We start from the raw sequence: 142,364 nt of genomic DNA on the forward strand, positions 1-142,364 counted from the left end.
AAAAAAAGAACAAGAATTCCAACACATACTGTGACATTCTGAAGAGCTGTTCCATCAGTGGTGGTTGTCTGGGGCTGCACGAGTGCTGCCGGAATTGTGGAGCAGCGGTTCATAAAAAAAAATCCTACACGTACTGTGACATTCTGAAGAGCTGTTCATCAGCGGTGGTGGTCTGGGGCTGCACGAGTGCTGACAGAATTGTGGAGCAGCGGTTCATAAACCAAAAAAAAAAAGAATTCCTACACGTACTGTGACATTCTGAAAAGATTTCCTTTACTGGTGGTAGTGATATCATGAGTCTGGGGCTCCATGAGTGCTGCCAACACTGAGGAGCTGCGGCTCATTTTGAAAAAAATGAGTTCTAACACGTAATGAGACACTTAAAGTGTCTTGCTGAGAAAGATGAAGGTGACAGAGTGGACAAGTCAGTCAGTTTGTAGTAAGATGTAGTAAGATGTAGTAAGATTTAGAATCCACTACATCCTCTACAGCGTGTGAAGAAAATGTTAGTGAAAGAAAGAAAACATGGCCGTGCAGGAGGTAAACAGCGCGTACAGTACGCAGTAGGCAGGGACTGGTGTTGGGGGGCTCCAGCCGCTTTATAGTACGGTACTATTAATACATGGGCTGCCTGTCAGATATTAATAGTTTACAAGCACATCCTGTTGCTCCCTCTGCATGCCACTTGCTCCTCTTGTGGAAATACTAAATCAATCAATACAAATAAACATTGATTAGTTGGGAGAGGAGCTTTTATTTCTTTTCAAAGTGTCATCCTGAGCAACATTTTAGCTGTTGTCTTAGTAACAGAAAGACAAGCTTTTAATATGACACCCGTTATGCTAGGAAGATATTCACACCATTTTTTTTTTTAATCTCTCTGGAGAGCGTGGCGTGCAAAGACGGCATTGGAAGTCGACTTTTAAAGGCTTCATATAAATAATCTGCATGGGTGGTTTGGTCTCGGTTGTGATTGGATCCACTTCAACAGCAGAGGTAGCCGGAATAGTTCTGGCCATCCAATCCGAAGGCACGAGAGGACCGCGACATGAATGCACCGACACCTCTTTATCATGCGTGGAGGCGTGGACGTGCTGTCCAAGTAAACGGAAAGATAAAACACCGCCTACATTGCAAACATGTCAATTCAACTAAAGTTACGTGATGTCTTTGAACGCAACCCTTCATGGCCCATAAAGTGTGATTCTGCTACTATTAGACTAGCGTTAGGCAAATGTTTTGAGTTTCAGTCTTTTAGCTCAATTTTCTTTTCATTTGACAGTCCTAATTTTTACTTTTAGGGCTGTCATGATTAAAAATGTATTAGTCATGATTAATTTGTTTGAAAACTGTGATTAATCTGAACTATCAAACCATATGACAGCCTTGATAAAATATCAACATGTCTGAAACTGATATTGTTATTGTATTTTGTCATTCATTTTATTTAAATAAATATACATTTATATAAATACATTTTATATAAATAATTATTTATATAAAATTATTTTTAAATATTTATATAAATAAATATAATTTTTTTAAATCATTCGACAGCTGATTTTATTAGGGATGTCATATGATTAAATATGTGTCATCACATTTTTGTGCAATCACATAGTAAAGAGGCTGTTGTGATGTTCGGATTGTCCCTGAATGCATCTTGCGGTAGCGACGATGAGGAAGTCCCACCCTGAGGCTGAACGGACTGGAGATGGGTTTGGGAGTTGGAGATACGCACAGTAGACGGTGCTGGTCTTGTGTCCCAGTCGGGATAAATTACTAACGAGCGTGAGACTTAACGGAGAGGCGTGGCTTGCCATGATGCGTTAAAGATGTTAAAAAATGTAGTTATTGCCAATAACGCTCTATTTTTGACAGCCCTATATTTGATACGTTTGATCAGGCTGATGACGGCTTCCGGTAGTGTCGGAATGCTACGTCCCCTCTAGGGGTCCCCCCAGGTAAGCCGAGTTTGGGGTCCAGCAGTAACGGAAGGAACAGTGAATGAGGTGGACTTGAGGCGGTACCTGAGGACCTGAGGGACAGAAAAGGACCCGGTGTTTGGTCTGTCTGGTGTCAATCAAGGATGACAGGAATGAATGGCGTGTGTAGCTCAAAAGGTGGATTTGACTCCTGGAAGACCCACGTTAGGACCACCAAAGTACACATGCCATACTTGCTAGAATACAACAGTACGGTCCTGTGTATGAACCCCTCCCATTTTGGGTGTGACCGTTCCCAATTCTCGGTTCGGATAAATAACGGAGATGTTCAGCTGGTGTCCATCTCCACCTCCATGGACCGTCTCATTTGGGCCGGGCATGGGCTAAGTAAACCCTGAACTCGGTGTGGGTGTGGTGGGTGTGGAGGCCTCACAGGCTGGGCTGAGGACTGGCGCAGGCGCTGCTGCCGACACTGGACCCGGGGCTGGACTGCGAGGTGGGCGGGTTGGGGACAAAGGAGTCCGTGTCGGCAGGATCCGTCTGGTGCTGATGGATGACCACCACCCTGGAAGAACAGCAGCGGGGTCAGGAAGTGGTCACATTTCCAGCTCCGAAGCACCCGTGTGCACACCTGGGTCTGGGCGGATTGACGGGTTCTTCTCTGTGCTGCTCCAGCTTGGAGATGTAGCTACACTTGGACCACTGCTTGGACGCAGACGCTGTCAGGTTGAGGTTCTGACTCGAGGATGCTAGTGTTTTTATTTACCGTATGAGCAGGATCGCTGGTACCCAAATGAACTCCTTTCTGACACCAAGTCCTGAGCAGATTGACACCTGCACAAAAACACAACGCCTGTAGCTAGCTGCCACTCGGGCGGCCTCATCTTGAAACATGATCCCTCCGCATCAAATAGTCTTTATCGATATGAACTATATGCTTGTTTTTCATATCGTGCTTAAAAGAAATATCGATATATCACCCAGCCCTACCATAGGGGTGCTATATCACGTCCAGAGGGCTCTAATAATGTTAAGTGTATTTTGAAGGTGGTAAACAGGTTTTCAATGTCTTGATGTCTCTTATTATGTCTACTATATTGGCTAATAGCAGTGTAAAGGTGACTATAGGGGTGTTATATCACGTCTAGAGGGCTCTAATAATGTCAAAAAGTGTATTTTGAAGGTGGTAAACAGGTTTTCTATGTCTTGATGTCTCTTATTATGTCTACAATATTGGCTAATAGCAGTGTAAATATGACTATAGGGGTGTTATGTCATGTCTAGAGGTCTCTAATGTTTAAAAGGTGGGTTTAGGTGGTAGTAAACAGGTTTTCAATGTCTTGATGTCCCTTATTATGTCTACTATATTGGCTAATAGCAGTGTAAAGGTGACTATAGGGGTGTTATATCATGTATAAAGGGCTCTAATAATGTTAAGTGTATTTAGAAGGTGGTAAACAGGTTTTCTATGCTCCAAGTAGGGAAATATTCCATTTAGAAATAAGACATCCTGCTTTTACCCCCCTTAAACCAGGATTACTGTACATTCAGTGATAGATAACGTTCATTTAGTATCGCTTATTGATGTCGGAGCCAGCATATAAACCACATGGGATCAAACCTTTACTCCTGTTCTTCCAGTACTTCCGTTCCCACTGGTCCAGCACCATGTTGAGGTAGCGCGGACACTCGAAGAAGCGCAGGTAGCGAGATGTCGACGGCGAGGGGAAAATGCGTTCAAACTCCCCGCGGCGGTTGAACTCGTCCTCCGTCTCGGCGAGTACGCGGACGTCGCTGGGGGTCACGACGTCCAACACTGTCGCCAGGAAGTCCTGAAAGATTGTGAGCATGAGGTACCGGCATAAGACAAATTTGATTAGATTCACTTAGGAGTTTGCGTACCTGGTCAGCAAAGTGCTGTTTGAGGTAAAAAGCCCGTTTGACCTTCTCGTCAACAGAGACCTCCAGGTGGGTGGTCTCCCTGCTCCCGCCACACAGACTGCAGGGACAATAATGGTAACACAATCAGCAACATATTCACTGAGGCAGGTCACAACCCCCTCCCCTACCTGCTGCTGGAGCTGGACGTGCTGCCGCTGGGAACGTCCTCTCGTTGAGGAATACGGAAACCCGCCAAGTTCAGCAGGTCTCGGACCATCTGGCCCTTCACGGCGACATCCAGCGCCGTGTTGGAATGGAGGCTAACACATAAAAAACATTCCCCAACAATGGGCCATGCTAAATGATTGGACACCATGCGCCACAGTAGCAACCCCCCCGCGGACCTTGGATGTTACCTGGGTGAGATGTTGACCTCCAGGATCCAGGGTTTGAGGTTCTCGTCCAGCATGATATCAAAGCCGAACAGCTCATGACAGCTGTACGGCGTCCGCACGTGCATCTTGAGCAGGGAGTTGACGTACGGTTCTGACCTGACGACACACACGAGACGCTGAGTCCTGTCATGTCAACCATCTTGCAGCTGCGGTTGACTCTCTTACGCGATGATGGTTTTGATGACGATGTCTTTGATCTTCTCCCAAATCACCGTGGTGTCCACTCCTCTGGAGCCCAGATACTGCCACAAGGCCTTCAGAGCCCTAAAGCATGCAGATACACGACTTAAGACTATTGGGCATATCTGAATATGGATATCCACCATCTCCGTTTGCCGATATTCTTTTGGCAACCTTTGTTGATGTTCTTTTGGAGACATTTGTTGATGTTCTTTTGGCTACTTTTGCTGTTATTCCTTTTGCTACGTTTGCCGATATTCTTTTGGCTACATTTGTTGATGTTCTTTTGGCTACTTTTGCTGATATTCTTTTGGAAGCATTTGCTGTTATTCCTTTTGCTCAGTTTGCTGATACTATTTTGGTTACTTTTGCAGATGTTATTTTGGCTACATTTGCAGATATTCTTTTGGCTACATTCATTGATGTTCTTTTGGCTACTTTCGCTGATATTATTTTGGCTATGTTTGCTGATATTATTTTGGCTACGTTTGCTGATATTACTTTGGCTATGTTTGCTGATATTCCTTTTGCTAAGTTTGCTGATATTCTTTTGGCTACATTTGTTGATGTTTTTTGGCTACTTTTGCTGATATTATTTTGGCTACGTTTGCTGATATTATTTTGGCTACATTTGCTGATATTCCTTTTGCTAAGTTTGCCAATATTCTTTTGGCTACATTCGTTGATGTTTTTTGGCTACTTTCGCTGATATTATTTTGGCTATGTTTACAGATATTCCTTTAGGCTACGTTTGCTGATATTCCTTTGGCTACATTTGCTGATATTCTTTTGGCTACATTTGCTGTTATTCCTTTGGCTACATTTGCTGTTATTCCTTTGGCTACGCAGCCATTTCCGTAACGAACGGCCATACAGCACGTGTTTATGCCGCATTACCATTTGTGTCCCTGGCAGGCCTTGTCGTTGCTGTTGGCCTGATACTCCGAGTTCTTCTTGTTCACGCTGTAGTTGGTCAGGTGCATGAACTTGTTACTCAGCGTCTTCATGGAGGACGAATACCTGCAGACACAAGAAGTGGGCTCCATAAAACCGCAGCAGCTTTTTGGTAAAACGTCAACTATGGAACGTTGGTTTGTGTGAGCGCTGACTTGCAGCTGGCGAATCGAACCAGTCCGTCTGAGAAGATGTAGATTCTGAGCGGGTCGTAGCAGGTCACGTAGACGTAGATGCGCAGGTCGAACTTGTTGCCGCTGATGAGGTAGGGCTTGTGCAGATACCTGAAACGTAGTAGTACCACCAGGCAGATGATGAACACAGTATCACTTCTTAAAGGCAACCTATTCAGATCATCTTTCGGCCCTTTGTGTCGAGTTGTGGGCACGGAGAGTGCACAGAGAGAGGCCGATCACGTGTGTGATGAAGGAATTCTGACACGTATGATAAAGACTTTCATGGTTTTAGTTCCCTGAGTGACGGCAATGAATGACTTGTAGTAGGCTGCTCTTATCAACGTTCCCTACACGGCATTGACAATGGAATTTATGGTATCGTCCAGCAAAATTTGTTATGATGGCAGTCCCGGTTGGAAGCATAGAACTCCATGTCTGGGTAAAATGGGTCACTTGGAAGTGAGGGATCAAAGAACATACAGTGAGAACTTCCGTCCGTATTGTTGACTTACTTCTGGACCAGAAGGGACTTCTTGCGGGGCATCTGGCTCCATTTGTGAATGACCTGGATTCCGATTCCTCTTGCCGAGGCAGGCTGTTGGGACATAAATGATAAACACGGCTGGTGAGTGAAATTGACTCTGGAGTTGCTTATCCATTAATTATGGCTTGAAATCAGCTTCTTAATGAGTGTAAGGCGTCTTTGATATTTTGTTGTTCTTTCTGTTAATGGGCTTTTTAAGGAAGTCAATTTTCTTCCACTTCCTGTCATTCCAATTCCATCCTGTGGGCAGCAGCCAATGAATTCCAAAGTCGGAATGTTGCACAAAGGCTGCTGCAAGTGTGGGTGCAGAACTCTGTACGCGTGGTGTGAAGTTACAGGTTTGATGATCCATTTCTGCCTGGAGCCGTCCTTCCAGGCCTTGCGTAGCAGCAGGATGTCCTGAGGGAGGACGAAAGTGCGAGGGAAGAAGTTGAAGTCCTGTTTCCCAAAGCGGACCTGCATCTTGGACAGGTTCTTCCACAGCCGGTCCTTCCTGCCGATCTGGAATGTTCCGGGGAAGTGGTTCAACTGGGGAGAAATGGAGGTGTCAAGTAAATGCAAGCCAAATTCCGGGGAGCGTGAGGTGCTCACCTTCTGGTGCTCTTGGAGAGTCTTGAAGCAGGGAGACTTCATGTGGTGGCCCCAGGAGCCCAACCAGTCGTGGCTTTCTAGACGACGGAGCGGAATCCATCCATCATTTCTTTATGTCATTTGATACCAACACTTACAAAAAAAACTGCTTTTTTAAACTTAAAGTGAAAAATGACCTCACAGCGAGGAGACCAAAGTTCAATTCCACCCTCGGGCATCTCTGTGTGGAGTTTGCATGTTCTCCCAGTGCGTGCGTGAGTTTTCTCCGGGTACTCCGGTTTTCTCCCACATTCCAAAAACATGCTAGGTTAATTAGCCACTCCAAATTGTCCATAGGTATGAATGTGAGTGTGAATGGTTGTTTGTCTATATGTGCCCTGTGATTGGCTGGCCACCAGTCCAGAGTGGACCCCGCCTCGCGCCCAAAGACAGCTGGGATAGGCTCCAGCACCCCCGCAACCCTCGTTTCTTGTTTTGACATCCGTCCATCCGTGCATCTTTTCCGCTTAAAGGGGACCTATGACGCTTTTTCCACCTGGACTTCCATATATGGGCGTGGCTGTAAGCCAGTTAAGCTCTCTCCCCTCTCTGCATTTGTTTTTTCCGATTTACTCGCAAACTCCAAACTCCTTACTCTTGGTGATCTTGAAGTGCGACCTCCCGATGGTGTTCTTCACAACATTGGGCGTGACGGTGCTTAGTTTCCACTTCAACAGTTGTCTTTGCTCCTCGGGCAGCATTTCCACTGGAGGTCAGAAAACACAAAGCTGAACCCGGCAGGCTCCCGCTACGCAACAGTGGTGTGGGGACACGCCTACCTTGCTCGTCGGCCGTGCTGAAGTAGAGCGTGGGAGCCATGTGCGGGAACAGGCTGGGAACCAGGGCCGGCTTCCTCTCCCGCTGGTCCTCCACCTCCAACGACATGGGCTCTTCAACACTGGAGGGACCATGGAGAAACGGAGAAGCAACGGTGAAATGGATGCACCGGTACAACGTGTGATGCATTCAAGTGTTTCCCGCAGGACTCCAATCTATTTGTGGCACTTGTGGATACGCGGCACAGAAGATGAATGGATGGAGATTGACAAAAAAAAATTGCAAGTTAACAAGAAAAAGGTGTAATTTTACGAGAATAATGTCATATTATGAGACGTAACATAATTTTAAAATAAGTCAAAATATTAACGGGAAAAAAACAAGAATAAAAACAATAATAATAAAATAATAAATATAAATACAATAATAGAATAAACTTGGATTATTAAGAGAACATTTTAGTAGCATAACCAAACAAATAAAGTTGTCATTTTTAGGAGATGCAAAATCAAACAATTATGAGAATAAAGTCAGAATATTATGAGACATAACATTTAAACATCGTAATATTATTTAAAAATGCTCCTGAAAAAAATTACGTCAAAATATTAATGAAAAAAAAAAAGAAAAAAGTTGCAATTTTATAAAATATAATAAATATAAATACAATAATCTTGGATTATTAAGAGAAAATTTTAGTAGCATAACCAAACAAATAAAGTTGTCATTTTTAGGAGATCCAAAATCAAACAATTATGAGAATAAAGTCGCAATATTATGAGACATAACATTTAAAAGTCGTAATATTATTTTAAAATGCTGCTGAAAAAAATTAAGTCAAAATATGAATGAGAAAAAAACAAGAAAAAAGTTGCAATTTTATAAAAATAAATATAATAAATATAAATATAATAATCTTGGATTATTAAGAGAAAATTTTAGTAGCATAACCAAACAAATAAAGTTGTCATTTTTAGGAGATCCAATATTATATTATATTATTATATATAATTCATAATATTAAGAGGACAAAGATGATTTCAGTTAGGTGTTTGAATTATTGGACAACCAAAAATTGGGGAAAAACAGCGGAATTGATCCTTTTTCATCAATTTCACAAAGCTGACATCCTTTCATATTTCCGTACGAGACCCTCGCTGGGAGACGTAGAATGATCGTTTTGATATCGCTGACCAAAGTCAGACTACGTTTGTTTTTTCCGGTGATATCGTGACGACGCATTCTCACGAGCTACGCTGATGCGTCCAACGGAATGTAAAAGCAAATGCACTCACATGACGGTCATATCGGAGGAGAAAAAGAATAGAGAGATGAAGGATGAGTGGATGATATTCTCTCCCTGCTCGCAAGTCAGCTTCCTTAACCTTTCCTCCATCAGCTACATCTGGCAGGCCGGAGCGCTGTGTGTCTACGTGTGAGTAACCTTGGTGACCCCTCAACAATCGAGATGGGGGCCACAATAGCCGTGGATCCGTCTGGCTTGAAGGGAGGAGCGCCCACGAGTGTTTGGTGGGCACGCGGCGCCAACAACAAGGTGGTCCACAATGCTGCAGAGCTTTCCACCACGCTCTGCTGCCTTTCAGACCGCCTCGCACAACAATGCCCCGGCAGAGAATGGACACACACACCCGACCCGTGGACGCCTGCTTTATGCCATCCGGGTGGGCGGGGACCCGCCAATTAGACACCACCAGCAGGTACCGATTCATACGGGACCGTTTTTTTTTGCCTTTTTTTTGGTCAAGTAGTTCAAATAAATTATCTGCAAAAAATGCGAATTATACTCCAGTGCGACTTATCGTCCAGAAAATACGGTACTAACATTGTTACGCCCAAGAGCTACGTTACTGCCGTCGTGAAACCTCGCCACAGCGGCTAGCCTGCTAGCGACTAGATTCACCACACGCTCACTCACAATGCCTCAGGCTACTAGCCAAAGGTAATGCTACATCGTTTTGAAGCTAGGTGTAGCGTTCCGTTCTATGTTGCGATGTGAAATCGGTGCACCCAGGAAGAAGTATGACATGTTACCATGAATGTACCCGGTACTACATTAAACATGCCTTTCCACATAAAATGGGTGTGTCCCATTATGTGCATTCATTAGCTGCCTCTTTTTAGCTCTTGCATCTATTTTGAACGTTATTTGTTATTTTTGTGTGCGTGCTTATCAGGAGGCTGTCCTCACCCAGCGACGGGCACGGTGGAGGAGGTACCGTTGACGAAGGACGACTCGGAGCAATCTGAAAAGGCGAATACAAAATGAGTCAGCAGCCCGCCGTCACGACGCCGCCGCATTTTGAAGTCTTTACCGTCATCGCTGCAGACGTTCTCCTGCTCGTCGGGCAGCAGCTCTTCCTCACCTCCGTCCACCTGCATGACACACTCGGGGCTGGAAGCAGACGCGCCAGTAAGGAGAAGACTCCCACCACGACAACAACGAGAACATCAAATCTTACCCCGTATCTTCAGACCGTCTCAGCGGTGGGCTGGAGGACGTCCGCGGAGACACGGTGGTTCGTACGTGTCGCTGCTTGGTGAGGCGGATGGCGGAGATCTTGGTGGTGACAGAGCCCATCAAGGAGCCTGTGGGACGGGTAGATTGTTAAAATCGTGTCTCCACCTGCCAGGTAGGTGTGGGTGTGATTACCTGGCGGTCCCGTCTGCTCCTCGCCCGGTGCGGCATCGACACTGTGGACGTTTGGCACATGACTGCTGTGGGATGTGGCGCCGGGAGAACCGAGTCCCCCACCTACATTTCCTGGTCTGTCTGGTGTACTTTGCGGGTGTTTGTGGCTGCCATCCGGAGGCGGAGAAACGGCGACCACTTGCACCGGATTGTCTGCGGCGGCTGATTTCAAGTGGCAGTTTAGTGCTGGGATGGCGTTGGTCGCAGCTTTTGCCACCTTATGGCTTTTGCTTGCATTTGTTAGCGCTCTCGCGCCCACTTTAGCGCCATCGAGGCCGGGTGGTTCCTTTCTCGTCGCTGCCCCCTGCTGTTGGGAAGGAGTAAGGCGTACAGGAGGCACTGAAGGTGTGGTAGGACTTTCAACGGCTTCAAGCTGGGGAGACAACAAAATGGAACACTCTAGAACAACAGAGAAGGGAGAACAACATTTTGGACTATTTGTACTATGTTCTGGAGGGAGTACAGACCAAATCATTGGGAAGGTCAGAGAAGAAATTGTCACACTAAAAAGATGCTTTGATAATAGATTGTCCTTGAACTTAAATAAAACTAAAATCATGCTGTTTATCATGAAAATAGAAATAGACGGTGTAGACATTGAAAGGGTGAAGGAAAATCCATTTCTGGGGATCACAACAGATGAAAATATGAGCTGGAAACCTCATATTACAAATATACAACATAAGGTGGCCAGAAATATTTATATACACTCTTTATTGCTCTCTGGTTCTACCATATCTTACTTATTGTGTGGAAATATGGGCTAATAACTATAAAAGCAATCTTCACTCATTCGCTAAATGTACTGCAAAAAAGGCCAGTAAGGATAATTCATAATGCCACCTACACAACTCCTTATTTCTAAAATCACAAATACTTCAACTTGCTGATATAGTTCATCTTCAAACAGCTAAAATAATGCATAAGGCTAAAAATAACCAATTAGCTAAAAATGTCATCCAATACTTCTCTACAAGAGAGGAGAAATATGATCTCAGGGAAGAAGTACATTTGAAACACTTAATTTAAAAACTTAAACTATATTAGGAAAGCAGGAAGTGAACAAATGTAACAGTTAGTGATTGGAAAAGTACCAGATGGAGGGGTAGGATTTATTAAGCATTGTTCATTAATGCATTTATTAATGCATGTTCAAATGAAATTAAACCATTACCATTACCATTACCATTACCATTACCATTACCATTACCATGAGACACAAACCTAATCTTGAGTGGAAGCAAAGAGACTCACCTGTAACTTGGTCAACTGCACTGTGGGACCTCCTTGAGGGACGTCCTTATGATAAACACCAATCACGGTGTCCCCGCTGGGGCCGACCCGGGCGGCGTCACTACTGGCTATCGACCCGTTTGAATTCAGAAGGCTGTTCGTCTTTGGCGGCGGGGTTGCGGTCCTACTTGGCACGGCTGTGGACTGGCTCTGGGTCCTGGTGTTGTGACCCTGGGCCGGCGAGGCAACAGCGGAGGAACGAGAGGGCGGCGCTTTGGCGTTCTCTCGACAAGCATCAGGCACTCGAGCGGTTCTAACAGTCTTAAGGTTGACAGACGTGGTGGGGGGCGGGGCTGCGTCACAGCAAGGCCGGGGCTCCCCGCCTCCCCAGGGGGTGGACTTGTTGGTGGGCATGGCACTCCCAAGAGGAGATGATGAAAGCGCTTCTCCGCTTTGACGGACACTTGCCTTCGCAGTCGTCAGCTCCGACTCGATGAGAAGTTCCTGGCAGTCTTTGCGGATGGGCTTTGATAAGTACCGACAGCCACCATCACTGCTGAGCCGCTTCAGGTGTCCACAAGGAGGACCAAGCCATAGACTCCTGGTAGGCCTCAACTTTTTGGAGCGGTTGGAAAGCAGATGGCGGGTCCTGTTAGCTTGATGATGTTTCTGCTAACGCTCCTAAAAGGGAAAACATCAGCTTCAGATTGCATCAAAGTGAAAAGCGGGGAGGCCTCCCTTCCTTGGCCACTCCAGCCTTGGACGCTGTGGAACAAAACACACTTTAGGCTGGTTGCTAGCCCACCTTAGTCGCATGAAATGTTCTACAAAATGGCAAAAAAGGCATAAAAAACACATTGATTCTAGTATGGGTCATTTTTGACCCACTTATGGAAGGTTGGGGCAGTAATACAAAAACACAAATTTCTTAAAATGTATAAAAGGTAAGTTAAAAATGTGAATGGCATGATATCAAAAACATGTTTTTTGAGGAATACCTGGAATATGAAATGATGAAAAATTTTCATTACAAAGATATTTCAAGAAAACAACCTGACCGGGTCATTTTTGATCCACTTATGCATCTAAGGCAGGGGTGGGCAAACTACGGCCCGGGGGCCACATCCGGCCCGCCAAGTGTTTGAATACGGCCCACCCAATCTTTCCAAAGTATTTCATTTAAACTCAACATACAACCTGGCATCATGGCCTGAGCCAACCTTTTGATGGTTTTATCAATTTCGTTTTTTGACATGGTCTGTTGTTTACAAAGTGCTCCTGAAAAAAAGGGACACAAGCACATAATAATAATAATAATTATTATTATTATTAGATTATTAGATTATTATAATTATTATTAGAACTATAATGATTGTTATAATTATATTAATGCTAATTATATTAATTATATATAATATTATTGTTATATTTGCATATTTTACATAATAATATAATTATTATTTTAATTTTATTGTAATTATTATAATATTTTATTATTTTTAAAATATTTAAATATAAATATAAAATAATAAATAATAATAGCAGATTGCATGACAATTTTACAGATACAATAATACCAGGTGGACTGTTACGTGTAAAATATATAGTCTCCCCCCCCCCGTAAAGGGGAAGTGCACTTTTTGGGAATTTTTCCCATCATTCACAAATCCGTATGTGAAACATGAAGACATATTTCTTTTCCTTTTGCATTCTAACGTGAGAAAACGAGTTAATACGAGCTACTGTCGGCGACACAGCATGATGGACCCACCACCAAATGCTACTGTGGGTAGCAAGTGTTGTCTTGGAATGCCGTGTTCTTCATCCGCCATGCATACCGCCACCTTGGCATGTCCAAATAACTCCATTTGACTTTTAAATGTGATTTAGCATACTTCAAGCGACATTACTAACACCCAGTATAGTATCGCAGAATACTACATATCATCACAATGCCTGACTGTGTCTTCTGAATGCCTCAGATTTGTATTTTATTTTCATTTTGCCATTTTTATGCATGAAAATGGCCAAAAAGTGTATATTAATAACAATAGGGCATATACGTATGCTACTAAGAACAGAGCTAAGCAACAAAAGTATGAATGCGATGTGGTTATCAAATCCAGCCTGTCAGGGATTAGGTCACGTGCACAAGAGTTCCCATTCAATGGAACTAAAACCCGGACAATCGAATCACCAACATGGCAGGAGAGGACCCGGGGGAAGCAGGACGTTTGGTCACTGTGGTTTTAATATGATAAATAAAATATACATGACCATATTGAAGCTGGCATTGATGTCCCAAAAGTTGCTCACGACGACAAAGTTCCAGTGGCATGTTAACGTGTGGCTGACGTCATGTCAGATTCAAGACGGTTACTTTACACAAAACTATACTTTAAAAGGCGTTGTCCATGTTTAGGTTTTGAGTTTTAAGGTGTTATTTGTGTCTCGGAGAGCGGACTCTATCAGCAAGCAAGCTAGCTGCCTGGCAAGCTACTTTCCACTAGCTTCCTTTGGTCTGTCGGGGCACCCCACGCCATAGCAACCACGAACACGGCTGCTTCATCAAAGGCATTTGTACAACATGCTGCTAAAATGTCTACAACTTACCTCCTTGGTCCTCCTTAAGGAGCCGGATGTTGTTTCCTACTTTCACTTTTGTTTGTTTTCCAGGAGCGACTCGCTCACATGGTGGCAGGATACGGCCGTACGTACCCACGTACACGTACTACCGGAGTGACGCATCACGGCAAGCAAAAGATCGTCTATTTTCGGTTATGATTTTGCTCACGTTTCGGCTAGAGCGCCCCCCAACGGCTTCTGGAGTCACGGCAAGCACAGCAACCTCATCTGTTTTTATATATTACAGTATTTTATTTTCAGGGTTGCGTTAAAAAGTAAAATTCACACCTAGAAGTAGATTGGATGATTCCCCCCACTTAAATCTGTGTACTAATTTATTTTATGTTTTGATCGAATCTATTCAATGACTGAATGAATGAATGTAATGACAACAATAAAGTCATTACTTGTAGTGCTAAGGTTTCGTCGCTAGAGGGCGGCAAAGAGGCAGGTACAGTCCCTCCATCGTTGTCACTTTAACTCTTCATGACTTGACTCGGACATTAAAATAGTGCAATAGGGAGCTTATATTTTATTTATATTTTTTAATGTTGTATTAAGAAATTGACGTGTTTTTGAAAACAATTAACACATCTCCAGTGCAGAATGACTCAAAATTATTCAAATTTTTATATATTTTGTGATTTAATTTACAAATTGGCTGCACGGCGGTTGAGTGGTTAGCACGCAGGCCTCACAATTAAAAGACCGGAGTTTAATTCCACCCTCAGCCATCTCTGTGGTGAGATGGTGAGATGTTCTCCCTGCGCCAATCTAAATTGTCCATAGGTATGAATGTGAGTGTGAATGGTTGTTTGTCTATATGTGCCCTGTGATTGGCTGGCCACCAGTCAGCCGAAGATAGATGGGATATGGGATAGGCTCCAGCTGGGGTAGACTCCCGCGACCCTTGTGAGGATGAATGAATGAATTTACAATTTTGAAAAAGTCAACCCCCCCCTATTTTGCCCATTTTGTCCCTTCCATCCTCCATTTTCTAATCAGAATCTAATTGGAAAAAAATCATAAAGTAGAGAATAAAGACATACATTTATGAAAGAAAAAAAGTGGGCAAAGTGAACGACTTATTTTCTCCTAAATTTCTCCATCCTTCCTCCTCGTCCTCTTATCTCCTCCCCTCTTTCTCGCCAGCAAGCCTGGGCTTGCAAGGAAGAGAGAGAGAGAGAGAGAGAGAGAGAGAGAGAGAAAGAAAAAGATAAAGAGACGCTTTGAAGAACCGCTACAGTCTCCAGGAGTTGAGAGTCAGCAGGACAACACTCGTCCTGCTGTTGGATGATCTTCTCCGTGGAATATTTCTCCAGCAGGTACATAACCAGAGGAGGACGTTTAGGAATTCCAGCCCGGCTGGGAGGACTATGGAGGAGCATTTTGTCCTCAGCATCCAGAGGAAAGGAGGAATAAAGACAAAAAGGTGCCGGCTAACTCTTTAGAAACTTTCCAAATATCCGACAGAGGACCACAGAAGAAAAAAGACGGACATTTCAGGAGTGAAAAGGACGGAGGAACGCCACTCTGGGAAAGGACAAAGTTTGAATGAAAGCCGGAAAAGCTCACATGTGACCGTAGAAGAAGAAAATCAACAAGCTCAACGTCAAAAATCAACCTGACCCTCCAACATGGAGCATCCCCTGGCCATCCTCCTCCTCCTCTTCCTCCTCCACTTGGCGGCGGCGCCGGCGGGCGGCGTGACCCGGGTCCAGCTGGAGCGCTGGGTCCGCTCGGGCCTCCAGTCCCTGCAGTGGGACCAGATGGACCACTGCCTGCGTGCGTCCCTACGCTCCGAGGCCGAGTGCAGGCGCCTCGCCAACCTGCCGCCCTCGGCCGTGGCCGTGTACGCCTCGGAGCCACGCCGCGCTGCAGGTGAGAGGTCGTGAGAGGTCAAAGGTTGGAGGTTGGAGGGGTCAGCTTCTCATATTTATCATGCAGGCACAAAAGGACTGGATTTGTTGTTGTTTACAATAAAAACATGACATCTTTTTAGTTATACTTTTCATATTTCAATATTTGAAAAATATACTTCTCTATCTAGATAGGTCTAGGATTAGGGTAGACTAGGGCTGACTAAGTAGGCATACACTAGACTAGAGCTGTCCTATCTAGTCTGACTAGGTAGGCATAGAACTAAAGCTGTCCTATCTAGTCTGACAGGGTAGGCATAGAACTAGACTAGAGCTGTCCTATCTAGTCTGACTAGGTAGTCATAGACCCAAAACTAGAGCTGTCCTATCTAGTCTCACGAGGTAGGCATAGACTAGAGCTGTCCTATCTAGTCTGACTAGGTAGGCATAGACTAGAGCTGTCCTATCTAGTCTGACTAGGTAGGCATAGACTAGACTAGAGCTGTCCTATCTAGTCTGACTAGGTAGGCATAGACTAGAGCTGTCCTATCTAGTCTGACTAGGTAGGCATAGTTCTAGACTAGAGCTGTCCTATCTAGTCTGACTAGGTAGGCATAGACCTAGTCTAGAGCTGTCCTATCTAGTCTGACAAGGTAGGCATAGACCTAGACTAGAGCTGTCCTATCTAGTCTGACTAGGTAGACATAGACCTAGTCTAGAGCTGTCCTATCTAGTCTAACTAGGTAGACATAGACCTAGACTAAAGATGTCCTATCTAGTCTGACTAGGTAGGCATAGAACTAGACTACAGCTGTCCTATCTAGTCTGACTAGGTAGGCATAGTTCTAGACTAGAGCTGTCCTATCTAGTCTGACTAGGTAGGCATAGACCTAGTCTAGAGCTATCCTATCTAGTCTGACAAGGTAGGCATAGACCTAGACTAGAGCTGTCCTATCTAGTCTGACTAGGTAGACATAGACCTAGTCTAGAGCTGTCCTATCTAGTCTAACTAGGTAGACATAGACCTAGACTAGGGCTGTCCGATTCAACTAGGTAGAACAGCTGTCCTAGTTCAGCCAAACCAAATATAACAGCTCTAATCTCACTAGCTAGGCCTGGAGCTGCCTAGTCCTACATAGGCAGACTAGCTGCCCTACCTAGTCAAATCCTGCTCGAGTTGGATGGTCTAGTGTGACGAGATAGGCTTAGTACTAGACTAGAGCAATCTACCTTGTGACAGCTCGAGTCTGACTAGACCGTATAGGACGAGAACTAGACTAGACTACGGCTGTCCTACCTGTCCGGGGTAAAAGGGAGGGTGGACAAGTGTGACCGATTGGCACCTTGGAACTCCAACTGAGCAGACGTGTTCTTGTCCTTGACATCATCTCCCAGGCGCCTCGGACAAAGTCCTGGCCATCCTACCGGACTCCACCTCTTCCAGCGTCCTGACAGGCTCCAAATTCCGGGCTGCCTTCAGCGTGGGTCCAGTGGTACAAGGCAGGGAGAGCCGCCACAGGTACCCCCCGCCTTACCCGGCCTCCGTGGCCCACGATGCGGTGCTGGTGCTGGACCCCAGCCCCGGGGAGAACTTTGGACACCCGGTGGTCCTCTTCTATGTGGACCTGAACGTGACGAAGAGGAGATGCTCCCATCTGGATGGGATCTATTTGGGTGAGTCCATCTACAGAAGTCCGCTACAGATACTGTTACTGATAACAAAAGTCAAAGTAGACCACAAGAAAACCACAAAGGGGCTTCAGGGCTTCAGGATGGAACGTTTGGAACGTTTGGACATCTCCTCTTTGAAGGATTAGTTCAATTCCTAAACACATAGAACAGTATGACGTCATAATACAGACCCCGACGTTTAAATGGGGGGGGGGCATATACTGTACCATATACTCTACCATATACTCTACCATATAATGTAACATACCATATACTGTACTATATACTCTACCATATACTCTACCATATACTCTACCATATAATGTAACATACCATATACTGTACCATATACTCTACCATATACTCTACCATATATTCTACCATATACTCTACCATATACTCTACCATATAATGTAACATACCATATACTGTACTATATACTCTACCATATACTCTACCATATATTCTACCATATACTCTACCATATACTCTACCATATAATGTAACATACCATATACTGTACTATATACTCTACCATATACTGTACCATATACTCTACCATATACTGTACTATATACTCTACCATATACTCTACCATATAATGTAACATACCATATACTGTACTATATACTCTACCATATACTGTACCATATACTCTACCATATACTGTACTATATACTCTACCATATACTCTACCATATAATGTAACATACCATATACTGTACTATATACTCTACCATATACTGTACCATATACTCTACCATATACTGTACTATATACTCTACCATATACTCTACCATATATTCTACCATATACTCTACCATATACTCTACCATATACTCTACCATATAATGTACCATACACTCGACCATATACTGTACTATATACTCTATGATATACTCAACCATATACTCTACCATATACTTTACCATATACTCTACCATATAATGTAACATACCATATACTGTACTATATACTCTACCATATAATGTAACATACCATATACTGTACTATATACTCTACCATATACTCTACCATACGTATATTGTACCATATACTATACCATATACTGTACCATATACTATACCATATACTGTACTATCTACTCTACCATATATTGTACCATATACTCGACCATATACGCTACCATATAATGTACCATATAATGTACCATATAATGTACCTTATACTCTACCATATACTCTAGCATATACTCTAGCATATATTGTACTATATACTGTACCATATGGTTAGAGAAACCCAGAGAAAAGGGAAAGACGTGTGTGTTAGTTTATCACATAAAGATGGAGGATGATGGCCAGAATCCCCCAAAAGTGTACTTTTCCTTGAAGTCATAGCATGACTAAATATGAACGTGGCCCTTTCATCCTTCCATCTTTCAGTATGTGGTCCTGGCTGGAAAAGGTTTGGTCACCTCGGCTTTAAGTGGAGCAACATGAAGAAGTACTTCATGAGTATCCGGTCCTGGCATGCCAACATTTCAATACTTCAGATAGTAGTGCTGGTTTCTCCCGAAAGGTCGGCGAGCCTGCGAGTGTGTTTTATTTAGTGTGTGCGAGTAAAAAGTTGTGTCCTTAACTGAAGCAGAAGAGACAGTGGAGGTTGGCTGGTTTTGAAAGCCCCCCCCCCCCCCCCCCCCACACACACACACACCCCCCATCCCTTTTTTATAGCTCATTGCTTCATGCAAGACAGAGTCCTCGCCGGGTAGGAAGTGCTACTACCTTAGGTACACCCGCCTCCGATGACATCCGATACAAGAGTTGTCTTTGTAAAAAAAGGAACAATGACTTTTCCAAGAGAAATTCACAGAGTTTTCCACAGTTCTGCATTATTCCCATTGAAAATGACTGTGGAATTTTTCAAAATTCCAAATTTCTCACATTTCATGAAACCCATTTGGACTATTTTGCTTTGTAAACAGTTTTGGTCTACGGCAAAACCTTTCTTAGAACCACCCCTCAGGCAAGACTCGGCATAGTGGATGGATGGATGGAAGGAAGGAAGGAAGGAAGGGAGGAGGGAGGGAGGGAGGAAGGAAAATACCCCAGTGAGGATAAGCGGCATAGTGGATGGATGGATGGATGGATGATGGATGGACTACAACTGTCCATGGACTAAGTCAGAATGGTGTTTCCCAGTCCGTACAGATTCCCATCAGCATCCCTTCACATCGTTTTGTTTGGAGTGGCCCCGTTACCTTCGCTGTGTCACTACGCCAGAAAAGTAGTTCTTCGTTGTTAGCCCCTACTAACTGTAGTTGGGAGTTTTTGGGAGAGAGGGACATGTGTGTGCATGTTTCACACAAGGATTGAGGATGACGGACAAAATTCCAAGCCGGAAAAGGCCCCCAGGCTGCACTTTGGACACCAACCTGGGTTAAAACATCGGGTATGACCTTGACCAGAGACACAACAGATACATGGGATGGATGGATCCATATCTGACCCAAGTTAGAGGGATCCCCAAAGGTTTTTTCCAGTTTCAGTTGTGTGTTGAGTCCTGACTCCCCAAATTAGTCCTCGTCAGTAGGCAGGTTTGTTGGGTATAATGGTCCTAGTCCTCAGACACTTAACAGTTCCAGTTGCTTCCAAGGGAATGTTGAGTGACATGTTCATGAAACGTGTCACAACCATTCTCCGACGACTCAGATCACATCCTTCCAGGGTGGAGATGGATCCATGTAGGATAACTGATAACCACAGGACCGATCCCACATGATCCTGACTGGCCAAAAACTCTTTCTTCGTCTTCAGGAGAGGAGTGCTTGACGCACGCCTTAAAAGGTCGCTGCCAGAACCAGCTGAAGCGCAGACAAACCGGACCCGAGAGGCTCATCGGCCACCACGGGAACGCTTGGAGATTGGGCGGAAATCCACGCGGCGGTATCTTTAGCAGCTCAGTCAGCGGAAGGCTCTGTGAGGTCCACTTCCTCCCGCTGGTGGTCGCAGTTGGAGACAGCAACCAGACCCAGAGACTCCGATGTATCGGTACGTTTTACACGGCTGGACGTGACGTCGTGTGGCTTGTAGTAAACAAAAGGTGTTTTGTACCGTTTTTTCCAATAGATCACGCAGAATTTGCGAGGTGCCCTCAGCCGGCGCCCATGGGTTCCCCAAGTCTTCCCATCTCCAGCTGTGAGTTGAACAAAAACACCAGACGTTGTCACCAGCAGCCGCTCGCCACTCACCTCTCCTGCCGCCTGTACCAGACCTGCGACCATGCTGTGCTCATCTCAGGTAAGACGGTTCTCGCTGACGATGGAAGTTGGAAGCACAGTACTTGTTGACGTTTTGTTGGTATGCTTCAGGCGGGTGGCGGCAACACATGACATTCCAGCGTCATGTCCAGAATCTTCTACGGTTCTACAGAATGCTCCGAATCAATGGTTTCCACAAAGACCACATCAAGACCTTCTTTGCCAGTAGTGGACACATTCCAGGTGAGACTCCCATTCAGGGCTTCCATTTGCGATCACGTAAGTAACTTCATCCACGTTCTGCCACTGCAGATGAGCTGGAGGGCGCCTACTCGGCCACGGAGAAAGCAGTGATCCGTAACCACGTGTCGTACGTCTGCAGGAAACAACACTGTGCCGACTCCTTGGTGCTCTACCTGAACTCGCCCACGCGTAGTGATGGCACCATGCTGCTGTGGGACAGCAACCTCAACGGCATTGTAAGAGCGTCACGGTCCATGATCAGGTTGAGGTCGAGCGCTGGACGTTTGATGGCTTTGTCCTTCCAGGCTGATTTAAAGGAACGCTACTCGGTCAACGAGCTGTTGAGCGATCTGGCCGGCTGCCGGGCGGCCCGTGTTTTGATGTTTGTGGATCAGAGCAACAGCGCCGTTCTTTTCAAAAGGCTGCGAGGATCTCAGAAACATCTCAACGTAGTTGTGATCCAGAGCCAGAAACGGCCGAATCGGAGCCCAGGCTGGGAGGACAGCAGCTGGGCTCATATCGGTCCAGGAACCTGCCTGCTCGACCACCTGGAGAAGGTATTTTATTGTCGAGTGTTGATGGCTCCTATCGAGTTCAAGGAATAAACGGTTTGAAGACCACATCTCCATTTGCAGAGCGCTGGTGCATCCCAAGCGTTAGACAAGTGGGCCGGCCTTCTCAACATCACCCTGGCTGGAGCCCCCTGCAACGCCACGCCACCGCTAACGGACAGCGAGATGCGGCGGGAGTACATGGGATGCCAGAACCTGCCGACTGCACTGTGGCACAGGAAGTACCGGAGGATCAACTAAAAAAAAAAAACTACACAACCCCCCCCCCCCCCCCCCCCCAGAAACCCTCAAAGACGGACCAGAGAGCTAAAATACATGAAATACATGTTAGTGCGGTACAGGGGTGTCCAAAGCCTGGTACAGTTGAAGAAGAAAACGCAACAAAACTATAAAAAATTCAGTCATTTCATGAGAATAAAGTCAAAATATCAGGAGATTAACGCAATAATATGAGGAAAATATTGTCACTTTACCAGAATAAAAATCACAATATTATTAGGAAAAATATGTTTTTTAGAGGCGTAATGTTGAAATATTTTTTTTTGTAATATTGAGAAAAAGAAAAATAGTTGAAAATTCTGGAAAATTTGGCTGCAGAAAAGTTCTGATAATACTACAATAAAGTCAGAAAATTATTTAAAGACGTTGTCATTTTACATGAAAAAAAACTTTTTTTAGGATAATAAAGTCATAATATTTTAAGGAAAAAAATGACATTCTTAGAAGTATAAAGACCAATGTTAAAGATAAAACGGGCCATTTTTTTAAAGTTGTAATGTTTTGGGCAACACAGCAAAACAAGTTGCACATGCTAACATTAGCATGCTAACACCAAGCATGATAGTGTTCAGTGTTATATATGTTTCTATATATATATATACATAAACAGCTAGAAATGCTGCTATGCTGATGTTAGCATGCTGGCAATAAAAACATGCTAACACTTAGCATAATAGTGGTAAGTGTTCATACAAATGTCTAGCTATGAAAATGTCTAAAAATGCTATTATTCTAATATTAGCATGCTAACATGCTACTGTTAGCATGGTAACACATACGTAGCATAACAGTGGTAAGTGTTTAGACAGTATATGTGCCTACCTATGAAAACAGTATGCATAAACACTAACGTCTTAGCATGCTAACGTTAGCCAATTGATACCATTTTTAGTAGCATTTGTAGCCATTTCATAGGTCGATACTTAGTATATAAAGACTTAGGACTATTATGCTAGGTGTTAGCATGCTAACATTAGCAGCGTATCTACAGCACACAGGTTGCTTTGCCAAATGTGAAATATCAAAGTCTCCATCAAGTCCATCCTCTGGTTTTTCAGGATGCAGCCCTCGCTGGAAAAAGTTTGGACACCCCTGTGTTGGCGTTTGTCACATGCACGTGTAGACGGACAGTAGATGCCACGTGTGTGTGTGTGTGTGTGTGTGTGTGTGTGTGTACATGTGCGCTTTCTGCCCCAATGCTGAACTTGGACTGTAAGCATGGTGATGACAGCTCATCCCAAGGGGGGGGGGGGTGTCCTGAGCCTGAACACCATTTGTGTAGACATGTGTGTGTGGAGGTTCAGCAAGAGGACAGCCACCGTGGTAAGTCTTCAGCATTTCCACAACCCATCCTGTATTTGTCCATAGGCTCATTCTCTTGGTCGTACGTCGGTTCTGTTCTTGACTTGTGCAAAGTGGACGACCGGGATGTTTGAACACTGAAACCTACAACAATCCACTATTAAATGTATCCTAAATGTCCACCGCTGGGCTTGGTTCTATCTATCCTATCTCAAAGAATCACAGAACCAAAGCACTGAGGTGTATGGAAGTGGCTGGACTGCAGGAAGCAAGGCACGCCAAGGACACGCAAGAGGAAGAAGCAGATTGGTGTGCCATGATCATGATTAAGATATGAAGCACTGAGACTGCCCTCACCGCTACACCGGCTGGCCATGGCTTTTTAATAACTTCCACTTCTCCCGAGTGAGTGAGAGTGTGCTGAATCACTTGAAACATCCTCACGTACACACTTGCAGTCTTTGCTTTCGTTGCCGTGGACTCGTACCCGCGCTACGGTACAGAAACACTAACCCAGCACCTCTTCTGGGAAGACCTCCGAGTACATGAGACTGGAGTCTAAGGGAAAACCCAACTGTTCAGATTGTTCAGACTTGGTAGGACAGCCATAGCGACTAGGTAGGACAGCTAGTAGGTGTCTCAACATGCCTGCGCTTTTAAACTATTTCATTATATTTCCCAAATATTTCAAGTTTCTTCTTTAGTAGTCTTTTTCAATCAATTTTCTGCCGTTTGTACGCACAAACGATAGTCAGGACCCGGTCCCCAACCCGAAAGTGGAGGGGAAGTGACCCTCCCGTTCACCGTGGATGGGTCCCAACAAAAAGGTACCAAGCCGGGGGGACATTAATAAGCCCCCACCTGTAGCAACTCCAGAGTGGAACAAGGTCCAGCCCCTCTCAAGGGGTTTGGCCCCAGAACCCAAACTGTGGATCAACTGTGAGTCTGACTATATCTATTGGGAATGTCTCAACCTCTGTCCCAAGAACCAGATTTGGGCGCCCAAGACCGGGTCTGCTCATGTCATACCCAGTGCATCTCTAAGGAGATCCGTTCATCTAAGGATTCATGGCTGGTTCTGACCCATCCAGGAGGCTGATACAAATGCAGCAGCATCTCCACATATCAGGTGGCATGGGTTTATCCTTCACAACCGCAGTTGCTTTACAACGTAAAACCCGCCATCCCGTCTTTGGTTATTTGCTGGGCTTTCATCCCTCACATGACACCTTCTCATAGGAACGCCCCATCTGTCTCCGTCAAAGTCGCCCTCAGGGGGCTCATATCGAAGTTTGACTCCAAACGCTAACATTTGACACCAGCACTCACGGCCCATTCAGGATGTTTTTACCAAAACAAGGCCGGTGACGCAACCAGTTCAGCCAATAAGGTGGGGCTAGACTCTTTCAGACAAAGGTACCCAAAGGGTCCAATTCAGGCAGAAGCAGGTTGGATGATTTTTGGTAGCAAACCTGACTTTAGACTTTGACTTTGTTTTCTTTTCCAGAAGACGAAGGTTTAAGACTAAAATGTTGAGACAAACGCCCACCTGGAGTTGTGTTCTTTGCAGTGATCATTGCACTGATGACTGCTATGAAGGAACACCCTCGCAAGAAGCCTTTGGCTTAAAAGTACGCTATAAACGCATTTTGGAATAGCCGGTGTAGTGGTTAGCGTTCTGGAATTTGGAGCGGATGCCTCGGGTTCGAATCTCCACTAGTAAGAATCTTCGGTGTTCGTCAGGAAGGGCAACCTTGAGTAAATGTTTGCCTTGACTTTCTGTTTCCTTGTAAAGCTTCCGTCCCTTTAATTGAATTTCCCACAGAGTCAATAAATTAGCGCTGATGAATGCATGAATGTGTGCTTTGACAGTGATCTTCAGATTAGCCGGATTAGGGTGGGCGGTCCTCAGGGAGGATGCTAAGCTCTGCTTGGGGATGGGATGAACTCTTACTTCCTATGTTTGTGTGAGATGAGATGATACACCCCCCCACAACCAGAAGGTGTCTTTTTGGCTTTGGACGCCCCCAAGCACTCATGTAGTGCGACGTGTGCCTCGGCGTATTTGAGGCTATGTTTTGCAACGATATTCAAGAGTCGCTCACAACAATAAATTCATCTGCAGGTTTATGATTTTGGAACATAATGGTCCAACACTGAATTATATCCAGGTCATGGAATCCGTGCTACGTCCAACACAGCGACAGTAGATCCAAATAACTTTGGTCTTGCTACTAGAGCCATCCCCCAGGGCTTTGAAGCTAACTTTACCAATATCAATACTCTTTTCTTTCTCCATTTCACATCAATATTTGTTCCAGTTTATGGCTACAGCAGGGGTGGGCAAACTACGGCCCGGGGGCCACATCCGGCCCGCCAAGTGTTTGAATACGGCCCGCCCAATCTTTCCAAAGTATTTCATTTAAACTCAACATACAACCTGGCATCATGGCCTGAGCCAACCTTTTGATGGTTTTATCAATTTCCTTTTTTGACATGGTCTGTTGTTTACAAAGTGCTCCTGAAAAAAGGGACACAAGCACATAATAATAATAATAATAATTATTATTATTATTAGATTATTATAATTATTATTAGAACTATTATGATTATTAGAATTATTATATTAATGCTAATTATTATATTAATTATATATAATATTATTGTTATATTTGCATATTTTACATAATAATAATATAATAATAATTATTTTAATTTTATTGTAATTATTATAATATTTTATTATTTTTTAAATATTTAAATATAAATATAAAATAATAAATAATAATAGCAGATTGCATGACAATTTTACAGATACAATAATACCAGATGGACTGTTACGTGTAAAATATATAGTCTGCCCCCCCCCCCGTAAATTTTGTCATATCAAGTCAAAAAGTTTGCCCACCCCTGGGCTACAGTGTTACCGTGCTTCAACCAAACTAATATTTTTATATAAATATATATTATATTCAAGTGCATTTTAAGGGTAAAACTTAAACCGTTAGCCTGAATGAGTTTTTTTTAATTAAAAAGGTATTTTCTTGAACGTTTATTCTCCTAATATTGCAAGTTTTCTATTGTTAATGTACGACTTTATCGTTTGATTATGGCAAGTTTGTTTTTTCTCTTAAATACACAACTTTACTCTTGTGATATTACAGGTTTTTTTTCCTCATAAATGTTCGACTTTATTCTCGTCATATTACAAGTTTTTTTTTCTTTAATTCATGACGTTACCCTTTGTAATATTACACATTTTTTCTGGTAAATTTATGACTTTATTTTTGTAATATCACAAATATTACTCAACGTGTAAAAGTACAACGTTGATTCAAGATTCAAAAGAGCAGTTTGCGGTATTTGACATTTCACGTTTGTTATGGAAAATGATGGAATCACTCAGCATTACTGTAAAGCTAACGACTTAGCATATGTTATTCGTGCTATGGATTGTTTTTACTGCATTTCTGTGAAAAATATCAAAGTGGCTCAGAAATCCTCCGATGTTCTGGTTGTTGAACTCGCTGGAAAACGTTAAGTTTGTTGTCAGGGGCGTGTCTAAAGACCAAAGACCACTTCCAAGGTCACACCCTCTTCTTCGGTCGGAATCTTTGATCTTTTTACGAGCTTTCGGCCTGAATACATGCATGCAGGCTGAATTCTATCGTCTATAACAGACATCTGGCAAACAAAACGTTCCCTCCAATCCAATATCGGAGATGGATGCAGCCCTGATCCAAAGACAAGACGGGTCCATCTGGTGCTGCCATTAGAAGGATTAACGAGTGAATAGTCAACCGTGTTTTCCAAAGGCTGTTGGGTCCATGTGACCATTACATCTCCAAAGTGGAGTCCACTGGACAAAGCATCCAATTAGCAAGATATCAGCTAGAATCAGGTGTCAGGTTTATGCCTGTCAAAGCCAGATATGGATGGGTTCTAAGGTCTAATAAGGTCTAAGGTCTACCCGTAATCCTGCTGTTTCTGTTTTGTCAAGCTGTCACTGAAGCTTGAATCTCACGGCTGCGTACATCTCTTTTAGTCTCGAATCCACTCTGGTGTCCACTTTTATAGACTCGACTACCATCCTGTCCAACCTAACATTATGTAGACCAGGGCTCGCCAACATTTTGGAGGCCGAGATCCCCAGTTATGTCCCCCCCAAAGCTAATAAGTGCTTGGGCCACCCTTAGCAGCAACAACTGCAATCAAGAGTTTGTGATAACTTGTTGTCATTCAGCCACATTGGAGGCTTTTCCAGCATGAAGCCTGCATGAAGGTCATGCCACAGCATCTCAATAGGATTCGGCTCAGGACTTGGACTAGGCCGCTCCAAGGTCTTCATGTGCTTTGGTGGACTTGCTGCTGTCTTTTACGTCGTTGTTGTTTTCAGTTTGAGGTCCACCAACGTTCTCTTTCAGCACAATTCATGCTTCCATGCATCACAGCCAAACAGCCCCAGACCGTCACACTACCACCACCATGTTTGACTATTATTTTTCTGAAAAAAAATAAGTACAAAAGACAATTTTGCATATGAAAATGGGTTGGTTTAAGAAAAAGTTTGTCAGCTCCGGAACGGAGCATGCGGCAGACGTACCTAATGGTGTGGCCACATTGCTTTGACATACAGTATGTACAGTATATACGCATCAAGGTAAATAATGCATGGCTCGGTCCGTGCCGTACTGTATAATGCATGCTGCCCGGGTCACAGACACAGATTCTCCACGTCTTTGCATGCTGCACACACACACACACACACACACACACACGTGTTGCATAAGTGCAACATAAGTGCATAATTTCCTGGTATTAAATATATGCTCCTAAAATGACATTATTGTTCCTCATAATATTATGACTTTCAAAAAATGTTCCAACCGCTTCAGCTTTCTTCTTGTACATTTCCTTTTTGTAATATTATAACATTATTCCCATAACATTATACCTTTTTCCTCAACCTGATTTTCCAATAATCACTACTTTATATTATTTTGTGTATCTTAATATCATGACTTCAAAAAAGAAATATACTTATCTTTAAAGAGGACCTATTGTGCTCAATTTTCCACCCTTTGTATTGACTTGTGGTCTCCTATAGAGGAGCTGCACACAATAACCAATGTCAATGTAAACCAAAGTCAATGTAAATCAAAGTCAATGTAAACCAAAGTCAATGTAAACCAATGTCAATGTAAACCAAAGTCAATGTAAACCAAAGTCAATGTAAACCAAAGTCAATGTAAACCAAAGTCAATGTAAACCAAAGTCAATGTAAACCAAAGTCAATGTAAACCAATGTCAATGTAAACCAAAGTCAATGTAAACCAAAGTCAATGTAAATCAAAGTCAATGTAAACCAAAGTCAATGTAAATCAAAGTCAATGTAAACCAAAGTCAATGTAAACCAATGTCAATGTACACCAAAGTCAATGTAAACCAATGTCAATGTAAACCAAAGTCAATGTAAAACAGTCTCATTTGTGTTGTTTACGTGGTAAAGGTATTTTATTGTTATCAAGTTTTTTTTATAGTTAGATATTTGAGCTGTCACAAAAGCTTAAAAAATGTGTCGAAGTGAAAGTTATGCTTGAAATGTATCGTTTTACAAAAAGCTGCTTTTCTCCCTTATTTAGTTGGGAACTGATATTTTCCTGTTCTTCTGCTGGTCACTAAAGAACCAAAAAGGTAGAAACTAACTTTTTTTCTTGATGAAAGACTGGAGTCTAACTTTGGTAGGTTCCATCTTTATACCAAAGATCTTCTCATCCTTCCCAGATGTTCCCGTCTTGTTGGTCATCCAGAACTCCAGAACAGGCGTGTGTGTGTGTGTGTGTGTGTGTGTGTGTTGCTATGAATGTTGTTTTTTATTGAGACCTTACATCTAAAAGTGACTTCCTGGCAACACATCTGGCGTCTGGACTCTTTGCATTATTTAGGAACCTTTTACTATGATTTATTCACACGGGGACCAGATTGCGTGCGTGCGTGTGTGCGTGCGTGTGTGTGTGCGTGTGCATGCCGCAAAAGCAGGAAACAGCAGACTGCAACCAAGGTGTGGGAATCACAGAGGTCAAAGTTTATGCAGACATCTTGTGGCGAATCCCAGCGGTAGGCGGGGTCCACCCTGGACTGGTGGCCAGCCAATCACAGGGCACATATATGTAGACAAACAACCATTCACACTCACATACCTAGCTGTGTGGCCTGCGCTCTAACCACTTGTTCACCATGCAGCCACACATTAATTAAGCAACTAAAATAAGTTAATTAAAAGATTAATTTAAATACATAAAAATAAATAATACAGTAAAAATAACAAAACGACAAACAGCTTTGTCCAAATACGCAGACCCAAATGGCCGCCTATCTGTTAGGGAAGATGGCTTCTTGAGGCTTTTTTGTGCGTCCTGTCATCATTGACGTCTCCACCGAATTTCACAACGATCCGTCAAACTGGTGGTGGGGGCTAATTTTTGAGGAGGGCGCTACGGAGAGAATTGGGGCCCCTGAAGGGCCTTCACACCCTGGCACTGGTGCTGGTAATGGACCAGCGCCATACTGTCACCTAGTGGTGTTCTATAGGTAATGCTGGTAGTTCAAGTAAGTTCCCGCTTCACACTCTATGGTTGTCATCACACTTTCCCACAGATTTTCTTAACATTGACTTATGACTGGCCAAAGTCGAACTTGAACCCCCTTTTTGGGGACTTTGTCACATTGAATGTGGTTGTCAGTGCTACACACACACACACACACACACACACACACACACACACACTGACCTGACATGCTGCCATTTCCCAAGCCCGCTGCGTCTTTACGGTGCTGCCATGTCTTTTGTCGACATTCATCACGGCTCTTTAGCATATCAAGAGCAGTCATGGCAGCTTGTGGTGGGAGGCAGTCAGTGTGGGGGGGCACGGGGGTGTTTTTTCCCATCCACACACACAAATATACACTGTTTGTTTGCTGGAGCCTATCCCGGCTGACTTTGGGGGAGAGGCGGGGCACACCCGGTATTATGACTTTTTAAAAAAATTACATTTTTTCTCATTTATCTGTGTAAAATTATGTATTATTACATTATATAATATATTCTCTTCATATTTCGACTTAATTCTCGCTTTTTAAAAACTTTTTCCAACTATGCCACCTTTGTTGTTGTACAATTTATTCTCACAATATTTACATTTGATTCCCATAACCTGATATAAATAAATGTCCCTTTCCCCAAACTCATTTACTATTTTATTGGGTTTAAAAATGAAATTTGTCCTCATTATATTGCAAGATTACGCTCATGAAATTGTATTTTGTCATTAGAATACAACTTTTTTTCACTAGCATTAGCAGCGTTAGCAAGACAAAAGAGATGACCAACTATTATTATTGTTATTATTATTATTATTATTATTCATTTGTCGAAGTCCAAGGAGGGCCAAGGTACAGAACGTCCGTTGTCTGAGAAAGGCCACTAATGCCTCCTAAGCGTGAGTGGCAGCAAGGGACTCGCACAGAAAAGAAGCTTTGGTGACTTGACCCCCCCGACCCCCCCATCCCCGCTCGGGTCCTCATCACACAAAAAGCCTCTTCTTTGCCGCCTTGCTTCCATCCTCCACCACTAAAATAAAATTTATTTTTTACCATTTCATATATTACACTTTTAATCTTGAATAAAAAATAAAATTAAAATATTCTTTTAAAACATACATTTTATTCTCATTTTAAAATGAAAACATTTTCTTTAAAATATTTTTTAAATATTCTATTTTATTCTCTTCAGATTACTGCCTTATAATTAAACAAAAAACACGTAATTGATGTAAAGTTTTATTCACATAAAGTGATAACCTCACAATAAAAAACAATCACATCGTCTCCCAGGTTTATAGTTACGTGTGTGAATATATAAACGAGACCCGTTAACTCTAACTGTCCTGTTGAAAGGTGTTTTATAAAAGCAAATACATTTACTTCCATTCATTTACAGCGCAGCCATGACCCATCCAATATGGCGGCGACGTTGACGTATAGTCGCAGTGGACAAAGCCACTCGATGCGGTGATTTCCGGCTGTGGTTCTCCCGAGTCGTGCCCAGTGTCTCGGGTGTTATCGCGGTGACTATTGAACTAGGCATCGTATTATGCTTTTGGCGGGTTTGGCCGCCATGATGGAGGGCAGAATCCACAACAAAGGCATTGAAACCATTCGACGGCACACAGCTCGGCCATTTGTTGCTCAGACAGACTCAAGCTCCCCATGAACAAATACAGGTATGTGGGATTTATAACTTATAATTTATCATTTCTAACAGCGGTTGTTGTGAACAAGACTCACATTCGGTGACAGCATGTCGTCTATCTTTGATGTGCTGTCGTTGATTTCCTGGAGGAAGCCAGCGGGTCCATTCGATGTGTGTGTGCTGCCACCTAGAGGCCAGCCAGTCAAATGGAAAGTAGTCTTATTCTTGTGGCTGTAGTTCACAGCGAGAGCCAAGTAAAGTAAAAGCAGACAGATGTCAATGTAAATAAGCAAGGTTTTTATTAGTAAAAACAAGATGGCGGCGGGATGCAGAGACACTAATTTGAACGCTCACAGCACAAAGCCATCATCGCTTTAGCGTCAACATAAAATCATCGAGTAAATGCCCGAGTACAAAATACGGTAAACATCCTTCCTGTGCGGACCTGGACGTCTCAGCACCCGTCGCCTTCTACGTGAAGCACTACACACTTCATTCCGTGAAAGACACATTCTTACAAGCAAGTACATTCAATGATCGCAAACGCAGACCAACGATGGGACACGTTGACGTGGTCCTGGGAAGAGATTTACATGCACGGCGTCCCTGATTCTACTGGAAAGTTCTAGCTAAGACACCACAGCTTTTGGTGGAAGTGTAAACATGATACAAGCTAGGCTAAGTCTCCTTGGCGGCCTTCCAGTCTTCACTAAAGTCTGGGAATGTGTGTCAATTAGTCCAGTTCATCCTGTAGAGCGGAATGGACCAGTCCGTGCTCCCTTTGGGAACTGAAAGATCGCTTCATGTCCTTGGATATTGGGTAAAGGGTTCTGCGCATTTGAGCGGAGTCCAGTCAGCATTCAGCGTTCGTATTGAGGATCCAGTCCTTCATGACGTTTGTTATGATGTTCTCCGTTGTTCCATTTCCCAAAGCCATTTTTGAACACCACCAATCTTCATCTCTTAAGTCCACGTTCTGAAAGTTCTCAGTTTCATCTCCAAAACGGACCTGAGTAAGAGTACTCCGATGGTGTCACTTCTGGAAATGAGGCTGACCACGTCATGGCTGCCGCCATCGACTACAAACATCCTACTAGTGAATTTACCCGTCACTTTCTTAAAGGGAACAACGTAGAACATAATTACAAACGATAGATAACATATTCAAACAAAGTTATTGAATCACGTCAGGGACCCTTTAATAGCGAAGGTGGACCGTGCCCACAAGAGCTAGCACCTCCTCAAATCCCGTCAGTGTCAAAGTCGTAATAGCCAACGTAGACCACCAAGTAGCTGGCCCTAGCCGCCTTGGTCTGTGACCGATCGTTAGAACATTTAACCACTTTTTTTGGCCCATTTTGAGATGACAATCACGTTACAAACACAAAATTAGAACAGGTTCTTAATAAAACTGAAAAAAAGTCGGATGATTTCCAAACAAAAGCTCCTGGTTAGCAGCCAAAGCTAATGTTAGCACCGCTAAAGCTAGTAAGAAGATGACTGGGATTCACTGCTTAGCTAAGCCTTTCTTGCTATCTTTTAGCGCTGTTTGTACTAGGAGTGTGTTCTGTGTTCCCGGACTGTCTGAAGATTGTTGGGCGGCTTTTGTTGGGCCTGGTTGGACCCCCTAAAACAAGACGGATGAGGACATCTACCAATTCCAAGGTGACCAATACTCTTTACGTATGTCATGTAAACAAGGGTTTTACCAAACTATACAGACTATTTTCAAGAATGTTTTCGTTTTGATTGGGAAATTGTCCTCAGATGGGTCTGGGTCCGATGGACCGTTCACTACTGAGGCCTCATCAGTATGGGTCCAATACCTGAGCAGGTTCTTAGATGGTCAGTGTTAAGGACCAGAGACGGCGATCATCGATCTAATCAAGATCTAAGCAAGTGTATAGAAGCAAATTGCTCAGCAGATCCAAGGACAAGAAACGACCACAATGCACTTGGTCCTTTCGTCCTAGGAACCTTCTCCTCAGATGGGCATCATTCCGTATGACAGAAGACCACCAAAGCTCCATCAGTGCCATAACCTCGTCCCACATGTTGCCCCCAGTAGTCCTTTGGTAAAACAGCTGTTCAGACTTAAGGACCAGAGACATCACCCCTTTCCCTTAGTTCCGGCCACCCGAGGTGCCTTGGGGAAGACCCAAGTGCTGCCCAAGTTGTCCTTCGATGCAATAAACCAGCAGTTTCCAGGACAGGAGACAAAGCTCTTGTCCTTCCTTTTACTCCTTGAGTACCTACATTCCCAGATGGGGTAGATGCCACAGGAATCAGTTCTACCAAAGCCTGGTCCCTGGGCAACAGTACCGTCGTCTTTAGGCAAAGCAGTTCTGTTTGCCAGCGACAAGGATCACTCCGTTTCTTTTGAATGGCGTCCTCAGACTGGGACAGAGGATTCATTGGGTCTGATCCAAGTGTGGCCAAGAGACAGTTTGTTCAGTCCTTGAAATAACTGGCTGAGCTGAAGGACCTGAGGATGAAGATCCCCTGATCCATTGGCAGCAAACCACCCAGGTACTGCCGAGCTGAAAGTAATTTCATCTCCAAGGGGGCGCTGCAAAAAAAAAGTCTGGGAACCAAGGACCAGAGACCAAAGTCAAGCCACTTCTTTGGTCCATGATCCCTCACAGTGTCTTTGAAACTAAAGGCTAATATCTTTGGACTGCAGGCAGCTCTTGGGACCTCAGTTACAGGATCAGAGGTATCGGGGAAGGCTGGGCACAGGGGCCAGATCCAGGATCTCACCACCTCCAAAATCTGGTGGGCTTCCATTGAGAGCTTGTCACAGTGAGTTCCCCATACTGATGCTCACCAGTCCCTTGATGTTGGTTATGGGTCGAATGTCATGCAGCTGTCTCCTTCGGTCGATAAACATCGCCAAACGCGTCGTGTCCAGAGGCGTCTTGGAGTACTCTCCGCCGTGCGCGCCCCCACGACCCACCCACGGGTGCTGCAGGCAGGAAGTGGCGCTCGGCCTCTTCCTTGGATCCTGCTGGAGCGCCGCCGTCACGAAATCCCTCGCCGCCTGGCTCACACCCTGGAAGTAGTCATCCGGGAAGCAGAAGTCCAGGCGGCAAATGTTGACGCAGGTTTCCTCGGGCGACTCGTCCAGAAACGGCGACACTCCGCTGAGCATGACGTACGCCAAGACGCCCACGCTCCACACGTCGGTGGCGACGGACACCGGGGTGCCGCAGATGAGCTCGGGCGCCGCAAACTCCGGATTTCCGAGGAGCAGGTGGATGTAGCGGCGGTGGGCCGACAGCTGGACAGCGTCTCCCAAGTCAATGAGCTTTATGCAGGGGGTGGGAGAGTGGAGGTCCACCATGATGTTCTCAGGCTGGAGAAAAGGAGTCAGATGTCCCATCAAACCAGAAGATATCACCTGTAAAAAAAACAAAACCGTATTCTCACCTTCAGGTCCAAGTGTGCAACTCTGCAGGTGTGAAGGTGCTGCAGGGCTTCTAATATGTCGCTCATGAAGAAGGCCACCTTCTCTTCCATCAGCTCATCGTGGGCCACCAGGTAATCCAGAAGACGACCGTCCTCAAGCCTGGAACGTCCAACAAGATCCAAATATTGACATGAGATCGTCATTGACGTCATCCTTTCCGTATTCCGTATGGGCATCATCTTACAGTTCCAGGACCAGCATCAGCGACGTGGGTGACTCGTAGGTATCCAACAGCGCCACCAGCTGGTGATTGTGGACATGCTGGAGGATGTCGGCCTCGTGCGCCGCCTGCTCCTTCTTCTGCATCTTCTTGCTCACAAACTTCACAGCAACCTGACAACAGATGCGGGCAGCGCAAACAACTTAAGAGAAATAAATACACAAATAATAATAATAATAATAATAATAATGCTGATGCAGGTAACTATTACTAATTGATCACGGTAATCCATAAATTGATTAAGCCAAAGCTTAAAAGGTTGATATTTATGACGCCACAGACGGTGCAAAAGAAATGGCATCCATTTTAAACAACATACTATACATTCAAGCTAACGTGGCTCACACGACACTTGACTACCATCTAGTGGCTGAAATGACAATTACACCTCTCATGACAATAATTCATGAAAAAATTGTGTCAAAAAATTTTGATAACATCAATTATCGATGATAATTTGCAGCACAATTATTCACCAGGAAAATGTGTCTTAATGACAGCACTAATAATAATTAATTTTGCACCAAAATATACAAAAAATGCATCATAAAAATTTGTCTTTTTTTATACTTGCATGAAAAAATGACAATTTCCATTTTTCAGTAAAAAATAGAATAGTTAAATAATAAAAATTAATAATATTTTACACCAAAACATACACCATAAGACAGTAATGACTTTGCTTCCACCATCTTGAAAGGCATAATAATAACTTATAATACATTATTATTATTATTATTTATTATTAACCAATAATATTTTTTTTAATGCGGTAAAAGTGTGTCGATGCCTCACCTCCTTCTTGGTTGATTTGTTAAGACATTTTTTCACCACCGAGAAACGTCCTCTGGAGAAAGAGCACAAAGACGTCAGCCCTTTTCGCCCCCCCTGCCCCTCATCGGCGTATGGGCTTCATTTGTTTACGCCCCCTTTGAATGTTTTTACCTTCCGATCTCAGCCATCTCCGAGAAAGTGGACTGAAAGTTTTCCTTCCATTCGATTCCCGCTCCGTCATGAGCCGTGTCTACACAGGAAAGTTCAGAAAGGTTAGCGTATTAGCAAGATGATGTTTGGTATCCGTGTTTCCCATACATGCCCGCCACCGTTACATTTGGACCGCCACAGAATAGATTTGGAGACACCCCACACCACAACAGGATAATAGTCTCTAATCGTTTGACCTTGAAGGCCAGAATTCCGTGAATGTCGTGTGCATGCGTGCGGACATACTGCAGCTGGACAGAGAAACCATATTGGAGGGTTCCGACGGCGGGCCCACGCCCCAGCGGTTGGAAGCCCGCACTCTGAACTGGTAGTGCCCGCCGGGGATGAGGGTATCGATCTGAAGACACTCCTCCCGGCAGCTGGCCATCTGTTGCCATAACAACGAGTCTGGACAGGAGAAGCGGTCTCAGCGTGGGACAGCGGGGAAAGGAAGCAAACAGGAAGTACTCACCTTCTTGTCGGTACTCCACGGCGTAGCTGCTGACCGCACAGTGGGCGGAGGAAGCCGGCGCCGGCCAGCGGAGCATCACGGCCGTGCTGCTGGCCTCCTGGGCCACCGGCCTCCCGGGGGCTGCTGGGATACCTGGAAGACTCGCCGTGTCACCACGTCATCAAGCGGGGTGTCCGGCTAACGTGTGTTACCTTGCACTTTGATGGAGGCGGAGGAGGAGGCGGAGCCATGCTCGTTCACGGCCACGCAGGTGTAGATGCCCGTGTCCTGCGGCATCAGGTTGCAGATCTTCAACAAGATGTCCCCCGTGTCCCTGAAGACGAGGAGGTTGCGAACGTGATGTTGCACGAGGAGAAGCCACCTTAGCGTCTTCGCTACCTGATGTCGATGGCGAAGCGGCTGTTGCTGGTCACCGGGTTCTGGTCGGGTCCTTTCAGGGTGACGGAGGGTTTGGGTCGCCCGCACACTTTGCAGCAGAGGACCACCGTCTCCCCGAAGGCACACGCCACGTCCGAGAGCGGGACCAGGAACTCAGGAGCCACTGCGACGGCGGACACAATGTCAACGTGGAATAAATACATTCCAAGAAAAATTAGGGATGCTCCGATCTGGCGGGGGTCAGCACGTTAAAAGCTTTCATTTAATACGGAATTTAAACCACAAACTCGTATGTATGGCGAGTATTGGAGGCTCACGGTGGGATCATCAGTCCAACGCCAGCTATCACTCGCCATATGTGCGTCAGTCCAAACGCTAAGCTAATAACCTCCAACAGGAAGTCCACCTCTGTGCTAACTGGAAGTCCTGCTGGAGGTCCACCAGTGTCCCCTCACATCCGAAGTCTTCTAAAAGAAGCCCTAAAATGGCTCTGAAGTGAAATGCATTTGTGGAGAGTTGCATCATCACATCTTTTTCGACGCTAAGCGAAGTTCTAGAAGCAGTAAATACGTTCATTCATATTGAAAATGAGAGATTTTGTCAATGGCAACATAAACAAACCACTTGGTTTTTGGACGCTAAACAAGCAAATGCAAGCCAAGACCAAATTTTGGATGTTAACCAAAAAAGGTGCTAACCAGGGCGGACGTAAACCGAGGTAATCCAAGTAATCGATATCGGCCAATTTCACTCATGGATAATCGGCATTGGAATTGGTGGAAGCAAACCCTGATGGAAGCATCCCTAAGAAAAATAAATCGGACCCAGACAAACATAAGATGGCGGTAAATGTTTATTTCAATGAACATTTTGTCCTACCTTCTTGGATGAAGTTTGGGTTGAGAAGCTGGAAAGCAGAAACTAGTATCAGGACGCCATTTTATAACACACACTTCAACCCAAAACCTTGACCGCAATAAAGTCTTTCATATCATAACACAGTCATCGTATGAAAAACAAAACAACAAATAAAGTTATTTAGAAAAAAAGTTACCATGTTACGGGAATTAAGTTGGGGAGAAACAACAGAAATGGGAAAAAGAGGAGGAAATAATATTTATATGATATTATTTTATTATATATTATAATAATATATATTAATAACATAATAATCAATATTATTTATTACAATCATATTCATTAAATATTATTAAATAGTAATATGTGAAAATATTATGGCAATAAAGTCATACCAGGAAAAATTGAAATATTTATTAATATTAAATATATTTATTTACAAAAAAACATGTGACATTTCACAATAAACCCGTAATATTATGAAGAAAATGTTTCAAGTTTCAATATTATGGGAATAAAATCACAACACCATAAAAAACCAGGAAGATGATTGAAGAAGGAAGCTGAAATATTTGGAACATAAAACAACGATCATAATGTACTCCATAATGGAACAGGATCTATATTTTCATACCTCCATTCCTGTCTTTGGGTCCAGTTCATCGTCACAATCCGATTCATCGGAAGTGTGAACTTCCTGCTGGGAAAAATATGACCGGAAACGACGAAGAAGAAGAAAAAAGTGGAAGAAAGAGAATTATGGAATAGTGGGAATGATGGGTGGACGTATGGAAATATATATCTATATATATATATATATAATATATACAGTGGTGTGAAAAAGGGATGAATTTAAACCTATCAGCGTGGAAGAGGATATGAAGCCATTTTTAAAGCTTTGGGACTCCAGCCAACCACGGTGAGAGCCATTACCCACAAATGGCCAAAACATAGAACCGTGGTGAACCTTCCCAGTAACTAAAGTTACCCCAAGAGCATCCAAGAGGTCACAAAAGGCCCCACAAACCATCACTTTTTCACACCAGCGTCTGTATGAAGCGTATAAAGAGTCAGGATGAAATGAAAAAGTGCGGTGAGGTAAATGCATGTTAAGTAGTACTGCAATAAGATGGTACTTTTAGCCTCGGCTTCCTTCAAAACTCACCTTTTTACCTGCAAGATTTATTCTTAAAGGGACAGTGACATCACAGCATGTTAGGCTTCACACCTATACAAAATACTACTTTGGTGTTAGTATTATTAACAAAAAAAAACACAAGTCACCAAAGTCTACCTCTACTAGCCGTGCAGTGTGACAAACTACATATATTTCAAAACAAAAGTATTTTTCAAAAATCAGCGCATTCAAAATGTAGAAAATATTAACAAATAAATTGAAATGAAAACTGGGATTTTTCAGTGGTTCTCAACTGTCGGCCATCTTTGTAGTTTTGATCATATCCACAGTGTATGGTAATGCTACATGTGTAGTCGTACTGTAAATCCTGTGTAATGTGTAGCCAGCTAGCTTGAACTATTAATGCAGCTCAGCTACTTCCTGATTAGATACGCGAGACAGGAACGCCGGCTTGCGTCACCTCGCTAGCTTGCTAGCTAAACAAGCAACATATCTTCCCTGGCTCGTCCAAACGGGCGTCAACACCACAAAGGGAAGAAAAGGCAACGAGCCACGCTCGTAATTTTCATCCCTGATGGCTAAGTTGTCCTCATGCTAATGCTAACTTCCTGATGGTTGAGAACCACAGAAGCTAAGCCGTGTAGTCGTGGGTGCACACACACGCACACACATAAGAAAAACACACGCGTGCACATGTGGTGAGCTAAAGTGCTGGGCGACAGGCACGCACGGGCCCCCGGCGGGCGGCGCCGTTACTCACTTTGCCCTTCGCCCTGGCGACAGGGGGCACGTTTTCTTTTGCCTTACGCAGCAGGAGGCCGTTCTCCTGACCTCTGACACCCAAAGTCGACGCCTCCTTGGCTTCGGCGCGCTTCCTGGCACGCAGCGTGTTCCACGACAGGGACTTCCTGTGCGGTACACCAACAACAGACATCAACGGGGAAGCGGAAAACGCCACGAGCGCTTGTTTGCGGCTGCAGAAAAAACATTCACGTCGTAAGTCAGCCCAAGTGGGGTACATGCCACCCATGAACTAGCATAGCATAGCATAGCATAGCATAATTTGTTTAAATAGCAGCTAAGGCGTTGATGAAACGCGTGGAGGTCCAAACCGTTCATGTTAGTACAACTCATGACCACAACAGCTGAAAAGAAATCACAACAGCAACTAAAGAGAAAACCAGATTGTGTCTTTTTATCAAATGTTTTGGGGTGAAATCAACAAAATGGAACACACAACACATTTGGAACATTTTTTTTTTAAATAAAAATGGGTCAAAAACTGGAAAAAGTTGACATTTTATGACAGTAAACTTCATTATCTTATGATAAAATTGAATCTTATGAGAAAAATATCAACAAAAATGTTTTTAAAATTCATAATCTGAATTGTGAAGAAGCAGCAACACAAAATAAAGTTGGAATTTGTCGGAAAGTTTTAATATTATGGGACTAAAGAGAAAATATTATGGGAATAATTTGGTCATATGAGGGGAAAACGTTATATTAATTTATTACTTTTATTTTTTTTATTTTTTACTCTTTAGTTTATTACTTTTTAATATTTTAAAAAGTCAGAATAGTAAGAGGATTTTAAAATAAGAAAAATAATGACACATTTCGGTAGCAGAATTGAAATATTCAAATGAAAATATATTATATATTAAAAATAGAAACAAAGAAGAAACAGATTTAGAACATTAAAAAATACTAAAAAAAAAAATAACAGAAATTTTAGGACAATAAACTTATTTTGAAAAACTCAATATGAGAAATAAATTTGGAACATTTAAAAAAACAGTAAAATGGAAGTTGAGAAAATGAGAAAAAATGAGAAAAAATTGTTGAAATATTATATTCAATAAATATTTTAATTTTAGAAATCATATGAGAAACACATGTGGAACATAAAAAAATGAAAAAAAATACAAAGAAAGTTGACATTCTAGGAGAATAAACCCATAAAATTATGAGTAAAAATATATCAAATATATCATTTTAGCTGCAAAGAAATATGAAATATTGCAACAAATATTATGAGAAAGTCAATAAAGCAAATGATGGGAATAAAGTCCTACTATGATGCCAATAAAGTGACATTATTATCAGAAGAAAATGTAGCCCGATTATTGGAGGTGAAATATTTGTCTAAAAATGTGAAAAAGAACCCAGATGGAAATTGTTTGCTGTGGTAGTTTATTTACAAATTGTTAAAAACTACAAAGTGTCGCGGAAATAAAGAACAAACTCTGCCAGTCACGTCGCGTCACGTCGCTACCACATGCTGCACCCCCCCCCCCCCAACAAAAAAAGGCATTATCATTTCCATATTTAAAATCCATGTGAAACGAGGCTCTACCAAAGATAATATTGCACAGCTTGACTTTGTCTTTAAATAGTGCAAAAGGAGCTCCTTTCCTCCCCTGGAGAAGACGTGTGGAAGGTGTACAGTGAACCGCCAACATAAACAAGACCAGTCAACATCGTCCAATCAAAGGAATCCAGAAGACGACGAGAGGACGAAAAGAACGAAGATTGCCACAGACAACAACAAAAATCTCCACAGCGGAGAAGCGGCTCTGCTTTTTCTTTCCAACAGGAACAGAAAAAAAAGCACAAAAACAAAACAAAACAAAAAAAAAAAGAAAAAGTGTTAGAACTGAAATAAGTCCGGTTTAGCTCCACATTGGAGAAGATTCTACTTCCGCACACCTCAAGGCTCAGAAAACAACATGGCCGACGCCCCCCGAGACACCCGAGCTCCGCCCCGTACCGGACCTCGCAGGAGCCGCCGGGTCCGAGTACCGTGACGGGCGGGGACTTACTTGATGTTGTCGGCGTCGGCAACCGCCGCCGGGAAGGACGTGGCGGAGGAGGAGTCCTTTAAAGGCTTGGGGGGCGGGCCCAGGACGTGACCCGGCACCCAGCCCTCGGCGGCGGGCGAGCGGCTGTCGGCGGGCCGGTAGACCAGGTACATGTTCTGCTGGTTGGCGGCCAGGACCTGCACCGTCTCGCCCTGGCTCACGCAGATCTCGTTCTCCTTCAGCGCCGAGTAGTCCTGAGTGACGCGCATGCTGGACGAGACGCCGTTGCAGCCGCCGTCGCCCTCCTGGGGAGGGGGCAGGGACGGGAGGGGGACAATGAAGGACAAGGTTAGGGTGCGACTACCAGGGCCGTGATGCCGTTACAGACTCCGTCCTGAAGGGGGGGCCGGGAGGCAAGGGCGGAGGTCAGGACGAAGGAAGAGGAGGAGGAAGAACAGCAAGGAAGTCAGTCATGGTTTTCCTCATCAACACAAAAGCTCCAATTAACGAGTCTCTTTAACAGCATCGTGGCAGGGGGGGCATTCCCCAAGGGGGCGGTCCCCAGGAGCAAACCACCTCCATTGCAAATTTCCCCACTGAAGTACGAATAAAGGCAACAAATTGTATTACAACACATTTCGCAGCTGTGGCTGTAGGCGACCTCCACAAGATGGCAGCAGCACTCGGCAGCTTTAACTAGCTCTGCATGCGCCTTCGAATGTTGGCTGTGGATGTGAAAGTCGTACCCTTGTTAACTGTTATCACATGACATTTAACAGCTGCGGCTGTAGGCGACCTCCTGATGTAGCTTATATGAACTCCACAAGATGGCAGCAGCACTCAGAAGCTTTAACGAGCTCTGCATGCGCTTTCAAACGTTGGCTGTGGAAGTCGTAACCTTGTTTACTGTCATCACATGACATTTAACAGCTGTGGCAGTAGGCGACCTCCTGATGTAGCTTATATGAACTCCACAAGATGGCAGCAGCACCCGGCAGCTTTAACAAGCTCTGGATGCGCTTTTAAACATCGGCTGTGGAAGTCGTACCCTTGTTTACTGTCATCACATTTAACAGCTGCGGCTGTAGGCGACCTCCTGATGCTTTCAGTGAAATAGGATGAGCGGCTCTCGGGTGTGGAGCGTGTTAGATGTGCGGTAGAGTTTCTGGTTGCAACTCACCCACGACGTTCCGCCATTGGAGGTGGATGCGGTCATCTGGCCCCGCCCCCTCTCGCCCTCCTTCTCGCCCGGCCCGACCGCCGACGAAGGCCGGCTGTGGGAGGACGCGGCCGAGCGGTTGCTGGCGGTGGAGCGCTTTCTGGTCAGCGAGGCGCTGGCCCCGCCCCGCTCCCGCTGGTACTCGATGGGGGACTGCAGCGCTGCGTTCAAGGACGCATCAAGGCGATGAAGCGACGGCAGACAACGGCGACTTCAAGGTCAAAGGACGGTCGCTCACCCGACAGGAAGTTGCTTTGGGCATCCAGCAGGTCCTGGATGTGCCCGATCCAGACCTGCTTGATGTCCACGTTGGCGGCCTGCAGCGTGAAACGCTCCGACGAGCCGCGAGACGACAAGATGAACTTACACGGGTCGTTGTCCGCGCTCTCCTCCAGGCCCAGGTAGGACACCTGCACACCACCTCAGGAGTTAGGAATCCAGGAAGTAGACACATCCTCTCACTTGTCCTAGATCCTCTCCTGCTCCGGTACCTTGATGCTCTTCTTGAACTGGTATCCGGGCGTGGACGAGCCTTTCCGGAGAAGCTCGCTGAAGATGACGATCTGCTCGAACAGGAAAACCCTGCGTTCTTTCGAGCGCGACAGGACGCCGGCGTCCTGCTCGGTCACGAAGAACGTCTCCTGCTGCAGCAGCTTGCCCTGACTGGTCAGCTTACCCTGCGGAGGAACCGGCCAGATCCTTTTAGGAGGTCCTGGATGTGTCAATCAAGTACAATGCTCTCCAAGAGGAGACCTCTCAGGGAAAAATGGCGACCTACAACAAACTAAAGTAAACATGCAAAGTCTCCACGGAGGAAGACCTTTGCTCCCAGGATGGGCGTGGCTATCGTTGCCACGCCCACAAACGTACCTCGTAGCCTTGCAGTCGGCCTAAATTCATCATGTCGTTGCACAGTTTGGGAACCTGAGACATCAAATCCACGGCTTTCTGTTCGGAGACACGCCACATTTTAGCACGAGACATTTAGGTCCCATGGGAAACACGGACGCTCCTTTTTTTTTTACCTCAATTTGTTCACAGTCCATTCCGGCTTTGGAGCTGTACTTGAGGAAATCCTGGAGCACAAGCAGGACATTAGACTAGGACGCCTTGTGGTGTCAGCACAAAGTCCATCACGCACCTTCAGTAGTAGCTGGTATTTGGTGATTCTTTGGATTGGCTTGATCAGGAAGTCGCTGATGGTCAGCCGGGACTGGATGTCCTGCTGGACGCCCTGCAGGGATCAAACACGTGGCATCGCAAGCATGGACAGCCCATGAGTATGTGGGAGTCTCTCAGGTGTCTTACTTTCTCTTATCATGTCTACTATATTGGGTAATATGAGTGTAAAGGTGACTATAGGGGTGCTATTTCATGTCTAGAGGGCTCTAATAATGCTAAAAATCATTTAGAAGTTCATAAACAAGTGTAATATGTGTTAGAGTATGTCTTATTCTCTGTTACCATGTTCACTATATTGGGTAATAGGAGTGTAAAGGTGACTATAGGGGTGTTATTTCATGTCTACAGGGCTCTAATAATGTTAAAATGTGTATTTAGAAGGTGGTAAACTGTTTTTTTAATGTACTATATGTCATATTTTCTCTTATTATATCTACTATATTGGGTAATAGAAGTGTAAAGGTGACTATAGGGGTGTTATTTCATGTCTAGAGGGCTCTAATAATGCTAAAAATCATTTAGAAGTTCATAAACATGGTGGTAAACAGGTGTTCTATGTACTATATGTCATATTTCTCTTATTATATCTACTATATTGCGTAAGGAGCGGCGCCACAGGAAGTGCTAAAGGTCAGTGATGTCTGCTTTTTCTTCTTTATGATGCATTTGTACGACTTATACTCCCTAGACACTTGGAGTGGGATATGTAGGAACGCCACTCCTCACGATGGGGTCTAAAGAGTAAGAAGGGTAAAAGGCGAAGACTTACGTCAAAATATGTATCATATTCGGCGACAATGAACTCAGACTTGGGTTTATTCTGGCAGTAGATGACATACATGTGCAGTCGTCTCTCCTGGCAAAGCAACACAAAGCAAAAGGTCAGGAGGCGGACCCTCACACCAGACACCAGACGCCCGACTCGCCTTCCCCCCTCACATGTTTGATGAAGAGCTCGGGGAGATGCTCGTGGTCGTCCAGACATTTCTCCAGCTCGCCCACGAAGAAGCTGCCGAAGAAGAGCGCCGCTGTTATTTGCTAAGCGGACGAAGGCGAACCGCCACGCTGCGGATAACCTGGACACTTACTCTCGGTGCCAGTCGGAGATCTGGTGGATGTTCCCAAACACAATCTTCTCCTTTCCTTTCATGTCCTCGGGGACGCCCTTCTCCTCGATCCTCTTCATGAAACCCTACGAGGAGGTGGAAGAGTCCATGTGTCAGCCGGTCAGCACCGAGAACGTTCCAGCCATGATAAGCCCAGAATTACCTCAACCACGATGCCCAAGTCTTTCACGTAGTCCTTCTCTGTCTGGATCAGCTCGTTGAGAACAAACCTAAGCACAAACAGGAAGACGAATCATCATGTCCATCCGTTTATTATTACATATGCTTTGTGGAAGGGATACGGCGTGGACTCACATGCGCCCCCTCATGGCTTTGGCTCTCTGCTCCAGCTCAGGGTTCCGGGGCTGCACGGGAGTGCTTTGTTCTGGGGGCGACAGCGGGGTGAATCCTGGGTAGGCTCCAGGTTCTAAGGTCTGTCGGAGAAAAAAGACGCACCTTGAAGACCTTCGTGTTACATATTATTACAACGGCAAAAAGATCGCCGATGCCAACTGCTCTTTCACAATATTCAGATTTTAGCATTGACCCCCAGTGGCAAAATGTGCAACTTCATTCTCTCCGCTTCATTCTCTCCATATTTTCTTCAATATTTCAACTTCATAATTCTTATTAAAATGTAAAAATTAAAAATATATAAATATAATATATAAAATATATCAAATTAATTTTTCCTCAGAATATTATGACTCCTAAAATTTATGAATTGACATGTTTTCCTTTCGTGAATATTATGACTTTATTCTACTTTTTTATTCTAGTTTTATTTTTTTTGCTGTTGATTTCTTGTATAAAGGAATCGTTTACCACAAAGAGATTTCCTCTACTTATTATACATAAAAACGTATTTCTATCTGCGATTAAATCAGAGTTAATTATGGACAAAATGTGATTAATCACGATCAAATATTGTAATGGATTGACATCCCTAATTAATTAGCGTCCATGGTTCTGCAGCCTTTAGTTTGGAGTCCTCACCCAGCTGGAGAAGGTGGAGCATTCAGCCAGCAGAGGGCGTCATTGCATCATTGCATCACTGCATCATTGCATCATTGCATCACTGCATCATTGCATCACGCGCACACAGACGGCAGCATCATCACATCCGGGTCAGACTCACCATCTTGGTTTTAACCAGCTTTTCTATGGCGCTAACCAGCTCGGCGGCACACGGCACCTCAGAGGACGACTGCAGAGACGTTAGCAAGGACGAGGACTGAGAGGAGGAAGACCAGAAGAAGAAGAAGGAGAAGAAGAAGCCATCAGCAACATCATCAGCGTGTTAGGAAGGTTGGCGGGAAGGACAGGGAGGAAGGAGGAAGGGAGGAAGGAATGTGGAGGGAAACTGACGTCTGCGGCGGAGCGGAGGGGAGCGTGAGTGGCGTTTACACCAATTCATCCCAATTCATCCCAATTTCACTCCGCATTTGCAAATGAGGATATTTTTCCTCATAATATTCCAACGTTATTCTCAAACTATGACTTCTTGTCGTTGGATCATATTTTGACTTGTTCTTGTTAAAAGATTGCCGATATTTACATTTTGTTCACTTCTAATTTGAGAATGTGCTGCTTTTGGGACGCCCCCCGTCTATTGGTCACCTTGTCGTCCTGGGCCGAGGGGTCCTTGATGATCTCCATGGGGGGAGGCAGGGGGGTGTGGGCCTCCTCGTCCTGCTCCTCCTCGCCGCCGCTCTGCATGCCAGACGGCGTCTTGGAGAGGAGGTTGGCGTCCTTGCGCTGAGGAAGAGGAAGAGGAGGAAGATGTGACGCCATGCTTGATAGAGTAAAAGACGCCATGATCGGCTACCTCGTCAATGACGTCATCCTGCAGGCCGGGGTCGGCTTGTCCCTTCCTGCTCTCCTCTCGTCCCGACCCGGGACCTGTCAATCAGTTGATCAGTCAGCATTTATGGAGGAGAAAAGGCGGGACCTACGGTATACCGCCGGCCAATGACAATCCTGCTAAGGTCTTCCTTTGGGGAAAAATAATCGATACATTTCAAAAGCTAATGAGCGTCAGAGTCATCTGAGCTGCACGGCTAATGCTAACGTGATCGTCAGCTGACATGAATGGACTCAACATGTGACGCCGCACAAAAGTACTTTGCTGTCCCGACTTCTCCTGGAAACCATGTGTACTTTTTACGTCACATTTTACCCCATAGGCTTTTTATGTACCTTCTTATGTACTATTTCACCCCATACGCTTTTCATGTACCTTTTACATCCTATTTCCTATACTATATATAGGCTATTCATGTACCTTTTACATCCTATTTCACATATATATAGGCTATTCATGTACCTTTTACATCCTATTTCACATATATATAGGCTATTCATGTACCTTTTTATATCCTATTTGACATATATATAGGCTATTCATGTACCTTTTACATCCTATTTCACATATATATAGGCTATTCATGTACCTTTTTATATCCTATTTCATATATATATAGGCTATTCATGTACCTTTTACATCCTATTTCACATATATATAGGCTATTCATGTACCTTTTACATCCTATTTCATATACTATATATAGGCTATTCATGTACCTTTTTATATCCTATTTGACATATATATAGGCTATTCATGTACCTTTTACATCCTATTTCACATATATATAGGCTATTCATGTACCTTTTTATGTCCTATTTGACATATATATAGGCTATTCATGTACCTTTTACATCCTCTTCCATGTCTATGTGTTTGCGTATGTTTGAAAGTGTCGTGTCGCCATGGTGAGCGTGGGATGGGCTGACCTGTCTTCTTGTGTTTGTTGTTGGGGAGCTTCTTCACCGAGCTGCCGTGACTGAGGCGGCGGACGGGACTGGTCAGCCATTTCCTCAGCGTGTTTCCAGAGCGTTTGGGTCCGGGCGAGTTGGACCGTAGAGAGCCGAGGGACGGCTGCGGCTGGAGGTTGGCCACCGACTCGCTCCTTCCGTCCGTGCCGCTGACGGGGTAGTTCTCTAACGGGACAGACGCAGAGGACATGACAAATATAGGTCGCTAGGTAGGTAGGTGGGTAAGTCACATGTTCCAGTATTTCCAATATTTCCCCCCCCAAAAAAAGCACAACAGGGTTAAAAAACACAGTAAACAGACTTTAAGGTACTTTAAGTGCTTAAATACTTCCTGTCTGCGGAATTGCTCAACGTGTGCGATCAATGAACAGCAGGCGTTGCGTCATCTTTGCGGCATCTTCTTTGATGCATGTCGCTCATCCGAGGGACAGGAAGGAGCATTTAACACACGCACACAAACACACACACACACACACACACACACGCACACCTGGCTTCCCTGAAGTGTTGTTGAAGAAAGGCGTCATGTGACTCTTAGCGTATTCAGCAGAACTTGAGTGAGTGTCCTTGACAGCTGCTTGACAACACTCACACCCACACACACACACACACACACACACACACAGCTGATAACACAACATTGTGCAAGAATGACACTCATCATGTCAGCACAGCGCTAACCCCTCCCACCAGACCGGGAAACAAACGTATGCTATTCATGATTGATTCATGGTTATGGTTAGAATATCCAAAAATGGCATCACTCCAACGATAAAGCATAATTCCTACTAAGACAGCCACTTAGCATCACTACGGCTAAAATAATAACAGTGGGTGGAGTGGCGTTGTTGGGTGGACTTCCTGAAATGAAAGCATGACACTTTCATATTTCTAACGCTAAGACGTTCCACACTAATTCCTCTTTGATGATAGCGCTTCCAGACTCCACTGTGGCATAGAAAACCCATTTACCACCTTCGAGATACACTTTAACATGATTAGAGCTCCCCAGACATGAAATAGCAGCCCTATAGTCACATTTACACTATTACCCAAGGTAGTAGACATGAGAAAATAAGACATAGAAAACCTGTTTGCCACCTTCTAAATACACTTTAACAAGATTAGAGCTCCCCATGTGTGAAATAGCACCCCTATAGTCACTTTTACACTATTACCCAAGGTAGTAGACATGAGAAAATAAGACATAGAAAACCTGTTTGCCACCTTCTAAATACACTTTAACAAGATTAGAGCTCCCCAGACGTGAAATAGCACCCCTACAGTCACATTTACACCATTACCCAAGGTAGTAGACATGAGAAAATAAGACATAGAAAACCTGTTTGCCACCTTCTAGATACACTTTAACATGATTAGAGCTCCCCATGTGTGAAATAGCACCCCTATAGTCACTTTTACACTATTACCCAAGGTAGTAGACATGAGAAAATAAGACATAGAAAACCTGTTTGCCACCTTCTAAATACACTTTAACAAGATTAGAGCTCCCCAGACGTGAAATAGCACCCCTACAGTCACATTTACACCATTACCCAAGGTAGTAGACATGAGAAAATAAGACATAGAAAACCTGTTTGCCACCTTCTAGATACACTTTAACATGATTAGAGCTCCCCATACGTGAAATAGCACCCCTACAGTCACATTTACACCATTACCCAAGGTAGTAGACATGAGAAAATAAGACATAGAAAACCTGTTTGCCACCTTCTAAATACACTTTAACAAGATTAGAGCTCCCCAGACATGAAATAGCACCCCTATAGTCACATTTACACCATTACCCAAGATAGTAGACATGAGAAAATAAGACATAGAAAACCTGTTTGCCACCTTCTAAATACACTTTAACAAGATTAGAGCTCCCCATGTGTGAAATAGCACCCCTATAGTCACTTTTACACTATTACCCAAGGTAGTAGACATGAGAAAATAAGACATAGAAAACCTGTTTGCCACCGTCTAGATACACTTTAACAAGATTAGAGCTCCCCATACGTGAAATAGCACCCCTACAGTCACATTTACACCATTACCCAAGATAGTAGACATGAGAAAATAAGACATAGAAAACCTGTTTGCCACCTTCTAAATACACTTTAACAAGATTAGAGCTCCCCATGTGTGAAATAGCACCCCTATAGTCACTTTTACACTATTACCCAAGGTAGTAGACATGAGAAAATAAGACATAGAAAACCTGTTTGCCACCGTCTTAGAGCTCCCCAGACATGAAATAGCACCCCTATAGTCACATTTACACTATTACCCAAGGTAGTAGACATGAAAAAATAAGACATAGAAATGACATGATTAGAGCTCCCCAGACATGAAATAGCACCCCTATAGTCACATTTACACTATTACCCAAGATAGTAGATATGAGAAATAAGGCATAGAAAACCCGTTTGCCACCTTCTTGATACACTTTGACATTGCTAGAGCCCTGTAGACATGGAATAGCACCCCTATAGTCACATTGAACCTCTTATTATTACCCATGATAGTATATATCATAAGAGAAAAGCTTTTCTCATTAGAGTATGACTTTTTTCCTCCCTAATTTTTGGACTTTAATGTGAAAAGCCGGGGTTTTGACGCCCGGTTTGCCTGTCACCACGTCCCGCCTGCTAAGGCGGAGTCCCCGGCAAGAGCGAGGGTACTGGGAAAAAGGCGGGGGCCAGAAAGACGACACACAACCACGCTTTTGTGTGGGTGGCAGCCCACACGTAAAAAGACAGACTGTGTGGAGCGTCGTCACTCCTATCTTTGAACTGAAGAGGCTTCTTGTCTTGGCAGCAGCCGCTTCCTATCACTCACCATCAACACACGCACACGCACGCACACACGCACGCACACACATACACACACACACGCACGCACACACACACACACACACACACACACGCACACACACACACAGTGGAGGCCCATTCCTCCACTTGGACTAATATGCTGTGTATGAAAGGACCGACTCATCCTTGACTTTACCCTCATTGGCCTGATTGCTCAACTACTAAATAATACAATTATTCATGGCAATGATGACTTTTTCACGACTAAATATTACCATCATCGATAATTGCCGTTTTATGGACTCATATTGCACTTTATTGGCAATATTTCACATCCCGATGTGGTCAAATGGGCCATTTATGATGCAAAATATATCAATATATTGATCAAAAGGAGTATTGTGTTATGTAATTGTTATTTGTATGGACAAATATGACTCATATGTGGGAAAATATGCTACTTGTGGTAAACAAATATCAGCTAAGTGATAAAATAGAACATTTTCTTATCAACTATTGAATTTTTATGGGTGCATATTGCCATTTTATGGGTAAATATGCCATTCATATGGCATATTGTTATCAATTCTTGCATTTTTATGGATGCATATTGCCAGTTTGTGGAATAATATGCCATTTATATGACATATTGTTATCAATTATTGCATTTTTATGGATGCATATTGCCAGTTTGTGGAATAATATGCCATTTATATAACATGGTGTTATCAATTATTGCATTTCTATAGACAAATATTACATATTTGTGGTGAAATGCGCCATTATTGATGCACAAATATGACTCATATGTGGGCAAATATGCTACCTCTAGTAAACAAATATGACATTTTGTTATTAACTATTGCATTTTTATGGATGCATATGCCATTTATATGACATATAGTTATCAATTATTGCATTTCTACAGACAAATATTACATATTTGTGGTGAAATGTGCTATTATCGATGCACCATGTATTAGTTTATTGACAAAATGTAACATTTAGTTATGAATGATTGTATTTTTATGGAGACATATTGCATCATTTTTCACATCCCAAATAAAAATTTAGAGACCAAAGTTGGAATTTTATTGGCAAATAAATAATAATATTATATATAAATAATAATAATAATATTTTCCCGGACAAAGTACTACTTTATTTCATAAATATGTCACCTTTTTGTTGCTTTTTATGGACAAATATTGAAATATTGTGGGCAGTGTGGCCATTTTTATTGAATTTTTTAATATGCATTTTTTGGGATGAATATGAAAATGTCCATTGAGGTTTTGCATCAGCGTGTACGCTTGGTTTTTGCGTCTTGCCAAAGTGGAATCCGCTTGGGCGACAAGTCCGACAGTCAAGCGGCCAAACCGGTTTGACTCCATTTCAATCCTGCCCCGTAAGCTCCACTCAACGCCGAGCAGACATGACCAAAGTCCAACCCCCGGCCCCGCCGAGGACGCCATCAGTGCCGAACTCAACTTGACTAGCGCCTCACCTTCGCTTGGCCCCGTGGCGCCTTATTTAGCACTGAGCCTCCATTCAGAAGGCACGAATCGTACAAAAACACCACCATGTTATCTTTTATTATTACTCTATAGTAACTTTCTTCTTTGGAATATTTGATTTTATTTTCAGAACTTCAATCTCACTTTTTGTTTCTCAAAATGATACAACTTTTATCTTTAATATTTCAACTTTATGCTCCAAAAATTATGTTATTTTTCTTCATAACATTAGGACATTATTCTTGGAAAATTAGTCCTAATTTTACAATGTTTGCTTTTGTTTGTAGGTTTTCTTGTTAAATTATGTTCATAGATTATTTTTAGTTGTTTTTAAATTTTATTCATATATTTTTTAGAATTTTTTTTCAAAATGTACTCATAAAAATACCTTTTAAAATACTTTTACTATGATGATGTTTTCTTGGCCCAATAAAAAACCCTACAAATGGCCGCCGGACGCACTTTGGCCAGCCGGTGCTGTGGACTAAAGACTAAGGACTAAGGACTAAGGACTTTTCCTGAAACATCCCCACAAGCCCCCCCCCCCCCAATCCAAGCTGGGATGTCCTCACTAAGGAAGAGAAACCTACACTCTCTCACACACACACACACACACACACACACACACACACACACGCCTCTCCTGTCTTGCATTCCACGGCGTTGTTTCGACGACGTCACCCACGACTATAGTTTCTGTTTCTTGTGCTGTTGCGCGCACGCACACGCACGCACACACACGCACCCCCCCCCCCCCCCAAGTAATTTTAAGCCCACCTGTGCAAACGCAGCAGCGGCAGCAGCGGTCAAGGATCCATGAACAGCAACTCCAGCCTTGCTTCATCCTCGCGCGCGCGCGCACACACACGCACAGACATGTGCGTGCACACACACTCACGCGCACACACACCGTGACAAGCAGAGGTCGGGTCCAAGTCGCGTGTGCGAGTGTAAAGAACACCAGTGGGAACTTCGGTAAAAAATGGGAGCAGAAGGGGGAGGAGCCAGTAGGAGGGTGGGGGCGGGGAATAATGATTGACTTTAGTGCTAAAAAAATAAATAAATATATATATATATATATATATATAAAAATAAAAAAATGAAGAAAATATATATATATATATATAAATAAAAAAATGAAGAAAATAAATAATATCTATATATATATAATTGCTTATTTTTATACGCCAGTTTTAAATAACTAAAAATGATCATAAAATGATAAAAATGATTTTATTTCTCAGTTTCAGTTATTTCAATATTTCATTGGATATTATAATATTCATTTAAAATATCGTCAAACAACAATAAACCCCCAAAATAAACATCATCAAGTCTGGTGTTTATATTCACTTGTTACATTAAAGCTATATTCAAGAAAAAGATCATTTTAGTACTCGCAATTTTATTTGTATAAAATTAAAAAACTGCATGATATATATATATATATATAGATATAGATATAAATAAAACTTCTTACAACAACGACACCATTTTGTGTTTCTGACTGTTACTTGCATGTTTCATTTTTACATGGAAAACTTGCAATCAATAAAATGATGAAACAATAAACATTTTTTTAAATGTACAAACTAAAAACTTAAATTTTTATTTTGAATAAATACATAATAATGATTACAATGTAATAATAATAAGTAATAATTATAATAATTATATATATAATAAAATAAAATTATTAGCAAGGTCTGATTTTATTTATTTATTTTATTTATACTTTTTGGGGGGGTATTCTATTTTAAATAATAATAATTACCAACAAGCAGAACAGTATTTAAGGTGTTAACCACAACAAATGTGCTAAAAGTGCTAAAAACTTTCTGCTACGGCGCACCCGCACGCTAATAAAGCGTCGCGAAGGACCCAAGTTTCTGCAAAGCTCAGACAACAAAGTACTACCTTAGTACTTCCGTCATCCAAAAAAGCTGAACGTCGCTTAAAAAAAAAAAAAACGACCTTCAAGCACGCACACAGTCATGGGACACACACGCGCACACGCACACATTCATTCATGGCAGCCTCCTCAGGCTTCATGCAGACAGGAAGTGGTTGATTGAAAGACATCAGCTGTATGCCCTGATTGCGGGCTGTCAGGCACACCGCATTACAAAGCAAATAATGCAACGCGTCGTTTTGAAGACGAGTTACCGCATTCCTAACAAGCTTGAGCCGCGTTGTAGTGCCCACTAGCCAACAGCAGGGGTCACTGTAGCACATGTACGGTAGCTTAGCATAAGCAGGCACCGCAGTCCACCTCGGCCATGTTGGACCGGTTTGATGTGGAACAATCAAATATCTCGGGGATGAATTGGCACTGAGCACTCAAATCTGAATTTTTGGGAACGAGTCTTCGACGCTAAGAAATCAACCCCGACGCTCAAGAGCATTTTTGTCCAAGACGGGAATGACCCGAGGCGGGACGCGGCGTTGCTAAGTCATGCTAATATGGGCTGTTGACTCAGCGACCGGATGAGCGAGCGTCACGGCAAACACCGTCCTTCCTACCTTTCCCCGAGCCGAAGAAGCAGTCCATCTCCACGCTGGAGCGCGAGTGCGACACGCACAGCGCCGAGCTCGGCACCAGACCCTCCTGAGGCGGGCTGCGCTCCGTGGTCCGCACCAGGCACCAGCCGGGACGCTCGCTGGGCCGCTCCAGCAGCTCCACCGTCTGGCCTGCACAGCGTCAAGGGCATATTCCATATGGTTGCTATGGTTTCGACCATAAATACCATATATGTGATACTTTTGGAACATGGCTGACAGTATTATAACGTATAATATCTGAGAACTAAATATCATATCTGATATCATATAAATGCCATGGTTGGAAATCAAGTAAATGGAAGAGGAAGATGGCGTCTTACCGGTGCTGACTGAAATCTCGCTGCTGCATCCCGCCGTGAAGTCCTGCAGCACCACGGTCAGCTCACAACCACCAGAGAGCTACCGACACACAAAAATGGGGGGGTTAGCTTCTCCGTTGTTTGGGGTCAAAGGTTGCAGCAGGAGCAGGCACCCAACACATCCAGAAGATGGCGCCGCGGTGGAAAAACAGCCATTTTGAATTGTTGGGCCTCAGCGGAGGTCTGCTTCCGATGTCTCGGCGAGTCATGTGACGCCGCTAACAAGACGTGATCCGACTTCCTGTTCCCGACCAAAACACCTGGTCTGTCTTTCCAAAAGGGTCACATTGAGACAAGCGTGTGTGCAAGTCCGGCTTAAGGTCGCCCCGGCAACAGCGGCCATCACGCAGGTGTTTCCGAGCCCCCCCCCCCTCCAGAGCAATAAAAAATCTTGTGTCAAAAAATTAAAAAAAAAAACTATTTATGCACCACAAATTATCTATTTTGGCAAGCAAAAAAAATGATGTTATGATTTTAGTGGTGTATAATTATTATGACATTTTTACATGAAATAATTACATTTAAAAAAATATTTCTTACAATAAAAATACAGATCATGATTTCACTAATCCACATTTACAATTATTACATTAAAAATAATGCAAATAATTCATTAAAACTAAGAATGTCAGGATTTTAAATAAATATTTCTAAAAATAAAAAATATATATTATTTATTAATAATATTTCTAATAATAATATTTCTTCAAATAAAACCAAAACTACAGGTCATGAATCACCAAGTGACGTTTCTGCTTTTCAAATAAAACACTTCCATATTACGAGGGACGCCATATTGTGCAACACAACCGATGTTGTAACAGCGACTAGGAACAAACTGCCGAGTCAGCGTTCGTATCGCCGATGCCCCAACAAACACTGCGCTCGCTGTGGTTGGTCGCCATTCGTCGTCACGCCTCACATGGCGGTCAGGAAGCAGGAAGTGCACGCTTGTGAGGGTCATGTGCTCGGCAGCGCCCTCCGACAGTGAACAATGACGCGGCTGACGCGGCTGCAGGCGACCCCACTGCAGCACAGCTGTGTTGTGAAAGAACGGGTCTGCAGGTCAAAGGTCGTATTCAGGTTCCCTTTCTTTAACGCTTGCGTCCTCAGCGAGCTCCTCACGACGCCCGGGAGGGGGGTTTCCCAAATGCGGGCGTCAGCGGCGCCAATGGTGACATCTTTTTCCACTCCTCCCAGCGGGCGGGGATAGCCCCCGCCGTCACCACGGCAACGCCAACGCCTGGGCTGTCAGCAGGCCATGTGACCAGATGTGCTCCACATGTCCGCGCCCCGCCTGGATCGGCTTACTGCTGACACAGCAGGTCCTTCACGGCTCCAGGAAGAAAACGTGTTTGTGGCTAAGCTAGCGTAGCGACCGCAGCCAATCACGTTGAAGCATGTGATCCACAGGCCTCAATGGCCACACAAGCAGAAGACTTCATACTACTACAGACTACTTCATTTAGCTCACTTCTATACACAGTACACACACACACACACACACTGTAGTGTATATACTCTACTAGTGGGTATACACACACACTGTACTAGTAGGTATAGTACATACACTGGACTGCATATACTGTACCAGTGGGTATACACGCACACACACACTGCACTGTATATATTGTAATAGTGGGTATACACACACAAACTGTAGTGTATAAACTGTACTAGTGGGTATACACACACACTATACTGTATACATTGTACTAGTGGGTATACACACACTAGTGTATATACTGTACTAGTGGGTATATATACACACACACACACACCAGTGTATATACTGCACTAGTGGGTATACACACACACTAGTGTAATTATTGTACTAGTGAGTATACACACACACACACACACACACAGTAGTGTATATACTGTACTAGTGGGTATACACACCCACTGTGGTGTATATACTGTACAAGTGGATATACACACCCACTAGTGTATATACTGTACTAGTGAGTATACACACACTCACTAGTGTATATACTGTACTAATGAAGTGGGTATACACACACTGTTGTATATACTGTACAAGTGGGTATACACACACACTCTAGTGTATATACTGTACTAATGGTATACACACACACTAGTGTATATACTGTACTAATGGGTATACACACTGCAGTGTATATACTGTACTAGTGGGTATACAGACACTGCAGTATATGCTGTACTAGTGGGTATACACACACTCACTAGTGTATATACTGTACTAGTGGGTATACACACACTCACTAGTGTATATACTGTACTAGTGGGTATACACACCCACTGCGGTGTATATACTGTACAAGTGGATATACACACCCACTAGTGTATATACTGTACTAGTGGGTATACACACACTCACTAGTGTATATACTGTACTAATGGAGTGGGTATACACACACTGTTGTATATACTGTACAAGTGGGTATACACACACACTAGTGTATATACTATACTAATGGGTATACACACACTGCAGTGTATATACTGTACTAGTGGGTATACACACACTAGTGTATATACTGTACAAGTGGGTATACACACACACACTAGTGTATATGCTGTCCTAGTGGGTATACACACACACTAGTGTATATACTGTCCTAGTGGGTATACACACACACTAGTGTATATACTGTCCTAGTGGGTATACACACACACTAGTGTATATACTGTCCTAGTGGGTATACACACACACACTAGTGTATATACTGTCCTAGTGGGTATACACACACACACTAGTGTATATACTGCACTAGTGGGTATACACACACACTAGTGTATATACTGTACTAATGGATATACACACCCACTAGTGTATATACTGCACTAGTGGGTATACACACACACTAGTGTATATACCGTACTAGTGGCCCGTTTGCTCCTTGACGTGATTTATTTCGTATAAAAAAGCCATGAAAAGTCAACGAGGCGTTTATGTCAGAACTGGACGTGTTTTTGTGTACGTTAGAAATCAAATAACAATGAAAATGCTGGTTGCCGTGGTGATGCCAGCTTGTAACGTGTCCTGACGACAGGAATCAAACCCCGATGTAAAAAAACTAAACCAAACTGTGGATGCTCGGGTTTCATCGTCTGGCCGTGGCGGCTAATGGCTTGTTTCCTGTCTCTCCGCCTGTCCTGCCAGGCGCACACACACACACACACACACACACACACAAACACACACACCCTGTTTAACCATTAATACCCCCCCCCCCACACACACACAGTTTTACAACACGCTAAGTGAATGTCAACACGCTAGGCGACACAATCAATGATTAAACTTGATTTGACGTAGAAAAGCCGCCCAGAGACGCCAAGGACGCCACAACGCAGCATTTTACTCCATCTTTTGGAAAAGGGGCGGCCATGCAAATGTGGAGAAAGCAGCCATTTAACGTCTGCAGACAACAAATGAGCCGACAAGGTGCCACGCCACGCCACGCCACGCCACGCCACGCCGCTCCATCGTGCTAAAAGGCTCCAAGAAGTCGGCCACGACTCGGACGAGACTAAAAGACTAAAAGTGCTCTACTCACTCGGCTGCTCCCCTTGAACAGTTTAAATCGCATCCACTTTGGCATGGCCGCCGCTCCTCGTCGTGTCTCGCTCTCTGACACTTTAGCCAGCAGACTTTTTTTTTTTTGTTGGGACGCACTCATACACACGCCCTCCTCACACACACACACACACACACACACACGAGCTAGCTTGCTGGATGAACAAACAGCTGGAGTGTTTGACGGGAGCGGCACTGCTGTGTGTGTGTGTGTGTGCGCGTGCACGTGGAGTCATACGTCCAACAGATGGTTGCATCTGATTCACGAGAACACGTGCAGAGCGTTTCAAGGCATTTAAAAGCTCACGCATGACTTTCACATGGTCACACTTGGACTTCCTGTTGCGAGTGATGACACTTTCTAAAAATAGAATTTAACAAGAAATCTAGGAAAAACGACAAATGGAGAGAAATTTTAGTAAATAAATATCGCCAATAAATATCATGTTGTAATATTAGAAGGAAAAAAATCTAATTTTTGTAGCAGAAAGTTGAAAAAATACTTTTTGTTGGATAAAGATAATAATAATACAAGAAGAAAACTAAAGAAAATAAACTTCTAATATTTGGAATAATATTATTATTTATTATATATTATTTAAATAACATTATAATATTATTAATAAAGTCTTTTTATTTTTATTAATTAAGTCTTATTATTACAAGAAAAAATGTACCATAAAAAATGTAAATGTTGAAAAAAAACAAGTTCAATTATATTATAATATAATATATACTTTTAAAAAATCTATCTAAAAGTCTTAATTTTATGAGAATAATTTCATAATTTTAGTGACATTAATTTTAATTTAAAAAAGAAAAAATATTTGGAATATTATGGCTATTATTATTATAAGAACATAAGAACCATAACAACATTTAAAATGTTGGAAAATTTAAAAAAAGGAAAAAAACAAGTGCAATTTTATGATAATAAAGCCAATATATACTTTTAAAAATCTATCTAAAAGTCTTAATTTTATGAGAATAATTTCATTTTTTTTAGTGACATTAATTTTAATACAGTAGACATAAGAGAAAACAAGACCTCCAAGACATATGAATCTTGTTTACAACCCTTTAAAGACACTTTGAAATAATTAGAGCCCTCTAGACATGAAATAACACCCCTATAGTAAATGTCTGGATTGTGTGACTTAAGACATTTTTTTTAGATCAAATAAAAATGGTCATCGATGAGTAAAAACATGCATAATAATTTTGTGACATTTCTCTTTTAATTGACTATTAACTATACATTTTTTTGTCTTTAAAATTAAAAATAGAGAGAAAATATGTGGGGGTAAAACGCAAAAAGTTGTATTAATGTATGTCATTATATTTAAAAAAAACATTTTTTAATTCAATCATGAAAGTGCTAAAGTGCTAAACACCACATCGTCAAAACAAGGGCAGTCCCGTCTGGGTTTTCCGATTCGTGGTCCCGGGTCACATGGTCATTTTGTTGATCTTTCTTGTCCGAGCATCAAAAAGGCCGACAGCTTCACATTTTCCAAGAAAGACTCGGCCTTTGCCAGAAGGAAGACAAACACGGCGAACAAGGAACGCACGCCATGTGCATGCAAAACACAGCAAACACACGCTTCCGTGTAAACAAAGACTTCATCGCCAGCCGAGACGAGATGCACGTCACAAAACGTGTGTGCGCTTCCATGTTGTGTACCACACTGACATTTAAGGGTCGGGCAGCGAGTGGGCGGGAGGTTGCTCAGTGAAAAGGCCACACTGTGTAATACTACTGTAGGAGGCCATGGTTGACACCAGTGTGTGTGTGTGTGTGTGTGTGTGTGTGTGTGTGTGTGTGTCATGGAGCCAGTCCTGTCTCATGCTGCATGGACCCAAGTCAGTACAAAAACACACAAGTACATAAAAAGCCAAAGCAGTGCAATCAAAGCTACTAAAACTTTGCCATACCAAACTCCATTGAAAAAATGGCCATTTTAAGACTTTTCTGCATGTTTACAATTCAAGTTGCTTTACAGAAGACTCCATATAGTCAACTGAATCCTTCTAAGTTACTCTATACTTCCACTTGCATAATAACCAAAGTCCACTTATACACAAAGTCACACACACAAAGTCCACCTTTGCATGTACAACAATGTATGCAAGCGTGCAAACTTGACGACTCTGAATTGGATTGCGAATTTTAAATGTAAAATTTCAACACTTGTGCAACATATCATAGTTCAGTAATGATGACTCTATCATTATGCATGGTTCTAATCCAAAGTGGAAGCAATTACGGTACAGAAAACCATGCTAAAACAGTGCAATCAAAGCTAATGAACGCAGACACACCAAACTCCATTGAAAAAGTCACCTTTTTAAGCTTCGCTGCACGTTTGCAATTCCAGCTGACTTACAGAACAAATGTGTTCACTGTGAAAAGCATGGCTGTGACCTGCTTTCTTGTTCTGCATGCACCCGAGCCCACTTTTCACCTGCTGTGACCCTCAAACACATTCGGAACGCTGAAGGAAGATCTTACTTGGAGGTGAGAGGCCGCTTGATAAGCCTTATCATGACACGTGCCCGCACACAACCCCAGCAGGTTTTTCATGGCCGACGGCATCTTGGAATTGGGCGACATGGCGGCAGACTTTTCACACACGCGCACGCGCACACGCACAGCCAACCCAGCCCCTGCCGCTACTCTTTGTAGCCGCGTGGGAGACCCTGTAGCAACCTGGCAGCTGGTCTCAGCAGCTCGTTAGAACTTCCCATCCTACCTTGTCGCTGTCCACCGTGTTCTGCGAGGTTCTGGAGGCGATGGAGATGGTGTCCGGCTGGCTGGTGCCGTCTCCTTGGCTGTCTCCGTCTTCACCTCCATCCCTGAACAGGTGTTAGCACGCCAACATTAGCATTGTTATCATGCTAACGCTGGCCTACTAGCATTTGAGCCCTTAGCACATGAAAATGAACTTAAGCAGTCACTTACCATTGTCATGCCAGGTGTTAGCATGCTAATGTTAGCATGTTAGCATGCTAACATAATCATACTGACGTTTTTAGTATTTCCTGATTTCAACATTTATACACATTTATGCAAACGTCCCACTATCATGCCAGGTGTTAGCACGCTAACATTAGCATTACTAGCACGCTAACGCTGGCCTACTAGCATTCTTTGCCATTTTCATGAAAATGAACTTAAGCAGTCACTTAACACTGTCGTACCAGGTATTAGCATGCTAATGTTAGCATGGTAGCATGCTAACACAAAACTGACATTTTTAGTATTTTCTGATTTCAACATTTATACAAAGACCAATGCAAACTTTCTACTATCATGCTAAGTGTTAGCACGCTAACATTAGCATTATTGCATTATATCATGCTAATGCTGGCAAATAGCATTCTTTGCCATTTTCATGAAAATGAACTTAAGCAGTCACTTAACACTGTCATGCCAGGTGTTAGCATGCTAATGTTAGCATTCTAACACAATCGAACTGACGTTTTTAGTATTTTCTGATTTCAACACTGATACAAAGACTGATGCAAACGTCCCACTATTTTGCCAGGTGTTAGCATGCTAACATTAGCATTACTAGCAGGCTAACGCTGGCCTACTAGCATTCTTTGCAATTTTCATGAAAATGAACTTAAGCACTTAACACTGTCATGCTAGGTATTAGCATGCTATCATTAGCACGCTAATATAACTGACGTTTTTAGCATTATCTGATTTTGATATTTATTCAAAGACGTATGCTAAGTGTATGCATGTTGTACTAAGTGTAGTGCATGCTAACGTTAACATGTTAGCATTGTCGGCATTCTTTTACCTTTTGCCGTTATTTCGAGGTTTGGCGAGCGCCGGCGTTTTCGGCAGCTGAACAGGCTCCTTCAGCGCCCCCTTCAGGTGGGTCATCCTCTCCTGGATCACCTCCCTGATGTTCTTGATCCACTCCTGCTTGGCCTCCACGCTGGACGCCTGCGTGACAGCGTGTTGACCAAACATATTCTCCTCCAGTCCATCTTCAAGCAACCAATCAGCTACTTGCCTTCAGCACCGTTTTGTTGTCAGACGAGGGCGTCCTTCCAGCCCACAGAGCAAATTTACACGGGTCGCCTTCGATGTGCTCCGTCACCCCCAACTCCGACGTCTGCAAACGTACGAAGAGAAGGGCTAGCGTTAGTTTGCCTCCAAAAACGCAAGCGTGCAAAATAAGCCATCGTTCAGATTCAAACAACAAATAGCTACTTTCCATACAACCATGCAAAAGGCTACTATGCCAACATTAGCATGCTAGCATTAGCACAGTGGCATGATTACATTAGAATGTTAGCATTGCTAGCATTTGTCTTGGATATGAATAGAGTACCTCAGAGCAGTTCCACTCACCAGTAGTCTCTGCTTGTACTGGTACTTGGTTCTGCCCGACGAGTCCTTGAACTCCTTGCTGAAGACCAGCGAGAGCTCAAACAGGAAGAGGTGTCGGTCCCGCCCCTTTCGGATGAGGGCGCGCGGGTCCCAGACCTGGAAACCGTCCTGCAGGATGAGCTCGCCCTGAACCTCCAAGTTCTCTTCGAAACCTGGAAGGCAAGAGGATCCATCCTGGAATATTTGCTTCTCCCGATTGGGATGTCTAATGTGGTATGATCCGGGACAGCGCTTGGGCCGTACCTTCCAACATGGCCAGGTGCATGGCGTCGTTGGCTCGCTTGGGGACGCTGAGCATGACCTCCAGGCCGTCCTTGATCTCCCCTTTGCCCTCCTCGCAGCACGACAGCAACTCCTGCACGGCGGGAGGACAACAATTGAGGAGCGCTCGTCATCGTCGCCATGACGTCTCCGGCCGTACCTTCAGCAGGAGCTGGTACTTTGTGATCCTCTGCACCGGCTTGATGAGGTAGGACGAGATGGAGTTGGCCAGTCCTCGCTGCTGTTGGATGTCCTGAATCAAATAATGTTTAAATGTTTAATGTTTAAAGCCAGGGGTGTCCCAAGTGCGGGCCGGGGGCCATTTGCGGCTCGCTGCTGTTTTATTGTTGGCCCGCGCCTCATTCTAAAAATACAATTTATCAAGAAAACTATTTTTAAAAAACACAACAGCAAACATGGAAAAATCTGCAGTGATGTAACGAGAACATGTGGTCATTTTATGAGAATAACTTAAGTAAAAATAATGTCATTTTACTATCAAGGTTTTGGTGGAATTAGGTTTAAATGTGACAAAAATCGAGCCCACATATTCCAGAAATAAAGTCAGAAATAATAACAGGAAAATGAAACAAACAAACAAAAGACAAAGCTGAGATGCAGGTTTTCTTGAAATACATACTATGAAATATATGAAATATATGAACTATAACATCTTAGCATGCCAACATATCTTGTGTCCCTTGCATCCGTTACATAAGCCAATAGTGCCCTCTGCTGGCAAATACTGGGAAGAACAACTTTTGATTCCTTCTCTGTATGTGCATGATGTTATGGTTATTTATGGTCATTTATGAGCATGCAAGCTAATAAGAGTCCTCACGTCAAAGAAGGTTCCGGCGTGTTCCAGGATGAGCTGGCTGGAGTCTGGTTTGTTCTTGCAGTAATCCACGTAGATGTGGAACTTGTCCGCCTGCAGGAGGAACGCGCTCACTGACTCCTTGTTTAGCATTCATCTCATGAATAAAAATACAAAATGCAATAAAATAAAAATAAAATAAATGCAAAACATATTTCCAAAAAAAAAAATAAAAATAAAAAAATGTATGAATGAATAAAAATTACCCAGGTGACAAAGCAGTGTCCAACGTCTTCTGGAAGCTGCTCGTAGTTGACCAGCTCCTTCAGGAAAATGCTGCCAAAACAAAACCAAAGTCAGCAGTCATGAAAATACTGGATCGGGTTCAGCTTCTTTTTTTTTTTTCAAACTTGTCCTCCAAGCCACACAAACGCTGATGGCTAACGCTAACCCTCCTTACAAATCCTCCCCCAAATAGGAAACATCTTTGAACTGGTGAAGGGAGCCAGCAGACGTCGCAGTCGGCCAAAGCGGCAGAAGAATTTGCTTATCTTGTTCAACTCATGTCAGCTTTTAAATCATATTTACACTTTGAAAAACAGCATTAGAGCCCTCTAGACATGAAATAGCACCCCTATAGTCAGATTTACACTCCTATTACCCGAATAGTGGACATAATAAGACAAAATAAGACAATGAAAACTTGTTTGCCACTTTTCTTAGTATAATTTAACATGATTAGAGCCCTCTGGACATGAAATAACACCCCTATAGTCAGATTTACACTCCTATTACCCGATTAGTGGACATAATAAGACAAAATAAGACAAAGAAAACTTGTTTACCACTTTTCTTAGTATAATTTAACATGATTAGAGCCCTCTGGACATGAAATAACACCCCTATAGTCACTTTTACACTCCTACTACCCAATATAGTAGACATAATAAGACAAAATAAGACATAGAAAGCCCGTTTACCACCATCCTAAGTATACTTTTTAACATGATTAGAGCACTCTGGACATGAAATAACACCCCTATAGTAACTTTTACACTCCTATTACCCAATATTGTAGACATAATAAGACAAAATAAGACATAGAAAGCCCGTTTACCACCATTCTAAGTATACTTTTTAACATGATTAGAGCACTCTGGACATGAAATAACACCCCTATAGTAACTTTTACACTCCTATTACCCAATATTGTAGACATAATAAGACAAAATAAGACATAGAAAGCCCGTTTACCACCATTCTAAGTATACTTTTTAACATGATTAGAGCACTCCGGACATGAAATAACACCCCTATAGTCAGATTTAACACTCCTATTACCCAATATAGTAGACATAATAAGACAAAATAAGACATAGAAAGCCTGTTTACCACCTTTCTAAATATACTTTTAAACATGATTAGAGCATTCTGGACATGAAATAACACCCCTATAGTCAGATTTAACACTCCTATTACCCAATATAGTAGACATAATAAGACAAAGAAGGGTGGAGGCTGTTGGAGGCGTGGCTTAAACCACATCAGGCACGTGACTTTTGAGCGGCGTTCCTCAGGGAGTGGTTTGCAGTCCCCCTGTTTTATGAAACACGGTATCAAGACTGCCTTCCAAGTTCCTCACTTGTTGTGGAAGTCGTAGATCTCCTGCATGTTCCCGAAGATGATGTGCTCCTTGTTGGCGATGGCGGGCGGAATGTCGTCTCCGCCCCGGCTCATCTCCCACAGGTAGGTCTGGGCAACCAAGACACTGGTGGTTAGCATCCGCTACGGGACACCTGACGAACGCGGGTCACTTTCTCACCTCCAGACATTCCTGGAGGTCTCGGACGTAGGTCTTCTCTGTCTGCAGGAGCTCGGCCATGATGAACCTGAGACCGTCAACCAATGAGAGCTCAACTCGTTGTCCGACATCAAACACGTAACATTTCAGCCAAGAAGCCAACAAGTGATTGGTACGTACTTTTTCACACGGTATGTAAACGCTGCATGTACTCTAGACAGTATTACTGCGTATGGAAACGTACTCTTTCTTGCGCGCAGACTTCCTCTTCTCCTCGTTGACCTCGTGGCTGGGGTCCCGCAGTTTGACCTCGGGGTCGTCCGTCAGGCTGGCGGGAATAATGTCCAGCTCCAAGTCCTTGTTGTCCTAGGATTTTTTTTTTCACAAATTATTATGATTATTATTATTAATTATGAATAAGACATTAATTAAACAAAAACCAAATAATAAGCTATAAATTATTACATATTATATATATATAATATATATTATATATTTATATATATAATATAAATATATATAATAATATAAATTAATATATATAAATTATTATCAAATGTCATCTTTTTTTCTGAAGATTTAAAATTAATTTAAAAAATTAATTACATTAATCATACATTGTAAAATATATGTATTTAATTTTGTTAATAATAAGCAATACAAAACATTTTCGTAATGAGTATGTTTTAGTAATTATGATTAAATTATTTAATTAGGAAAAATAATAAAAAATTACTGTAAATTTTTTAAAAACTGAAAATAATTTTTCAAAATTTTTTCAAAAAGCGAAATGAAGTCCAATTCCTTGTTGAAGCCATGATTCATTATTCATTAGTAAGGTACACGTGGAGACACAGCTGCCCAATCCGGCCACTGTGACCACCCCCAAATGTTCACCCGCATTCACACACCAGGGTGGGGCAGCACTGGAGGCAAGGTGACCTTGGGGGGGAGGGGGGGGGGGTGTACAAGATACAAGATATTCAAGAAGATGAATACTAATGAAAGATGGTCCACCTCGGAGGAGACGCCGAGGCTCCTCTCCAGGGTCTCCTGGTACTTGGCCATGCGCAGGGAGAAGTCTCGGTAGCGGCGGTCCACCGTGCTCACCCAGCGCTTCAGCTCCGACACGTGGGCATGGCCTTTCTCCACCAGGTTGTCGGCCAGCTGGATGAGGAGCTTCACCTTCTCCTTGGTTTGCTGGAGACACGGAGATCAGGAGAGTCCTCCACCTTAACGCTCGTCGGTGTGCATTTTGGATGTGAACCAAAAAAAAACGCTAAGCGAGGCGGATGCTAACCGAGGTTCCGCCGTACTTACCTTGGCGGTGAGTCGGAAGTGGCGGTGGTCATGAAGCAGCTGCTGCGTTTCCTTGCTGCTGTCGCCAGGTGAGGTGTGGGTGGCCAGGTAGACCTCACCTGTCTCCTGGATCCAGTCTAGCGCCTACACGGTCACACACGGAGAAAAGCCACTCTTGATGTCTTCAAACATAAACCAGAGAAGCCCCGCCCCCTCACACCTACCTGCTTGGCGCTGCGTTCAAAAACAAGGTACTGCTGACAATGGTCAAGTCTTCTCTTCTTCAAAGTCCAGAAGTGGAGGACTCGGTTCTCCCTCTGCAGAAGCTCATTGAGAATTGCTGGAGGAAGGAAGAAAAACAAAGTTCACAATTCTAGACCTTATGGACCCGAATTCTTACTTTCGTTGGTGGTGGGTCCACAAGGGGGGTGGACAGTTCTCACCAACCTTCCAACTAGAACCGTGACTGTGGTCTTCCATCTCCTCACTATGTTCCTCCGAGTGGAACCTGACAGCTGAAATATCTGAGCTAGCTTTTGTATCCTTCCCCTAGACCATGATGTTGAACAATCTTTGCTCTCGGGTCATGTGACCAGGGTGCAACCTGCCGTTGGCCACCTTAAATATCATTTCTATGATGGCTCAAGGTCAAGGGTCAATGAGCTGAAAAACGAATGTTGTGTTTGAATAATTATTGATAAAGTTATTTCAAATTTCTTCTTAAATTAATTCAGCCAATTTTCCTCTTGGAATATTCTGAATTCATTCCCCAAATATTATAACTTTTTTAAGGTTAGCTTTTTTGAGCTTTGAAATAATATTCACTTTATTTTTGTGAAATGTGCGGTGTTTTTCTCTTAATATTTTGACTTTATACTTGTAAAATTTAAAATTTTAAATTTTAAATTTTAAATTTTAAATTTTAAATTTTAAATTTTAAATTTTAAATTTTAAATTTTAAATTTTAAATTTTAAATTTTAAATTTCAATGTTTATTTTCCATCTTTCTTCTCTCTGTTCCTCTCATCATATGATGTCTGCATTCAAATTTTTTATTATTATTTTTTTGTTGTTGTTGTTTTTTACTTTATTGCCATCATATTTTGACCTTATTCCCAGATTATTACTAAATTTTCCCAAGCAAATTTTCCACAAATGTGTTGGTTTGTCATAACGTCACATTTTTTCTAGCATATTTCAGCTTTTGAAATGACTTTCTATTCCCTCAAAACATTCTCGTCAAATTCTGACCTTTGACCTGCTGCTCGGGCCCTCTGGGGTGACTGGCGGCTCCCGGCGTGCTCACGTTGTTCCTGTGGATGTACTTGAGGAAGACCTCGGCGTTCCTGCGGGCCAGCGTGCACGCCTGCGGGGCGGGGGGGGTCATAGCATCAATGCTAACCTTCTTACCATCATATCTACTTATATGAAATGATATCGTACATGACCTTATTATACTTATGCTATCATAATCAGGGTCATGGTATCGCATCACATCTTCCTTCCAGATATATTTCAATGTATGATACCAAATTATTTGGTGACGTTATCGTGATTCCGATACCGTGCAAAGCAGCCAAAACCGTCCTTGTCGTCCCGCGGAATAGCACCATCACCTCGGGAGAAAGTGGCAGCCAGGTCTTGGGCCAAGTCTGCCCCCCCCCCCCGGACACTTGTTTCAACGATAATGTGGAGCAATATTTTGGAGCAGCCACCATGACACGCCTCCTTGGGGTCTTGGTCTGCTGGACCTTTAGAGCCAAGATCTCCTGGTGGTTCACTGGTACCTTCCCCGGAGCCCCGGAGCATGACTGACCCCCCCTGTATGATACGCTGTATGAGTGCTGACCTTGAGGAAGGCTTCCTTCTGCTCCAGGTGTTTGCTGATGAGCGGCAGGAGGTGCTCGCACTCGGCCGGCGCTCCCACTTTCTCCTGACTGCCGCACCAGTCCTCGTCCCGCCGGTACTCCTGCTCCAGGCTCTCCAGCACGCTGCACACCTGGGTTAGCCGCCCCCCCCCCGGTTAGCATGGGGCTCTCCCACAAACGGACGGCGTAACGGCTCGTACCTGTTCCGACGTCTTGTAGAAGGCCACCGAGGCGTTGACCAGTTTGAGGCGGTCCTCCATCTTCAGCATCAGCTGCTGCCAGTGGACCGCCACCTTCTCGGCACAGCCGCGTATGGCGTCCGGGTCGTAGTGGCCGGCCTGAAGCATCATCTGAGACCAGGGAGGTGGAGGTGAGAAGACGAGCTACGTTCCTACCCTCAAATGACTTTTCTCCTGTCATCCAAGAACTGAAACTTGGAATTTGAGTTAGACCTGAAACCTGGAGATCACGTTAAACATGACACATAAAGTCGGAACGACGCCACCATCGGGTCACCGCTCAGCGGCGGCTCTGGGACGTGGCGTGGTGAATACAGGAGGAAAACGTACACGGACAGTGGATGTTCAAGGAAAGGACATTATACTGGATGATACATTACATAGTACATAGTACATAGTACATAGTACATAGTCCATAGTACATAAAGCATAAGGAGACCATCATGTTTTTACCTCAGCTTTCTGCTGGACCTGAAGAGCGCTCTGATGGGTCTTCTGGAGGGAGTTGGCATGGAAGAGAGACTAGAAAACGAAAAGGAGAACAACGTTTACTCTTCTTATCTTCTTCCAATGGTGGATACAATGCAAGACCTGTATCAATACCAGTATCAATGCAGGGGTGCCCAGGGCCAAGAATAACGTCATGATATGGGAATAAAGTCAAAATATTGCAGAAATAAAGTCATGATATGGTAATAAAGTCAAAACATTGCAGCAATAAAGTCATAATACAGTAATAAAGTCTAATAAAGTCTAAATATTATGGGAATAAAGTCATGACATGGGAATAATGTCATATTTTGCAGGAATAAAGTCATAATATGGGATGAGGTCAAAATATTGCAGGAATAAAGTCATGATACGGGAATAAAGTCAAAATGTTGCTGGAATAAAGTCATAATACGGGAATAAAATCTAAATATTTCAGGAATAAACTCATAATATGGGAATGAAGTCAAAATATTGCTGGAATAAAGTCATGATATGGGAATAAAGTCAAAATATTGCAGGAATAAAATCATGATATGGGAATAAAGTCAAAATATTGCAGGAATAAAATCAAACTATTGCAGGAATAAAGTCATTATATGGGAATGAAGTCAAAATATTGCAGCAATAAAGTCATAATACGGTAAAAAAGTCAAAATATTATGGGAATAAAGTCAGGATATTGCAGAAATAAGGTCATGAAATGAGAATAAAGTCAGAATATTGCATGAATAAAGTCGTGATATGGGAATAAAGTCAATATTCTGCAGGAATACAGTCATGATATGGGAATAAAGTCAATATATTGCAGGAATAAGGTTATGATATGGGAATAAAGTCAAAATATTGCAGGAATAAAGTCATGATATGGGAATAAAGTCGATATACTGCAGGAATAAGGTCATTATACGGGAATAAAGTCAAAATATAGCAGGAATAAAGTCATCATATGGAACTAAAGTCAATGTACTGCAGGAATAAAGTCATGATATGGGAATAAAGTTCTAATATCATGACAATAACACTTACACTAATAACACTGAAGCTATCTTTTTCACCTATATGACAAAGCTGAGCTGAAGTACATATATACTGTATCTACTGTAACTGTACTGTACTGTAATAAGCATATGTACACGTGTGGCTCTAAGCAGATCTTTGCACCCCCGAGCCCCTCACGACAAAGCGTGCGTGGGCGTATCAAAGTATGAAAAGTGCACATCTGCTCCTGTTGAAAGTCAAACGCGGCATGCAGAAACAATTAGGACTAAAGTACAGTCTGCACTGGCACCCGTCCCCGTCTTATGTGTGCGCACGTGCACGTGCACGCACCTCGATGGCCATCTGGAACTGCTCGTGTTCCCTCTGCAGCTGCTCGGCCTCAGACAGCGAGCTGGCGTTCACCATGCTGGCGTTCAGCATGGACTCGCCGTTACGAATCCAGCCGAGAACCTGGAGAGGAAGAGGATGGCACATGAGCGACGGCGACATCAGCAGTTCCGCCTCGCTCCCAAACATCCACAGCATCTTTCTGTGGCGTCAGAATTCCGAGATGAGCGAAAGCGCGCTAGAAGCAGCACGTGGCCATCAAAGCTCGTTAATAATTCAGCCGCATCCTTCCACAACGGCGGCGCTGCCTCGCCCGTTGGCTCGCCCGTTGGCTCGCCCGTTGGCTCGCCCGTTGGCTCGCCCGTTGGCTCGCCCGTTGGCTCGCCCGTTGGCTCGCCCGTTGGCTCGCCCGTTGGCTCGCCCGTTGGCTCGCCCGTTGGCTCGCCCGTTGGCTCGCCCGTTGGCTCCTTCCGGCCAAACACAAACCAACGCCGCGTTTCGTGACGCGTACCTGTTTGACTTCGGCCTGCAGGTGGCGCAGCTGCAGACTCTGCTCCAGTCGAGCGTGCGTGTGCTGAGCGCTCAGCTCCACTTCCTGCTGCTTCTCGTGCAGGAACTCCAGCAGCTCCTGGACCTGAGAGGCCAAGTCCATGTCCTTCTCCCCCGTCAGCTCGATGCCTGAGGCAGGATGAGACGTCAATCCACTCATTGCTTTCATTGATGTTCAATATCATGAAAATATTGCAGGAATAAGTCATGATATGGGAATAAAGCCCAAATATTGCAGGAATAAAGACAAAATATTGCAGGAATAAAGACAAAATATTGCAGGAATAAAGTCATGATATGGGAATAAAGTCCAAATATTGCAGGAATAACATCATAATATGGGAATGAAGTCAAAATATTGCAGGAATAAAGTCATGATATGGGAATAAAGTTAAAAATATTGTAGGAATAACATCATAATATGGGAATGAAGTCAAAATATTGCAGGAATAAGGTCATAATACGGTAATAAAGTCCAAATATTATGGGAATAAAGTCATGATACGGGAATAAAGTCAAAATACTGTAGGAATAAAGTCATTTTACAGGCATAAAGTCAAAATATTGCAAGAATAAGGTCATGAAATGGGAATAAAGTCAAAATATAGCAAGAATAAAGTCATGATATGAGAATAAAGTCAAAATATTGCAAGAATAAAGTCAAAATATTGCAGGAATAAGTCATGATACGGGCATAAAGTCAAAATATTGCAGGAATAAAGTCATGATATGGGAATAAAGTCAAAATATTGCAAGAATAAAGTCACAATACGGTAATAAAGTCAAAATATTATGGTAATAAAGTCATGATATTGCAGGAATAAGGTCATGATATGGGAATAAAAGTCCAAATATTGCAGGAATAAAATCATGATATGGGAATAAAGTCAAAATATTGCAGGAATAAGGTCATGATATGGGAATAAAAGTCCAAATATTGCAGGAATAAAATCATGATATGGGAATAAAGTCAAAATATTGCAGGAATAAAGTCACAATACGGGAATAAAGTCCTAATATCATGAAAAGCTAGCTTCATAAGCTACTGCAGCTGTGGAGGCATCATGGACTTCACTACTGGGATGGGTTCATTCAACTGGTTTGATAGATTTGTTGATCTACCCGAGGCTTGGACCTCCATGATGTACTGGTGCAGGTCTTGTCCTTGCTGCATGACTTCATAGGTCATGTTGTTCATGGCCGCCTTCCTCTCAGCGTGCCTCTTCAGTCGCTGCTCCGCCAGGGCGATGTCCTCCGCCCCGCCAGAGGGGGCGCCGCCGGCGCTTCCTCCGCCGCCGCCGCCGCTGCTGCTCGAGCGTGCCGCGTCACTCTGCTGGCGAGACAGGTCCTCGTTCCAGGCGTCCAACTCGGCGGTCACCTGAGCAAAGATCTCGTCTTGGCACCTCAAGGGCTCGGTGGAAGGTCAGAACGGAAAGATCTGGTAGATCTGTACCTCGATGGTGTACTGCTCAAAGATGCGCAGCTGGAGGAAGATGTCCAGTTTGATCTTGCGCTCGTGGAACAGCTCCTCCATCTGGCCCTGAGCCTCGTCCAGCTGCTGCAGCACCCCCTGGATGTGAGCGATGGAACTGCAGTGGGGCGTCTTATTTGTGGACATGGCCGCGTCCCTGAGGAGAGCCGGACAGAGGAAGTTGTCGCCGCGCTCGTCGCCGAGGCTTTCATTCGCTCCTACCTGAGCTGCTGCATGAGCTCCTCCCCCTCCTTGATGACGTTGAGCGTGGCCTCCAGCGTGGCCGTCTGCTGCTGCTGGAACTGCTGGATCAGCGTCTGCACCGAGTCCACCGAGTCGCAGGTCACGTCGTCCAGCAGCTGCTTCTGGAGCTCCTCCATCCACGACCACAGCTGGACCAAAAGATGACCATTCATGATACATGTCTACTATAGGGGTGCTATGTCGTGTCTAAAGGGCTCTAATGCTGTTAAAAAAAGGGTTTTCTATGTCTTATTTTCTGTTTTTATGTCTACTATAGGGGTGCTATGTCATGTCTAAAGGGCTCTATTGCTGTTAAAAAGGGTTTTCATTGTCTTATTTTCTGTTTTGATGTCTACTATAGGGGTGTTATGTCATGTCTAGAGGGCTCTGATGCTGTTAAAAAGGGTTTTCATTGTCTTATTTTCTGTTATTATGTCTGCTAAATTGGGTAATATGACTGTAAAAGTGACTATAGGGGTGTTATTTCATGTCTAGAGGGCTCTAATGCTGTTAAAAAGGGTTTTCTATCTTATTTTCTGTTTTTATGTCTACTATAGGGGTGTTATGTCATGTCTGGAGGGCTCTAATGCTGTTAAAAAAGGGTTTTCACTGTCTTATTTTCTGTTTTTATGTCTACTATATTGGGTAATATGACTGTAAAAGTGCCTATAGGGGTGTTATGTCATGTCTAGAGGGCTCTAATGCTGTTAAAAAAGGGTTTTCATTGTCTTATTTTCTGTTATTATGTCTACTAAATTGGGTAATATGACTGTAAAAGTGACTATAGGGGTGTTATTTAATGTCTAGAGGGCTCTAATGCTGTTATAAAGCGTATTTAGAAGGTGGTAGCCAGGTCTTCATCAATAAATAAGGAATACTACTATCACAGTCGGGTCTGGAAGCAACTAACCGGGACACTTTGTGCGGCTCACCTCTTTGGTGTGCGTATGGAAGGACACCGACATGTCCAGCAGCAGCTTCCTGTGCTCCACGCGCCGCACAAAGTCCTGAATCCGGACCTCCAGGTGCCGCGCCGCCTTGTAGATCTCCTCCGGGTCGCACTCGCCCGTCTGGGCCAGCTGCTCGGCCGCCTCCAGGAGCTTGTCGGCGTTGGTGTACGTGTTCTGGAAGCAGCGAGGGGACGTCCATGTTACTAAGAATAATGCTATTATTTTCCCAGTCGCCGTGGTAACCGTGGTCAAAACAAGCGTCCTGACCTGAGCGACGTCCTCAAAGTCGTCGTGTCGTTTCTGCAGGGCTCGAGCTCGGTGAAGAGACTTTCCCACGCCCGTGTGTTTGCTGAGGAAGGCCTCGCCGTGGTTCTCGATCCAGTCCATCACCTGACGTACACACGCAACGCACCGCCTTACTTTTCATGGATCCTACCCGTCTCACGTGACACCCCGTCCTTTCTCTGCCGTGTGAGGCAGCCGAGGCACCAACAATTTACATAAGACCTTCATGTGGACTGGATGGACCCTAAAGTCCACCTCCTGGGTCCCATAAGACCTTCATGTGGACCGGATGGACCCTGAAGACAGGAAGCAGCCGTGTGTTTGGTACCTGCTGGACGTCCTGCTGGAAGACGCACAGCTGCAGCCTCTGGTGCAGTCGGACCTTTCGATGCTGCCAGATGTTCTCCAGACGACGCTGGTGGTGGAGGACTTCATGGACCACATCCAGGATACAGTGGACCTGAACAGCAGTGGAGAAATGTCAAAACTGTAAATAGTTGACGTTTTTTTTTTTATTTATTTTAGCTAAATAGATATGGCTACATTTGTGTTAAAGTGAAAGTTGTTTTATTTTGTCTTACTATGTCTATTATATTTACTTAGTGTCGGGGTGACTATAGGGGTGTTATTTCATGTCTATGGGGCTCTAATCATGTTACAATGTGTATGTGGAAGGTGGCAAAGAGGTTTTCTATGTCTTATTATGTCTACTATATTGGGAAATATGAGTGTATGTGTGGCTATAGGGGTGCTATATCATGTCTAGAGGGCTCTAATCCTGTTGAAAAGTGTATGTGGAAGGTAGCAAAGAGGTTTTCTATGTCTTATTTTGTCTTACTATGTCTATTATATTGACTTAAAGGAGTGTCAGGGTGGCTATGGGGGTGTTATTCCATGTCTAGAGGGCTCTAATCATGTTAAAAAGCGTATGTGGAAGTTGGCAAAGAGGTTTTCTATGTCTTATTTTGTCTACTATATTGGGAAATAGGAGCATACAGGTAACTATAGGGGTGTTATTTCATGTCTAGAGGGCTCTAATCATGTTCAAATGTGGGTGTAGAATGTGGCAAAGAGGTTTTCTATGTCTTATTTTGTCTACTATATTGGGTAATAAGAGTGTAAGGTGGCCATAGGGGTGCTATCCCATGTCTAGAGGGCTCTAATCATGTTAAAAGTGTATGTAGCAGGTGGCAAAGAGGTTTTCTATGTCTTATTTTGTCTACTATATTGGGAAATAGGAGCATACAGGTAACTATAGGGGTGTTATTTCATGTCTAGAGGGCTCTAATCATGTTCAAATGTGGATGTAGAATGTGGCAAAGAGGTTTTCTATGTCTTATTTTGTCTACTATATTGGGTAATAAGAGTGTAAGGTGGCCATAGGGGTGCTATCCCATGTCTAGAGGGCTCTAATCATGTTAAAAGTGTATGTAGCAGGTGGCAAAGAGGTTTTCTATGCTCTAACTACCAAAACATTCCATGCATAAAGAAGGAATCCTACTCAGCAGGAATGGAATTATGAATTATCTGGAACCAACGAAGCCCCGTAAAGGAGGGATTAGTGGAAGTCACTCACAGCTTTGGAGTAATTGGCGGTGGCCGTCAGGGACTCGGAGTTGCCGGGACTGAGAGGTCTTTGGAGGACGTCCAGGAGGGCTTTTCCATCCTGACTCACCTGGAAGACACGGAGGAAGTGGAAGTCTTTCTATTCGCCACCCGAGCAGCGGTGATGCGTTCAGGCGAGACGTGTACCTCGGTGTAGGCCTGGGTGACCTGCTCGTAGAGGCTCTGGTGGCGGTGGATGGCCAGCTCCAGCTCCTGCATCTCCGAGGGCAGCCCCCCCTCGCTGCAGACCTTGCACCAGGCCTCCACCTCCGACAAGAACTGGAGCACACAGGAGGAAAAAAATATCTCAAAGTAACATAAAGTTGAAGTATTATAAAAAAGTGTTTTTTAAACATATTTCTATATAATTTTAATATATTTTTAATATAATATTATGAGACACCAAACAAAACAAATCAAGTTCACCTGCTCCGCCTTCTGGTGGAAAACGGACGACATGGCGAGGATGGTGGAGCGCTCGTCCAGAGCGGCGGCAAAGCTCTTCCAGTCCTGGTCCAGCTGACCCGAGATCTGTTTGATCTGCGTGGAGGCGTAGTGGCCCGCCTCCGCCAGGCGGGCGGCCACCGACATGATCCTGCTGATGTTGACGTAAGCGTTCTGGAGGGAAGCACAAACAACATGGCGTCTAGCTCGGGCGGCCGCGACGGAGCCGGGGCGGGGCCTACCATGGAGTTCATGGCGAAGTGGTTGTGTTGCGTCTGCAGCTCGGCGGCGTGCTGGTACGCTCGGCCGATCTCGGTGTGGCTCTGCAGGAACAGCTCCTTGTTGTGGTTGATCCAGTCGAACATCTGAACGCACGGGAGCCAACTCGTTAGCCTCAGACGTGCTAACGAGTGTTTACATCCAAAACATGTCCTCCTTATTATTCATCGGCCGCTACCACGCACCTTCTCTGCGTCCTGCTCAAAGAGGCGCAGCTGGAAGCACTGGTCCAGCTTCAGCTTCCTGACGTGCCACACCTGGTGGAGATGTTGCCTGGTGGAGTGGAGCTTGTCCAGCAGACTGGCCACCTGAGAAGACGCCACACTGGGTTTGTCTCTCCAAGGAAAGCATCTTCTGTATCTTTGACCCTCTAGAGAGTGTCCTGGGACAACGTTACCTTGGGGACCAGGCTCTGGAAGTCAGCAGATCCGGAGATGGAGCTCCTCCCCGAGTAACCGTCGCTGCATCGGATGCACTGCAACAAGCGCTGGCCTTCCCGATCCAGCTCTTCCACTGGAGCCTTCAGCACCTTCATCGGGTTCGGGAGAGATCAGGTTAGCTGCTACAACATCTGGACTTAGAGATGTGGATCAATAAAGTACGTGGCCGAGGCCTTCAGGGAACCCAGAGAACATCTTTGAGGACCAACTTGGACTTCTTCAGCTCACCTTCTTCTTCAGCTGCGTGTGTTCTTCTATCAGCCGACGAGATCCTTCAACATCAGAGGGAAAATCTTTCTTGGATAACAGCTCCTGTAATGAACGACACGGGATCCGTTAATCACCCCTTCATTAAGTCGGCCATCATTTTATTCATCTGTTTACCATCATCCATCTCACCGGAGATCTGTGCATTCATTCATTCATTCATTCATTCATTCATTCAGAGATTCACTCATTCATCCAACTACCCAAACATTGCTTCATCCATTTACCAAAGATTCTGTATTCATTTACCATTTATCTCAATTCACCCATTCATCCATACATCCATGGCCTTCATTCATTCATCTACTCAAACATCATTTCATCTAGTCATCAATCCATCATTTCATCTATGAAGTCATTCATTCATTCATTCATCTAGTCAACCATCATTTCATCTAGTCATCAATTCTCCAGTTCATTCATTCATTCATTCATTCATTCATTCATCTAGTCATCAATCCATCATTTCATCTATGAAGTCATTCATTCATTCATCTAGTCAACCATCATTTCATCTAGTCATCAATTCTCCAGTTCATTCATTCATTCATCTAGTCAAACATCATTTCATCTAGTCATCAATTCATCCATGAAGTCATTCATTCATTCAGCTATTCAAACAACATTTCATCTAGTCATCATTTCTCCAGTTCATTCATTCATTCGTTCATTCATCTAGTCAACCATCATTTCATCTAATCATCAATTCTCCATTTCATTCATTCATTCATCTAGTCAAACATCATTTCATCTAGTCATCAATTCATCCGTTCATCCATGAAGTCATTCATTCAATCATTCATTCATTCATCTAGTCAAACGTCATTTCATCTAGTCATCAATTCATCCGTTCATCCATGAAGTCATTCATTCAATCATTCATTCATTCATCAGTTCATCCATGAAGTCATTCGTTCATTCATCTAGTCAACCATTATTTCATCTAGTCATCAATTCTCCATTTCATTCATTCATTCATTCATCTAGTCAAACATCATTTCATCTAGTCATCAATTCATCCGTTCATCCATGAAGTCATTCATTCAATCATTCATTCATTCATCAGTTCATCCATGAAGTCATTCGTTCATTCATCTAGTCAACCATTATTTCATCTAATCATCAATTCTCCAGTTCATTCATTCATTCATTCATCTAGTCAAACATCATTTGTTTTAGTAATCAATTCATCAGTTCATCCATGAAGTCATTCATTTGTTCATTCTTCTATTCAACATCATTTCATCTAGTCATGAATTCATCATCCATCCATCCATGGTCCCACCTGCAGGTCCTCCAGTCTGGACAGCAGGTGGACAGCGTTGGACATGAACTCCTCCAGGGAGACTCTCAGGTCCATCCACTCCTCGTGGTTGTAGTCCAGGGAGCCTTCAAAGTCGTCTGTCAGCTGGGACGGGTCCACCAGCTTGGCCAGACCTTCCACGGACACCATGCTGGTCTGGCGGGGAGCAGGAGAAGGTCAGCTGGGGTTACGCTCGGAGGGCGGATGACAGGAGCCCACCCACCTCGAAGGAGAACTTGGCGCTGCCAAAGTTGGTCTTCTGCTTCTGCCAGAAGTTGTCGGGTTTGATGATGAGCGCCACACAGATCTCCGCCGGGAAGAACTCCTGGAGGGTCTTCAGGAGAGGCTTGATTAACTCCCACTTGGAGCCCCGCATGTCGATGATGACGGTGAAGCCTCTCTTGCAGACGTCCTCGCTGCAGACAAAACCAGGACTTGTTTTTTGGACCTGGCGCTCGTTCCAGGCCCCGGCGGTTATTAGCTTGCTAAGGTGCTAAGGTGGTAGGTTCCATGTTTATATGTTCTGTCTGCCTTGAAATGGTATAAAATGGCCGCTACTGAAGGTTTTGGTCCTGGTCCTGAGCACAGGAGCACCGCAGGGCTGCATGCTCAGCCCAGCCCTCTTCACACTGCTCTGGTTCTCATATGGGACAACGATGAGACCCACAACAGGGAGGAGGTCCAGCACCTTATTCTGATGCTTTTAAATGCGGACGGCCTATCGGCTTTGTGCAACTTCCTGTCGGCGCCGTCCGCCTAAAGCTCGTCGTTGTGGCAACAAATGTGATGAGAGGAAAGCGAGTACCTGGGAACGGTAGACAGGTAGGTGACCAGCCTCCTCAGGTCCTCCTGCTTTATTCGGTCGTGGTTGCTTCTTGCGGGGAAGGTCAGGATGGGGCCGCCTCGTTTGTCCCGCCCACCTGTGCATACGTAAAGTTTAGCTGATGTCACTCAAACGTCGGCACTCGTCCTTAAGTGTCTCAGATCGGCAAACAAATGTGAATATTAGTTTAGCCTTTAGTCATTTTTAAAGCTTTGGGACTCCAGCCAACCACAGTGAGAGCCATTATCCACATCAACCAACAGGTCACAAAAGACCCCACAACAACATCCAAAGACGTGCAGGCCAAACTTGCCTCAGTTAAGGTCAGTGTTCAAGACCCAACTCTAAGAAAGACACTCGGCATTGGGACACTGGCTCATTGGGTCCAGACCCGACTGTGATATGGCGGCTCATTGGGTCCAGACCCGACTGTGATATGGCGGCTCATTGGGTCCACACCTGACCGTGATATGGCGGCTCATTGGGTCCAGACCCGACCGTGATATGGCGGCTCATTGGGTCCAGACCCGACCGTGATATGGCGGCTCATTGGGTCTAGACTCGACCGGGATATGGCGGCTCATTGGGTCCAGACCCGACTGTGATATGGCAGCTCATTGGGTCCACACCTGACCGTGATATGGCGGCTCATTGGGTCCAGACCCGACCGTGATATTGCGGCTCATTGGGTCCAGACCCGACCGTGATATGGCGGCTCATTGGGTCTAGACTCGACCGGGATGTGGCGGCTCATTGGGTCCAGACCCGACTGTGATATGGCGGCTCATTGGGTCCACACCTGACCGTGATATGGCGGCTCATTGGGTCCAGACCCGACCGTGATATGGCGGCTCATTGGGTCCAGACCCGACCGTGATATGGCGGCTCATTGGGTCCAGACCCGACCGTGATATTGCGGCTCATTGGGTCCACACCTGACCGTGATATGGCGGCTCATTGGGTCCAGACCCGACCGTGATATTGCGGCTCATTGGGTCCAGACCCGACCGTGATATGGCGGCTCATTGGGTCTAGACTCGACCGGGATATGGCGGCTCATTGGGTCCAGACCCGACTGTGATATGGCGGCTCATTGGGTCCACACCTGACCGTGATATGGCGGCTCATTGGGTCCAGACCCGACCGTGATATTGCGGCTCATTGGGTCCAGACCCGACCGTGATATGGCGGCTCATTGGGTCCATTTTTCAGATGAAGGTCCAAAATCTATTAAACTTTGAGAAAAGATCTGTTTTTGTATGATGTCATTAAGAAAAAATAACTTCCTCTGGCCCGTATAGTATCTATGATGGATGCTATGAACATCCAGCAGCAACGCAACATTTTGGTATGACGACTATTTTGATGAAAAACATACTCAACCAAGTCCACCATCGACCAGGAGAAGCATTTGTTTACTCGGCTTTAGCTGAGAGGTGATAGCACCATGATGACATCACTTCCAGATATGAGGCTAAACAGCGAGCGCTAGCTCATCATGGCTAGCGCCATCATCTATAAATGTGCTTTTTGGCCAATTTAATTTCAGATAATTAGAAGCAGATAACATATTGAAGCAAAGTTGAGGAATCACGTCACATACGTACGTGTTGCGTGTTGCCTTCAGGGTTTACTAAAAGCACTGGCGATACATCGTGGAGCTTCAGGGCTAGCATGACAATAGGAAAACACGCCAATCCCTGTTGTGGTCATTTCCTCCGATACTCACCCGACACAAACGCCACTTTGTCCTTCAAGACGGGGAGAACATCCGACGCCTTGATGCCTTCAGTCCTCATGCAGCCTGCAGCAAGACAAAAAAAGAGACAGTCAGTGGAGCTTTATGATTTTATAATTAATCCAATTATCAGATCAACATTCCTGGGAGGGAAAAACACGGAGCCGCACGCTGACACAAGCGCTTTGGGAAAATGTGGTGAAATAAAAAATGGCTTCCCGTGCTCCTTCTTTTGCCTTCCATTTTTGGGTTCCATAACTGGGATTCAAACTCATGGATACGGATTGTGATTTCTAATCCGAGCTAATCCCGGCCGTTCTTTCCACGCACTCCCACCTCTTCGGAAGGAAAGACAAAGATGGCCTCCTGCTGTGTAAAAGATGAATGTTTGCCAATCCCCGCGTGGATTAAAGAGACAAAGATCTGGCCACAGATTTCACATGTCGGGCTGCCACGCAAATATTTCATGTCAGCCACTTGGTGAGGCGCTAATGCGACCCAGACGCAGCCTGGCCAAAGCATCATCAGCACAAACTCGGGTAGAAGGACTTGGAAACTTAAGTCCATCCATATCCTACACGCTTCCCTTCACTGCAGTAATCCTTCGGCTATGGCGGCTCATTGGGTCCAGACCCGACCGTGATATGGCAGCGCATTGGGTCCAGACCCGACCGTGAAATGGAGGCTCATTGGGTCCAGATCCGACCGTGATATGGCGGCTCATTGTGTTCGGGATATGGCAGCTCATTGAGTCCAGACCCGACCGTGATATGGCGGCTCATTGGGTCCAGACCCGACCGTGATATGGCGGCTCATTGGGTCCAGACCCGACTGTGATATGGCGGCTCATTGGGTCCAGACCCGACTCTAATATGGCAGCTCATTGGGTCCATACCCGACCGTGATATGGCGGCTCATTGGGTCCAGACCCGACCGTGATATGGCGGCTCATTGGGTCCAGACCCGACCATGATATGGCGGCTCATTGGGTCCAGACCCGACTGTGATATGGCGGCTCATTGGGTCCAGACCCGACTCTAATATGGCAGCTCATTGGGTCCAGACCCGACCGTAATATGGTGGCTCATTGGGTCCGGGATATGGCAGCTCATTGGGTCCAGACCCGACCGTGATATGGCGGCTCATTGGGTCCAGACCCGACCGTGATATGGCGGCTCATTGGGTCCAGACCCGACTGTGATATGGCGGCTCATTGGGTCCAGACCCGACTCTAATATGGCAGCTTATTGGGTCCAGACCCGACCATAATATGGCGGCTCATTGGGTCCGGGATATGGCAGCTCATTGGGTCCAGACCCGACCATGATATGGCGGCTCATTGGGTCCAGACCCGACTGTGATATGGCAGCTCATTGGGTCCAGACCCGACCGTGATATGGCAGCTCATTGGGTCCAGACCCAACTGTGATATGGCAGCTCCTTGGGTCCAGACCCGACCATAATATGGCAGTTCATTGGGTCCGGGATATGGCGGCTCATTGGATCCAGACCCGACCGTGATATGGTGGCTCATTGGGTCCAGACCAGATTTATTTTGAAATTGGAATCATTTTGGTTGTTCTGGTTGGCTTCAATAATTTAAGGGTTGAATTCCAATACACCCCCCCCCCTGCATCAACGCCACGCCTGAGTCCTGCAAAGCTAGCATAGCTGAACTGACAGTCCCATGGCAAAGGGGGACCGCTGGACCCCCCAGCGACTCCAGTCATCTGCCAGAAATGCCTTGCAGGTGCCCCCCCCACCTGTGCTCCCAACTTTTCGCCCTTTTGTGTGCAGCAAGAAGAGTTACTCAAACATACGTGCTTGTGGCGTGACGAAGGTAGAACCCCCCCATAGAGTACTCTAGCGTGTAAATGATAAAGTACTTTTACATTTCACCAAACAGTTTATGTTTCTAGGAAATGGAGGAAGGAAAAGTGAGAAGGGGGTTTGCTGCCAACATCAACAACAACTTACAATGTGTGTGTGTGCACGTGTGTGTGTGTGTGTGTGTGCACGTGTGTGTGTGTGTTGGGGGCTCATCCATCATTGTTGGGAGGAAGTATTTTGCCATTTTTGCCACAGGAACGTCTCACACACACAATTTTGTCAAGCTCCAATCACAGACAAAGCCTTGACACAGCCCTACAATGCGGCTGTAGGCAACTTCGAGTCATTTTTGAATGACCTCCACCAGAGGCTGCATGTGAAGTATGCATGAAACAGCTATGGTGTATCTAGCTCTGCATGCACGTTGAAATGTTGCTAGTCAGAGGTAGACAGAGGTAGATGTTAGACAGGTAGCTAGATGTTAGACAGGTAGCTAGACGTTAGACAGGTAGCTAGACGTTAGACAGGTAGCTAGACATTAGATAGGTAGCTGGACGTTAGACGGGTAGCTAGATGTTAGACGGGTCGCTAGACGTTAGACAGGTATCGAGACGTTAGACAGGTAGCTGGACGTTAGACGTTATCTAGATGTTAGACGGGAAGCTAGACGTTAGACAGGTATCTAGACGTTAGACAGGTCGCTAGACGTTAGAGAGGTATCGAGACGTTAGACAGGTAGCTAGACGTTAGACGGGTAGCGAGACGTTAGACAGGTAGCTAGACGTTAGACGGGTAGTGAGACGTTAGACAGGTAGCTAGACGTTAGACGGGTATCTAGACGTTAGACGGGTAGCTAGACATTAGACACGTAGTTAGACGTTAGACGGGTAGCTAGACGTTAGACGGGTAGCGAGACGTAAGACAAGTATCTGGACGTTAGACGGGTAGCTGGATGTTAGACGGGTAGCCAGACGTTAGACGGGTATCTAGACGTTAGATGGGTAGCTAGACGTTAGACAGGTAGCGAGACGTAAGACAAGTATCTGGACGTTAGACGGGTAGCTGGATGTTAGACGGGTAGCCAGACGTTAGACGGGTATCTAGACGTTAGATGGGTAGCTAGACGTTAGACGGGTATCTAGACGTTAGACAGGTCGCTAGACGTTAGACAGGTCGCTAGACGTTAGAGAGGTATCGAGACGTTAGACAGGTAGCTAGACGTTAGACGGGTAGCGAGACGTTAGACAGGTAGCTAGACGTTAGACGGGTAGTGAGACGTTAGACAGGTAGCTAGATGTTAGACGGGTATCTAGACGTTAGATGGGTAGCTAGACATTAGACACATAGTTAGACGTTAGACGGGTAGCTAGACGTTAGACGGGTAGCGAGATGTAAGACAAGTATCTGGACGTTAGACGGGTAGCTGGATGTTAGACGAGTAGCTAGACGTTAGACGGGTATCTAGACGTTAGATGGGTAGCTAGACGTTAGACACGTAGCTGGACATTAGACAGGTCGCTAGACGTTAGACAGGTAGCTAGACAGAGAATCCAACCCAGGTGTTTCAGATCTCCTACATGGCCTGCATGCTAACCACTCGTCCACCGTGCGTGTGTGAAGTCATTACATTAGGCGGTGAAATCAACGACAATACACACTTCCTGTTGCGTCTCCCTCTGGAAAAGCTCCAAAAAAGCAAAAATAAAAACACGCCAACATGTCGCCTTCATCTGGTTGCTGGCCTTTTCCAACCTGACGTCTGTCTGCGTTTTATCACCAACCTGCTGGGTCGTTCTGGTATAGTTTTAGTCTTTGCCTCCTCCCTTCTGCGTCTCCTACGCTCAATGTGTTTTCTCCATCCAACAGGAGCCATACGGCCGTGATTGCAGCAGCATATGGATGCTGGACTCAACAGCTCGTGGCCGGTCAAGTGGATCCGCGGCAGCTAAGCCACCCTGGCTTCTTTCAAGAAAAGTTCAGCTTGAAAGGAATACTTAAGGTTCAAATGAAAAGCAGTTGTTCTCCTTTTTAGTCAGGAACTGATATTTTCCTGAAACTTACTTATGTTCTACTGCTGATTACTACAGAACGGAAAAAGGTAAAAAAGTTTTTTTTCTGATGAAAGACAGGAATCGAACCTTCCTTTTGGTAGCTTCCATGATTATATAGCCATACGTAGTTATGCAATGTCTTCCTGACTGGGATTACTAGCTAGCCGCACACCAAAACACACTTTCTTCATCCAGCCTTGCCACTTCAAACATCAACTGCGACAAAACCAGCAACCTTTTCCCGTCTTCTGATTGGACGGTGCTGGCGTGCACGAGTGCTGCCGTGCACATATCGCTAAGCAACAAGCCGTCTTTCACCGAGAATGAGAAGACGGAGTGAATAAAAGTCTTAATAACCGTGAATGAGTGACTGCTCCCAATAAATGGCGTCTCTCGCCTCCTTTGCGTGCCGTCGGGAAGTCGAGAATACAGATTAGGGCGCCGCAGCACGCAGGCGGGGGAGGCATGATGACACCACGGAACCAGAATCACAGTGTCTGATATCATTTATCCTGAATTTATCTTTTATACGTTAGCATTAGCATTCCAATCATATCACAATTTTTGTGTTACAGTCAGCATAAATACCGACTAAATATCGACTAAATATCGATACTGACTCCTTTTTACTCCATAGCCCTCTGTGTGTGTGTATGAGGGACAACCTGTGCACGCTTAGGTCATGTGTCTCGCAACATGCAGCTCGGCGACAGCTGCCCTGACGACCAGCTGCCAGGTGGGGTGTGTTGCCACGGCGACAGGAGTTAATCGTCAGCATGTAAGACCGTAACCGTTTGTCACTCTCACGTTCTCTTTAACGGCAAACAGGTCGACAACAGCAACAATTAGCGTGGGGGGGGTGGCAGACACGTGCGGCATGTGGCGACACAGCTGGTTCTCGCCTCCCCCCCGGGGACGTGGGGTCAGTTGGGGGGGGGGGCATGATGATCCAGAAGCTCAGACTGCAAACAAATGTAGCGGGGAGCAGCTGTTAATTATTCATAACGATGCTATTTTTAATCTGACACACAATTGTTCATACGGTATTGACACACTAAATAAATAAAATCTGTTCCTGGGTGAAACTACGGCCTGGCGTGGTAAAACCTTTACAAAAAGTGACTTTTTAATTCAATTTTAAGTCATTCAACAAGAACAAGAAAAACACTTATCCAGATCTGTCAGTCTGGATAATGTTATAAAGGCTTTGGGAAACCATGGAACCGTAGTGAACCTTCCCAGTAGCGGCCCGCCAAAATAACTCCAAGAGCATAACCACGACTCATCCGAGAGGTCACAAAAGACCCCACAACAGCATCCAAAGAAGGTCCGTGTTCATGACTCCACCCTAAGAAAAACACTGGGGAGCAAAAACGGCCAAAAGACCAAAACCCCTGCTGGACAAAGACCCAAGACCTTTGGGGAAATACTGAGTGCGTGTCCCATTCCATTTGACATTTGGGAAAAGAAGAGTCAAATATGGTGGCGGTAGTGTGATGGAAATGAAGGATTATTGTTTATTCATGCATTCATTTTCTACCGCTTATCATCATGAGGGTTGTGGTGGGTGCTGGAGCCTATCCCAGATGTTTTCGAGTGAGAGGCGGGGTCCACCCTGGACTGGTGGCCAGCCAATCACAGGGCACATATAGACAAACAACCATTCACACTCACATTCATACCTATGGACAATTTGGAGTGGCTAATAAACCTAGCATGTTTTTGGAATGTGGGAGGAAACCGGAAAAGCCACGCACGCACGGGGAGAACATGCAAACTCCACACAGAGAGGGGTTATTGTATTTTTATTAATTAATCGTTAATTTTAATCGCAATTTTAGTCTTGCCACAAATATGCCACATGTGCTAAAATATGCATATTTTGGACTAATAATAGGCTGTAGTGTTCTGCACGGTGAACGAGTGGTTAGCGGCATCTCTGTGTGGAGTTTGCATGTTCTCCCCGTGCATGTGTGGGTTTTCTCCAGGCATTCCGATTTCCTCCCACATTCCAAAAACATGCTAGCTTAATTGGCTACTCCAAATTGGAGTATGAATATGAGTGTGAATGGTTGTTTGTCTAGTATATGTGCCCATATTCTAATATTTGACACAGATCAATGAACCAATCAATTCCAGTCGGACTGAACCCAGACTTCCGATTCCATGCGGCCAAATTTCCACTATGATTTGCTAGCATGATCATCCATCATAATTCCACCGTGGTGATGACGGCCTTCATCATCCCAGGAACCTGATCCCCTTAAATATGAAAACATATTCAATATTACAGCATATTACTCCGACCATGCACGTTCTGCAGGGATGAGTGTGACAGCTTCCTGTCTACACACACACACACACACACACACACACAGTTTAATGGTTTTGGCTCCAGTTTTCCCTGCAGAGGAAAACCACATCCATCACTCTTCCACATTACACAAACCAAAGAGTGCTTGTAACACTTAAGTGCATCACAAACACACCAGCGTGCATCTATACATCTGCGGTATGCAGTACTGTGTAGTACACATAGTACAGTATCTGTACCTCCATCTGCTTGTTTCCATGGCAACCAAGACAACAACAATGATCGTTTCCTTAAAAGCACAAACCTCTCAGGGCTCAATACAACAAAAGCAACCTTACGTGTGTGTGTGTGTGTGTGTGTGTGTGTGTGTGTGTGCGGTCTATGTGATCCATAGTGTCCGTGTGAGTCGTTCGGCGCCAGCCAATCACATCAAAGCGTTCCCAGTTGGAAAGGAAGGGGCGGTGTGGTGTGAGGGCTGCAGGGTGAAGTCATTTGTGCGACGCTCCTCCAAACACTCACTGAGATGCCATCTGGACGATGCTGACTCAGCAAAAAAAAAACACACACACACACACACACGCAAAACATACACATACGCACAACATGGCTCTCGTGCTGGAGCCTATCCCAGCTGGTGGCCAGCCAAACCCGGGGCACATATAAACAAACAACCATTCACACTCTCTAAACTCTAAACTTCGAACCTTTCACTCTTCCAACCCGAGTGGCCCAATGCATGCTGGGAGTTGACATCCTTCCCATATAAGGTCATTCTCCGCCTCTTTCTGGAGAATACGTCCCTGCGACAGTTGATGTTATGTTGTGTTCACGGAATGACTACACCAAGGCCTGCCACCATTTTGCTGGTCCATAATTGTGTTATGAATTATGGAGCGATTATTTAATAATAATTTCAACCATTAATAAAAACATAAGATTATCATTCAAAGATCATTGTGTCATGTGATCATTGTGTAATGTCACATTTTAGCCACACCAAGGTGAAACGATATTGTTAGTCATGCTGTAATACACTTGTGTTGCGCAATAGACTTCGACCAAATAAGGCAAGGGTTTCCTGTCCACTTTCTCATGCACTCCAAGTCATGATAAAAGTGAGACTAGAAACATTTATTCATTTTCTACCGCTTATCCTCATAAGGGTTGCAGGGGTGCTGGAGCCTATGCCAGCTGTCTGTACACCCTGGACTGGTGGCCAGCCAATCACAGGGCACATATAGACAAACAACCATTCACACTCACAATTTGGAGTGGATAATTAACCTAGCATGTTTTTGGAATGTGGGAGGAAACCGGAAAAGCCACGCATGCACGGGGGGAGAACATGCAATCGAACTCGGGTCTCCTAGCTGTGAGGTCTGCGTGCTAACCACTCCTCCACCGTGCAGCCCAGACTAGAAACATATTAGTGATGAAGAAGGTGAGCTTGGGTCAGTGCAGGGTTCCGAGGTGAAGGGAAAGCCGAAGTCCAAACATGTGTTGCAGCCATCAGATGAAAGTCTCTCTCTCTTTCTCTTTCTCTCTCTCTCTCTCTCTATGTCTCTCTCTTTCTATCGCTATGTCTCTCCCTCTCTATCGCTATGTCTCTCTCTCTCTATCGCTATGTCTCTCTCTCTCTATCGCTATGTCTCTCTCTCTCTATCGCTATGTCTCCCGGCCTGCATATTGGCTTTCACTGCGCAGACAGCAGCTGTCTGTGAAAGGCAGACACGGAATGCATGCGTGCGTGTTAAAAGCATCGACATTATGGAATTAAAAGTCAAGTCGTCGCAGCTGACGGTGCGGTAGCGTATTGCCCAGACGGACTGTAAAGTCCTGGTCCTGGTCCTGGTCCTGGTTATGCCACTTTTAGTCAGGTGAACGTCAACATGTCCTATAAACACGGCAATCCCTCGTCACTTTGTGCTCTACATTTCACAGCATCACTCAATCACGGTTATGATTTCATAAATCACGCCATTTCTCGGTTGAATACGGCCTATTAGTAGACTATGAATATATATTCACATGCGTATGATATGTATTTTTCACCTAAATTAAAAATTTCTACCTGAAAATTAGCTAAATGGAGTAAATACACAAAAACACATTGAAAGACGGGATGATATGGAATATTGGTGTCCATAATCCGAACAAGTGGTGAGTGTGCAGACCTCACAGCTAGGAGACCCAAGTTCGATTCCACCCTCGGGCATCTCTGTGTGGAGTTCTTTTCGTGCTAACCGGGTATTCCGGTTTCCTCCCACATTCCAAAAACATTCTAGGTTAATTAGCCACTCCAAATTGTCCATAGGTATGAATGTGAGTGTGAATGGTTGTTTGTCTATATGTGCCCTGTGATTGGCTGGCCACCAGTCCAGGGTGTACAGACAGCTGGGATAGGCTCCAGCACCCCCTCGACCCTCGTGAATGAATGTTTCTAGTCTCACTCCATCTATTTCACTTTTATCATGACTTGGAGTGCATGAGAAAGTGGACAGGAAACCCTTGCCTTATTTGGTCGAAGTCTATTGCGCAACACAAGTGTATTACAGCATGACCGACAATGTTTCCTCTCCCATTCCAAAAACATGCTAGCTTCATTGGCGACCACAAATTGTCCTGTGTGCCCTGGGATTGGCTGGCCACCAGTCCAGGGTGTACCCCGCCTCTCGCCCGAAGACAGCTGGGATAGGCTCACCCCGCGACCCTCGTGAGGATAAGCGGTAGAAAATGAATGAATGAATGAATCACTTTACTTTAGACTCTCTTCTTTCATCACAAAAAAGAGTTTGTTTCTAGCCTTTTGGGGTCTTTATAAACAGGCGGCATACATAACAACATAAGGTGGTTTCAGCTGAAACACTTGACTTTAACCAAAAATCTCCATATTTTTTGTTTTAGTGAAAAAAAAGTTGAGGTGGCGCTAGCATGTCTTAGAGATTCTAGCGCTCTAGCACTTTTTTGGTGTCATCTGGCGGCTCTTCTTTCAATTTTGCAACATCAGTGTTAGCATTCACGGGCCTCATTTTTCCCCCCAATTTCCCCCCAGAACGTGAGCACCGGAGAGGAAGAGCCCGGCTTCTGGAACATATTAAAACATGGCGCTGTTTGTCCTCCAGCGCTCTGTTCTCCTGACCTCCGTGTCACCGAACGCATGAAGCCAGAACCGCTACCATCGAGCAGCGTTTTGCTGAAAATGGCGAATAAACGTGTTCGGGAAACACAATCACACGCAGGTCAAACGCGGTCAAGCGTGGGAGAAAAAAAAAAGGCTTTATGCAAAAAAGTCTGAATCACATTCAAATGGTTACCAGCTGTTTGAAAGTTCCTCGCTGAACTTCCAGGAGCTTCCATGAGTGAAGTACGAACATGTCGTCATTGCTAACGCCTGCTAAATAGCATACTGTATACAGTAAGGAACAATGCATGGTAAAATGCCACATTTATAATAATCACAACGATAAAAATATGGCAATAAACACCAGCCACACTGGTAAAGCCTGGTAATTAATCATGAGTGGAACCTGGAAGATCACAGCAAGGCTGTCAAAACTGTACCTCCATGACGGAACAACAGATTGGGGAATGAATTCGCTGGTGTTGATGGTTTTGTTCTCCTTGAGTTACCACGGAAACGCCCCTCCAACATCCCTCCAAACCATCACTAGTCTTTGTCGCCGACTCTTTTGTGAGGTTTCCATCGTGACTGGGACCAAAAATGGCCGATGAACCCGTTTCTCCCTTCTTACCGGGTCATCCTAGCCGCCCACGCTTGACCAATGAGAGCCTCCCTCGGACAAACGCGTCTAAACACAAACACGCTGTCAAAATAGAGATTCCTCACAGAGCAACAGCATGCTTGACCCCGCCGAATTACTCACCGCCCTTCATGGAACCGTGTGTGTGTGTGTGTGTGTGTGTGTGTGTGTCTGTGTGTGTGTGTGCGATGGCTCCCAAGTGGCTGCCTGGGAAGATAAGAAATTGTAATGTTGGGCAAACCTGAACGCCACGTTGCCGCGCTACAATGCTACTATGTCCCTCTTTAAATATCTTTAAAGATCATGTTGGAACTTTTTTTTGGGGGGGGGGGTTGTGTTTATCAACACCAAACATGATAAAAATGTATCCACTTTTGAAAGAAGATGCACCCAAATGCTCGCTTTTCAAGTTCTGGGTTCAGGGCAGGCTTCGCTACACATCTTAATGCTCTGCTACTCGTCAGTCACGAGTCTTGTGGGAGCCGAATAGGGTAACCTAATATGATGTCACCGTTTAGTCTATAGAATGGAACCCTCGCCTTTCATCATTAATTCCTTCCCAAAGGTCGGACAAAAAGCGAATTATTTTTCCACAAATGGAATGCAGTCAAGTTTCCGACTTAGCGGTTTTCATAGGATTTGTTTTTTGTTGAAAATTTTTTTTAAAATTTTTTTTACATTTTTAAATGTTTAAATTTTTAAATTTTTAAATTTTTAAATTTTTAAATTTTTAAATTTTTAAATTTTTAAATTTTTAAATTTTTAAATTTTTAAATTTTTTAATGTTTACATTTTTAAATTTTTAAATTTTTAAATTTTTAAATTTTTAAATTTTTACATTTTTTTATTTTATTTTTAAAATAAAAAGTAAATAAGGTAACCTAGCATGATGTTGCAGTGCAATGTTAGCCATATTCATACTCTTGAATACATACTATTAAATCCTACCCCTCCATGTGGTACTTTTACCATCAGTAACTGTTACATTTGTTCACTTCCTCCCTTTATAATATAATTTAAGTATTTTAAAAATTTTAAATTGTTCAGTTTTTCAATTTTTTTTAATAAAAAATAAAAAGTAAATAAGGTAACCTAGCATGATGTTGCAGTGCAACGTTAGCCGTACTCATACTCTCCAGTCTGAAAGTGGCAGAGTGCAACCCCGCCTTTCATGATTAATTCCTTCCAAAAACACATCAGTTAGCATCAAGCTACACTAGCTCGCAGCTAGTCAAAACACACACGTATATCTTTGTGATGGATTACATTGAAAACAGACCTCCAGTACATACACACTCCAGCGTGGACACGCCTATGGTTGACTGCGTGCATGTGACGTGTCGGGGTGAGAAGGAAGCTTTTAAGGAGACAAGGAGACAAGGAGACAAGGAGACAAAGAGACAAAGACCAAGGAGTGGAGGAGGAAATCCTTTCTCTGTATTTATCTATTTAACACTCACTGGTCCCACTGGTGGGTAATACCAGCTAATCCACATTAGAGGCGCTTCTCTCCGCTCATCACACACACTTCTGTCTGTGTGTGTGTGTCTGTGTGTGTGTGTGTGTGTGTGTGTGTGTGTGTGTGTGTGTGTGTGTGTGTGGAAGACAAAGAGGACAGGATTCCCTGCCTCTCTCCTCAGCACCAGAGCGCGCATACACATACACACACACACACACACACACACACACGCTGCTAAATAAATACGTAATAGCCAAGCGTGTCCCCAGCAGGACTCCTTAAACAGGGCGGCGGCCCGCCTGCTGCCGAACATGTGACAGGAAGTGATTGGATGACATGGGGCTGCAGTAAAAGGCTGCTCCCGTAAAAATATCAATGACAATAACAGATCTGGCTTGGATATTGGATTATTATTATTATTATATTGCTGTTGTTTTTGTTGTTGTTATTATTGTTATTATTGTTATTATTATTATTATTATTTTTATTTTTTTTTCCAAGGCAGTTTGTGACCTTTGCATGTGTCGCAGCTTTAAAAGTATCATTTGTAGATTTTCTCGGCCACAGCAGCGGCTCCTCCCACAAGGGGCGGCTGCCCCAGCGAGACACTCCTTACCCGGTCACGGCGGGCGGCTGGTCCCGCACCGAGCACGCACTGACGCATTCGCCTTAAAAACTTTCGCTTTTGTGCTGTTGTTGGCGTTAGCCGGCTCACTAAGCTAACTGTCGCTAGGCTACCGAACTCACATTTCATTCAGGCCGCCGACCCTCGGACTGGACATCACGCCACCGGGTGACAATCTGATTAGCAATATGGCCCGCCCCCCTCCCCCAAATAAATCACATCATTACACCCCCCTCCCCCATCTGCTTGATATATGTCTCAGGCTACAGATGGGTGCTCGCGTGGACTTCTTTCATTTATTTGGGGTGTCTTGCCACCATTACTATAATTAGCAAGTAGGCTGGTTGTCACGATAACGAAGACATTTAGCCCGCTAATACAGAAAGGGACGTAGCCTGTGTCATATTTTCCACATTTAATTTGATCAAAAAACACAAACACAACATAAACACGCTCATCCAGCCTGCGTCGCACACACACAGCTGCGCTAGCATGCTCTGCTAAACTAAGCTAACCCCGCTAGCTTCCACTCAACGGCGGAAAAATGGAATTTCCACATTTTCTCTGGCGCTGTTTTTAGTTAGAAGGGGGGGGGGGTCGTGTTTGTGATGAGAATGGCTGTGTTCGAAACCGCATACTGACTACTACGTACATAGTACTTCCATGCTCATACTAGCCAAAATCGATACTGAAGCTGATTTCACTTTAGCTCTAAACTCTTTAAATATATAACTTTATTGACATTTTTTTTAAATCAGGTGAGAAAGTGGACGCTTAGATCCTGAGTGTGCCATTTATTTATCCAAATACCAACCGTTTACTATTTAGTTCGGACGAATTCTGCAAAATTTAAGCTAGCCAAAGTGTGTAGCCTAAGCACTTCCGGTTATTTTCACAAAAATAAAACACCGCCTTACTTTTATCATACAAAAAAAAACAGTGATAAATCACTGCTTTTACTTTGAAAACAACAAGTGAACCAACTCGCAATATAATCCTGCTTGACACCGTTTACAATTTAGTTCAGACGAATTCGGCAAAATTTAAGCTAGCTAGTGAGCAACCAACGCACTTCCGGTTATTTTCACAAAATAAAACACCCCATTAATTTTTGTCATGCAAAAAAAAAACCACAGTGATAAATCACTGCTTTTACTTTGAAAACAAGAAGCAAACCAACTCACAATATATCCTGCTTGACACCAATCTCGTCGCGGTGACGTCACGTAAGGTATTTTGCATACTCAAAAATCGCATACTGCCAGTGTACACACACTGCATACTCACACAGTTAGTAGTAGGTAAGTATGCGGTTTTGAACACAGCCATCCACCACCATTGGGCGGTCCGCCAAGGAAATACTTCCCCACACAAAGGTTCCTTCTCCTCACAATCATCACTTCATTGACATTATTCCACGTTTCGCATTTAACAGTAAATTACGTTTCTATGTACACAGGCTCAAAGATGGCCGTCCTACAGGAAGTACCCGGGGAGGCTGAACGGGCGAAAACAACATAACATGTCAGTGAGTCCGACAAGCAACTAATCAGTAAGCAACTTCACCAAACTCCCGATCTCATCTTACATCACTTGATGCATTGATTTCTTCCCAAGACGAGAATTCCCTCTCGCAAAGCTTATATACTCAAAACAGGAAGTGGAGGGATCGTAGTACAGATGCTTGTAGGACGTTTCCATGTTGGCATGGTTTTGGCATGTTGTTGGCATGTTGTTGGCATGTCGTTGGCATGTCGTTGGCATCTGTGGGAATCAGTTGGATGCGGACTAATATTATTATGGCGTTATTTCTAAAGAAAAAAACTTCCTGTGAGGTTGGGGGGGTAATGATATGCAAATCGGGCCCGTTGTTGCATGTGAGGAGAAGAATGAAAAGGACTTGATTGCCAAGAGCGCAGCAGGAAAAGGCTGCATGTCAATCACTGTTTTTATAAATAGAAGCTTCAACTACGAGCTGCTGCTGGTCCATAAGTGCTGCCTTCACACACCATGCGTCCAACAAGGAGAAGAACCTTGCCAGATGATTTGCTAGCTGGTATCATGGATGGGCCTACGGAGGAAACTCATTCCAGCAGCTCGTATCCGCCATCTCGTTCTTTCGGTCACGACCCAAAGATCATGACCATAGGTGGGGGTGGGAACGTAGATCCACCCGTGAATGGAGAGCTTTGCCTTCAGGATCAGATCTCTACACCACGACGGTCCGGTACCGCGACCGTATTACTGGACTTCACGCTCCAACCTTTCTTCACTCGTGTACAAGACCTCGAGATACTAGACCTCCCTACCTAGGGCAGGACCTCATTCCCACCTTGAATGTTATAAACACCATCGGTGAAAAAGGGGCCACAGGCTGGACTTACTACTGGCAATGCTGACCAGGCTCCTGGTCCAGTTGTACAAGGACCAGACAGCACGGAGTAGCACGGATTAGCACACAGTACCACAAAGTAGCGCGGAGTAGCATGGAGTAGTGCGGAGTAGCACGAAATAGCGCAGATTAGCATGGAGTAGCACGGATTAGTGCATATTAGCATGGAGTAGCACGAAATAGCGCAGATTAGCATGGAGTAGCACAGATTAGCGCAGATTAGCATGGAGTAGCACGGATTAGCGCAGAGTAGCACGGACTAGCACAAAGTAGCGCAGAGTAGCATGGAGTAGCGCGGAGTAGCGTGGAGTAGCATGGATTAACGCAGAGTAGCATGGAGTAGCGCGGAGTAGCATGGAGTAGCATGGATTAACGCAGAGTAGCATGGACTAGCACGAAGTAGCGCAGAGTAGCATGGAGTAGCATGGAGTAGCGCGGAGTAGCACGAAATAGCGCAGATTAGCACAGAGTAGCACGGACTAGCACGAAGTAACGCAGAGTAGCATGGAGTAGCATGGAGTAGCGCGGAGTAGCATGGATTAACGCAGAGTAGCATGGAGTAGCACGGATTAGCGCAGCGTAGTATGGAGTAGCGCGGAGTAGCACGAAATAGCGCAGATTAGCATGGAGTAGCACGGATTAACACACAGTACCACAAAGTAGCGCGGAGTAGCACGAAATAGCGCAGATTAGCATGGAGTAGCACGGATTAGCGCAGAGTAGCACGGACTAGCATGAAGTAGCGCAGAGTAGCATGGAGTAGCATGGAGTAGCGCGGAGTAGCGCGGAGTAGCGCGGAGTAGCGTGGAGTAGCATGGATTAACGCAGAGTAGCATGGAGTAGCACGGATTAGCGCAGCGTAGTATGGAGTAGCGCGGAGTAGCGCGGAGTAGCACGAATTAGCGCATCTTAGCACGGATTAGCGCACTGTAGCGCGGAGTAGCACGCCACCAATCCCGTAATCCCGAGGAAGACGGAAGGATTATGTCCCACAGCTGGACTGGGAACGCCGTGGTGTCCTCCAGCTGGAACTGGAAGAGGCGGCCAGGACCGGGAAGTCTGATCTTCTCCACGACCCGGAAGAAGATGGAATGGACTATTTCCATCCTTGTGACATGGATCTGCTGGACGAGCAGTCGACTGCGTCAAGAACTGTATTTATTTCTAATTTATTCATAAATGATTCTGTTGTTTATTTACATAACAATGACTTCTTCTTTTGAATAAAGATATTTCAAAATAAGAGCCGTACTTCCAATACTGGGAAAGCACGAAACTGAATCTAATCCCAGCCATGCCTCCTTCGCTGGGACACTGGGATATTTATTCCACATTTGTCTAAGTACATTTGTGTAGTATTGTAGTATATGTAGCAGCTCCACTTATGCCCAAATATGGTGAAGGCATCTCAAAAGCATCCACGATTCCTTGCTAAAAACCTGCAGGAGCCCAGGGATTGATTGACGGGCTCGTGTTGCAGGGACACCAGTGACACTTGGGTATGATGTGCACAGTCATTTTGTGTTCAGGGGAGACGACACGCACGCGCGTCCTGTCTGCGGCGTGGACGCGCTCCGTGGAGAAGCTTGAACATCATGGAGATAACGTCATTGACTTTGGACGTTAGGAAACACATTTCCTGGCGGCTTCCATGGGAGTCTGCTGCCTTTTGTGCACGAAAGCGGAGGGGACGTGCGTACACGCGCGCACACACACACATACACGCACACGCACGCGCGAGATGAAAAGGAAGGAGGAGACGTTCCGAGCCGCAGAAAGACACCGGGCTGATGTGCAAACGGCAGCCCGCGAACAAGCCTCCCTCCTCCGGTAAAGCGGCGGGGAGAGGCCGGCCTCCGCGCTCCTCCTACCTGCTTTGTAGAAGACATCCGTGTCGGGGTCGCTGGGCGCCTCCTCGGCCGCTTCTGCGGGGTTCATGCCGGATTCCGGTTCCACACAATCCCGGATCGGAAAGACAAAGAGAGACAGGAAGGTAAAGATCCACGCATGTCCCGGTCCCGGCGTTAGGTGGCCCCCATCCCGCTCCCGGCTTCGCTTTCGGTCGCCTCGTCCGTGTTTGGAGCCTGAAGGCTGGCGGTGTTCCTCTCTATTGTTCCCCGGCCAAGCCTCCCTGCTGCTCCGCCACCGTCTCTCTGCCTCCCCCTTCCCACCACCCCCCCTCCTCAGCCACCTCCTTCCCCGCCCCCCCTCACCCCACTTCCCCCTCCATTCGATGACCTTTATTAGCATCTCATGTCGGACAAAGAGGATCCGTTCCATTCTCATTTTATGAATCACAAACTTTTCTTTGGGAAATAATGCGTGTGCACATCATGAAAAAAATTATAGGAAAAAAAGTTTTAAAAAAATCATATTATTACTATAACACCAAGTTTCTTCTCCTACCATTATGACTTAATATTATTATGCCATAATATTATAACTTTTTCCCCAACCTCAGTTTCCAAAAATCATTTGACTCACTTTTGTTTCTCATAACATTACAACATTTATTCTCATAAAATTGTGACTTTTGTGACTATTTTTTTTTCATTTTGTTGATAATTTTCCAATTATTTTAACTGTATTCTGGAAAAATTTCCTCTCCTAATTATGACTTTATTCCCATTGTTTTTCTGATCATGTGATCATTTTTTCTGCAGCCTAATTTTCCAAAAAAATGTATTTATTTTGTTTATTTTCATAATATGACAACTTAAAAATAAATTATAATAATGCTACAAATATTTATGTATGTATGAAAATATGCCGGCTGCACATGGAATGAGTGGTTAGCACACAGACCTCACAGCTAGGAGACCACGCGTGTGATTCCAGGGTGTACCCCGCCTCTCCCCTGAAGACAGCTGGGATAGGCTCCAGGACCCCCGTGACCCTCGTGAGGATAAGCTGTAGAAAATAAATGAATGAATGAATGAAAATATCCCTACCTTATGAAAATGATGACCTCTTCTCGTTACATTACAACCTTTACCTCTTAATATTTGTTCTCTTTTCACTTTTACTGTTGTTTTTTTTATTATTTCTTGCTATATTTTAGTCACCTTGTACACCTTGCTGAGTTAGGCCATGCTACACGTTAGCATGTTAGCAGTGGTTAAAGGTGTCAGCAGTACTTAATAACTGCTAAAGCTGTTTATCGTGTATTAGCATTAGCTTGAGGAATTATTGACAAATGACTTCTTCTTCTGGTTCTTCTTGCTCTGCCTTCTTTTCAATCTGCGTCTGATTGATGCCGAGCGTATTCTGTGGTGCTCTGCTGCCATCTAGCGGGCAGAAGTGCACATTGCAGCGTAAATGTCACATTAGCTTTTTGAGCACGTGACATCATGTTCACTTCAACCAGTACTAATCCATGGAGTCATTGAAAAAATTATTCCATTCGGCTATTTGTACTAGTATAAAAATAAAGTAAAATAAAATAAAATAAAATAAAATAAAATAAAAACTTACAGCAGGAAAAAAAAAAGCAGGAAGTGAACAAATGTAAAATGTTACTGATTGTAAAAGTACCAGATGGAGGGGTAGGATTTAATAAGCTTTGCTTATTCCTTTATGATTATGGGATGCACTCAATTGTAATCTGATGCATGTTCAAATGAAATTAAACCATTACCATTACCATAATGGGACAAATAAAAACTATCCCTGGGATCTTCATAATAACAGTGTGCATGTCTGCTTTGTTTACAAGAGGAGGGTTTGTTAACTCTGACACTTCCTTACATCCTGGTCACATGGTCTCACCCACACACGCACATCCTTGCATTGCTATTCGAGAGAAATGTTTGGAAAAGTCCAATTTATGGTTCGGTGTCACACCACGGCTCCCAACGATGATGTCATCCAGCAGTAACGCAATCATGTGAACAAACGCCACGAGGCGCCATCAAGCCGTCCCTCGTAAAGGTCAGCGTGTGACGTAACTTTGTGTTTAACTCCTGTGTGAGACGTAGCATCCAGACCGGATCCAGTTGCCCATTCTGAGCCTCGAGGATGGATCCTGCACTCAAGTAAGTCCGCTGGTTTTCATCCTTTACTCTTTGGACTTGACTACACGCTGTTATCCATCCTGTGTTATATTCATTTAGTAAAATACTAAATAACAAAGGCAAACAGCAACAAAGGTCATAATAATAATAATATAATAATAATAAGTGAAACAAGTTTTGGAAAGTGAAGCAATACAGGGCATGTATGATGAGTATAAAGTCAAAATATTAAGGCAATAAAGTCGTAATATTATGTGGAAAAAAAGACAAAATATTTGGGAAAGGACCAAAGCCAATGAGGGCGTCCCACGCTGACTCCTTGTCTCCGGTTGGAACCCACCAGAGGTGTCTGGAGGAATCGGCAAAATGTACGTGTAGCATTGTTGGCTCCTCAGGAGGCTCGAGGTAGAACTTGAAAATCCAAATAGAAGAAAAGAAGCATTCACCTGAAGGTCAAATCTCCTGATGGCGAAGGCAACAGAGCTTTCTCTCTTGACACCAGGTGGGGGTTGATCAGCCAGGCCTCTGGCAGTACCATCCCCTGCTGAGCTTGGATGCTTTCAAACTTCTCACCGACTTGGACTCATGGAGCAAAAAAAATCAAGACAGGAGCCGAGGACCCCCACTGCCTGTCAGTCAAGACACTGGGCCCAAATGTCGGGTGGTACTGGTGCCGAGTGCGCCCCCATAACCATCAGACGGCATCTGCGAGAGAAGAAACATCTTCTACTGCCTGGTCTCCTACCTGGTTTGGAATTAGCAGGAGCCCAAACACCAAACGGTACTTCAGGTCGTGCAGGGGCGTCAAACGGCAGCCGGCTATGTGGAGATGTTGCGGTAATGACGGGCTTTTCCAGCACTTGACCAAGGACTTCTTCCAGAAGAATAAGCTGACTCTTTTGGACCATCCTACGGATAGAACATTTGTTCCAGACATTCCCGCTGGCATCAAGCTTGGTGTCCTCTCGGTGGTGACCCGGACCAGGATTAAGGAGGAAGGTGTGTGTGTGTGTAGTCCACATGAGGCCAAATGTTTAGACTAGATGAGGAGAAGGAGGAGGACCTTCTGTATGAATATAAAAGCCGTACCAAGAGGATGTTCCCACACTGAAAGAGCATCCAAAGACAGGACGGGACCATCAGGAGTTTTCCACAACGAATATTTCATATTTCATATATTCATCAACTACGTGTCGGAATCGGATAATTCGTTCAATCACATCTTCTGGCTAAGGAATAGAAAGAATGGATTCCACAGAGAGTCCGGCAACGCAACGGCGGTGAGAAATTTGTCTTTGGTGCTTTTTCCTCAAACTCATCATCAAACTAGAAGAAATCCTGGTTGGGATCAAACACGCGGAAGGATTCGGCCATGGACGTAAATTCCACTGCAGCCAAAAGAAGCTGGAACCCGGGCATGCCCATATTAGGAAGTCTCAGTGAAAAAGCTCTCTGAAACCTAGCCTTCTACTAGTCGTGATGCTGTTGCGCAGGGGCGTCACTAGGTTCTGATTAATTAAAAAATATCAAATTATTTAGAAGGGCTTATGAACATTTTAGGGGGCCTGCTTTTGCCCTATTATATGAAATTTGTCAGAGATTTTTTTGGTAAAAAAACAAAATCAACAAAAAAATTAAATTAAATAAAACAATAAAATCCAAAAATAATTAAAAAAATTAAATTAAATTAAAAACAGGCCACTGCTGTTGTGTATTTGTAAATGTTCTCCATCGCAAGCAGGAAGGCGAAGCTGATGTTCGGCCTGAAGGGGAAGAAGAAGAAGAAGAAGGTCCAGGCGGACCTGGTCCTGGCAAACAAGGCGGCCCTGGGTGAGTCCTGAACACGCTGAAAGCAAACACGGCAGCATCAGCGCCAACCTTTGTCAAACAGTCACAACCAACGCCATCATGCTTAGCACACACACTTGATGGCCACAACATTAGGTACACGTGAACTTGATTCTTCTCCTGACAGACAAGGAAGCCGAGCTCCCCTCTGAAACGTCTCAGCTGCTGGAAGGAGACGACATGGAGCATCAGGAAGGACGCTCTGCACGAAGAACCAGAACCATGGCCAGCACCAAGCGGTATTTTGGACTGGGTTCTAGCTAAAATGTTCTCGTTCTGGTCCACGGCCTTCTCTTTGGTGTGGTCCATGTGTGCGTTACGCCGTGGTTGCCTCTCTGGCAGCAAGAAACTTGGGCGTGTGATCCAAGCGTAAACAAACTGCACCCATTTTGAACGTCAGCCATTTTTGTAGCTGCTTTGGATGGCTCTATCTTCCTACCTACCTACCTACGTACCTTCTTACCTACCTACCTAGCTACCTAGCTACCTACCTACCTACCTACCTTCCTACCTACCTACCTACCTACCTACGTACCTACCTACCTACCTACCTATGTACCTACCTACCTACTTACCTACGTACCTACCTACCTACCTACGTACCTACCTACCTACCTACCTACCTACCTACCTACCTACGTACCTACCTACCTACCTACGTACCTACCTACCTACCTACCTACCTACCTACCTACCTACGTACCTACCTACCTACCTACCTACCTACCTACCTACGTACCTACCTACCTACCTACCTATGTACCTACCTACCTACTTACCTACGTACCTACCTACCTACCTACGTACCTACCTACCTACCTACCTACCTACCTACCTACGTACCTACCTACCTACCTACCTATGTACCTACCTACCTACTTACCTACGTACCTACCTACCTACCTACGTACCTACCTACCTACCTACCTACCTACGTACCTACCTACCTACCTACCTACCTACCTACCTACGTACCTACCTACCTACCTACCTATGTACCTACCTACCTACTTACCTACGTACCTACCTACCTACCTACGTACCTACCTACCTACCTACCTACCTACCTACCTACCTACCTACCTACGTACCTACCTACCTACCTACCTACCTACCTACGTACCTACCTACCTACCTACCTACCTACGTACCTACCTACCTACCTACCTACCTACATACCTTCCTACCTACCTACCTACCCTACCTACCTACCTACCTACCTACCTACATACCCTACCTACCTATCTACCTACCTACCTACCTACCTACCTACCTTACCTACCTACCTACCTACCTACCTACCTACATACCCTACCTACCTATCTACCTACCTACCTACCTACCTACCTACCTACCCTGCCTACCTACCTACCTACCTACCTACCCTACCTATCTACCTATCTACCTACCTACCTACCTACCTACCTACCTACCTACATACCCTACCTACCTATCTACCTACCTACCTACCTACCTACCTACCTACCTACCCTACCTACCTACCTACCTACCCTACCTATCTACCTATCTACCTACCTACCTACCTACCTACCTACCTACCTACCTATTATTTATTATTTATTATTTATTATTTATTATTTATTATTTATTATTTATTATTTATTATTTATTATTTATTATTTATTATTTATTATTTATTATTTATTATTTATTATTTATTATTTATTGATAATACTGAAATTGTATTCTTTTTATTGAAAAAAACAATAAATAATAAATAATAATAATAATAATCCATTTAATTTATAATGCACTTTACATCAAATAAATGCACACATATATCAGGTTGCATGACACTTTCACAGATACAATAATTCCAGGTGGAGGGTTACGTGTAAAAAATATTTTTTTACATAAACGGCCCGCGTGCCAAAAAGTTTGCCCACCTCTGGTCTTGATGAATGAAGACCTTTACCTTCAGTACCAGAGGTCGGCCATATCATTCCCTCCTAGAGTAAGATGATGTGAACCCTGTGCAGGTCCAAGCTGAGAACCGCCATTGAGGAGACTGAAGGCAAAGCTCAGAGCTTCCAGGTACGGCTCCCAGCCTTCCACGGCTCCTATGGAGGTATTCCTGTAACAACATGATGATTAATATTATTATGATTTTGCTCGGAGGTCGCCATCAACATCACGGAGGCCAAGCAGCTGGTGGGTGAGAACATCGACCCCAGTGTGGTGATCGAGGTGGGCGATGAGAAAAAACAGACCACGGTCAAAGAAGGAACCAACGCTCCCTTCTACAACGAGGTCGGAAGCCCACCATGTCACCATGGCGACAAGATTCAACTGACTTTCTTGTCCTTGTAGTATTTTGTCTTTGACGTCTTCGCCCACAAAGAGATCTTCTTCGATAAAGTCATCCGGCTGACGGTGCGTGGAGATGGGGTTGTTGATGCCGTATTTTTTGCCGGCTACTTGAACGCCTCTTGTGTCGCACAGGTGATGCACACCAAGATGCTGAGGAGCTTCTGCATCGGCTCCTTTAAAGTAGACGTATGGACCGTCTACAAACAAGCAGGTGAAGATCACTTCCATATTTATTTATATTTATAGATTTATGTTAGATATGTGTATTACCCATTTTCCAAATGCATCTTGGCATTTGATGATTAAATTGTTCATCAACACCCAACCTCCCACCACAAATAGATTGCAGTCCTGCAGCAATCACTGGTGTCCACCATACCCTCCTTTTTTATTTCTGTGTTTGAGGTCATCAATTCATAAACAAGTGGGCGGTGCTGACGCTTCCCGGCGACATCAGCACCGGGGTCAAAGGTTACGTCAAGTGCGACATCAGTGTCTCAGCGAAGGGCGACAGCATGCAGCCTGGAATTAAAGCCAGCGACGCAGAGGAGCAAATAGAGAAGTAAGTTCAAAAATAAAATACAAATCTCCATTTTTGGTTTTTTGGTTTATTTAAGGGGACCCATTAGGCTTTTTCCCCTTTGTAACCTATAAATATAATATTGTATTGTATTGTTGTATTCTTGTGTTAAACGAAGCCCTGAAAGAAGTTTGGGAAACGCTCGGTTTCAAAAGGCGTGGTAAAACTGCCCCTTCCTAATGTCACAGAGGGCGGACTTCCTTATATGGTTCGTAGGCACTTTGGGTGTGACCAATTAGAGACCTTTTTTTCCCAACTTTTTAGAAATAAAGTACATAACCTTTTATGTAAATGCATATTAACTTTAGAAATAAGGGAGATTTTACAAAAAATAATATACTATAAGCTCACAGTTTATATGGTTTTGTGTTATTGTGTTTCGACATTACCACTTTGCTTGCCTGTCCTTGAAAGCACCATAGTTGTGTGCTAGACAAAGTCAACGTAACAGATTATTTTCTACTGCACTTTTTTTTCAAAACGCAGTTTCGCCTCCTGTAATTTAGTGTCCAAAACAATGCTAGGCTATATGTACAGTATTTAAGTTACATTTGTTGTAGATTTGTTGAGCACTATGACTAAGCGGAACACATCCTCTCAAGCTAAACTAGTTACCCTTTAGCCCGCCTAGAAGCTCATTAATTGGCTCAGACTGTTTGTATACTATCGTGTGATTGGCCGTCTTGCCTGTCACTCCACAAACGCCTGCCCTCCAATGTGTTGCTATCTGGCTGGGAGTTCGTATTCAATCTGAATTTGGCAACATGTTGGCTAGAAGGATTTAATATAATGTACCATAAAAATGTACTATGATTTAATTAAGGTGAGCTTAAATGACATGCCGAGTGCTAGTGTGCTAGTTTAGTCGATGTCAAGTGACACTGTGTGAGCATACTTCCGGTACTGTCTACCTCCCCTCAATCAATGATGTTATCATTTTACGTCTGGGAAACAAACTCCGAGTTCGTGCCAGTGGTGAGTCTGTGTCCATTTTGTGCTTTTTTTATTGTTGGAAGCTATTTATCTAAGTGCACTCAGACAGAGTGAAACCTGAAGCGATGTTATTGAGAAAGGCCGGAAGTGTGCTGTTGGTCTCGGAGCCTTTGATTGGCTGTAATGTGACAGGGAGGCGTGACCGGCGATGCCAGATTGTGTGATGGGATACGATACAGATGACTGTTGTGGGCAGTGGCCTCATAAGGCCTATTTTTGATTTTTTTTGTATAGATTTTTTTTAACAAAAATAATTTTTTCAGTCAAAAAATGTTAACAAAAAATCTCTGACAAATTTTATATAATAAGGCAATATAATATAATAATATAGTATAATATATAATATAAATATAATATATTATAATAATATATTAATAATAATTATTATATATAAAAATATAATAATAATAATAATATAATGTCACCACAACCTAGTGACGCCCCTGGTTGTGGGACACTTTTATTTCAGTAATACATGGCTATTTAACATCACAAATGTCTATTTCTCATAACATATTAGGCATAACGAATTAAAAAACTAAAGAAAGAATCTTTGTCCAGGAACCTCCTGATACCGGAGGGGTTCCCCTCAGAGCGCCCTTGGGCCCGTTTCTGCATGAAAGTGTACCGAGCCGAAGGTCTTCCCCGCAACAACTCCAGCATCATGGCCAACGTCACCAAGGCCTTCATCGGGGACAACACGGCGCTCATAGACCCCTATGTGGTCGTTAGCTTCTTCAGACAAGTGGTGGGTCCTCCGAATGATGTAGATGATTTGTAAACAATTGTATCTTGTAGACACTTGACGTGGTGTGTAAATAATACATGGAGCTATAAATTCTGTCTTCTTGTTTTCAAGGGTCGCACATCCACACAGAAATCCAACGCAGATCCGGTGTGGAACGAGCAGATCGTCTTCACCGAGATGTTTCCTCCACTGTGCCAGAGGATGAAGATCCAGGTATAGAAAAACGCTTACACCTACAGTCCAGTTGCATTGGAATCTGTATCTATATGATACTATTTAAAAGTTGTGATGGTACGCGTCCTCATAGGTTTGGGATGAAGGCAGCATGAGTGACGTTGCCATAGGAACCCACTACTTTGACCTCAGACGCATCTCCAACGAACAAGATGGCGACAGAGGTAATGCATGTAGGCTACAGGATGCTTTTGTACTGTGAAAAAAAACCCTCTGCTTTGGATCTCTCTTGTAGGGTTTTTACCAACCTTTGGTCCCGCTTGGATCAACCTGTACGGCTCAGTCAGGAACTCTCTGGGGGACGACACGGCCGAGCTTAACGAGGGCATCGGAGAGGGCGTGTCCTATAGGTTTCTAGCTAGTCCGAACACAGACTCTAGACAACCCATTTCGCCTTGTGGGACTAATAAAGGCGTGTCTTATCTTCACGTGTCTATCTGAAGGGGGCGTGTCTATGTGCAGCTGGTGGTGGAGATCCTGTCAGGGGGGATGGGCCCAGAGTCCAAACTTGCACGGATAATTAAGCCAGTGAAGGATGCCAAGGCGGGAAAGCCTGCAGGGAAGGATGCAAAGACCCCAGCCTCAGCAGCATCAGCCGGAGGAGGAGGCGGGGCATCAGGAGGGACAGGCGAAGATGACAAAGGCAGGGCAGCGGCGGAGGTCCTACCTGTGGAATGTCCTCCTACGGTAAAAAAGACAGTGTTTTTAAAGAGAACACGAGCAGATGAATGAACCAATGTTTATGTTTTAGCTTCACACTGACAACAGAGACAGCTTCCTGCTTTTTGGAGCCTTGTTTGAAGCCACCATGATTGACAGGAAGATCGGAGACAAGCCCATCAGTTTGGAGTTTTCTCTGGGTCAGTGGCTCACCCGGAAGTAATACACTTAATATTATTACATATACTACAGCAGGCATGCTACTTACAAAGTCATATATAAATATAATATACTAAATAATAAATATAATATTAAATGTAGAATTATATTTATTATTTAAAACATAATATATTAATCTATTGGCCATGTGTTACGTATTGTGTTCACTCATTGTTAGCGCGATGGCCATGTCTTATGTCCCTCCTCAGCTCCCGTAGCCTGCGCAGTGCGAGTTGCGCAGTGTTGTGTAAACAACAAAGATGGCTTCCACGTAAGCTCTTGCAGGCGATACAGCGGCTCCGTATGTCAGTAGAGTAAGAAATAACAACGTGAGGGTGGATGATAAGCTTTTTATGCCAGTCGATGAACACTAGCCCCATCGTATCAAGTATCAAGAACGCGACTGATAACTAGCGTGACTGTGCGGCTGTGACTAGGCTAGGCATCTGCACATCTTCACTCACTCGTTGGTGAAAACAACATACTCAGCCGCCATTACTGTATCTGCTCTTTCTGACCTACAGCCCCACCTACAGGCCAGTCCGCGGTCTTGCCTTTAAATGTCAATGTTTGAAGTTCCACTTGAACAATCTTTAGTGAAAAGAAAAGTGAAGCACCCTATAATAAAGTCCAAATGCTCACCTCATTTGTCGACATGTGCCCTGTGATTGGCTGGCCACCAGTCCGGGGTGTACCCCGCCTCTCGCCTGGGTAGGCTCCAGCATACACCTGCTGGCTGGCTAGCTGGATGTTCTTATTCGTTGTCCATTCCTGCACTCAGGTAACTATGGTAACGTCCAGGAGTCCGGCGCCCAGCAGCCCAGCCCGGGCTCCCCAAGTCCCGCCCTCGGTCGAAGGAGACCCATTCTGGACTTTTCAGACAGCTCCTCCTCGTCCTCCCCGCTGTTACCCAGAGAGTCCCAAGACCCCACCAGGGCCTCCAAGTCCACCACGCCTCCACAGAAGCCGCTCATAGTGGAAGGAAACAGGTGGATGCTGTTCAATCACTGGATATTTTATTTTATTGGGTACCACTGTGTATACTCTATACACAGAAAGTAGCGTGTGTGTGAGTGTATACTGTAAGCCAGTATTTGTACTCTGTATGTACAGGTACTACATGTATTTGCCCCTGGAGAAACAGAAGCCTTGCATCAATGTTCTGAGTCAGTGGGAGGACAGAAGCTATCGTCTGTACAACTCCAACATGCTGGAGAACATAGCAGCCTTGTTTGTACGCTCGTACACACACACACACACACATTTGTGCGATGGAGTGTTGTGCACACCAGCACAGGAGAGCAACACACAATCATTTGTGTTCCAGGAAGAAGGTGTGGCCAAAGCGACTGAGCTCCACTTGAATTCACATCCCGGGGCCGAGCAGGCGCTCGGCACCACGGTCAAAGAGTTCTGTGTGGATGCCAGGTATCCCACCCAGACCCACGGAATGTTGGATGAGGTCCACCACACACCAAGTGTCTGTCTTTGCAGGAGTTTTATCGCTGCAGCAGAGGCCAAGTTGAAGACTGAGCTGAAGTCCAGTTACCTGACGCAGCTGGACAAGAAACGGCTCACCATGTGCAAGCAGGAACTGGTAGGAGGAACCAAAGCACACATGGAAAACGACATTCCCATTCCACATGGGAATAGAAAGTAATCAGGGCTGTCAATCAAATAGAATATTCACTCCTGATGAATTAATCCACTATTAAGATAAACCTTTTTGGTGCAACCAAATCCGGGGGTGGTTGCGGTCTTACATCAGACACCCTCACCCGGGTGACCCAGCTAGGGATCATCAACCCCCCTCGCTTGGTCAGCAGCTTCCATGATGTTTTTATGTTCAAAAAGAGAAAGAAGTTCTTCATTCAGTCATTCATTTTCTACCGCTTATCCTCACAAGGGTCGCGGGGGGGTCACCTTCGGGCGAGAGGCGGGGTCCACCCTGGACTGGTGGCCAGCCAATCCCAGGGTACATATAGACAAACAACCATTCACACTCACATTCATACCTATGGACAATTTGGAGTGGCTAATTAACCTAGCATGTTTTTGGAATGTGGGAGGAAACCGGAGTAAACTCCACACAGAGATGGCCGAGGTTGGGATTGAACTCAGGTCTCCTAGCTGTGAGGTCTCGACCCCCACTCGACCGCCGTGCAGCCAGAAAGAAGTTCTTATCCATCATGAATGTAAAAAGATATAAATGACAGGAATTTGACAGGAACGTTAACTTTGACAGCCCTAAATATAACGTCGCCATCATAAAGAATTGTTATTTTTGGTCCAATTGTTCTGACCCCCACTGCGTGGGAATGTGTGTGTTTGGCAGGAGAGCATGATCGGCGACGCTCGGTCTCTGGTGGAGACGAAGAGGAAAGCGGGCGGCGTGAAGGAAGCGTTGCTGGATGCCACAAAACTCACGCACAAGCTGCGCTTCCTGGTGGAGGAGGTACGGTGTGCATCCTCCTGGTGCGTCAGGTGCAGCTCTTGAAGGTTTGATCACCCGTGTGCGTTGCAGCCTCAACACACGGTGCCCGACGTTTTCGTGTGGCTGTTGAGCAACAACAAGCGCGTGGCCTACGCTCGTCTCCCGGCCAGAGACGTCATCTTCTGTAGCAGTCAGGAGGCTCGTGGAGTCCACTGTGGAAGGATAGTGACACTCTTCCTGAAGGTACAGCCCATTACGCAACATCACACAACCGGGGGAAGAAGATTTATGTATGTGTGTGTGTGTGTGTGTGTGTGCAGCCACCAGGGAAGCGTGTGTCAGGGTTGTCAGTCCAAGCCAAAGTGGACGTGTACTTGTGGTTTGGATCCTGCATGGACGCCTGTCATATGTTGGATGACCTGCCCGCAGGGTTCACCGCCGCCACAGGGGGCGCTGATGCTAACAACCCACCCACTCACCTGACCTGCACAGGTAACAGAGATACATTTTATGACCCGGAGACCCAGTGTGGTGTTGTGGTATTAGTACGTGTTTCTGATGGTGGGTTGGGAGCAGCTCATAAGCTGGGCTATATCGCGGTAGACCGGAGATGTTCACGCCGTAGACGTGGCATGATGCTCTTCACCAGACTAACAATGCTGGCCTGTTTTGGGTCTTTATGTAGACCTCCAAAACCAATCCTCTAATGAAGCAGACACACACTTTTTATGCATGTTTGCTGTTTTTATGCATATTTATGTGTATGTCTCATGTGTTTTTGCATGTTTATGTGCATGTCTCATGTTTATATGCATGTTTATGTGTGTTTTATGTATGTTTCATGTGTTTATATGCATGTTTATGTGTGTTATGTATGTTTCATGTGTTTATATGCATGTTTATGTTTGTCTTATGTATGTTTCATGTGTATATGCATGTTTATGTGCATGTCTCATGTGTTTATATGCCTGTTTATGTGTGTTTTATGTACATGCCTCATGTGGTTTCTGTGTGTCTTATATATGCTTCATGTGTTTATATGCATGTTTATGTGTGTCTTATGTATGTTTCATGTGTTTATATGCATGTTTATGTATGTTTTATGTATGTTTCATGTATTTATATGCATGTTTATGCGTGTTTTATGTGTTTATATGCATGTTTGTGTGTGTCTTATGTATGCTTCATGTGTTTATATGCATGTTTATATGTGTTTTATGTATGTTTCATGTGTTCATATGCATGTTTATGTATGTTTCATGTGTTCATATGCATGTTTATGTATGTTTCATGTGTTTATATGCATGTTTATGTGTGTTTCATGTGTTTATATGCATGTTTATGTATGTTTCATGTGTTTATATGCATGTTTATGTATGTTTCATGTGTTTATATGCATGTTTATGTGTGTTTTCTGCATGTGCCTGCGTCCAGAGCAGCATCAGTTCTGGTTAAGGTGTCACATGTATCAGGCTCGCGGTCTGATTGCCGCTGACAACTCGGGCCTGTCCGACCCGTTTGCTAGGGTCACCTACCTGTCACACAGCCAGACCACCAACGTAAGCGTGTATAATCATATCGACATCGTCGAGGCGTACATGCTGGGGTACAGTGTGAAAGTACTACACGATGTTTATACGCTGTGTGTCAGGTGATCAGTCAGACGCTCAGTCCCACGTGGAACCAGTGCTTGCAGATGAGCGGCATCCTGCTGAGTGGAGACCTTCAGCACATCCTGGAGGAACCGCCGAGACTTGTTATTGAAGTGTATGATGACGACGCCCTGGTACGTATATATTATATTCATATTCGTATATTTGATGTGCCATTGCTGCTCTCGCCTCGCCCATATTGGACCTGCAATGCAGGGCAAGGCTGAGTATCTGGGGGCCACTGTGGCGCAGCCCGAGGTCCACCTGCTCTCTGAGCCGTACACGCCCCCCACCCTGCGGTACAGCCCGCTACACCGCGGCAGCCAATCAGGAGGAGAGCTGCTGGCGGCCTTCGAGCTGGTGCAGGTCAGCTGATCTGCGTCCTGCTACGTCATTTGAAATGATAATGAGACACTGCTCCGCATGTGTAGGTCGCCATGTCCGGTGAGGGGGGGCTGCCCCCCTTGGAGGAGCAGGAAGGGGGCATCTACACGGTCCCCGCCAACATCAGACCAGTTCTCAGCACCTACAGATTGGAGGTGATGTTGCGTTGACTGACTTCCTGCTTCATCTTTGGCATGATGATGATGAAGCCTGTTGTCCTCCATGTTCTTATTCAGTTCTCTCCATCATCCAGACGTAGGCCTCTCGTCTAAACTGCATATTAATACATTCTATTCATTTCAAACTGTTTTAGGTTTTGTTTTGGGGTCTGAGAGAGCTGAAGAAAGTTCAGTTGCTGGCTGTTGATCGTCCTCAGGTACATCCACCTCCAAAAAATAAAGGGAACACTAAAGTAACCTGTTGTAGATGTGAACAAATGAAATATTTGAATGACATTTTTTCATCTTAAGAACATAGCCCACTTACATTTTCTGCCGTTGAATCCCTCATCCGCGCATTTATCACATCCAGAATCGACTCCGCTGCCCGCCTCCTCACCTCCACCCGCTCCCGTGAACACATCACTCATCCATCCATTTTCCTCCACTTATCCAGGTCCGGGTCATGGGGGCAGTAGTCTCAGTAGGGAAGCCCAGACTTCCCTGTCCCCGGCCACCCGGGAATGCTGCTGATGAGACAGCAGATGTTCCCCTGAGGGATCTCCTCCCAGACCTACAACGTGTTACTTTAGCGTTCCCTTTATATTTTGGTGTATTTCAGTGTATTTATATAAAGTTAATGTACCACAATTCCACCAAAACAATCGTTATTAACCAGAAGTATCCACACCATCCACATGCAGGTGTACATAGAATGTGCTGGAAAAACCCTGCGTTCTTCCGTGGTTCAGCGGTACAAGTCCAACCCCAACTTCACCACGCTGCTTGACACCATTGAACTGGCATGTACTTCTTTCCTTATATACTTTGTATATACTTTATATACTGTATATGTGGTCTAACGTCTGTAGCGGTCTGCTGTGTCCCACGCCTCCTGCAGGAGTTACCCGAGAAGGAGCACCTCCATCCTCCGCTCAGCATCACTGTTGTCGACTGGAGGGCCTTCGGTCGCAGCACGCTAGTTGGAAACCACATCATCAACAACCTGATGGCCTTCAAGTACATTGCCCCCCCGGCACCGCCGGCCCCCATACGGACGGACATGCCGCCGACAGTCGCGGAAGCAGAAAGCGCTGAGGGTAAAACACGCTAACGGTTGCTTGCGTTCCATGTTATTATCTTCACGCCCATCTAGGAGGACCTTCCCAGCATGTTGAACACACGAAATCCCCGGATGTTCTCATCACCGTGGAGGAGGACGTCCCTGAAAAGACAGAAGCCAGGAAGAAAAAGGTGAATGCTTCTGAACGCTTGGACATCATCTCAAATGTTACGTTGTGGGTCTGAAACGTCAGGAGAGGCCGACGAAGAGCAGCCGTCGTTCCACCAAGCGAAGGAGACGGACCATCGCTGACGAGTCGGCAGAGTGCGTCATTGACTGGTGGTCCAAATATTACGCATCGGTGGAGAAGAAGGTAACGGCAAATTAAACTTTTCATCGGGAAATCCCTGCAATGAACCACTGGAGGTTTCGTTCCAGACCAAACAGACGGAAGGTGCCCTCTTTCCCCGAGTCTTTGAGAAAGGTAAGGACTATACATGCTCTAGTGTCCACTCCAGCTCCAGGCTCCAGCCTCCAGCACCCCCCACGACCCTTGTGAGGATAAGCGGCAGAATGAATGAATGAATTTATGCATCGTTTGTATGCATGCGTCATGTTCTTCACCAGCCATGTTGTTTGGTCTAGACACAGTACCACTGAGGAAAAGACAGGAAGCAGAACTGGAGGTAGCAGAGATGAGGATGCTGAGATTCCCATCGGGAGTGACCAGGATGGATAGGATCAGAAAGGAGTACATCAGAGGAGCATTCCGTGTTAGAGGTCTTGGAGATAAAGTCCTTTAGGCCAGACTGAGATGATTGGGACATGTCCAGAGGAGAGATAGTGAGGAGAGGAAGACCAAAGAGGAGGTTTATGGATGTGGTGAAGGAGGACATGAGTGTAGGAAGCCAGGGTTGGATGGAGGAGCTTGTGGTTGAATACGGCCTGTTGTATGTTTAAGGAAATTATACCTAAATGAAGACGTTGATAATGAATAAATATTTCTCATGAATTCAGATGCAGCAGCGTTGGCAGTCCCGTGCCGCCCACCACCCCAGCTTTAGGAAATCCAAGTGAAACCCTGCTATGATGTCTGATTTATGTCTAATTTTCCGTTATTGAGGTTAGAAACGGGTTGTCTACGATGAAAATAATCCATTTATAAACGAGGGATCCTACTTTGTGGGGATTCACTTATCACTGTACGCTAACCAAGGTACCACTGTACTTTTGGTGGGTTCTGCATTGATCGGACTCGCTATATGAAGGCTAGAATGGTACCAAACTGGTAACGTACGCACTGTTGTGTATTGCAGCCTTGCCGTACCACAGCTTGCTCGGCGATGGAATAGACTCTTTAGGTAAGACGCGGAAGTCAAAGATAACGCCGGAGCAAAAATGCGCCAATTTTCCAGATTCTTAGTGGTTGAGTGGCACACATCTAGCAGCTGTGGTTCTGCCTGCTTCAGGTTGTTGTGTGGTTTCAGCGTGGTGCGCTTCTGCTTTTCCACGGCTACTGCTAAACTCTACATCTCCTCTTTCAACCATGCGCTGACTATCCTCTATCTTAATAGACTATTCTACCATTCTCTTGTCCCGCCAGTGAGCAGCTCCTCAGATGTGGACAAGAAGAAGAAACAAAAGGGGAGAGGAACACCGGAGCAGAACCCCACTTCCAGTCTGCCCGCCCGACTGGCCACGCTGCAGGTACACTCACCCAAATAGATACAGGCGGTCCTCGGGTTGCGGCTGTAGGAAGCATTCCGCAAGATTGAAATCCCTGGTGTAGGCTCACACTCGTGCCACGTGGTGCCGCTCCGACTAGGTAGGCCGTAGGTTTTACTTTTAGGTGTTGACACAAACGTGTACCCTTCTTTGTGTTGCTGGTGGTCCTGGCTAACTTCTGCACAAGGTAGCAATAGCTGGAGTAATAGCAGTAGCAATAGCAGTAGCAATAGCAGTAGCGATAGCGATAGCGATAGCGATAGCGATAGCGATAGCGATAGCGATAGCACTAGCAATAGCAGTAGCAATAGCAGTAGCAATAGAAGTAGCAGTAGCAGTAGCAGTAGAAATAGCAATTGTGGTAGCAATAGCAATAGCAGCAACAGTAGCAATAGCAATAACAATAGCAATAGCAATTGTGGTAGCAATAGCAATAGCAATAACAATAGCAATAGCAATTGTGGTAGCAATAGCAATAGCAATAGCAATAGCAGCAGCAGTAGCAATAGCAATAGCAATAGCAATAGCAATTGTGGTAGCAATAGCAATAGCAATTGTGGTAGCAATAGCAATAGCAGCAGCAGTAGCAATAGCAATAGCAATTGTGGTAGCAATAGCAATTGTGGTAGCAACGGCAATAGCAATAGCAATAGCAATTGTGGTAGCAATAGCAATAGCAATTGTGGTAGCAATAGCAGTAGCAGTAGAAATAGCAATAGCAATAGCAATAGCAATAGCAATTGTGGTAGCAATAGCAATAGCAATAGCAGTAGCAGTAGAAATAGCAATAGCAATAGCAATAGCAATAGCAATTGTGGTAGCAATAGCAATAGCAATTGTGGTAGCAATAGCAATAGCAATTGTGGTAGCAATAGCAGTAGCAGTAGCAGTAGCAGTAGAAATAGCAATAGCAATAGCAATAGCAATAGCAATAGCAATAGCAATTGTGGTAGCAATAGCAATAGCAATTGTGGTAGCAATAGCAATAGCAATTGTGGTAGCAATAGCAGTAGCAGTAGCAGTAGAAATAGCAATAGCAATAGCAATAGCAATAGCAATTGTGGTAGCAATAGCAATAGCAGTAGCAGTAGCAGTAGAAATAGCAATAGCAATAGCAATAGCAATAGCAATTGTGGTAGCAATAGCAATTGCAGTAGCAATAGCAATAGCAGTAGCAGTAGCAGTAGCAGTAGCAGTAGAAATAGCAATAGCAATAGCAATTGTGGTAGCAATAGCAGTAGCAGTAGCAGTAGAAATAGCAATAGCAATAGCAACAGCAATAGCAATAGCAATAGCAATAGCAATTGTGGTATCAATAGCAATTGTGGTAGCAATAGCAATAGCAATAGCAGTAGAAATAGCAATAGCAATAGCAATAGCAATAGCAATAGCAGTAGAAATAGCAATAGCAATAGCAATAGCAGCAGCAGTTGTAGATCCGCCCCTTTTATGGGAGCGCGTCCGTAACTACGAAAGACCGCGTAGCGAGGAGCGCCTGCCTCCCGTCTAACAGACCCGCCATCCCGGCTGACCCCGCCCTCTGCAGCTGTACAACAAGGAGCTGGAGGCGGAGTTTGGACCTTTCAACGACTGGGTGAACACGTACGAGCTGTTCCGAGGGAAGGCCAACGAGGAGGAGGGCCCCAACGAGGAGAGGTTCGTCGGCAAGTTCAAGGTGAGCGCTCGCAAACCGACAAAGGCCCCCGACATCACACTCGTGTGACGAGGCCCCCCCCAGGGCCGCTTCTGCCTGTACAAGCTGACCGAGGACCAGGATGGCGCCTGGGATGAAGACGACGGACAGCTCCAAGTCAACAGAGGGATCCCGGCTAACACCCCGGTCCAGGTCCTGATTCGGGTTTACATCGTGTCTGTGAGTTGCGTTAAAAAAGCATTCGTCCATCTCGAGTGTTCCTGATGTCTCAGTTACCTTGGTTGTGTGTTCCTGAAGGCATCGAACCTGCACCCCGCAGACCCGGACGGAAAGGCCGACCCTTACGTTGTCGTTCAACTGGGCAAGAATGAAATCAAAGACCGGGACAATTACATCCCCAAACAGCTCAACCCCGTCTTTGGAAGGTACGCACCTTGGTCTTCTGGAAGTCTAGAAGTCTCCACTTTAGCAGCACCTCCTCCTTCCTTGTTCCTCCTCCCAGGTCATTCGAGATGCAGGCGACCTTCCCGAAGGAGTCGCTGCTCTCGGTGCTCATCTACGACTACGACTTGGTGGGAGGGGACGACCTGATCGGGGAGACACGCATTGACTTGGAGAACCGCTTCTACAGCAGACACCGGGCCACCTGCGGACTCCCCACTGAGTACAGCCTGTGAGTTGTGCTCAGAAGTGACACCGTGCGGTGACGGCGTTCCCGCCTTCGGTCTTCACCTGCTCCCGGTGTCCCTCAGTGACGGATACAACGCCTGGAGGGACTGCCTGAAGCCATCGGAGCTCCTGACCACGCTGTGCAGAGAGAACGGTCTGGACGGTCCTCATTTCAGACCAGGACGCATCACCGTGGCCGACAAAGTCTTCACTGGCAAGACACTCTTCACCCATGAAGGTACGCGGCATCGAACCTGGTTTGGTACCCCGACAATATTACTGATGTGTGCAAACGGTCCCAGATGAGGAACCTATGGAGTCCTACGAGCACTTGTCCTTGAAGATCCTACATCGTTGGGGCGAGATTCCGGGCGTGGGGTGCAAGCTGGTGCCGGAGCACATCGAGACCAGAACCTTGTTTAACAAGGCTCGGCCTGGGATGGACCAGGTAGGACTGGATGTCGATGCCGCGTACGGACCCGTGTGGGTTCTTCTCTAACTGGTCTTTGTATGCACGAGGGTGCAGGGTCAGGTGCAGATGTGGGTGGACATGTTCCCCGTGGACCTGCCCCATCCCGGACCTGCTGTGGATATTTCACCTCGTAAGCCCAAAGGGTGAGGCTGTGACACCTGAAGGCACCACGTCATGCCGGCAGATACTGAGTGCTTGGGACTCGTGCAGGTACGAGCTCCGCGTGGTCATCTGGAACACCGAGGACGTCATCCTGGATGACAGCAACTTCCTGACCGGTCAGAAGTCCAGCGATATTTACATCAAGGGGTAAAGGCCGTTTTGGAGCTGGCAGGTCGGGTCCTCCTGATCGGGATCTTGGTCCTGGACTCCTTCTTCTTCTTCGCAGATGGCTGAAGGGTTTGGAGGACGACCGACAGGAAACGGACGTCCATTACAATTCTCTGACGGGAGAAGGAAACTTCAACTGGCGCTTTGTTTTCCCCTTCAGCTACCTGCCCGCCGAGAAGGTGAGCTCCAGGTTGTGGACGCATTTCACCCCGAAATAAACCACTCGGGGTCCTTCAAAAAGATGTCAATATGTCGATGTGGGAGAATACGGCCTATTATTATTTAAAATATATATATTAGGGCTGTCAATCGTTTTTATTTGATTCTGATTAATCACATTTTTTTGTCCGTAGTTAACTCAGAATTAATCACATTTAATCGCAGATAGAAAAGTTTTTATGGTGCGACTACAACATCAAATTTGATGTGAAGGGATATCAATTTGGGAACTACGGGTCGTTATTTAAAACAAAAAAAACCTGTTTTTTCTGTATTATTAGCATATTAGCTCATAAACTCGCCCACAGATGCTCAGCAAATTCAAAATGTGAGCGAGTGAGACCTCTCACTCTGACACAAACATGTCTTTCTTTATTTGTGTCAACTCAAAATAAGATTTGTTTATAAATTCTAAATGTCTGTGAGTAAAAAAGCCTATTTAGGAACATTCAAAAAGGATTATTATTAATTATAATTAATTAAAATATTTTTGAATTATGAATGATTATAATTAATTCCAATTGATTATAATTAATGAAATAATCATAATTATAATTAATAATTATAAATAATAATTATGAATAAAATTAATATGGTCCTCCCGTTCTGCTCCTCCAGCGTCCACTCATCATTTTGGTCTTTCATTCCACCTTCAGGTGTTGGTGGTGAAGAAGAGGGACAGTATTTTCTCTCTGGATAAAAGCGAACAGAAGCTCCCCGCCATCCTCATCCTGCAGGTTTGGGACTTTGAGACGCTCTCGTCCGATGACTTTCTTGGTACGTGACGGCTACATCGGGGCTCCGAATCCCTCATCAGTCATTGAGCCTGAGCTTTTTTTTTGGGGGGGGGGTTCCTTTGTGCTTCAACACAGGCACGGTGGAGCTGGACCTGCACGGCTTCCCTCGCGGGGCCAAGACGGCCAAGTCGTGCAAGGGGGACGTCTTCACGGACGGGACGGAGCGGATCTCCATCTTCCAGCAGAAGCGGTCCAGAGGATGGTGGCCTTTTAGGAAGTCCGGAGAGCTGACGGTAGGCCAAAGCCAGGGGGGTCCAAAGGACAGCCTGGGGGGGCCGCCGGCGGCTGTTTGCAGAAATGTACTTATCTTGGCGGGTTCTGGAACCAACCAGCTGTGATAATGAAGGATTATTGTACCTTCATGTTCCACCGGTTCTGATGCAACATTTTAGGGTGCGGTAACCTTTAGAAATGACGCCACCGCCATTTGTTCCACTCTGACCTCCGCAGGGGAAAGTGGAGGCCGAGTTCCACCTCGTGACTGGCGAAGAGGCCGAAAAGAACCCGGTCGGCCGAGCCCGCAAGGAGCCGGATCCGCTGCCCAAGCCCAAGTATGTTCTCAGCTCTATTGAACACGCTAACGAGCGACCATCAGGGACCAACTCATCCCTCCATTCCTTCTGTGCCGCCCTGACCCCACCCCCCAACAGCCGCCCCGACACCTCCTTCTCCTGGTTCGTCAACCCCTTCAAGTGTTTCTTCCACCTGGTGTGGCGCAACTACAAGAAGTACATCATCATGGCTGCGGCGCTGCTCATCTCGGTGCTCTTCCTGGTTCTGCTGCTCTACACGATGCCGGGCGCCATCTCACAAAAGATAGTCAACGGGTGACGCGTACACGCAAGTGCAGCTATTCTTCATTCATTCAACACCAACGTGCATTTATTTTCCCTTTTGATGTGTAGTCATATCAGCAATGACCAGCAGAGGGCGCTGGTCTTTAGTGCCTTTGGTCCTCGTTCTAGCATGAAATAGCATTTAAAGGATATAAAAGCCCATGATAAATATTGCAGTAGCATAGTGCATATCAGGGGTGTCCAAAGTGCAGCCTAAGGGACCATTTGTGGCCCCCATTGTGTTTTTCATTGCCAAAAAATACCTATTAAAAATGTGAAAAATATGTAAAGATGCTGAAATGGTGATACTAATAATAAAACAAAGCTCTGTCTTTAAATCGGGGCTGTCAAAAATAATAATTTAATTTCATTCAATAATTTATTTCATTCATGACGTTAACATTAGTAGCGTCAATAATGTCAAGACACATTTTAATTAAATTAATAAAACAAAAGTGAGAATTTCATACAAAGTTTTCATACAAAGTTTATTAAGTTCTGGGATCCAACACCCAGGATGTTTAGTATTCAGATGTAGTGTTACTACTAGTGTTGATAGTACACTGGGTGTGTAGTAAGAGTAGTAAGTGAATACAGTAATTCTTAATCTTAAAAGTTACAGCATAGAAAAGCTGTTTACCACATTTGCAATATGCTTTTTAATTATTAGAGCCCTCTAGACATGAAATAACACCCCTATAGTCACATTTACACTCTTATTATCCAATATAGAAGACATCGTAAGAGAAAAGAAGACGTAAAATAAGACTCACATGTCAGGAGATTTTCTTTTTTTTTTACTTCCAGTACTTCCTGTGGTGGCTAAATTTAAAAACATTTTTAAAAAACATCACATCAATGTAACATGATTTATGTTTGTATTTTACTTCATTGGAAATACTTCATTAAAGCCAAAAATGGGTATTATACATATTTTTGACCAATAATACACCATATTCAACCATGACACAGCATGATTTATTCATTCGTATATTTTCGGTAAAGACGCAAAATTGGAAGCGCCAATTGGCAAGGGATTACTGCAGCGCTGGGGAAGGGAACCTATGACCTGGCTGTCAAACGTGTAACCAGCGCACACCTCAACAGGAAGCCAAGCATCTTCCATTTCCTTATCTGCAATGATAAGCATCCTAAATAAAGTTATAACCAAAACACGTTTTTTTCCATCATATTTCAAATCACGAAAATGAAATCCAGCCCGGAGTCTCACAAGGGGCCGCTAAAACTGGGGGGCGGGGTTGGCGTCCTGCTGCGCGAGGCCGACCTGCGGGTAGGAGGCGGGGGCGGAAGATGACGGCATCACGCCGTGCTGATGATTGACCTGGGCGCCATCGGGGCCCCTCAGGAGCAGCGAGGGTGCCGCCGGCGTGACGAAGGGGAAGGTCGGGACCGCCGAGACGACCACGTTGTTGTTGTTGTTGTTGCGGGAGGTGGCAGCTGAAACGAGGAGGGACGTGCAGGCGGGTGAAACAAGACGCACAGAGGTGGGCAACCTGCGGTTCTTCAGGCTCATTCGGTCACAAGTTCTTTATTAATGGAATTATGATCTCCATCTTGTTTTACTGTACTTTATTCGGCATGTTGGAGTGAAACTTTAAAGCTTCTTGAGCTGCGGTAAGCTAACCGTGAATACGTCACAAAGGAAAAAAAATGTCCCAAATGAGAGCCTACAGTCCTGTGTGAAGGGCAAAGTCATACCTTGGTTATGAAACGTTGCCAAATGTACCTTTACTTTTGTAAAGCGACAAGTTGGCTACGTTTTATGTTAATCTGGCATCAATGAATCCAGGAAGGACTCAAAAAGACCAAAAACTGCACTTGTTTGTTGTATCGTACCCCCTTTCGACTAAAGCCTGTGTTACGTTTGCAGCTCTTTAATAGTACAGGTCGCCCACCCCCAGACGAGAAGTCGACAGAGTGCATCATCTTACCGCGAGGATCTCTGCGCTGCGAAGGACCACCGACAGGGAAAGCGGTCTGGGAGAGAGCGACGGCGCCACCCTGCGTCTGCAAGTCAGCAGGCACACGTTGTTGCAACACCCGCACTCGGATGGTTGTTTCCGCGGGCGACGCCGTGACTAACCTGAACCTGGTTGAGACACGCCTGCAGTTTCCTCTTCGCCCTCCATCTGGCCACCCTCAGTCTGGTCTTTTCTCTGCGCTCCCGTACCTTCCACGCAAAGCCGCCGCGTCTTTACTCGGAACGGGTCACTGGCTACAAAAATGGCAGACTCACCAGGTCGGCCAGCAGAGGCTGAGGCAGCGTCTTCTCCAGTTCTCGCCGTCGGTTGAGGCTTCGCCGCCGGAGCTCGTTCCGCCGCAGTTTGTACTCCTCGTACAACGTGAGGTCTTTGGTCCACGGGCCACGCACCATCTCCCGCGGGATGCCGGGCGGTAAGGGAGCGATGGGGGGCAAGGAGGCGGCCGGCTGAGACGCCACATCTGACAGGAAGTACGATTTATGCGTCAAGGATGCATTGAAGGACCGCGGGGAAGTGTCTGCACTCACAGGAGCTCGGTCCGGCTGAGCTGAAGCCCGAGGTGCCTTTCCTCTGGCACGCCTCAAGTCCCGACCGCTGTGTCGCCGACATCTACGAAACAATCACAACGTCAGACCAACGCGCCGAACGCATGCTGAGCTTTTCTTCCGGGTCTCACCTCCGACTGAGCCGTGTGACCGCGGTCCATGTGATCGTCCAGCAGGAGGCATGAAATTACTTCCTGCTCCTCCTCTGGCTCCTCCTTGATGCAAATCACCTGCTTTTCTTCCTCCACCTCCATCTTCACCTGCATGACAGCCACACGGACGAACATCAGCAAAGTATTTTTCTTATCTAGCTTTCAAGGTGGATTGGAAGTGGGAAAAACAGCATTCCAAAAGGTATTCCAACTGCATACTAACAAACTAACATCTTCTGCATTAATAATTGTCATGAGGTGTAATTCACTTTTTAACCACTAAGTGGTGCAAAGGTGCCTGCCTGTCGGTATGCATGTTTTTACAGTGTAGCCAGCGACACCGTCTATGAGCACGCATCATTTTGTACTTTTATTTATGTTTACTTTGCTGACCAGAGAACGTGAGAAAATAATGTTAATCTAAGTTTTGTTGTAAACAATTGCCTTAAATTGGACAAATATGCTCCTTTTTATGACAAAATACAACACAGCTGCAGTAGTGTTTAGAATGTCTGAGGGTACTAATAGGGGTTGGTAATATCGTAGCATACTTTCTGTGGATTAGTATAATCTTGTGACCAAATGTTGCATTCTACATAACAAACTACCCGCTTCTCCCTGTGAATACGTGGGTTTTCTCCGGGTACTACGGTTTCCTCCCACATTCCAAAAACATGCTAGGTTAATTAGCCACTCCAAATTGTCCATAGGTATGAATGTGAGTGTGAATGGTTGTTTGTCTATATGTGCCCTGTGATTGGCTGGCCACCAGTCCAGGGTGTACCCCGCCTCTTGCCCGGAGACAGCTGGGATAGGCTCCAGCACCCCCCCCCCCCCCCCGCGACCCTCTGATACTCATTTCCAGGGGCTAACTATCACTTCCCAGGCCAAAGTCATAATTTTTGTGTCCAAAAGTGACAGTTTGTTGTCAACTACTGTGAAGAAATATGGAGAATAATGGAGAAATATTGTCCTTTGCCAGCCAAATTCATCAATTTTTGTGGTAAAATGTGGCACTATTAGAAGATTTTGGAGTCTGTTCGATTCGGTTGTCCCAAGTGGATGGGCGGATGGACGGGCGGATGTATGTACGTATGTACGGACCTCGCTGAGTGCGCTGTGATACCTGAGCGGTCGAGCTGTCGGCCTGCGGTGGGCCGATAGCCGCCTGCTGCTCTGCGACTTCCTGCGTCAGCGCCTGTGCGGGAGGCGGGCCCACGATGCCGTCGTGCACGGTGACGTTCCAGTCGTTCTCCTGAGCAACGTCTCGATCCGTGACACACAGCAGACCTGCCGATAAGTGCTTTGCGTAAAATGACGGCGCCCGCAAGTGGCCGCGCTCGTTAAGGCTGGTCCGCCTCCTACCTGGACTCCCCAGGGCTTCCGTGCTCACGGGGAGCGAGATGGCCAACAAGCTGTCTGCCGGATCAAAAACGGACGCCATTTTCTTGGCGTGCTGGCTCACGCTTTGAGGAGAGGTGCATTCTGGGTGGGCGGGAAGAACGGCTTGATTAGTCACTGGCTTTAAATCTGCAAAGCACAAATTGGGTGTGAGAGAAGAGGTTTGATTTTCATGGCTGTTGGTTGCTGAGGTTGCGGGGTGACCTGCATAGATTCACTTTATAATCATGCACAATACCGCCACCCGCAGGACGGGAGTGGCTGATTTCTCCATCAGTGAGGTCTGCTGTTCTTCCTAATTACCACAATTATTTCATAACAGTGAAACGTGTCAGGTGGTCACCTCGGGTGCTCTTCACAGCCAGATCATGACCCGCCAAGGTCTGAGAGGAGCATGCCGGCGAGGCCCCAGTGGAGGAGACACCAGCGCCCGCCGTCTGCCCCGGAGAGAGCTTGGACGGATGGCCGCGGACCAGCGAGGAGCTGCTGGAGGCTCGGTGTTGCAGCTCCTCCTCCACCCCCTGCCGGTAGTACTTGAGCTTGAGCTCGGTGTAGCGCAGCTTGGCTCGGATGTTGTCGTTCTCCTTCTCCTTCAGGGCCTTCTCCCGTTGCAGCGCCGCCACGTCCCGCTTCATGTGCGCCAGCTGCGCCTTCAGCTCCTCGAACTTCACGCCCACCACTTTGAGCATCTCGGCCAGCACCGTCTCCACGGCGCCGTTGACGGCCCGCTCAACCACCGCGCCCATCTGGCCTCGGATGAGCGAGACGGCGATGCTGATGTCCATCACACCTCTGCAGGGTTTTTACCTGTTGGCACATTTATAGTGAACTCACCGCCATTACCAAGGTAAAGTGCTTTTAGTACAACGCAGCGTGCAGACCATGCTAATAACTATTCATTTTTATTCTGACTAGTAATCATATAATCCATGGATTACATTAATCTGTGAGTTATATTAAAAGGTTGTGCCAAATACACATGAAAAGAATACCAACTTTTGTTTTGAAATCCGGAAGTCGTCCCGAGTCCAGCGGAAACTTTGCCAGGCGAACCTATCGTCCTCTGCCCGAGCAACTATTAGCGACAATTAAACTAAATTAAAGGCTGTGACGTTTTATCTTGAATTAATTCTAGTCAGGCGACTGGCAAATATTAAGGGTGTAAAATGACACGGTGTGTATGTGCATACGTCATTAACGATTACCGTACACATCAGAGCAGCTGCGCACTCCCATTTTCATTGTTGATGTTTGGACCGAGGAAACACGAAGGGCGTTTGATGAAGACATGTACAAGGAGAGTTAAATTATCTTTTTTCTCGCACGTATTCTACTCTTGTTTGCGGCTGGTGGGACGACAACACTCACAGGTTCCGGCCGACCATAGCTAAAATACGGTAACGCACGACAAATTACACATTGATATAAAAACTAATAATATAGTCACCTCACCTTTAAAGAACTGTGATGTATTTTTCCAAGCAGTCAGGCGTGTGTTTGTCTTCCAAAGAAGAGTCGGTACAGCGTTGTGTATTCAGACTTCCGGTTGCTCTTCTTTGTTAGGAAATGATGGGTTGCTAAGCGCAGACTAGCTCAGTACGCCATCTAGTGGGCGCGGGGCCCATTACAACAGATTCATAATAGCAGGCTGGACGCTAAACAACCTTTTTGAGCAAGTTAGCAGGATATTTATACTGTATATACAGTGAAAAAAATATTTTGTAGAAAAGTTATACATGCTTAGAGCTTGAGGGTCAATTTCAGCTTTTTTCATTGTGCCTTTTGCTTTATTTGACCAATTCTGCTGTTTCTGCAATGACAAAGGAGCCGCAGGCTGCAGATGGCCCCTAATTCTTGTGGAGGTGAAGGGTCATGAGGTTATGCTCTCAGTTTTGGCATGACTGAGATCCAGAAGCTGTAACAGAGCGAAATAGGAGTAGACCCAAGGCCTGGAGATGCCCTGGTTGTGTTCCATTCCTTCAGCCTCCACCAGAAGACTCCTTTTGAAGGCCACCTGCTGCTGCAACAGCGCCATCTCCCTGCAAGGAGATAGTAACACAGGTGAGTGCAAATCCAGTCACCTCATTTTTTTTGCACACGTTCCTGACCTAGCAAGTAGCTCCGCCTCCAGCTCCGCCTCCAGCTTGGACTCCCCTTTGGCATTTAAGGGTTCATCATCCTTATTCTGGTGCTCCTCCTCTTTGGACCTCCTCTGTGCTTCGTCCTGCTGCTCCTTCTTAGCAAGGTACTCCTCTCTCTGGCTCTCATCCATCTCCTGCAGGCGCTGGGCCTGCTCCTCCTGCCTCCTCAGCTCCTCCAGGCGCAAACGCTCCTCTTCCACTAGGATAAATGTACTTTAAGTGATGCATCACGGCATATCATAGCAAACCAAGGAGTCTCACCTTTCCTCTTCTCTTCCTCCGCCTCTCTCATTTTCTGCAGCCGCTCCATCTGCCGCCTCCTCTCCTCCTGCCGCCTCCTCATCCTCTCCTTCTCCGCTTCCTCCCGCCTGGCTCGGTCCTGCTCCTCCTCCTCGCCACGCTTCCTCTCCTCCTCTTCCGCCAGCCTCCTGAGTCTGGAGTCCCGATGGGCAGCGAGCGACATCTTAGTCAATGGTTGGCGTGAGGTGTTGGGTTTTTTTAATCAGACCTGAGATTTTCTGCCCGTTTCCTTCTTTCTTCCTCCAGCTCGCCTTTCATTCTGTCCTCCGTTTGTTTCCTCGCCTCCTCCTCTTGCTCCCTCGTTCTCCTCTCAGCCTCCTGCCGCCTTCTCTCAGCTTTTGCGGCCGAATGACGTGCCGCAGCCTCCTTCTCGTCCTCCTCTCTCCGTCTGGAAGCCTAAAACACACAGCTTCTTTCAACATCCCTCAACACCGGCATCCCTCAAGGCTGCCTACCCTGCCCACTGTAATACAAATACACTCATCCCTCATTTATTGCTGTCATAAGTGACATTCCTCAAAATGGAATATACCGTATTGGTAGTTAGAGGATAGAAAACCTGTTGTCCACTTTCTAAATACACTTTTAAACATTATTAGAGCCCTCTAGACATGAAATAGCACCCCTACAGTCACCTTTACATGCCTATTACCCAATATAGTACACATAATAAGACGAAATAAGACTTAGAAAACCTGCTTACCACCTTCTAAATACATTTATGAACATTAGAGCCCCGAAGACATGAAATAGCACCCCTACAGTCACCTTTACACTCCTATTACCCAATATAGTACACATAATAAGAGAAAATAAGACTTAGAAATAAGTTAAAAGTGTAGGTAAATGAGCAGGAACTTATGGCCTTTGTGTTGTGTTCAAGTTCTGAGTGTCTGCTGTCTAATCTACACGTCCTACCAACCTGGGTCTTCACCAGGTTTAACATCAGCTGCTCCTCCGTCACCATGACGGTGGAGCACGCCGATGACAGGCCGCCCTGAGAGGACACGAGGGCCCCCGCGTCGGCTGGCGGACCCTCACAGGAGGACCTCAGCGAACTTCTGATACGACGGCCCACGGATGCAGATGGAGACGACCTGCCGACAGCCACAGATGGACCACCACCACGACCACTGCTGCGGTGCTTGTTGATGCTGGACTGATTGGAATGAAGATGCATGTCTCCATCGGTGGATTTTATGTAAGAAGCTTCTTTGGTTTCCTGTTCAGTGGTCACATGGTCTTTCTCCAGATCTTCTGGATCTGGATCTGGATCTGGATCTTCTGGTTTATGTGAGGGAACGCTAGAATGACCTGAAAGTGTACAGAAAGAACGATGCAATCTTAAGGAACGGCGTCCATGTTGTGTCTGTGATGGTGGCATCTCACCAGCAGGTTCTTTGTCTTTTAGCTTTGCTTCCTTCCGCCTTGTCGTCACGACTTTTTTTGCCAGCACCTTGCTTCTCCTCGTCTTCCTGCTCTCTCCTTCCTGTCCACGTGTCTTCTTTTTCTGAAACTGTAGGCATTCCGTGGACACAAACAGAAGAAACACTCCAGAAGAATCCGTGCTCCGTCCTCACCAGAGATGGATGACGAGGAGAAGGTTCTCTGGTGTCTCGCTTTGTCCTGATGTCTTTGCGGCTTCCAGGTGGGTGAGCATCGCTCTCTTCTTTCTTCCGCTTCCTCAGGTTTCCATCTTTAGTCTTCCTGGATTGCATCTCTTCTTGTTCTTGTTCTTGTTCTTGTTCTTGTTCTTGTTCTTGTTCTTGTTCTTGTTCTTGTTCTTGTTCTTGTTCTTGTTCTTGTTCTTGTTCTTGTTCTTGTTCTTGTTCTTGTTCTTGTTCTTGTTCTTGTTCTTGTTCTTGTTCTTGTTCTCGTTCTTGTTCTTGTTCTTGTTCTTGTTCTGCTCTGACTGCTAGCTCCTCTTTTTCCCTGCATGAACATAGCACACTTTAGCTCACCAACGTGTGGAGTGGAGTTCCTCAGGGAAGCGTTTCGATTCCACTCATTTTCTGAACATTTTCTGATTTTTGACCTGCATATTTTTTTGCAATGTCTATAAAAACAGCAGAGCTTTCCTCTCATGTAAAGGATCTTTGACAAGCATATTTTTTTCTGTAATTTGTCTATAAAAAACAAAATACATACGCCCCCGACACCCCCCCGACTCCCCCATACAGTCTGGACACCCGTCATATAGAGGATCTTTCACTAGCATGTTTTTTGCAATATGTTCTTAACAGCAGCACAGCGCTCCTATCATATAGACAATCTTTGACTTGCAGTAGGACCTCTCCAGTCGTATAGAGGATCTTTGATTAGCATTTTGTTAGAAGAGTCGTTAATTGGCCAAATGAGCACTCATCTCATGGAGAGGATCTTTGACAAATGTTTTTGCAGTCGGTTCTCAGAAACAGCAGAGTGCGCATGTATTATAGAGGATCTTTGATTGGCTTTTTTAGTGTTTTTGCAGTTATAGTTTGCAATATTATTATTATTATTATTATTATTAAGTGCTCTGAGAACGCAGCATTTCATCTATGTATGTACCGCAGACATTTTTTAGATTTTCAAGTGGGCCCTGAGTTGGTAAAGTGTGGGAACTCCTGATATAGAGGATCTTTGACTAGTTTTGACTACACGCAGTATTTTTTGCAAAAGGTCCTTTAAAAAAACGCACCCTGACGTCACTGCAGCTTCCTGGCTGGTTTTCCCGTCTGTGTCCTTCCTCAGTCCCAAGGTGTCGTCCCGCCCCGGTGCTCGACGTGCACCCTGCAGGCTGGAGGTAGTACTGCACTGTACTCTGTACTCCTGTCACATGTCATGGAGCGTTTGTGACATCCTGAGATACCAACCTCCGTCCTGATCGCGAAGGGACATCCTCATTCTCTTCACATCCAAGCTGCCTTGCAGTGGTCAGATGTTCCTCCTCCTCAGTGCTGCCCCCTATTGGTGCCGCTTCCGTTCCTTCCTCAGGTGAAGATGTTCCAACGTGGATTGCGGCATCTGATGTATTTTCCCGCCACTTTTCTTCCACTGGCTCCACGCTCTTCGTGTTTTCATGGGTGTCGATGGGCTCGGGAAGATCTGACCTCTTTGAGGAGACAGTCGGTGTTTTGTTTCTGCTCACCTCAAGCTTAATGAGGGCGTGATGAATGAGGAGAATACTCACGGTCCTAACAGCTGGACCACATTCATCACTAGAAGGTACGTCCGGTTCCAGCCGCCCCCCTCCTGCACAGATGTACCATCATGTGTGTTTGTTAGCAGGACTGAGACCACAAGCCCTCAGATCCCTGCCAAGCCGGGCCAGGGTCAACATAAAAGTCCACCCCCTTTGGCCCAGATTCAGAATTTAACACCCTGTGTGTGTGCAAGTCTGCATACCGGTGGGGGCGTGTTCCCGCTGGGGCAGCACGACGCAAGGTGACGTCTCGCCATCTGCAGACACGACTTGCAGGACTGTGAGGGACAAGGACTTGATCTCGTATCGGTAACCTCGACCAGGCTTCTAGGCTAGCATTCCAGCCCTTCTCTGGACTTGATCCAAAAACAATGGCCCCGCCCTCCAGGCTCACCTGTGCCCCCCGTGTTGGCGCCACCCAGTGGTGCTTCCTGGTAGTCGGCGTACAATGAAAGTTGAACGATTTCCCCGTCCGGACCGAGGACCACGCTACCGACTGTTCGGCCGTCCTGCAGATCTGACAAGCGTATTATTAGGTACGCCTTGGCGGTCCTCCTAGTCCTTCTTACCTCTTAGCTGCAGCGGTAGCATCCCTCGGACCACGTCCCAGGAAGCCCGCGGGTCAGGTGCCGGGTTCTGGAAGAAGGCTAAGGAGCTCTGCCGACCGGGACCTTTATGCCCGGTGACGCAGCCCAACACTCCCAGTTGTGGCAGAGGGGGGCGCTCTTTTGGGGAGGACAGAGCGTATGCGGTACTTCATACGGAGTAACTAAATATACTGAGCAGTACCCTCGGCCGGGCCCAGTAGAACCTCCCATGCTTTCTTGGGCTCAACTTCTCCAAAGGGTTGTTTTTCCACCGTGTCCCCTCTGTCCCTCCGTCCCTCTGAGAGACAGAAGACAACATCACACACATCAAAGACGCCATGATGACACCTACCTGCACTTTGAACCAGGAGTAGCAGAGGAAGCAGCAGGGGGCGCCCTCGGAGCTTGTTTGGACCTTCTTGGTCGTCATACACAACCCATCCTGGCCGCGTTGGGACAACCCGCCGGGTCCGAGTCCTGCCTTTGTGTTCCTCTATGGGAGGGAGACGATGATTATCGTGGACTTTATCAGTGGACGCGGCCTGAAAAAGACAATCGGGTGCTCTGTTAGGACCTTTAACGTGTTTTTACTCACCAATAGGACCTTTTAACATGTTATTAGTCAGCAATAGGACCTTTTAACATGTTATTAGTCAGCAATATAAGACCTTTTAATATGTTTTTAGTCAGCAATAGGACCTTTTAACATGTTAATAGTCAGCAATAGGACCTTTTAGCGTGTTTTTACTCAGCAATAGGACCTTTTAGCGTGTTTTTACTCAGCAATAGGACCTTTTAACATGTTATTAGTCAGCAACAGGACCTTTTAATATGTTATTAGTCAGCAATAGGACCTTTTAACATGTTTTTACTCACCAGTAGGACCTTTTAACGTGTTATTAGTCAACAATAGGACTTTTTAACATGTTTTTACTCAGCAATAGGACCTTTTAACATGTTTTTACTCAGCAATAGGACCTTTTAACATGTTATTGGTCAGCAATAGGACCTTTTAACATGTTTTTAGTCAGCAATAGGACCTTTTAACATGTTATTAGTCAGCAATAGGACCTTTTAACATGTTTTTAGTCAGCAATAGGACCTTTTAACATGTTATTAGTCAGCAATAGGACCTTTTAACATGTTTTTAGTCAGCAATAGGACCTTTTAGCGTGTTTTTACTCAGCAATAGGACCTTTTAACATGTTATTAGTCAGCAACAGGACCTTTTAATATGTTATTAGTCAGCAATAGGACCTTTTAACATGTTTTTACTCACCAGTAGGACCTTTTAACGTGTTATTAGTCAACAATAGGACTTTTTAACATGTTTTTACTCAGCAATAGGACCTTTTAACATGTTTTTACTCAGCAATAGGACCTTTTAACATGTTATTTGTCAGCAATAGGACCTTTTAACATGTTATTAGTCAGCAATAGGACCTTTTAACATGTTATTAGTCAGCAATAGGACCTTTTAACATGTTATTAGTCAGCAATAGGACCTTTTAACATGTTATTAGTAAGCAATAGGACCTTTTAACATGTTATTAGTCAGCAATAGGACCTTTTAGCATGTTATTAGTCAGCAATAGGACCTTTGCGTTGTTTGGTTCCTGTCGTTGTTATTGAAGGTTGCCATAGAGGTACGTATGTGTCTGACAATATGACCTTTGACCTGAAGTAGAGGGCTAAAACGACTAGTGTTCTTGTACATCAAGACGTAGATGATGAGAAGAATGGCGGTAGGTGGTCACCATGTTGGGGACCTTGTACGTGCTGACTGCTTTTAAAATCAGTAGGGTTCTCGCCCCCCCCCCTTGTTGGAACTATGACCAGGGATCTTGGTGTAAGGTTGGTGGGAAGGAAAGAGGACGACTTGCAGTGGGCGGACGGCGGTGGCGAGACTGAGGAGAGGCTGGAGGCGTCGGCGGAGGAAGATGCAGGCCTGGGTGGAGGACGTGATGATGGACGTGATGATGGACGTGATGATGGACGTGATGATGGACATGATGATGGACGTGATGATGGACATGATGATGGACGTGATGATGGACGTGATGATGGACATAATGATGGACGTGATGATGGACATGATGATGGACGTGATGATGGACATGATGATGGACATGATGATGGACATGATGATGGACATGATGGCGTCATTTGGCAGCAGGTTTCCACTTCCTGTGACGAACCATTACCTGACTCTGTGGTTTCTTCACATGTCGTCCCGTCATCTCCTGGGGGACGCTCTGTAGGAACGACATCTTGAAGTCAAGGTGGCTCTTTTATCACAGGACACACACACACACATACATATACACACACACACACACACACATATACACACACACCTGTCTTGCTGCTGTCTGACGTTTGCCACCCTTGCTGCTGGTAGAAAGGAGTCGCCCGGCCCCTGGTCCATGATGACGGGGTACCAGGGGCCTCAGGGGTACCAGGGGTTCCAGGGGCCCCAGGAATCTGCAGGACCACATCCAGACGGGGCCTCCTGTCCTGGTCACCTGCAGAAGAACTCTTGGTGTGAAAGTTTGAACCTTCAGGTGGATTCTCCTGGTCCAGATGGGTGGGGTTGTCATGGAGGATCTCAGGGCTCTGGAGGCCAAGTGGAGGTAAGATGGGGGGGGCACACCGGGGATGAGTCACCTACGGGGGGGGGGCACATACACTTTTGAATGTGATGCAATTCATATGCATCTGTAATGGTACGTGTCCATAGTAATGGACAGGTGCCCACCGGGATGCATTGTGGTGCTTTACCAGTGAGTTAATGTTTATTAATATGCATTCACATACTGTATATGTCAATCATGAGCCTGGTCGTGGCGGTGTACCTAATATTGTGGCACTACAAACCCAATGGTTCTTCCCGGGACCCAAGATGCCGCCAGTTGTGTTATCAGTGCGTCGGGTCACTTCCTGTCTGTGGCTGCTCACAACCCGCCTCTTCCTGTCGCCCAGCCGCCACCCCGGCGTCCCCGGCGTCACCAAGTCCTGCAGACGATGGAGGGCAGAGCAAAGTGGGCGTCCGGGCGGCGTGGAGACCAACATCTCCGAGCCTCCTAATTACCCGTGAGTAGAGGAGGAGGGGCCCCCGGCGGGTGCTGTACGTCTTCGGGATGCTCTGCTCGTCGCTCCTCAGGAAGCTGCCGCTGGAGGTCAGACGCAGCAAAGCATCCTGGGACTTCCAGATGTAGTAATCCTACGGTGATATCGGACTTTTAATATTATGAGAATATAGTCATAAAAAGTCGTAAAAAAAGAGAATATAGTCGTAAATTTATGAGAATAAAGTTGCAAATATACAAGAAAAAATTACTAGAATAAAAGTGTACATTTAGGAGAAAATTTGTAATATTATGAGACTAGAGTTTTGGCGCACCTGCGGCGTGTAGCAGACGTCCAGGCGGCCATGATGGCTCCCCTCCGCGCTCGTTTTGATGACGCGACCGCACCCCCGACTCAGCGGGGACAGGTCCTTCATGATGTGGGCGCCCGTCCTGGAGCGTCGACGGTCTTTCTATGACCCCAAAGGTCCACTGACGTACCTGCTGCCCATGTTCAAGTCCCTGTTGCTAGGCCGCGTGAGTCACTGCTTTGTGTTTGCGTTGCCCGGACTGCGGCTGCTTGGATGAACACCCCCCCCCCCCCACACACACACACACACACACACACCCACGCACACACACTTGGACATGTCATGGAATGTCTTCATTGTGAGGGAAAGTAGAATCAGGCTGATCTTCATGGAGTTAAAAGGAGTTAAAATGAGAGTAAAGTCAGAAATGGATGACAATAAAGTTGCAAAGTTACAAGAAAAAAATAAAAAAAATTACTAGAGTAAAATCGTACATTTAGGAGAAAATGTTAAATATTACGGGAATAAAGTTTGAAATTTATGAGAATAAAATTGCAAAATTACAAAGAAAAAAAGTCAAATTATTACCTGAATAAAGTCATAAATTTACTTGGAATAAAATCCGAATAATACTAGTCTTACATTTATGAGAAAAAAAATTATATTATAAAAAAATAAAGCTGGAAAACCTTTTCATATAAGAGAACATTTTATGCTGCATGGTTTTTACTGATACATTTATTTAAATCCAAAAGTACACATTCAATGTGGTACAATGTGGTACAATGTGGTACAATGTGGTACAATGTGGTACAATGTATATACAAAGAAAAAGAGACCAAATTAGAGGCAGCTAAATTAATTCAAGAACTGTCTTTCAAAAATATTCATTACATGATGTCAAAACGTCTACAATAAGGGAATACTACATTTAATAAGATATAGTACATGTCTACAATAAGGAAATACTACATTTAATCAGATATATATTTCTACAATAAGGAAATACTACATTTAATAAGATATACATGTTTAAAATCCGGAAATACTACATTTAATAAGACATAGTACATGTCTACAATCAGGAAATACTACATTTAATCAGATATACATGTCTACAATAAGGAAATACTACATTTAATAAGATATAGTATATGTCTATAATCAGGAAATACTACATTTAATAAGACATAGTACATGTCTACAATCAGGAAATACTACATTTAATCAGATATACATGTCTACAATAAGGAAATACCACATTTAATAAGATATAGTATTTGTATGTCTATAATCAGGAAATACTACATTTAATAAGATATAGTATATGTCTAAAGTCAGAAAATACGACATTTAATAAGACATAGTACATGTCTACAATAAGGAAATACTACATTTAATAAGATGTACATGTTTACAATAAGGAAATACTACATTTAATAAGATATAGTACATGTCTACAATAAGGAAATACTACATTTAATAAGATGTACATGTTTACAATAAGGAAATACTACATTTAATAAGATAAAGTACATGTCTACAATAAGGAAATACTACATTTAATAAGATGTACATGTCTAAAATCAGGAAATATTACATTAGTATCATTAGTACAGTATCTACAGTAACTACAATATATCCAGTATCTCCAGTATCTCCAGTATCTCCAGTATCTACAATAACTACAATATCTCCAGTATCTCCAGCATCTCCAGCATCTCCAGCATCTACAGTATCTTGGCGTCCCTGGATCCGGCTTTGAGGATCTGCAGCGTGGCGATGAGCTTGACGGACTTGCGAAACCACGGGTAGAAGAGGGCGTAGATGACGGGGTTGAGGCAGGAGTTGAAGTGGGCCAACCAAATCTCGAAGGCGGCGGAGGCGGCGTCCAGGGCGGTGTCCTCGCCCGCCATGGTGGGCGAGTAGTAGGGGCAGAAGCAGATGAGGAAGACGGCCACCACGAGGCCCAGGGTCCTGGCCGCCTTCATCTCGCTCTTCTTGACGCGGCGGGCGTGGCCGGCCCCCACGTGGGAGCGCATGGCGCGGGCCTGAGCCACGGCCACCCCGAACACCCTCAGGTAGAGCGCCACGATGACGGAGATGGGCAGGACGAAGGTGAAGACCAGGTCCACCCAGCCGGCCACGTTGGCGATGACCACCACGCACTCCCCCAGGCAGGAGATGGACCGGCCCGGTTCCTCCAGGTGGTCGTGGAGCAGCGCCAGCCTGTAGACCACGGAGCAGAGCCAGCACAAGGCCACGCAGATCCGCACCCGGCTCCTGGTGACGCGGCTCGGGTAGGAGAGCGGCTGGCAGATGGCCACGTAGCGGTCCACCGAGATGAGCACCATGTTGGCCACCGACGCCGACGTGATCACGTAGTCGGCCACGTAGTACAGCGTGCACGCCACGTCGCCCAGGAACCAGCAGGCCTCGATGTAGATGATCTCCACCGGCATGAGCAGGAGGCCCACCAGGAGGTCGGACACGGCCAGCGAGAGCAGCAGGAGGTTGGTGGGCGTGTGAAGCTGCCTGTCGGAGAACACGGAGGAGAAGGTCAGAGAAGGTCAGAGCGGTTCTCCGCGTCACGAGTCAACGAGTCAAACACCTGAAGTAGGAGATGGAGAAGATGACCAGCAGGTTGAGAGCCACCGTGATGATGGAGATGGAGGACAGCAGCACGTAGATCAGCATGGCCTGGCCGGGCGGCTGCGACGGCGTCCCGCACGAGGCGTTCACTCCCGGGTAGCACAAGTCCGACGCCCCGCCGCTCTCCATGGAGGGGAGGAGGAGGCGCTCCGAGCTCTGTGGACGAACCTTCAGCCTGCGCTGTCGTTATATCGCTTCCCGAAAGCGGCGGGATGAGGACGAGGCAAGCCCCGCCCCCTCGATGCCCGTTTCTCCCCCCCCTAAGCGGGCCACCTGCTTCCGACGGCCCACGGGGTCAAAGGTCAGATGAACTCTTACTAAGACTCTTATTCATTTTCATGCGGTCCAGATTCCTGTACATACGTACATGTCCATTTGGACATACATGGTTACAATGTTGGGATGCTGATGGATGGATGGATGGATGGATGGATGGATGGATGGATGGATGGATAGATAGATGGGTGCGGGGATGGATGGATGGATAGATGATGGATAGATGGGTGGATGGATGGATGGATGGATGGATGGATAGATAGATGGGTGCGTGGATGGATGGGTGTGTGGTTGGATGGATAGATGGACGGATGGATGGCTTGGTGGGTGGTTTTATGGATGGATGGATGAATTGATGGATGGATGGACGGACGGACGGATGGGTGGATGGATGGATAGTTGGATGGATGGATGGATAGATGGATGGGTGATGGATGGATGGATGGATAGATGGATGGATGGATAGATGGGTGATGGATGGATGGATGGATGGATGGATAGATGGATGGATAGATGGATGGATAGATGGATGGATGGATGGATGGATGGATGGATGATGGATGGATGGATGGATGGATGGATGGAAGGATGGATGGATGGATGGATGGATGGATGGATGGATGGATAGATGGATGGATGGATAGATGATGGATGGATGGATGGATGGATAGATAGATGATGGATGGGTGGATGGATGGATGGATGGATGGATGGTTGGGTGGATGGATGGATAGATGGATGCGTGGATGGATGGGTGTGTGGGTGGATGGATAAATGGACGGATGGATGGCTTGGTGGGTGGTTTTATGGATGGATGGATGAATCGGTGGATGGATGGATGGACGGACGGATGGGTGGATGGATGGATAGTTGAATGGATGGACAGATGGGTGAATGGATGGATGGATGGATGGATGGATGGATGGATGGATGATGGATGGATGGATGGATTGATGGATGGATGGTTGGATAGATGGATGTATAGATGGATGTATAGATGGATGTATAGATGGATGGATTGGTGGATAGATGATAGATGGATGGATGGGTGGTTGGATGGATGTATGTTTACAACTGGTAACTGTGCTATTGTTATGATTTTATTTCATTCCATATGTGTCACATACGTGTCATATACGTGTCAAATATGTTTGCTTTCTAAGCACCTGTTGATTTCCAGGATGGGAATGGCCGCCTTGAGTTCGAGGACTTCCAGGAAGTGGAGGCAGGTACGGTCAAAGGTCACAATGAGGACCCTTTTCCCTGGCAGAGGTCTGTACTGGAGGTGGTCTTCTGAACCCAACCCAGCAGGAACCTGATTTCCCTGCCAAGGTACGTGTGTGTGTGTTATGCTAATAGTATTTAGGTATCCCAAGTATAGACATGAATATGGATCATAATGATTGATCTCAATGCCACGTATGGTTTTGAAATGGAAGTGGTGCCTGGATGGCATGTTCTGGATGATGAAAGCACGTGTGTGATTGCATCACGCCTGTGCACCTGTTATGCACGCACATGCCCCCCCCCCCCCGCTGCTCCTTGATGGCCCGCTAGCAATCAAAGGTGTGAAACAAACAGGTGAGGCGGACATGATGCAACGACCAAGCAAAGCACAGCGAGAGCATGTTGTTGCATTACATAGACACGTGATGTAGGTATTGGACTCTTTGGGCCAGAAGGCTAAAAAGAGCATCACGGGAGATCATAGCAACATCAGTCAGCAGAGCGTGGCCCCGATACCACGGTGCAGCAGTTTGTTCCGGAATAACAGCATGAGAAGGATGACAGAAAAACACAATCGGGGCCTCTTAGGGGTGACTCTGGTGGCGTAGCGCCGGGAGTCGCGAATGGCCACGTGGCGATGGATGGAAATGAGCGCCATGTTGCCCACAGAGGCGGACATCACAAGGTATTCCAACAGCAGGTAGAAAGCACGCATGGCGTCGCCAAGGGTCCAGCAGCCGTCGATGGACAAACTCTGGCAGAACAGCAGGAAGCTCACAAAAAAATCCCAGATGACCAGCGAGAGGAGGAGGAAGTCGGGGGCGTGAAGCTCCTGCGACACAGATGAACAACACAAATGAGTCACGGAACGTGAGGCTCGGGACGATATTTACACTTGGACACCGATCCTCGCAGCCCCGGGCCCCCTGTGTTAATTCCATCACCATGAAAGACAACAAACACTTCAAATGAACCTTCTGATCCGGCTGTCGACCTCACAGCTAGGAGACCAGGGTTCAATTCCACCCTCGGCCATCTCTGTGTGTGGGAATGTGGGAATATATCTTCGTGACATTACGCTTATGGTAATGACAGTGGCATTGGTCTTTGATTGACGTGTAAGTTGCTGACATGTAAAAGAAACAACAAAGCGAGTGTGTGATTGCATCAAGAGGGAGCACACACCTGCGGCACGAGCGCTCCTCGATGGCCCATGAGCAATCAAAGGTGTGAAACAAACAGGAGGGGGGGGGCATGATGCAAGAGCCACACTGACAAGCAGGTCCTCGTAATGTTGTTGCATTAGGTAGATATTTCATTCATCTCCAAGACAAACCGCACGGCTGGTCAAATATGTGTTCTCCAAACAAGAAAACGTCCAACCGTCCGTCCATCCATCCATCCGTCCATCCAACCACCCAAGCATCCAACCATCCATCCATCCATCCACCCAACCACCCAAACATCTAACCATCCAACCACCCAAACATCTAACCATCCGTCCATCCGTCCATCCAACCACCCAAACATTCGTCCATCCATCCGTCCATCCAACCACCCAAGCATCCAACCATCCGTCCATCCATCCATCCAACCACCCAAACATCTAACTATCCAACCACCCAAACATCTAACCATCCGTCCATCCGTCCATCCAACCACCCAAACATCCGTCCATCCATCCATCCAACCACCCAAACATCTAACCATCCAACCACCCAAACATCTAACCATCCGTCCATCCAACCACCCAAACATCCAACATCCATCCATCCGTCCATCCAACCACCCAAGCGTCCAAACATCCATCCATCCATTCATCCAACCACCCAAACATCCAACATCCATCCATCCGTCCATCCATCCAACCACCCAAACATCCGACCATCCGCCCATCCATCCATCCATGCATCTATCATCTATCCATCCAACAATCTATCCATCCATCATCCAACCATCCCTCCATCCAACATTCTATCCATCCATCCATCCATAGCACTTTTGGCACCCTATGGGGGCTTCCCTGGTTGAATGAGACACTAATGTGTGTTGCTTGGCCAAAAGAGACTAGTCTATGGACTGAGAAGACCACAAAGCAGACCCCATCCATCCCCCAGGCCCTCCATCACCTTGTCTTCTCTCTAACTACACCCTGTCCTCAAAGTCCATGTTTGTTCCTTTGGAGCGTTCTTCCATCAAGTGTAGTTTTCCTTGCCTCTGTCGCCAAAGTGGCATTAGCATTCCAAATGACGAGCTATTCCCGAATTGCGATGTATTTTTGGAACCGTCGATGTAGCTCACCTGCTTAAGCCCAGGCCATGGTCACTATGGCTGGACCTCCAGTCGTGTCAATAGTCGGGAGAGATCTACGCCTCCTTGCTGGCTGGTTGCACACCTGAAGAGTGTTCAAATTCACACTTTGAGTGTTTGTGTTTAATGGAACGGATAGACTGGGAATCTCCAAATGACCTGGATGCAGGAGTCTCCCGGTTGTACACACAGGTCTACCCTGCAGTGCAGGAATATTTCACTGTCTGTGCCCAAGAACTTGAACGTGTTAAAGGAGAAGTAGTTGGACGTTCCCCGCCCGTTGCGTTCCATATGGATTGTAGAGTCAGCAGGGTTAGGACATCTACGTGGATACAAGGGGGGAGACGTGAAGGACGGCCTGGAACAGAATCCTTGTTGGCGCCTTTGGACACAACTCACCCTGCGATGATGAGGTCATATCGAACACTCCCGTTCGAAGACAAGCGATCGGTGGCCCAGCAGGACTCTGTCACCACCGAGATGTCGTTTCCCTCCAGTCCGTAGGCTTTGACCTCGATCCAGATTTTTTCATTCAGCAGAACCCCCGTACTTGACTGTACGGGTCGTGTTCTTCCAGGGTTTGTGTATGCAGTCATGGTCAGGGTGTAATCCCACTCTCCCGACGTGAAATGTTTAATCACCGGGCTGCCAAGCGGAAACACAAGTAGTATCTTCATAAAATGTAGCAAAAGTAGCAGCTCCGGAAGCGGACCCCAACCAGACAGCTCACCTGTCTTTGATTTTGATGGCCAGGCCATCCAGGTCTGGTTGGTCAAAATGGCAGGAGAAATCCATGTGCACGTTGCTGTAACGTGTTACGACACTGGACACGTTAGGGCTCATGATGACGTTCTTGTAGGTGATTTTGCTCGAGTTTGCCTGAAACGGTGCACAAGCCCAAGTTTGTCAGTGTTCAAGATTCAACCAGTCCAAACTGTCTGTTCGGTAAGTCGGACACACACCTTGATGATTGCACCACAAGTACGATCCCGATTGAAGTTGAACGTCACCACGTGGGTCTTCTCGTCAATGTCGCCTTTGCAGCTCTCATCATTGAGGTGTAGCCTCGTGTAGTCGATGCCCTTCTCCAACAGAAGGCAACAGTGCATGTTCACCACCGCAGACGAGTGGTTGCAAACCGCCGGCTCACCTGAAATGGAAAACAGATGCAACTCTGCTTCCAAAACCAATTTAAAAACTGTTGCAAGCATTGTCATCGACATACCAAACTTGTCGTTGGCTCTGTAGTCGGAGGCAAAAAGGGCTCGGCAAAGGCAGTGGGCTTCTCCGTCGTAGCTCACGCCGCAGAATTCCTGGTCCGTACAGAACTTGTCTCGACAGAGAGCCTCAGGACCGGCAGCTGTAAGACAAATTTTTAAATTTTAAGCCTCTTAAAAATGGCGACGTTTCTAATTGAAATCCTAAATGATAATGAATGGGTTTTTCCTTAGACAATTCTCCAACCTTCTCCCAGCTAGCTACATATGTCAAACATTCATTCATTTTCTACCGCTTATCCTCACGAGGGTCGCGGGGGTGCTGGAGCCTATCCCAGCTGTCTTCAGGCGAGAGGCGGGGTACACCCTGGACTGGTCGCCAGCCAATCACAGAGCACATATAGACAAACAACCATTCACACTCACATTCATACCTATGGACAATTTGGAGTGGCCAATTAACCTAGCATGTTTTTTTTCAGAATGTGGGAGGAAACCGGAGTACCCGGAGAAAACCCATGCATGCAAACTCCACACAGAGATAGCCAAGGGTGGGATTGAACTTGGGTCTCCAAGCCGTGAGGTCTGCGCGCTAACCACTCGACCCCCGTGCAGCCCCATATTTCAAACATT

At 45.2% G+C, this 142,364-nt stretch overlaps 7 protein-coding genes and 1 long non-coding RNA gene across 13 annotated transcripts in view; 3 read left to right on the top strand and 5 right to left on the bottom strand.

The window, feature by feature from the left end:
- Window positions 1-9: 9 nt before the first annotated feature.
- Window positions 10-14,215, bottom strand: ttll4 (tubulin tyrosine ligase-like family, member 4). Of its 3 annotated transcripts, none has more exons than XM_078795313.1 (21): window positions 14,100-14,215; window positions 11,508-12,167; window positions 10,215-10,626; window positions 10,024-10,150; window positions 9,877-9,956; window positions 9,753-9,807; window positions 7,546-7,664; window positions 7,362-7,472; window positions 6,728-6,804; window positions 6,473-6,664; window positions 6,105-6,187; window positions 5,572-5,700; window positions 5,360-5,482; window positions 4,448-4,546; window positions 4,244-4,378; window positions 4,016-4,147; window positions 3,849-3,945; window positions 3,568-3,778; window positions 2,713-2,780; window positions 2,578-2,648; window positions 10-2,511 (listed from the first exon to the last, which is right to left on the bottom strand). In XM_078795313.1, the coding sequence occupies exons 2-21, from the start codon at window positions 11,898-11,900 to the stop codon at window positions 2,376-2,378; spliced, it is 2,850 nt and encodes a 949-aa protein (XP_078651439.1). In that variant the 5' UTR covers window positions 11,901-12,167; window positions 14,100-14,215; the 3' UTR covers window positions 10-2,375. The 3 variants fall into 3 exon arrangements, with proteins under 3 accessions (XP_078651439.1, XP_057938353.2, XP_057938354.2); XM_058082370.2 differs by having other exon boundaries at window positions 11,508-12,251; XM_058082371.2 differs by lacking the exons at window positions 9,753-9,807; window positions 9,877-9,956; window positions 10,024-10,150; ... (1 more) ...; window positions 11,508-12,167; window positions 14,100-14,215 and adding an exon at window positions 8,839-8,987.
- LOC144901545 (uncharacterized) lies at window positions 9,050-10,833 on the top strand. The gene is made up of 3 exons (XR_013629600.1): window positions 9,050-9,261; window positions 9,739-10,101; window positions 10,195-10,833. It is a non-coding gene; the product is annotated as an uncharacterized LOC144901545 (long non-coding RNA).
- A 1,149-nt stretch (window positions 14,216-15,364) lies between the features above and the next one.
- On the top strand, window positions 15,365-21,934 carry LOC131136033 (uncharacterized). Its single transcript, XM_058082495.2, has 8 exons — window positions 15,365-15,992; window positions 17,366-17,644; window positions 20,419-20,652; window positions 20,731-20,901; window positions 20,973-21,104; window positions 21,174-21,340; window positions 21,410-21,661; window positions 21,740-21,934. Exons 1-8 carry the CDS (start codon window positions 15,749-15,751, stop codon window positions 21,914-21,916), a joined length of 1,656 nt encoding a protein of 551 aa, XP_057938478.2. The 5' UTR covers window positions 15,365-15,748; the 3' UTR covers window positions 21,917-21,934.
- A 9,862-nt stretch (window positions 21,935-31,796) lies between these two features.
- On the bottom strand, window positions 31,797-98,504 carry kalrna (kalirin RhoGEF kinase a). 2 transcript variants are annotated; one of them, XM_058081189.2, is made up of 68 exons: window positions 98,210-98,504; window positions 81,898-81,972; window positions 80,151-80,265; window positions 79,569-79,761; window positions 79,328-79,501; window positions 78,004-78,087; window positions 77,733-77,864; window positions 77,521-77,643; window positions 77,299-77,421; window positions 77,039-77,230; window positions 76,760-76,891; window positions 76,584-76,682; window positions 75,336-75,467; window positions 74,990-75,112; window positions 74,705-74,896; window positions 73,752-73,921; window positions 73,512-73,686; window positions 73,181-73,436; window positions 72,021-72,187; window positions 71,513-71,632; window positions 70,145-70,213; window positions 69,653-69,802; window positions 69,434-69,583; window positions 68,836-68,950; window positions 67,809-67,924; window positions 67,606-67,728; window positions 67,303-67,485; window positions 66,530-66,651; window positions 66,307-66,373; window positions 66,127-66,236; window positions 64,751-64,820; window positions 64,509-64,598; window positions 63,828-63,920; window positions 63,650-63,761; window positions 63,368-63,558; window positions 63,027-63,128; window positions 62,808-62,956; window positions 61,749-61,851; window positions 55,392-55,470; window positions 55,033-55,200; window positions 48,132-48,338; window positions 47,167-47,240; window positions 46,959-47,096; window positions 46,477-46,572; window positions 45,654-45,772; window positions 45,502-45,568; window positions 45,321-45,424; window positions 45,172-45,241; window positions 45,002-45,088; window positions 44,192-44,284; window positions 44,076-44,126; window positions 43,921-43,998; window positions 43,542-43,727; window positions 43,289-43,460; window positions 43,012-43,211; window positions 41,853-42,136; window positions 39,788-39,935; window positions 38,524-38,586; window positions 37,911-37,938; window positions 37,032-37,194; window positions 36,845-36,966; window positions 36,654-36,785; window positions 36,428-36,589; window positions 36,143-36,221; window positions 35,993-36,044; window positions 35,162-35,310; window positions 34,938-35,076; window positions 31,797-34,863 (listed from the first exon to the last, which is right to left on the bottom strand). In XM_058081189.2, the coding sequence occupies exons 1-68, from the start codon at window positions 98,274-98,276 to the stop codon at window positions 34,306-34,308; spliced, it is 9,027 nt and encodes a 3,008-aa protein (XP_057937172.2). In that variant the 5' UTR covers window positions 98,277-98,504; the 3' UTR covers window positions 31,797-34,305. The 2 variants fall into 2 exon arrangements, with proteins under 2 accessions (XP_057937172.2, XP_057937177.2); XM_058081194.2 differs by lacking the exons at window positions 31,797-34,863; window positions 34,938-35,076; window positions 35,162-35,310; ... (8 more) ...; window positions 39,788-39,935; window positions 46,477-46,572 and having other exon boundaries at window positions 40,921-42,136; window positions 98,210-98,502.
- A 3,585-nt stretch (window positions 98,505-102,089) lies between these two features.
- Window positions 102,090-121,620, top strand: fer1l6 (fer-1 like family member 6). 2 transcript variants are annotated; one of them, XM_078795262.1, is made up of 45 exons: window positions 102,090-102,181; window positions 102,327-102,438; window positions 104,200-104,254; window positions 104,339-104,470; window positions 104,531-104,593; window positions 104,663-104,741; window positions 104,936-105,092; window positions 106,665-106,851; window positions 106,963-107,064; window positions 107,159-107,249; window positions 107,321-107,435; window positions 107,529-107,772; window positions 107,837-107,945; window positions 108,746-108,953; window positions 109,078-109,198; window positions 109,292-109,392; window positions 109,459-109,561; window positions 110,300-110,419; window positions 110,489-110,641; window positions 110,719-110,890; window positions 111,833-111,957; window positions 112,050-112,184; window positions 112,267-112,416; window positions 112,482-112,589; window positions 112,748-112,810; window positions 113,297-113,395; window positions 113,494-113,692; window positions 113,749-113,846; window positions 113,909-114,028; window positions 114,094-114,139; window positions 114,972-115,016; window positions 115,259-115,362; window positions 116,927-117,055; window positions 117,119-117,253; window positions 117,332-117,459; window positions 117,537-117,707; window positions 117,787-117,941; window positions 118,006-118,151; window positions 118,230-118,318; window positions 118,386-118,484; window positions 118,564-118,684; window positions 119,381-119,501; window positions 119,597-119,754; window positions 119,972-120,072; window positions 120,172-121,619. In XM_078795262.1, the coding sequence occupies exons 1-45, from the start codon at window positions 102,106-102,108 to the stop codon at window positions 120,350-120,352; spliced, it is 5,526 nt and encodes a 1,841-aa protein (XP_078651388.1). In that variant the 5' UTR covers window positions 102,090-102,105; the 3' UTR covers window positions 120,353-121,619. The 2 variants fall into 2 exon arrangements, with proteins under 2 accessions (XP_078651388.1, XP_078651389.1); XM_078795263.1 differs by lacking the exon at window positions 112,748-112,810 and having other exon boundaries at window positions 120,172-121,620.
- LOC131135679 (uncharacterized) lies at window positions 120,749-126,026 on the bottom strand. Of its 2 annotated transcripts, none has more exons than XM_058081872.2 (10): window positions 125,911-126,026; window positions 124,802-125,265; window positions 124,423-124,542; window positions 124,184-124,347; window positions 123,037-123,165; window positions 122,888-122,969; window positions 122,615-122,820; window positions 122,462-122,548; window positions 122,310-122,385; window positions 120,749-121,815 (listed from the first exon to the last, which is right to left on the bottom strand). In XM_058081872.2, the coding sequence occupies exons 2-10, from the start codon at window positions 125,241-125,243 to the stop codon at window positions 121,598-121,600; spliced, it is 1,524 nt and encodes a 507-aa protein (XP_057937855.2). In that variant the 5' UTR covers window positions 125,244-125,265; window positions 125,911-126,026; the 3' UTR covers window positions 120,749-121,597. The 2 variants fall into 2 exon arrangements, with proteins under 2 accessions (XP_057937855.2, XP_078651390.1); XM_078795264.1 differs by lacking the exon at window positions 125,911-126,026 and adding an exon at window positions 125,455-125,594.
- Window positions 126,027-135,779: 9,753 nt separating this feature from the next.
- LOC131135614 (trace amine-associated receptor 13c-like) lies at window positions 135,780-136,866 on the bottom strand. Its single transcript, XM_058081727.2, has 2 exons — window positions 136,661-136,866; window positions 135,780-136,584 (listed from the first exon to the last, which is right to left on the bottom strand). Exons 1-2 carry the CDS (start codon window positions 136,828-136,830, stop codon window positions 135,780-135,782), a joined length of 975 nt encoding a protein of 324 aa, XP_057937710.2. The 5' UTR covers window positions 136,831-136,866.
- A 4,374-nt stretch (window positions 136,867-141,240) lies between these two features.
- LOC131135909 (uncharacterized) overlaps window positions 141,241-142,364 on the bottom strand; it is a 4,379-nt gene continuing 3,255 nt past the window's right edge. The window contains exons 9-11 of the mRNA XM_078795370.1: window positions 141,740-141,874; window positions 141,477-141,664; window positions 141,241-141,393 (exon numbers count right to left, since the gene is read on the bottom strand). Of these exons, the coding sequence (XP_078651496.1) occupies window positions 141,241-141,393; window positions 141,477-141,664; window positions 141,740-141,874 (476 nt within the window). The remainder of the gene's footprint in view (window positions 141,394-141,476; window positions 141,665-141,739; window positions 141,875-142,364) is intronic.

Source organism: Doryrhamphus excisus, linkage group LG12 (assembly GCF_037039965.1).
Source record: "Doryrhamphus excisus strain RoL-2023G ecotype Guam linkage group LG12, RoL_Dexc_Guam_v1.1, whole genome shotgun sequence".
NCBI lineage: Eukaryota > Metazoa > Chordata > Actinopteri > Syngnathiformes > Syngnathidae > Doryrhamphus > Doryrhamphus excisus.

Excerpts from the sequence above, each read along its gene's own strand:
- ttll4 (XM_078795313.1), bottom strand. The coding sequence starts at position 11,900 with ATGCCCACCAACAAGTCCACCCCCTGGGGAGGCGGGGAGCCCCGGCCT. Across the intron at positions 3,779-3,848 it reads AACAGCACTTTGCTGACCAG|GACTTCCTGGCGACAGTGTT; the intron begins GTACGCAAACTC and ends ACAATCTTTCAG. Across the intron at positions 2,512-2,577 it reads GTCAATCCGCCCAGACCCAG|GGTGGTGGTCATCCATCAGC; the intron begins GTGTGCACACGG and ends CTGTTCTTCCAG.
- LOC131136033 (XM_058082495.2), top strand. The coding sequence starts at position 15,749 with ATGGAGCATCCCCTGGCCATCCTCCTCCTCCTCTTCCTCCTCCACTTG. Across the intron at positions 20,653-20,730 it reads CCAGAGACTCCGATGTATCG|ATCACGCAGAATTTGCGAGG; the intron begins GTACGTTTTACA and ends TTTTTCCAATAG. Across the intron at positions 21,662-21,739 it reads TGCTCGACCACCTGGAGAAG|AGCGCTGGTGCATCCCAAGC; the intron begins GTATTTTATTGT and ends CTCCATTTGCAG.
- kalrna (XM_058081189.2), bottom strand. The coding sequence starts at position 98,276 with ATGAACCCCGCAGAAGCGGCCGAGGAGGCGCCCAGCGACCCCGACACG. Across the intron at positions 62,957-63,026 it reads ACAACAAAACGGTGCTGAAG|GCGTCCAGCGTGGAGGCCAA; the intron begins GCAAGTAGCTGA and ends GCTGTCACGCAG. Across the intron at positions 46,573-46,958 it reads CCTCGGCCCAGGACGACAAG|TCCTCGTCCTTGCTAACGTC; the intron begins GTGACCAATAGA and ends TCCTCCTCTCAG.
- fer1l6 (XM_078795262.1), top strand. The coding sequence starts at position 102,106 with ATGTTCGGCCTGAAGGGGAAGAAGAAGAAGAAGAAGGTCCAGGCGGAC. Across the intron at positions 104,594-104,662 it reads ATAAAGTCATCCGGCTGACG|GTGATGCACACCAAGATGCT; the intron begins GTGCGTGGAGAT and ends TGTGTCGCACAG. Across the intron at positions 117,254-117,331 it reads TTCGGGTTTACATCGTGTCT|GCATCGAACCTGCACCCCGC; the intron begins GTGAGTTGCGTT and ends GTGTTCCTGAAG.
- LOC131135679 (XM_058081872.2), bottom strand. The coding sequence starts at position 125,243 with ATGGACATCAGCATCGCCGTCTCGCTCATCCGAGGCCAGATGGGCGCG. Across the intron at positions 122,821-122,887 it reads CTCAGCCGGACCGAGCTCCT|ATGTGGCGTCTCAGCCGGCC; the intron begins GTGAGTGCAGAC and ends ACTTCCTGTCAG. Across the intron at positions 122,386-122,461 it reads CGTGTCTCAACCAGGTTCAG|ACGCAGGGTGGCGCCGTCGC; the intron begins GTTAGTCACGGC and ends GCTGACTTGCAG.
- LOC131135614 (XM_058081727.2), bottom strand. The coding sequence starts at position 136,830 with ATGGAGAGCGGCGGGGCGTCGGACTTGTGCTACCCGGGAGTGAACGCC. Across the intron at positions 136,585-136,660 it reads TTCTCCATCTCCTACTTCAG|GCAGCTTCACACGCCCACCA; the intron begins GTGTTTGACTCG and ends GTTCTCCGACAG.